Source organism: Chiloscyllium plagiosum, unplaced genomic scaffold (genome assembly GCF_037043375.1).
Source record: "Chiloscyllium plagiosum isolate Xiang-an unplaced genomic scaffold, Cpla_swu_hap1 HiC_scaffold_40, whole genome shotgun sequence".
NCBI classification, from domain to species: domain Eukaryota; kingdom Metazoa; phylum Chordata; class Chondrichthyes; order Orectolobiformes; family Hemiscylliidae; genus Chiloscyllium; species Chiloscyllium plagiosum.
The window spans coordinates 44,055,122-44,199,300 of NW_028270178.1; positions in this window are offsets into that span (position 1 = coordinate 44,055,122).

The window sequence follows — 144,179 nt, forward strand, 5'->3', positions numbered from 1 at the left end:
AAATTCAGAAATTGGGAATTCAGTCAGTTGGTCATTCTCCTTCCCAGAAATTTGTATTGGTCGGAAATTTAAATTCTATCGAAGCTGAGTTCATTTGTTTTTTGATAGACAGGTGATTGAGGGACAATGATGTATTGACAGAATAGTGCATCGGGGAGCACAAAGAGATGAGCCATGACCATATTAACTGGCAGAGCCGTGTCAAATAATTGAATTTGATGCCCCTCAATCCCAAGTTGTGATGTTCCAATTAGCCCTAAAAATCCATTACACAGGATTTAGGTCAACAAGACAATAGACGTCACCAATTAAGTATTGTTTGGAAAATGTGCTTAGAAAATCCAGGCTGAGGTACGAGTCGGACCACACTTAGAATATCATGAACAGCGTGAGCGCCCAAAGGAAAGATATTCTTCCATTGGAGGAGGGTCAGAGAATTTTCACTCGGCTAATCATGGGAATGAAGGGATTTTCTGATGACAAGAGTTTGACTATATTAAGGCTGAACACATGGACATTTGAAAGAATGAGCGACAAACTTTATGAACGATCCAAGGTTCTGAAGGGCTTTGACAAGGTAGATGCTGGGAAGGTAGAATATAGAACAGGAAAGCACATCAATAGGCCAGAACGTTCACCATAGCTTTACCGACCATGATGTCATTCCAAATTAATCCCATCTGCCTGCAAGTCGTCCATACCACTCTATTCTCTGCCCGTTCATGTTTCTATCTAAGTACCACTTCAAAATGCTGCTAAGGTGTCCGCTTCAACCACCTTATGGGTTGCTTCGCCCCACTTTAGACAAAAAGATCTTTATTCGATCATTTCGATTAGAATTTCTCACTCTCATCTTAAACTGATACGCCTTATAATATTACATTTCCACGTTGGCAAATAAATTCCGACTATCCACATTATCCATGCCTCTTGTGATGCTATAAACCTGTATAAGGTCGACTTTCCAACTCCGACACTGAAGCAAAACATTCAAGTATGTCCAAATTCTCCTTATCGTTAACACATTCTCATCGAGGCAACACACTAGTAAACCACTTTTGCATCCTCTCCAAAGCCTCCACACCCTCCCTATCGTGGTGCGATGAGAATTGCACACAACATTGCAAAAGTGGCCGATTTGAGGTTTTATTAGGTCACAACATGACGTGCAAATGTCTAGACTCAACGTTGTGACCGAGGAAGGGAAGCGGGCCATGCTGATTCCTTATTATCTATCCTGCTGTGCTGTTATTTTCGGAGAGCTATGGATTTTCATCCATAACCCCACGGTATAGAATGTTCCTTAGAGTCTGGTCATTTGCAGTGCATTTTTTTCTTGCACTTGACTTCCCAAATGCATCACTTCACATTTCTGCCGATGAAATTGAATTTTCCATTTCTCTGAACAACATTCCATTTGATCAATATATTGCTGCAAACTTCAACATATATCCTCACTGCCCACTATTTCTCTCAAATACTACTAATTAGAACATGACTTTCCAAATGTCGACGGAAAAATTGCCAATCAGGTTCCGGAAATTTCCACCTTACTTAGTAATGAAAATAACAAGTTGCAATTACAGCACTGATGATTGAGAATCACGACTGGCCACAGACCTCCAAACAGAAATGCACCACTCCACATTCTTTACCCTCAAAATTTAACGTTGCCACTTCCTTTGTTTCCTTGTGCAAAAATATGCAACCGGGGGCATAAAATCCCAGAAAGAGCTGACTCTTTAAAGATGGAGACGAAGAGTAATTTCTTTTTTTTTTCAGAAGGGAAGGAATCTGTGGTAATTCCTCACTGCAAAGGGCTGTCGAACATGGGGAATTAAGTATATTTAATAAGGAGTGGCGCTTTTTCAGGAAGCAATGTGGGAGGAGGTGTAGTGTTGGTAGCTGTTGGACCCAGTGGATTTGTAATAGATGTATGTGGTTAGTTGGTCGCCGGAGATGGTGATGGAAGGTCCTGGAAGGGGAGGGTGATGGGCGAGATTGGTCAGGTGAATCCCGATGTATTATTACAAGCCCACCGACTTCCACAGCTGCCGAGGTTACGCCTCCTCCCATCCGACCTCCCTTATTCCCAATTCCTCCGCCTCTGCCGCATCTGTTCCCAGGATGACTAATTTTACCTCAGAATGTCCCAGATAACCTCTTTCTTTTGAGATAGTAACTTCCATTTCCACAGGATTAATGATGCCCTCCAGTGCATCTTCTCTACGTCAAGCACCACTGCCATTGAACCCCACCCCTGCAAATGCAACAAGGTCAGTATCCCCGGTCCTCAGCTTCCACACCATCAAACTCCACATGCACTTCATCGCTCTCCGTGACTTCCTACCCCTCCAAACGGACCCTTCCACCAAAGATATATGTTCCTGGTAGTTTCAATCAGCGTCCCAAAGAGACTTTCCCTTCCGTGACTCTCTTGTCACGTCCATGCCCCCCACCAGCGCGCGCACTACCTATTGTACTCTATGCTGCTCTATCCCCACCCCCACCCTCCTCTAGCTTATCTCTCCACGTTTCAGGCTCTCTGCCTTTATTCCTGATGAAGGGCTATTGCCCGAAACGTCGATTTCGAAGCTTTTCGGATGCTGCCTGAATTGCTGTGCTCTTCCAGCGCCACTGATCAAGAATCTGGTTTCCAGCATCTGCAGTCATTGTTTTTTCCTTGTTGATTTTAACTCTACTGCGAATCCTCTTGCAAGGATGCCTGACACCTTGCCCTGCCACTGCAGGAATCGGAAAATTGCGCCCACGCCACTCGTCTCACCTCAATCCAAACGCAACACAGGGATCCTGTCATCTCCTTCAGATATTTATCTCGACCTCTACCAATGTCATCTGCAGCAAGCGTTGCATCCGATCGTTTCAGAGAACATCTCTGGGGCACTCACACCCACCAACCCCACCACCCGTGGCTGAACATTTCAACAAACCCCCCCCCCCCCCCCCACTCCATCAAAGAACACAGGTCCTGGTCCTCCTCCACTGCCAAACCTACACCAACCGACGCCTGGAGGAGGAACCCCTGATATTCCGTCTTGGGACCCTGCAACCACACCGGCTAAATATGGATTTCAACAGCTTCCTCTTTTCCCCACGCCTCCACATTATCCAAATCCCAAGCGGCCCACTCGGCCCCGCCCTCCTCATCTGACCACCAATTCCTCCTCTGACCAACCACCTTCTTCCTCACCTTCATCCACCTATCCCTTTCTCAGCCACCTTGTCCCCAATACCACCCTCTCATTTTCATCTCTCAACACCCGGCCCAAAAGCCTCATTCCTGATAACATTCTACTGCTGGAAACATAGATTCTCCTGCTCCTCGAATGCTGCCTGAACTGCCTTGCTTCCCCAGCAACACAATCGCGACTCTGACTTGAAGCATCTGCAGTCCTCGCTTTCTCCTATGTTCTCTGAAAGATCTCTTCACTATCTGTTACTCCCTCAGTTTTAACGTCGTATGGAAACTTGCTGGTCAGGCAACTAATATCTTTCTCCAAAAAAATGTATGTTCATAAAAAGAAAGTAGTCCAAGCACCAATCCCTGTGGGACATTATTAGTCACAGTTCTCCATTTTGAGTAACTCGATTCCACTATTCGTTTCTGTCTCATGTTGCCAAGCCATTTCTCTATCCATTGAGCTATTGCACGCTTGACCCCATGCGAATTGTCCTTGTCCACCAGGGAGTGACATCAAACGCCATACTGAAGTCCACATACATGAAATTTGCAACCCTTCCCCCGATATCAACTTTGTCACTTCCTCAATAAATTCTATTAAGTTTGTAAGACATGACATCCGCTGCAAAATAACATGTCGCCTTACACTGATAAGCCTATTTTCATCCAAAAGGTAATAGATCCTACCCTTCAGTATCTCAGCCAGAAGTTTCCCTACCACTGACGCCAGACTCACCGGTTAATAATTACCTGGATCACTCCTGTTTCCTTCTTTAACAAGGGACCATATTATCAATTCTCCAGTTCTTCCGATCACACCCGTGTTAAGGAATGCTGGAAAAAATATATGTAAACCCCCCAGCTATTTCCTCTCTCTGGTCTCTGATTAACCTGCGATAGATCCCATCCGGACCTACGCATTTTTCCACTTTCATGCCTTTCAGAATACCAACATTTCCTCCGTCCTTATGCCGACTTGCCCGAGAGTAATCAAAATCTATTCCTAACCTTAACAACCGTCATTCCCCTCTTCCCGGTGAGTAACGATGCAATGTACTCATTAAGAATCACATGCATTTCCACTTACTCCAAATATAACAATTTTGCTTTGCCCTTGTTGAGCCAATCCTTACTCTAGTTGCACGCTTTTTCCATTTATATGAGTAAAAAGGATTGAGATTTTCCTTAACTGTGCGTGTCTCATGGCCCCATTTAGCCTTCTTAGTTCATCGTTTCAGTTTGGTCATAGATTTCCAATATTTTACACACCTTCGTCAGGCACGCTTCCTTTTTCCTCTTAGCTAACGCAACAAATTCACCTATCATCCATTGTTCCCTAATCTTGTCATTTCTATCCCTCATCTTCACAGTAACCTATCTCTCCTGAACTCGAATCAACCTCGCTTGAAAAGACCTCTCACATATCAAATCCGGAATTACCTTCAAACGGCTGCTCCCAATCTATCTTCCCCACCTCCTCCCGAGCTTTGGTGTTATTGGATATCTCCTGATTTAGCAGCTTTATTTTGGTCCACACTGGTCTTTGTCCATAAGTATTGTAAATCTTACGGTATTGTGACCAATATTCCCAAAGTCATTCACTACTGAAACTTCAAACACCTGGCCAGACTCATTCCCGAAAACCAGGTTCATTGCAGCCGCTTCGCAAGTTGGACTGGTTACATACTGCGATAGAAACCACTACTAGATGCTCCGTACAAATTCCTCTCCATCCATACCTCCACCGCGACACAAATACCAATCAATTTGGAAAACTAAGATCTCATTTCGCCACTACGCTGTTGCTCCGACATCATGTCATAATCCGTTTACAGATGCTTCTCCCTCCCGTTTACCTCCCTTTACTTCCCGCCCGAAGCATCGATATCTGAGGATATTTAGTTGCCAAAAATACCCTTTTGTCAACCAAGTCTCACGAATCGCAATAGCATTTAAGAAGGTTGAGAAGGCATTTGGCCTGCTTGCTGTAATTGCTCAAATCTTCGGTTATACGAATTGGGATATCATGTTAAGGTTGGACAGGACAATGGTGAGGCGTCTCCTGGTGTACTATGACAAGTATTGGGTACCGTGTTATATTGAGGATATTTTAGGTTGTGGAGGGTTCAGAAGAGAATTAGAAGGCTGTTTCCATGAAAATTGCGTTTGAATCAAATCCAATATAACAGCTCAGTTTCCGTCAGCTGGGTCAGCAGTTTGCATCTTTCTGCAAAAATGGTTTTGTGAAAAATGGCTTCCATAGACATGTTGTGTCAAATCTGGTAAAACGTTCTTCCATAATCTCACAGCATTTTTTGGGCAGAACAGTTTGGAAGTGACAGCAAAATGAGGTATATACTCAGTGCCGGGTGACTTCCAGGGGTCGAAGTTAGAGATCGGACAAATCATCCTCAGGTTCAGAAAGGAAAGGGGCAGAAGGCTGCACGGACTGGGAATCATCATCGGGGTTATCATTAGGAAGGGGAAATCGAGGCACCTGCGAGTTCGCTGGAGAGGATGGCGACAATCGTGAACTGAACCAAACATGGGATTGTGTGTAGATTTACTTCGATTTCTCGTCGAGAAGTTTCAAATGCAAGGGCAAGCTGCAAGTCGCTCAAATTCGATACTGGCTCAATGGTGCGAATTTGGACCGGATATGGGTGCATGCCCATCAGCTAGAGTTCTTGACATTTTGTGCACAAACTAATGTATGTGACTCCTGTTTTTGGAGGTTATCAGGTTATCTATTGTGTCCCAATTAATCATAGTTAGTGAAGGAAAGAAAATAAAGAATGTCATGAAAGGCAGAGAGATCAGGCTGAGCCATTCACGGAAGGAGGCTGAACCGGTATCTCTTAAGGACCTTCTGGTTTTCCTCTGGGGTTTCACACACTTTTGCATTGCATCGCGTGCGTCCTTTTCGGCCTCCAACTGATTTTGCAGATGACCAGAACGTCAAGGGACAGACATTTTCACCAAGGCCCCAATTGGTCCCGTTCCTAATTATTTGGCTGGCGTACATGTGAAAATAAAATTTGAAGTGTTTTGATTAACAGATGCAGGTATTTCCCAATTGTTCAACATTATTGTTGCTGCGTCGTCAGCCGTTAGGATTGTTTTGTTTTATCTACTCAAACATCTGCTATTATTAGTCTACATTCATAAAAATGTATGCAATGTAATCCTATCAGTGCAAGTTGGAGACGAGTAGAAGTGCCAGGACGCAAGGAACTGGTTCAACAAAAAAACAGGACATTCCCTTTACAGCATTTGTCTTTTTTTTTTCGACAAATCAGTTATTCTTCAGCTCTTTACTCAGCCGCTTTCTGAACATCTGGGTGCCACCAAGTTTGTAAAGAAGTAGTGACTATTCACTCCTCTCGCACGTGAGTGTGGAGATCAACTAAAACAGGCATCAGCAATTAAGGAACACAACATTTCCACCAGTGCCCACCCACATTATGGTTTGAGAATCGAGGGATAACCCTGTTTGAAAGCCATAGGTTGTGAAATTCAGCAGGGCCTTCCACTGTGATTACTGTACCTTACGTAGATCTGAATTGCGCGTCCTTATCTTGTCTCGAACCAGGTTTTGCTGGACAATCAATGGGACGAGAAAATTGGAGTGTAATGTTGCCTGCTTGGTAGCATCGACTACCCGCTCATTTCCTTTCGAGACTGCATCAGTTACTTCAGCGTGAGTCGAAGATTTTAATAACCGCCAGGCTGTTTGGACAAATCAGGATTACTAAAAGGATGTCCTTGGAGGTTAAATTCACTGAGTTTCCACAAGTCTACGTTACTGTGGGTCACATCAAATATATCACGACAACCAGTGTATATTCACAGAATTTCTCCTTGCTAGGATGTCAGCAAGCCGATCACCAGGTTATCTCCAAGTGTACCTTCAGGACGCATCGCCCCCACAGTAGTTATATTTCCACAGTTAAAGCAAAGGCTCGTCATTCGTTCCCAGGAGTTATAGCTGATTCGTCCCCGGTCGTAAATGTGCAGTACTGAGGCCTGTCTGTCCCCATATCCAGGGTCCCCTTGTGAAAGGGTTGCTCAGCAGTGCTCGCTGGGTGGTCATCGGAGTTTCCTTCCAGCCCCAGTGGGTACCTTGTTCCCAATCAAACGTCTAACACACAGTAGTCGGCATGCGGGATCGCGAGGGCACTAGATATAATCATTTTTACCTGTAAGTCGCGTCGTGGTTCAATCTAGTTCTGGCCGTCCCAATAGAAAATCACTGTCCACCCCACTTACGACTGGAAATTCCTGGACTGTTCATATTGTTTGTCTGGATCATGTCAGTGACAGCACGAGGAAGATGCGTCGGGTGAAACAAAAGTGAATCAGCTTCTCGATTATTTTCCAAATGTGGGCTGTATAACACCTCCCTCCGAGAGGGACCACTTATTTCAGTTTAATAACACAAACCATTCAGCTTCAGGCCACTCCCAGAACTCTGCTGACTTGACAACTGTGTCATCCTTTGGACATATTGAGCAAATTGGGCCATTTTGATCATGCATTCAGTATCTCGCTCTGATTACTCTGATTCCCCGGATGGTGGCTGGTTTAGGATAGCTCAGCCCGCTTATCCCCATGATATCAGCCATGAAGACCGGACGCTTTAGTTTTAAAAGAAGGAAGGGTTTGTCATGAGGGGGTGTGCTGGGGACAATTAAGTGATCTTAACGGCTCATTGTGTATCCTGGAATAAAGTCCCCATTCCTCATTCCTATCAGTGTCATCACCATCCTCAAATACCGGCAGTATGCCAGCCATAGGCTTGATATTCCTGAAGAGCATAATGTCATTCTGTTTAGTCAACAGTACAGTGCTGAAAAGATCAGCAGGTTAAGCAGCATCCGAGGAGTAGTAGAACCGACGTTTTGGGGGAAAAGCCCTTCATCAGGACAGAGACGGGGAGGGAGGGGCTGGGGTGAAGGTAGCTGAGGTGGAGGTAGTGATGATAGGTCGAAGCGGGGAGTGATGTTGAACAGGTGTGAAGTAAGATAGACAGATGAGACGTGCCATGAGAAAGGTGCTGGGGTAAGATGGCGAAATGGGGAAATGAGGAAACTGATGAAATTCACATTGCTGCTCCGAGGCAGAAGATGAGGCGTCCTTCCTCCAGGCGTCGCGTGATGAGGGATTGACGATGGAGGAGGCTTACGATCTGCAAGTCCCCTACAAAGTGCGAGGGGGAGTTGAACTGTTGGTCAAGGGGTGGTCTGATTGATTGATGCGGATAACCCAGTGGTGTGATCTGAAGCCCTCTAAATGTCACGCCCAGTGTGGAGGAGACAACATCGAGAGCAACAGACCAGAAAAGACTTATGTGGATGCGTAGGTGAAACATTGATGAATGTGGCAGATTCCTTTTGGGCTTAGAAGGAGATGAGTGGGAAGGTGTAGTCGGAGGTTTTGCAATTCCTGCGGTGGCACAGGAAGGTATTGGAAGCGGTCGGTGGCTTTTTATGAGGGCGTGATTCTGACAATGTTGTGGAGGGAATAGTCTTTCCGGAAAGCAGATATGTTCGCGGAGAAAATTATATCTTTGGTGATGCGGTCCGTTTGCAGTTGACAAAAATGATCGAGGATGATGGGATGTATAAGGAGATTGGTGGTGAGAAGCTGAGTGTTTGGAGGGCGGGTTTCAAGGGTGAAGGTGCGGGATGTGGTTGAGATGCACTGGAGGGAATCATCCCCAGCGTGGGTGGGAAAATTGCATTCTTTAAAGAAAGAGGACATCTGGTATGTTCTGTGGTGGAACTTCTCCTCCTGGAAGCAGATGCGGTGGAGGAAGAGCAGTTGAGAAAAAAAGATCGCATTTGTGCAGGAGGCAGGGTAGGAGGACCTTTACTCCAGGTAGCTCCGGGAGTCAGTGAGTTTGTGGAAAATGTCAGTGTTTGGTTGGTCACCGTCGGTGGAGATGGTGAGGTCCAGGAAAGGGAGAGTGCTATCAGATATTGTCCAGATGAATTGAAGATGATGTGGAATGTGTTGGTGACTTTAATGAATGTTCAACTTCCTCATGGGAGGACGAGGTGGCGCTGACGCAGTCATCAATGTAGCGGAGGATAATGTGGAGAGAGGTGACGGTGAAACTACGAGAGATGGAATGTTCCAATGGACGACAGAGGCAGGCATCGCTGGGGCCCTTGCGGTGCCTATGGCTCCCTCTTTCATCTGAAAGAAGTGGGATTCGAAGGACAAATGTTTGAGGATAAGGATCACTTCAGCGAAGGGAATAAAGGTGTCAGTGGGAGGGTACTAGTGGGGACATCGGTAGGAGGTAACAGAGTGAATGGAGGCCCTGGCCATGACGGATGGTGGTGTATAGTGACTGAATGTCCATGGTGAAGATGAGCTATTGGGGGTCAGGGAAACTGAAGTCTTGGAGGACGTCGAGGGCATGGGTGGAGTCGCGAATAGATGTGGTGTGTTCCCAGACTGGGTTTGGTTAGAACAGTATCAAGGCATATGGAGATGAATTTGGAGGCGCACACAAAGGCTGAGATGATAGGTGCTGGGATACCCAGGCATGTGGGTGTTAGGACCGAGGAGGAATTTGGCGGTGTGGAGTTCACATACTGTGAGTTTGGAAGCTGTGGGTGGGGGACCCCCTGAGGTGATGGGTTTGTGTACTGTTTGGGGGATAATGGTTTGGTGATGGGAGTTGAGGTTGTGGTCGATGGGGCAGTAGGAGGAGGTGGTGTACAGGTCGTGTACAGGTCAGTGCGCTAAACTACTACTGCAGCCCGCTAGTCCGCTGGTTTGAAGGTGAGTTTGGTGTGGAGTAGTGCGAGTGGATGGTTGCATGTTGTGAAGATGAGATGTTGGAGTGGAGGAGTGTGGTGGACAGCGTTAAGCAGTGAATATCTCAGTGGCAGTTGGACATAAAGAGTTTGCGGCCGGGTAACGGACTGCCACGTCTAAGCAGATGGAGTGTGTTGGAGCCGGACGAGTTGGTCCTCGGAAGGTGGGCGTGAGTGTTGATTGAAAAAGTGAGCTCAGAGTCGGAGACGGCGGAAAAAGTGTTCGATGTCACAACATGTATTGAATTCATTGCTGCGTGAATTGAGTTGGATGAAGATAACTGGAGTGGGGGCGGTAGAGGGGGTCCAGTAGTGCCATCATTTGACTTGTTGATGACTACCCACCTTTTCTATGGTGCGGGGCGGTAACACTGGGATCTGTGCTTGGCGCGTTGTCGGTGTGCGTTGAATTGGGTATGTGGAATTTGAAGTGGTTGTGACTATGGCAGCTGTGGGGATGGATGTGGTGAATCCCAGATCTCCCCCTCACTGAGAGCTAACAAACAATCATTCGTATCGGCAGTATCTTTATTCCCATCCCTTCACATACCCACGAAATCAATATGTGTTGTGACATCAAACACTGCTGCCATGTCTGCCTCTGAGCACACCTTTTCAACGAAGACTCCTTCCCACCATTCAAAGACACCATAACCCATCTACAAAACACTCCACATCCCTACTCCAACCATGCTGATCTGTTTCCTGGCCTCGATCCCTTTACTTTGAAATGCCGACGAGATATTCACAGCCTCAACTTGTCCACACACTTCCGCACTTCAAGGTCTTACACTCACAAAGCCCAGCCCACCACTCCCTTTGCTCCAATGTTAAACTTATCATCAAACCAGCAGAGACGGAGGTTCAGTCGTAGTTTGGTGCACTGACCTCTACACAGCTGAAGCCAGGCACCAACTTAAAGACACCTCCTCCTACCACCCATTCGACCACGACCTCACTCCCAGCACTAAATGATTATCTCCCAGACCGTACGCAACCTCATCACATCAGGGGATCTCCCAGCCACAGCTTCCAATGCTTCGGGAATTGCTCAACACCCGATTCAAACCCATATGGAAGCTCTACAAGCCTGACCACCTCTGGCAAACTGTCATCTCAACCAGTTCATGCCCCAACAAATTCATCTCCAAACACCTCGACGTTGCCTTTCTCCCCCCCCCCATCCCCACCCCACATTCGGGACAGAAACTCCCCTCATATGTTTGGGATGCCAGTAACGCCCTGTAGATCCTCCACGATTTCAGTTTCCCTGCCCCCCCAAAGCTTCGTCTTCACCATGGACATACAGTACCTATAGACTTCCACCGGCCATGACCAGGACATCAAGCCCTCCATTTCTTCCTCTCCCGACCACTCCACCAGTATCCTTCCACTGACACTCTTATTCCCTTGAGTGAACTGGCCCTCACACTCAACAATTTCTCCCTTCGAATGCTCCCACTTCCTACAGAGGAAAGGGGTAGCCATGGTCACCCGTAAGTGCCCGAGCTGTGCCTGCCTTTTTATCGGCGACGTGGAACAGTCTATCTCCCGCAACACTGCAGACATTTTCCTCCAATACATTGATAGATGCTTTGGCCCCATCTCATTCTCCCACGTAGAGGTTGAACAGTTCATCAACTTCAGCACACATTCCACCGGTACGTCAAATTCACCTGGACCGTCTCTGACACCTCCCTCCCCTTCATGGACCTCGCCATCTCCATCAACGGTGACAAATTGAACACTGACATTTTCTGCCGACTCACCAATTCCCACAGCTACCTGGATTACACAACATCCCACCCTGCCTCCTGCAAAAAATGTTATCTTTTATTCCAAACTCCTCTGCCTTTTCCGCATTTACTCCCAGGAAGTCCACAAAACACACCAGATGGCCTACTTCTTTAAACAACGCAATTTCCCACTCACGTGGCTGATGATGCCTTCCAGCGCATCTCATCCATATCCCGCATCTCCGCCCTAGAAAGCCACCCATCCAACCGCTTCAGATTCAGGATCCCGTTCCTCACCTTCCATTTCACCGTATAATCCGCATCACCATCCGCTATATCTTTCACCTACAAACGGACACTACCACCAGAGATATATTTCTTATCCCAGCCCGATCAGCATTCTGTAATGAAAATTCCCTCCAAGACTACCTTCTCAGAATCATGCACCCTAACATTCCTCCCTCCTCTCCCGATTCCTTCCCCTGCCAACGCAGGAACTGCAAAACCTGCGCCCTCTCCTCTCTCTCAACTCCATCTAAGGCCGCAAAGAAGCCTTTCGTATTCACCAATGTTCCACCTGTCCTTCCACACATGTCATTTACTAAATCACTTGCTTCCGATGCGGTTTCCTTTACATCGTCTCCGGGATACCCGCAACAATCAACCGAACCACACCATGGCCGAACACATCACCTCCTACTCCCACTCTGCCGAGAGCATGCAGGTCCTGGACCTCCTCAATAACCTGTCCCTTACCATCCGAGGCCTGAAGGAAAAACGTTTCATCTTCCGCTTCGTGACCCTCCCACCCCATGACATCAATTTGGATTCTACCAGGTTGCACATTTCCCCTCCACGCGCCTTCCTCCTGTACCAACCTGTCAGCTCGGCACTGTCCTCAGGACCCGTCCATTCTGTCCATCTTTGTTCCCATCTATCCGTTCCACCCTCTCCACCGCCCTATCACCTTTACCCCCACCTTCAGCCACCTATTGCACTCTCTAGCTAAATTACCCTCAGCCTCACCCCATCCAATTTATCTGTCTATCCCCGCGTCGGCCAGCCTAATTCCTGATGAAGGTTTTTTTGCCAAAAATATCAACTTTCCTGGTCCTCGCATTCTGCCTGACCTGCTGTGCTTTTCTCAGCAGCATACTCTTGGCCATTATCTACAGCATCTTCTCTACCCACTTTCTAATCTTTAACAATGTTTGTATATTCCTCGGCCTTAGTGGCCTTACACTGTTTCCCTTTCTTTATATTTTTTTCGAACCATTCAAGGTCATCGAAGAACATCTCCAAGCTTGTGCGAGTTCTATCTGGTGCACATATCTCTATCGCCCTATCACATGCAGAATTATTTCAACTCGCCAGCAAGGTATCTTTCCATTCTTTAGTTTATAAGTAATGAATGCAACAGCATTTCAAATTACGCAAGGACATAGAGCACTGACAATTTATAAAGAAATAACCCAATCAATCCTGACAAATAATTGTGATTTTGTGATTCAGGGCCAGTACAATTGAGTCTCAGAAGAAAATGAAATAAATCATTAACGGTAATTCAGAGGTGGAAACTAAACAAGTGATGAAGACACTTTAGAAGTCACCAATGGAAATTTAATTATTCAAAATTCAAAATGAAAATCTAAAACTTGCACAGTTTCCAACACTGCAGTCCATTATAATTATCTAGTGCCAATCCATTAATATAAATCCCAGATGAGAAACCTTAAGTAATTCTGACCAGTAAGTGCTCACTTATAATGTTAAAGGTTGTGAAATGACTGCAGCTACATTAAAACGTGTGTCTGCTTTCATATTTTCATAAAGTCATTGAAACGCACTCTGCCGTCCAACCCGTCTGTGCTGACAGGATAACCCAACCCAACCTAGACCCACCTATCAGCACCCGTCCCATAGCCCTCCAAACTCTTCTTATTCATATACGCATCCAAATGCCTTTTAAATCTTGCAATTATACCATCCACCAACAGTTCCGCTGGAAGCTCATTCCATAAACGTACCACCCTCTGCATAAAAAAGTTAACCGGCAGGTCTCTTTTATACCTTTGCCCTCTCACGCTAAACCCTCTTCTTCTGGACTCCCCGATCCCAGGGAAAATACTTTGCCAATTTACCCTATCCAAGCCTCTCATAATTTTGTAAATCTCTATAAGGTCACCCCTCAGCCTCCAACGCTCTAAGGAAAACAGCCCCAGCCTGTTCAGCCTCTCCCTATAGCTCGTATCTTCCAACCCCGGCAACATTCTTGTAAATCGTTTCTCAACCCTTTCAAGTTTCACAATACCTTTCCGATAGGAACGAGACAAGAATTGTGTGCAATACTCCAACAGGGCCCTAACCGATATCATGTACAGCCGCAACATGACCTCCCAACTCCTGTACTCAATACTCTGACCAATAAAGGAAAGGATACAAACACCTTCTTCACTATCCTATCGAACCTGCGACTCCACTTTCAAGGGCAATGAAACTGCACTCCAAGGTCTCGTTGTTCAGCAACACTCCCTCGGACCTTACCATTAAGCGCATAAGTCCTGCTAAGATTTGTTTTCCCAAAATGCAGCATCTCGCATTTATCTGAATTAAATTCCATCAGCCACTTCTCAGCCCATTGTCCCATCTAGCCAAGGTCTTGTTGCAATCAGAAGTAACCCACTTCGCTGTCCACTGCACCTCCAATTTTTGTGTCATCTGCAAACTTACTAACTGTACCTCTTATGCTCGCATTCAAATCATTTATGTAAATTACAAAAAGTAGAGGACCCAGCTCCGATCATTGTGGCACTGCACTCGTCACTGGCCTCCACTCTGAAAAAACAAACGTCCAAAACCATCCTGTGTCTTCTACGTTTCAGCCAGTTCTGTATCCAAATGGCTATTTCTCACTGTATTGCATGAGATCTAACCTTGCGAATCAATCTCCCATGGAATGCTTTGTTGAGCGCTTTACTGAAGTCCATATAGATCACATCTACCGCTCTGCCCTCATCAATCATCTTTGTTACTTCCTCAAATCCCTCAATCAAGTTTGTGAGACATGATTTCCCATGCACAAAACCATGTTGAGTATTCCTAATCTGTCATTGCCTTTCCAAATACATAAAGATCTTATCCCTCAGGATTCCCTCCAACGACTTGCCCACCACCGACTTAAGGCTCATTGGTCTATAGTTCCCTGGCGTGTCCTTATCACCCTTCGTAAACAGTGGCACCACATTAGCCAACCTCCAGTCTTCTGACACCTCATGTTTGACTATCAATGGTAAGAATTTCTCAGCAAGAGGCGCAGCAATCACTTCTCCAGCTTCCCACAGACCTCGAGGGTACACTGAACAGGTCGTGGGGATTTATCCACTTTTATGCGTTTCAAGACATCCAGCACTTCCTCCTCTGTAATATGGACATTTTGCAAGATGTCACCATCCATTTCTCTATATCGATATCTTCCATATCCTTTTCCACAGTAAATACTGATGCAAAACACTTATTTAGTATCTCCCCCATTTTGTGCAGCTCCATACAAAGGCCGCATTGCTGATCTTTCTTGGGCGCTATTCATTCCCCAATTATCCCTTTGTCCTTTATGTATTCGTAAAAACTCCTTGGATTATCCTTATTTCTATTTGCCAAAGCTATCTCATTTCCCCCTTTTGCCCACCTGATTTCCCACTTAAATATACTTCTGTTTTCTTTTTGCTCTTCTAAGGAATCACTCGATCTATCCTGTGTATAATTTACATTTGCTTGCTTCTTTTTCTTAAACTGACACTCAATTTCTTTAGGGTTTCCTATACTTACCAGCATTCTCTATACGTACCAGCCTTTCCTTTCACCCCAACAGGAATATACTTTCTCTGGGTTCCCGTGATTTCACTTCTGAAGGCTTCCCATTTTCCAGCCGTCACTTTACTATTGAACATTTGCCCCCAATCAGCTTTCGAAAATTCTTGCCTAATGCCGTCCAAATTTGCCTTTCTCCAATTTAGAACTTCAACTTTTCGACCTGGTCTATCCTTTTCCATTATTATTTTAAATCTAATGATGCTTATAAGGGCAATGAGGCAGTCGCATTCCAGAATATTCAAGTTAGGGAGCTAAGAATCATAAATCATGGCTGTGTCACATGGCTGCTGAACCAAAATCTAAAACCTTCCAGCTGTTTCGTTTGCAATTCTAACAGAATGAGCATGGCAAGTTGTTCGTGCCTCTACGTGTGTCCCACACCCAGGGGAAATACAGCTGAGCATTTAATAATTGCCCAATGTTGCCAAAACATTGCCCAAATTCATTAAATTTTGGACATCCTGAAGTAAGCAACTGGAATTACTGCAGATTTGTAAAGCCAATTAAAAATATTACTGGACACTCTAACGGATCGGGGAATCTCGGAGCATGCTGCGAAGCTGAAAGTGTGTCCAGGGCTTATCAAATGGGGTTTCACCTGTCATAACCCTGGATCCACCAAATTTTTAAAAGCTAATTTTGAAAAGCCTAAGATGCTCTCAGCGTCACTTTCTGTCCGGAAACTAGGATGCCGTTCAGTAATCACGCCAATATCTTGTGGCCGATTAGCGAGAATTGTGTCAGCATTTCTAGTAGCATTTTGCCCCTGGCGAGCTTTCCTTTTTATTTTTGAACGGGACAAAAGCGCAAACGCCTTGTATATTTCATCTCTCAAAGATTATCGGCCGGTGACCTGAAAGGACCAGGATATCTATTACCTTGATTGGAGCATATTTACCACGACGTTTCTGTGTTTTCCTCGAGACACAAATAGACCTTGATCAGCGAGATTAATTTCATTTGTCCCTGCCGGCAGACATTCTCCTGCATTTAGAATTCAGCGATTCCATTATCCTGGAATGGAAAAAAAGAACAACAGGAAGCAAAGGACAAATACCAAAACAAACAGGCCAAAGCCGAACACACAAACAAGACAAAACAGCAAAGCATGACAAGAAAAAACAGATACAACAGAGAAACACATTCATACAACAAATATCGGGATCCCTGCCAACAACACAAGGCAAAGTGTGGCGCGGTCTCCTTCAACCCAAGATTGCTTCAGCGATTCAGAACAACCCTTACTTAATTGGGAACCCAGCTCCCTACTCATGACAGTTGGTTCAAAGGACAAAATGCTGGAGGAATTTTATGAAACCCTCCAAAAGCAACCGCTCTTGCCTCAGGTCGTTGTCCGAAGCTCACTGAATGTAAGACGAAAATGAAAATGATCCTGCGGGATCAAAACAAAATGAAAACAAAAAAGCCTCTGGTGCCACAGCCAAAAGGGAAACACTCTGGCCGGCAACTTAGGGAAACGCCGCCAGCGGTGAATTAAACTCTCCTGTGTTGTGGCGAGAAAATAGTATTTAAAACAACGCAGGACGCCGTACATCAAATGAGGAACCGCGTACGCCTTCTAAACGCAAACCCAACCTCTTATTAGTGAAATAAAAACGCAGAACATCGTCGGTTCAGGGACAAAACGTCGTTTACCTTCTTCAGTCAAAACACAATCCCGTAATAGGAAAGAAAACACAGAGCAAGGTTTCGTAATGGAGGACACTGGGTCTCACTTCTCAACTCAAAACTCAACCCGATTGTTTAAGGGAAGAATTCTCGTCTCCCTTTTCAAGTAAAAAGAAAATCGCCAACTCAGGGAGGTTGCAAATAAAAAGAAAAAAATAAAAGTTTCAGGTCCAAATATCTCGTGTAATAGAAGTCCTGCAGATGTCCTCAACTGTAAGAACTGGGATAAAATTATGCTGTGGGTGACTCGCTTGTCGCGGTCCAATTTCACGGAACAATAACCTGCGCCACACAAATCTTGAGCTATTGACTGCCGTGTGATCAAGGTGAGAGGCAAGTCGATCTTATTGTCAAAAGTCACTCCGACGAGATGGAGAGAGCTGAGTGGTTGTGCAGGTTACAATCATTTAACAATTAGCAAACGTTCATTGCCTGACAATGAGCAAGAGGGCACTCAGCCCAGTCACGAGCCCCAGTCACATATCGTCTGGACAGTGCTGCTTAATAGTCGATCAGCAAGAGTTAGTATGTGAAGAAATGCCTGTAAGAGAAGAAAATTCCCTTGTGGAACGAGTGTACTATCAAGTGCGACGACATCTGCTGACCATGCATCCATCTCACTGAGCCTGGGAAAGTCCAAGCTTGATGAAGCAGATACTGGTACAAACGTTAAAATACTTTCCAGGTTTTGAATATATGAAAATATGTTTGAACATAGAACATAGAACATAGAAAAATACAGCGCAGTACAGGCCCATTAGCCCACGATGTTGCACCGATCCAAACCCACCTAATCTACACTAGCCCACTATCCTCCATATGCCTATCCAATGCCCGTTTAAATGCCCATAAAGAAGGAGAGTCCACCACTGTTACTGGCAGGGCATTCCATGCACTCACGACTCGCTGAGTAAAGAATCTACCCCGAACATTTGTCCTCAACCTACCACCCCTTAATTTAAAGCTACGCCCCCTCGTAATAGCTGACTCCATGCCTGGAAAAAGGTTCTCATGGTCGACTCTAACTAAACCCCTAATCATCCTATATACCTCTATCAAGTCTCCACTAAGCCTTCATTGCTCCAGTGAAAACAGCCCCACGTGCCTCAGCCTTCCCTTATACGATCTTCCTACCATACCAGGCAACATCCTGGTAAACCTCCTCTGCACCACTTCCAGTGCCTCCACATCCTTCCTACAGTATGGCGACCAAAACTGCACACAATACCCCAGTTGCGGCCGGACCAGAGTCTTACACAACTGCAACATGACCTCAGGACTCCGGAACTCAATTCCTCTACCAATAAAAGCCAGTACGCCATATGCCTTCTTCACGCACTATTTCCTGGGTGGCAACTTTCAGAAATCTGTGTACATGGACACCAAGATCCCTCTGGTTATCCACACTACCAAGTATCCGACCATTAGCCCAGTACCTCATCTTCTTGTTACTCTTACCAAAGTGAGTCACTTCAGACTTACCTACATTGAACTCCATTTGCCACCTTTCTGCCCAGTTCTGCAGCTTATCTATATCCCGCTGTAACCTGCCACATCCTTCCTCACTGTCAACAACTGCACAGACTTTCGCATCATCCACAAACTTGCTCACCCAACCTTCTCGCCCCTCCTCCAGGTCATTTATCCAAATGACAAACATCAGTGGTCCCAAAACAGGTCTTTGCGGAACATCCTTAGTAAATGCACTCCAAGATGAACCTTTACCATCAACTACTACCCTCTGTCTTCTTACAGCCAGCCAATTCCTAATACAAACCTCCAACTCACTCTCAATGCCATACCTTCGTATTTGTTTTCAGTAGCCTTCCATGGGGAACCTTATCAAATGCATTACTAAAATCAATATACACCACATCTACGGCTTTACCCTCGTCCACCTCGTTAGTAACCTTCTCACAGAATGCAATAAGGTTTGTGAGACACGACCTGCCCTTCACAAAACCATGCTGACTATCCTTGATCACATTATTCCAATCCAGATGTTCATAAATCCTATGCCTTACAATTCTCTCTAAGACTTTGCCACAACAGAAGTGAGACTCACTGGCCTACAGTTACAAGGGTTATCCCTACTCCCCTTCTTGAACAAGGGAACCACATTTTCTATCCTCCAGTCTTCTGGCACTAATCCTGTAGACAACGAGGACATAAGAATCAAGGCCAATGGCTCTGCAATCTCCTCCCTTGCTTCCCAGCGAATCCTAAGATAAATGCCATCAGGTCCAGGGGACTTATCTATTTTCACCCTTTCGAGAATTTCCAACGCCTCTTCCCTATATACCTCAAAGCCATCCATTCTAATTAATTGTGACTCAGTATTCACATCGGCAACAATGTTCTGTTCCTGAGTGACTACTGACGAAAAGTATTCATTCAGTGTCTCCCCAATCTCTTCAGCCTCCACACGCAACTTCCCACAACTATCCTTGACTGGACCTATTCCTACCCTCGTCATTTTTTTTATTCCTGACATCCATATAGAAAGCCTTAGGGTTTTCCCTAATCCTACCAACTAAGGACTTTTCATATCCCCTCCTTTCTGCTTTTAGCTCTCTCTTCAGATCCTTCCTGGCTACCTTATAACTGTCAATCACCCCAACTGATCCTTCACGCCTCATCTTTACAAAGGCTGCCCTCTTCCCATTAACAAGGGATTCCAATTCCTTATTAAACCATGGTTCCCTCACACGACCCTTTCCTCTCTGCCTGACAGGTACATACTTATCAAGGACACTCAATAGTTGCTCCTTGAACAAGCTCCACATATCAATTGCGCCCTTCCTTGAAGCCTACTTTTCCAAGCGACGCATCCTAAGTCGTGCCTCACCGCATCATAATTTCCCTGCCCCCAGCTATAACTCTTGCCCTGCAGTGCACACTTATCCCTCTCCATCACGAGAGTAAAAGTCACCGAATTGTGGTCACTGTCCCCAAAGTGCTCACCTACCTCCAATTCTAACACCTGGCCTGGTTCGTTACCCAGAACCAAATCCAGTATGGCCTCACCTCTTGTTGGCCTGTCTACATATTGTGTCAGGAAGCCCTCCTGCACACATTGGAAAAACACCGACCTATCTAACGGACTCGAGATAAATCTTTCCCAGTCAATATCTGGAAAGTTAAAGTCCCCCATAACAACCACCCTATTACTTTCACTCTTCTCCTGAATCATCCTCGCAATCCTTTCTTCAACGTCTCTAGGACTATTAGGAGGCCTGTAGAAAACTCCTAACAGGGTGACCTCACCTTTCCTATTCCGAACCTCAGCCCAAACTACCTCAGATGGCGAGTCTTCATCCATCGTCCTTTCCACCGCTGTGATACTATCTTTGACAAGCAGTGCCACACCTCTCCCTCTTTTACCCTCACCTCTGACCCTTCTAAAACATTTAAAGCCTGGATCACGCAACAACCAATCCTGTCCCTGTTATACCCATGTCTCCGTAATAGCCACAACACCGATATCCCAGGTACCAACCCACGCAAGTTCACCTACCTTATTTCGTATACTTCTTGCATTGAAGTAAACACACTTCAAGCCATTTTCCTGTTTACAGGCACCCTCATTTGAGATTGATGCCATGTTCCTAACCTCCCTACACTCCAGGTCCTGCACCCTAAAGCTGCAGTCTAGGTTCCCATGCCCCTGCAGAGTTACATTAACCCCCCCCCCCCCCCCCGAAGAGCATTAGCAAACCTCCCCCCAAGGATACTGGTGCCCCTCAGGTTCAGGTTTAGACAATCCTCTTTATAGAGGTCCCACCTTCCCCAGAAAGAACTCCAGTTATCCAGATGCCGGAATCCCACCCTCATGCACCATCCCTGTAACCACGCATTTAACTGTTCTCTCTCCCTATTCCTCGACTCTCTATCACATGGCACGGGTAACAAACCAGAGACAACAACTCTGTTTGTTCTAACTCTGACCTTCCAACCTAGCTCCCTGAAAGCCTGCCTAATATCCTCAGCCCTATTCCTACCTATTTCGTTGGTGCCAATGTGGACCACGACTTCTGGCTGCTCCCCCTCCCGCTTAAGGACCCCGAAAACACGATCTCCCTTGCACCTGGGAGGCATCATACCAAACGTGAGTCTCTCTCGCCCCCACAAAACCGCCTATCTGTGCCCCAAACTATCGAGTCCCCAATAACTATTGCTCTGCTCTGAACCCCATTGCTTACCTCTGGTAAGTCGTCCCCCCGACAAGTATGTGGCATGGTGGGTTATGCGTGGGTTTTGACACGTCTCCCAGAGAAGGATACAGAAAATCTCTCGGAAATACCACAGGATCATGCGACATGTGCAACTAAACCCGGAAAGCATGCATTTCAGTGGAATGTTAGTATCTGGAAGATTGAGTATTGATGGGTCTGATGGACCAGCTGTCCTTCATACCAGAATTTCGCAGGAAGATCTATCGATTGGGTTGCCAATCAATTTATTCTTCCCTGTTCACTTTCAAAGATCATAAATGCATTCCATTGATGCAAAAAAGAAGAAGAGGGACAATGGAGAACTACAGACCATTTAACCTTTCATCAACGAGAAGGAATTTATTATAAATAATGTGATATTTTATACTCAGAAAGTAAGGGCATTCGGAGCAGCACCTGAAAATAGGAAGTTTAAAATTATATCTGAATTCATTTCAAGCATGCAGGTGATGAAACGTCGTCTCGATTGCAATGTTATTTTTTCTCTATTTCCATGGATGCTATCTGACCGGCTCTGATCCCGACTATTTGTTGTTTTCAGTGCAGATATCAGCATCTGATCCGACTCAAAGTAAGGACATATTGCAACACTTACACCGTGTTCATGAGACTGTATCCGGTGACTGTGTGCAGTTTTGGTGTCGTGATGCAAAGCATCGTTTATTGACTATATTTGCTGTATGGAATTCTCCAGATTAATTCCTCAGATGCCAAAATTGTCTGATGAGTGAACTCGGTCTTTGTTGTCAACAGTTGCAAGGAATTCGAGGTGATCGCAGTGAAACTTAGGAAAATCACATGAAGGAGATTGTCTACCACAGGACCCGGAGAACTGTTGGCAAGCAAGCTTTGGGAGAATCCCAGTATATTCTAAGCATAAATCAAATGTAACAAAATAGCCACGGGACCTGCCAGAGAAACAAACAACAATTAATGTGGTTCCACTGGATGGGAAATATATCAGGGATGTAATAGATAACCATAGAGAAGTCAGTATCAAATTATTGCTCAGGAATGTATTGGAGAAACTACGGAAAAGAGATAAAAGATTTCCATTTCGAGGCAATATTTGAACAACAAAAGTGATGATAACGTTAACGGAATTTAGCTATGTACAACAACTTTGATTAAACTTCTTTGAGATACTCGCCTCATTAGTTTGTTCAAAACCCCAAATAGGCAACAGATTAAAAAAGCAAAATATTATTATAATATGACCATTTTAACACATTACATTCGAAAATATTTTAGTGCAGGAGACAGTGAGTCGTATTTGAGGCCATTTTTGAGCCGGAGAACAATGCCTCCTGGTCTGCTACAGGGATCAGCGCTGTGTTGCGCATTATGTGTGGTATTTCTGAATGATGTAGAGAGGAATATGAATGGAGAGTGTAATAAGTACATTCGCGCATTCCCTGCAAAGGGATTTGTCACGGATATCCACACAGCCATTATGCTACAGGAATATATGGATGCAATGGTCAGACTGGCAGTTCAATGGTGGATGAAATGTAACTCCATTAAATATGAAGTCATTCACCGAAGAAGAAGGAACGAGGCGGCGAGTACTCAAAGAATGGCAGCGCATTAGCCAGCTGAAGAGGCGATTCTCCACGGATTCCTGAAGTGAATGGACAGGCTAATGGACAAGTTAAAGAAGGTGTAAGGTACCGGAGGCATCGTGTTTATTTCTGGAGCCATTGATTAAAAGGCCAATACAAGACATTGTTTATGCCAAGATGGCTACTGGGTATCGTTCTTCTTGTCGCATCACAGGAAGGATGTGATTGTGTTATAGAGGTGATTAACCAGGATGTTCCCTGGGTTGGAGCATATCAGCTACTAAGAGAGGCTGGATAAGACCTTGTTGTTTCCTTTGGAACAGAGAAGTCTAAGGGGGACGTGCTTCAGAGTTACCAGTTTATGAGTGAAATGGTTATGATGGATAGACAGCAGTTGATGGTTCAAGACAAAGGGCGAGGAACAAGGGAGAACACTTTGGAAATGAAGTGTTTGATGTTAAAAGAGTACTGGAAGATCTATTTTCTTTCAAATTCTATTGGAGTCTGGAATGTACTTCCTGAGAGAGGAGATGTCGCAGGTAAGCTCACAACTGTCAAAACGTTCTTGCACGAGCACCTGAAGTGTGGTAACATTCTCGGCAACGGCCCTCATCTTTGAATGTCGGTCTAATGATGATCGTTTTGTATTTCCGTCTGGTATCTGTGATTATGGAAGGTCAATCATTGTGTAGGTTGAGTCTGGAACTGATGGATTTCTAAAGAGTGTTTGAGCATTGTGCAAAAGCGTGGACTTTAACAGCTTCTAAAAGTGTTCCAATGGCAAAGGCTGGAGAAAGCAACTGCACCCTTGTTACAGTCTGAAACCAATGAATTGAGATTGGAGAACAGGGAATTGGCTGAACAATGAAACAGCCACTTCCGTTCTGTCTTCGAAGAAGGAAAAATCAAAACAAAACGGTTCCCAGCAATACTGGGAAATCTACGTCTGGTGTGCAAAAATAAAACGAATTTATTGAATAAACAGTTTTCGAGAAATTATTGGAAATGAAAGTAATCAGCAGAGACATAGTCAAGATAGATTGATGAAGTGGAAATTCCATTTGAAAAACCGACTTACCCATAAATTACAGAAAACCAGTTTGCAATATGTTTGGATTTTAAAAAGGATCATTGTTCATGTCTTTATCTTATTGGTAACGATCAAATCCTATTGGATTGCGGCTAATATAAAGAAATGGTTGAAGAATAGTTGAGTTGGCATGGAACAGTGGGTAGAATTTTCATTTTCTTGACACATGTATTTTGCAGTAAAAATACAATAAAATAGGGCGAATGTTTTCATTTGTTAACAGAAAATCTGTCATTTTGAGCAGTATAAGAACAAGGAAATAGGGAGAGTTTAGATTGGTTGGAGTCCATCAATCCTGCGGCAAATCATGAACGTTGATGATTCCTGCACCGCCATCCTTCAAGCAATACCTCGGTTCCATCTACATTGGAGACCATTGCTGTCAAATTTGCTAATCCACGTGGGCCATCTTGTGCCACTGATCTGGTCTCTCCGACCATGCAGCAGCCACTAGATGGACGATTGCTGGATGAGGGTCCAGCTCAGCGAGCAAACCTACACCCAGAAACTCAACCTGAGGTACAAATCTTACGAAAACGCGGTAGCAGCCACTGATTGCAAGTCTGCTGTCTGTTTCACAAAAGCCAGTAATGACTCACTCTCCTGTGCACTGGGTCCAGTCAAGGTTCGCACTCTGCGCCCTCCTGAAGAACCGCCCATCTCGATGTCCACACCTGTGCCAATTTCCAGGTCCACAATGTGGACACATCTCGAAGTCTACAACCTGAGCCAATCTCGAAGTTCTCAAAATGGATCTATCTCTATGTGCACACTCCAGGCCGTGGTCTAGGCCTACTCGTTGGCCCCAGCTCAAAACAACTTGATGTGCACTTTTTTCAGATTAGATTCCCAATAGTTGGAAACAGGTTCTTCAGCCCAACAAGTTCACACTGACCCTCCAAAGAGTCACCAACCAGACGTATTTACCTCTGATCGATGCACAAAAAACAGTCAAATAGCCATGAACAATTCACCTGACTTTGCACTTTGGGAGGAAACTGGAACACCCAGAGGAAACCCACGCAGGCGCGTGGAGAATGTGCAAACTGCACGCAGACAGTTTTGGGCGATCGCCACCATCCAAGTGATGGCAGAGCTGAGATTTAACTAAGTAAAAGACAAAAAACATGAAACTGGAGGAAAAAATGCAAATGCAGTCAGAGTGGCCAACCTGCAGCACAGGACTCCTCCACGACCACTATTTTTCATTAGAAACACTGGAATAAAGGAATATTCATTTTGGAGTGAAAGGCTCATGGGATGTCATACAGATTGGTGCTTGGGCGCTACCTATTCGTAATACATATCAACATTCTTTTGAGAGAATCAAATGCATTGTTTCCAATTCTGCAGAGAGGATGTATTGCTGAACAGAGGGACATAGAACATAGAATAAAAAAACAATATAGCGCAGAACAGACCCTTCGGCCCTCAATGTTCCAGCGACCTGTGAACTCTTCCCAGCTCGTCTGTCTTAAATCTGTCACCCCTCAATTTGTAGTTGGGCCGTCTCGTACTAGCTGACGTCATCATCCTAGGAAAACGTCTTTCACTGTCTGCGCTATCTAATCCTCTGATAATCTTGTACGTCTTGGAGTGCTGGTTCACACTCGTTGCAATTCGAGACGCAGGTGGATAACATAGTGAAGAGGGCGTTTGCTATGCTTTCCTTTATTGGTCAGAACATAGCGTATCGGAATTGGGTGGTCATGTTTTGGCCAATTTTGGAATATTTTGTGCAATTCTGATTTTTTCAATTGGAAAGATTTCGTGGAACTTGAAATGGTTTGAAAAAGAAATGCAAAGTTGTTGTGAGGGTTGGAAGATTAGATCGACAGGGAGAGGCTTCAAAGGCTGGAGCTGTTTGAAACACATTGCTCGAAAAAGAGACTTAGGCTCCTTGTTCTATTTATTTCTGCACAGACCTCTGAATTCCAGTGGAGTGAGTTCTGAAGACAGTCGTCAATACTGGGAACGGCAATTTCACGCTGATCAGTGTACATAGACCAAGATGGGGCTAGCTATAACTTTGAACTGGTCTTGAATCTCCTTGTACAGCAGTCATTGTTGGCATTATTACAGGACAGAACGTAGTAAGGAAGATAAATGCTGTTTTGACTTCGATTTTGGGGATCTGAGTTCAGGAGTAAGAGTGTCTTACCATAACTGTGCACAGTCTTGGTGAAATGCATCGCGAACATTGTGCAATGTATGTGCAATTCTGGTTGCCTTACCGAAGAAGGGACAAACAGGGCATTGCACAAGTGCACTGAAGGAGGTCCATCTGATAACTGTGATGAGAAGCTTATTGTGTGAGCACGGTTTGGGCCTACTGGGTCAGTCTTATATGAGATTGCGGAAAATGAGTGGAGAACTCACGAAAATATATAAATATCTGACGAGGTGAGACAGATTGGAAACAGGGCTGATAAGTCCCCTGCCTGGGACGTCTCAAACAAGGGACCACATTCTTAAGTTTAAGCAGGACACTCTGCGTTGAAATGAGGAGAAAGGTTTGCACTCAGAGACTGGTGGACCTGGAGAATTCTCCCCCACATAATGCTTTGGAAGCCAAGATACTGAATATAAATGAGGAGACCTCAACTCTCAATTAATGAGGAGAGGACATGTCTGGTTTTGGGATAGAGGCGTATTCATCACTTTATTTCCTGGGGAAGCAAAATTGATGGACAGAAGTGATAACGAAAGACCCTATTTTACATTTTTTCCGATAGCTAATCACAAGGGATATGAGAATGTTGTGGGATAAGTACACTGAAGAGAAATTCGGTCATGAAATTGAATGGGCGAATACATCATGGGTTGGATGACCTGATCCTTCTCCTTTCACCGTGCAGTCTGTAAATTTTGTCATAAGTTCTCAGATGTGACGAAGACGTCTCTGCAGTGTCGCCAGAACTGTAACTTCCATCCCCTTTTCTGATACCGAGGCTGTTGCCGTGTGTTCTACCTGGTTTGATCTTTTCATACATTGCACCAGTTTAGGTGTCTTGATTGGCCATTTCAGACACCATTGAAGAGTTTATCACATACCTGTTTCCTGAAAGTACATTGGTAAAGTAAATTGGTATTTGCGATGGATATTGGCTTCACGTGCACAATAACTGCCAGGAGATTTTAAATCTCTAAATTTTGTTACTTGTTTTTAACATCCAACAGCTGCCAGAGCGTCAGCTTGGTCCGTATCAGCATTCCAATAGCATTTCCACAACAGTACCATTTACAAATGGATACTTACCAGAAATCACACTGAGCAGATTATATTTCATTGCTGCTCCCATACTCCCTCCATCTCTCACTCTGAACCCTCCAAGTCACTCTCACAATACAAAACTTATCTAGCCCTGTCCCCATCTCTCTCTCTCTCTCTCTCCCCTCGCTCCGTTTCTCTCTCACTCCCTCTCGTTCACTCATGTGTCACTCACTCCTCCTTCTCTTTCTCACTCTTTCTCCCTCTCTCTCGCTTCTCTCTCTATAACCCAGGACATCTCTCTCCCGCTTTATTCCCTCCCTCTCTGTCTCTCTTATTCTCCCAATCCTTTTCTCTCCCTCCCTCTCTCACTCGCTCCCTCTACTGATCCTTCCACCACACTCCAGCTCAGCTTCTCTCTCGCCATTCTCTATCAACCCCTACTCTCTACCCCTCTACCTGCCTCACCCTCTCCTCCTTCATCCACTTTCCCTCTCCATCCACACTCTCTCCCACATCCAATTTCTCTCCTTCTTTCCTCTCTCTCCTCCCCTCTCTCCCCTTTCTCTCTCTCTCATACCTCCAGCGCTCTCCCCTTCCTTACAATCATCTGTCTCCCTCTCCTGCTCTCTCTCCCATTCCTTTCTTTATCTCTCCATCCCCCATTGCTCTGTCTCTCCCCCTCTGTCTCTTTTACCTCCCTGGATTTCTCAATTATCCATCCCACTCTCCTTTCCTCCTCCCCCGTCTCTCTTCCCCCCATGGCTGCCATGTATTCCTATATCTCCCTCCCCATCTCTCTACACCTGCCAACTCCATCTCTTTCTCCCCGCCGATATCTCTGTCATCCTCTCTCTCGCTTTCTCCTACCCACGTCCCTCTATCGTTCTTACTTCCTCTCCTTTCCCTCTCTCTCCCTAGCCCTCATTCTCTATCACTCTGCCTCCTGCCTCTCTCTTTATCGCAGCCCAGCTTCTCCGCCTCTCTCTCTGTCACTCTCTCTTTTCCTCTCTCTACGACATCCGTCTCTCTAACCGTCCTCTCTCTCCCCCTCCACTCCACCTCTTTCTCGGCCTTTGATTTCCCCACGTCTTTCTCGCTCATCTCATCAAACTCTGTCTCGCTCTTTCCATCTCTCCCTCTGTCTACCCGTTCCCTCATATTCCCACCTCCTTACCACGACACCCTTTCCTCTCGACTCCCTCAATTCCAACTCTCCCTTTATTCAACTCCATCCACCCTCGGTCTCTCTCGTTGCAGCCTTACTGTCACTATAGCCATCACTCTCACTCTCTTACTCCCCTTCTCTTTCGTTCTCCCTATCTGTGTCCCCTTCTCTCTCTCCGCCACCCTCCCTATCCTTCTGTCTCTCTCATTCTTCGCTCCATCACTTTCTCCCTCCCTCTTCACTCTCTCTACCCCGCTTTCTATAGCCCGCATCCTCCCTTATCTTCCTCACTCTCTTTCTCTCCCCATATCTCTGTCTCGAGCTTCTGTCTCTCTCCGTCATCCCCTTCATCTCTCTTTAGCATCCTCCCTCTCTTCAGCCCAGGCCTACTTCTCTCCATCACCTTCCTTTTCTTTCCCCTCCCCCTCTCTCGTCCTCTCCTTCTCTCTCCACCCTCCCTCTTTCTCTTCCCTCTCTCAGTCTTCCCCTCTCTGAATCCCACTGCTGTCTCTCTCAACAATCTCTGTGGCCCTCTCTGTCTCCAAACTGCTCTGCCTCTTTTGCTGTCATTCCCTCCACCCTCTCTCCCTCGTCCCTCCCTATCTCAGGCTGTACCTCTCCCTCTCTGTCCCCTTCCTCGCTCTCTCCTCCTCACTCTCTCTGCCACCGCCCAATCTCACTTTACCCTCCCTTTCTCTTTCTTCCTCCCCCTCTCTCAACGCCTCTCTTGCTCCTCTGTCTCTTCTCGTCTCACTCTTTCCATTCCCTCCTCTCTGTCTCCATTTCTACTCCTCCCACTCTCTCTTCTACTCTGTCCTGTCTGCCTCTTTTCCCTCATCCTTCCCGGTCTCTTTCTGCACCATCACCCCTCTCTCTGTCTCTCCACTTCTCTCTCCCTCTTCCCCCAGCTTTCCTCTCCCTCTTCCCCTACCTCCCCACATCACTCTCTCAACATACTCAAACTCTGTCGCCCCGTCTCTCCCCACTCCCACTATCTTTGTCTCCCACTCCCTCTCTTCTCTCTGACCCAGCTCGCTCTCTATCTCCCCTCCTCTCTGTCTCTCCCCAGAGCGCTCAATCTCTTACCCACCTCTCTCTTTCACTCCTCCCATTCCTCGCTCTCTTACTCCCTCTCTCTGTCCCCCCTTCTCTCTCTCCCACCTCTCGAAACCCCAATTTATCTTTCACTCACGCGTTCACTTCCTCTCTCCCCTTCGCTCTCTCTCTCTCTCCCACGCTGTATCTTTAGCTTGGTCACTTCCCCCTCACTCTCTCTCCCTCCCCATCCCTTTCTCCCTCCTCTCCCGGCCTCTCCTTCTCTGTCTCCCCTCCCTTTGGCTCCTCCACCCCTACTCCTCTCCCTTCTCCCTATCTCTCCCCTTCCCATTCGTTGAAAATCCATTTCTCCATCTGTTTTCATCCCCTCCCCTGCGCTCGCAACCCTCCCATTGGCCCTGTCTCAAACATACCTTTGGCCCTCTCTCAACCTCCCTGTGGCCCTCTCTGTGCCTCTGTACCCTCTTTCTTTCTGTTTCAATCCTCCCTCACTCCCCTTCCTCCCACTGACTCTTTCTTATCTTTTTCTATCACTTCTCCCCTCCCTCTCTCCCTTCCTGCTCCTCTTTCTCTACCCCACACGGCGGCCATGTCTACCACTATCTTCCTCATACATCTCTGTATCCATGCCCACTCGTTCTCTCTCTTCCCGCCTGTATCTCTGTACTCATCTCTGTCTCTCTCCCTCCTGCCCACCTCGCTCTCTCGCTCTCACTTCCTCCCCTTCCCTCTACCACTGTATCTCCATCTCTCTCTCCTTCTGCCTCTCTTTTTCTCAGCACTCCCTCTCTGATTCTCACTCTCTTAGTCTTGCTCTCTTCCTCTCCGTCCCATCTCCCTCTCTCTTAACACTCCCTCTCTCCTCATGCCCTCCCTCTCTTCCTCCCACCCCGATTTCCCCCACCCCTCTCTCGCTCTCCCCAATTTACTCTCTCTCTCCACACCTTCTTTTCTGTACCTAGTTCCTCTGAATCCTGCCTCCCTATCTCGACGCCCCTCCCTCTATCCTCCCTCACTCTCAACCCTCCCTCTCTACCTAACAGCCCTCGCTCTCTCTCGCCCCCGCATTAATGTCGCTATCCCCACAACTCTCAGTTTCTTACTCTCCATCTCATTCACTCTCCCACCTTGTCTCCCCTCCTCTCTCTCCACCATTCCTCTCTGTATCCTCCTCTTCTCTGTCCCTCAACCGTCCATCTCTTTCTTGCTCTCTCTTTGCTCTCTCCCCCCGCGCTCTCTGTCTCACTTGCTCTCCCCTCTTCCGTTACTCGCTCTCCCTATCCCTCTATCTCTACCCCCTCTCTGTTTGTGCCTCCACCTCCATCTCTCTCTAAACCACTCTCCCTCTCTCGCAGCACCGCCCTTACTCTCTCCCTCATCTTCCCCTTCTTTTCCCCTCTCGCTCCTCCTTTCCTTGTCTTTCCACCCTCTCTCTCCCTGTGCCTTTATATCCCAACTCCATCCGTCTCTCTAACTCCCACTGTTCGTTCTCTCACCCTCACTCTTCCTTCTCTCTCTCCAACCTCCTCTGTATCTCACTTTATCTTCCCTCCTCCCTCTCTACCTCTCTCACTCCCTCTCTCCCACCATCCATATCTTTTTTGCCCCCTCGTGCTCTCTCTCCCACTCTCTCCAATGCCTCCCTTTCCCATGTCTCTCTTCTCTTCTCATTCTTTCCATTCCCTCCTCTCTGTCTCCTTTCTGACTTCCTCTCTCTCTTTCCCTAATCACTCCCGCTCTCTCTCTGCCTCACCACCACTCTCTCTGTCTTTTCCCCTCTCTCTTCCTACAGATTTCCTCTCTCTTCCACTCGTCTCCATCCCACTCTCTCACCACACTCAATCTCTCTCACATTGTCTCTTCACACTTTCTCTCCCTTTGTCTCCCACTCCCTCTCCGCATCGCTGTTTCCTCTCCATCTCTGCCTCCAAATCCTCTCTGTCTCTCCCTAGAACTCAAACCGTTTTACCCGCCCCTCTCTATCACTCCTCACATTCCTCTCTCTCATTCCCCATTTCTGTTTCCAAATCCCTCTCTCCCCAACTAAACCATATCTCTCTCTCCTTCACCCTTACTCTCTTTCTCTCGCCTCTTCATTCTCTCTCGCAGCGCTCTCTCGCTTGCTCTTCACTCACCCCGCACTCTGTCTCTCCCCATCCCTCTCTCTCCTGCCTCTCTCTCCCTCCCTGTCTCCCCTCCCTCTATCTATCCTCCTCCCTCTCTCCCTCACATATCGCTTTCCCCATCTCGCCCCTTCCATTTTTGCCCCCACCATCTTTTGCCTTCATCCCTCCTTCGCTCTCTCAACACATTCTCTGGCGGCCTCTCTCTCCACCCCACTCTCTCTCTCTCGCTCTCATACCTTCTCCCTTTCTTTATGTGCTTACACTTCTCTCTCCCATCCTCCCGCTCTCTCTCTCAACTATTTTCCCGCGCTCTCCCCCGCCTCTCTGTCACTTTGTACAGCTCTTTCACTCTTTGTCTCGCAACATGCCTCTGTTTTGTCGTTCCTGTCAATCTCTCTCTCCGCCCTCTCACTGTCTCTCCCACCAAACTCTCTTTCCCTCTACCTCGCTCTTTCTCTCCTACTTCTCTTTCTCCCTCCTCACCCTCTCTCTTGCTTTCTGTTCCCTCCTCCCTATCTTTCTTATACCCCTCTCTCCCATCCTACCACCCTTTCTCTCACCTCCTCCATTTCTCTCTCTTCCCCTTACTCATTCTCCCCTGTACCTCTGTCTCCCTCGCTGTCCCACAGTCCTTCTTTCTCTCGTTATCCCTCGACACCTTTCTATTACACCAGCCTCTCTCGTTCTGTCTCTCACAAATATCCCTCTCTATTGCTCCTTCCTCCTTCTATCTCTCCCTCATTCAATCGATCTCCCAACATCCTTATCTCTCTTCCCATCCATCACGCTCTCACTCTCCCGCTCCCCTTCTCAATCTCTGCCTTTCCCCACTCACTTCCCACACTGTCGCTTGTCCCTTCCCCATCCGTCTCGTCTCCCATTCCTCCCACTCTCTCTTCTCCTCCACTTTGAGTCCCTCTCTCTCCACATTCTCTTTCTCTTCCCAACCTCTCCTCACCGCGCTCTCTCTTCTTTCTCTCTTGCTCGCTCGGTCTGCTCCTCTCCCTCTCCATCTCTCCCTCAACCCGTCTGTCTCTCCCTTTCCGACTCAGTCCCCACTCCCGAACCGCCGCCATCACTCTCCCTTCTCTGTCTATCTCTCCCTCTCATTCCACCACTTGCATTTTTCCCTCTCTACATTCCTCCCTCTCGCTTTCTTACTCTCGCTCATTCTCCATCACTATGTCTCTCTCTCTTTCCAAATCTCCCTAGAATACACACCCTCCATACTCCTTACCTTTCCCGCCTCACACACTCGACATCGTCTCTCTACCTCTCATTCCCTCGCTCTTGCACTTACGCTCCTCTCTTTCAAACTGTCTCTCTCTCCACCCTCTCTCTCCACGCCTCTCTTTATCTCCCCCCCCCCCTCTGTCTGTCTGTATGTCTGTCTCTCTCACTTTCGCCTCCGTCTCCCTCTCTCCTGCCACCCTCTGTCTAACTGCATGGCACTCTCTTCCCTCACTCTCTTCCTACCGCTGTCGTTCTACCCACCTCTGTCTTTCACTCCCCGTTCTCTCTCCCCGCCTCCCTCTCTCCACACCACATCCTCTCTGCTACCTCTATTCCTGTCTCTCACCTCCCTCTCTCTCCCCCTCAGCCCCTACAACACTTTCTCTCCCCCTCACTTCATCCTCGAGCGTCCCTTTCACTTTCTTTCTTCCCCTCTCTTTTCCATCTCTCTCCCACTCTGGCTCCTACCTCTCCCTCTTCTCCTGCCATTTCTCAGTTGCTTCCCCCTCCATCTTCCTCTCTCTCTGCCTCTCCTGCTTCATCTCTTCCACTCTCTCCCCTTTCCGTCCCACAATCATTCTCCGCCTCCCTTCCCACTCTCTCTCTCCACTTCCCTACGTCTCTGTTCTTCCTCACTCTCTCTCTCCTGTCGCTCTCTCTCTCTCGCACCCACCCCGCCGCTCGCGCTCTCCTGTCCTCTTCAAACTCTGTCTTCTCGTTCACGGTCTCTCCCGCACACTCTACCTCCCCTTTCTCTTCCCCACCAATTTCTCTCCTTCCTCCCTCTCCTCCCCCTCTCTCCCCTTCACGCTCTCCTCTCGCAATCTTTCCCACGCCACACTCTCTCTCTCCCTACTCCCTCTCACTCTGTCTCTCTCCTGCCCCTTCATATCTCTCCCTCCCCTCCCTCCCTCTCTCCCTCCAATTTATCACTCTCTTCCATTTCCCTCCCTTTCTCCCTCCCTCTCCATCTCTCCCAAACCTTCCTTTCCCCGTCACCTTCTCTCTCCTCTCGCTCTACATCCTCCCACTTTCTCTCCCCTCTCCAACCGCCCTCACCCCTCAGCATTTCCCTCTTTTCCCTTCTCTCTCACACTGTTTCCATGCCTGTCTCTACTCTCCCCAAATCTACCCCTCCCTCCACCAATATTTTCTCTCCAGTACCCTACCACCCTCATAATCTTCCACCCGCCCATCTCCCAACCCCAACTCTCTACCATCTCTCTTTCTTTCCTGTCCCTCGCTCTCTCTCTCTCTCTCTCTCTCACAAACACCTTCCGTCCCTCTCACAGACAGAGAAGACTGCATTCCGGTGGAGAGACTGTGGCATGTACGACAGAAAAAGAGACAGATTTGAAGACGGCAAGTGAAAGGGAGAGAGGAAGAGAAAGAGAGATTGTGCAGAGAGAGAGAGAGAGAGAGAGAGAGAGAGAGAGATAAGGGGTAAGAAGCTGGGAAGGGAGAGAACGAGTGATCGAGCGAGAGAGAGTCAGAGAGAGAGAGAGAGACGGACTTTGTTGAGTGGAGATTTGGAAAACGGGGACGATGGATGATCTGTGACGTAGTCCATGCATTGGTGGGGGTACCCAGTGGTGATAGCAAGGACTGGGTGAATTAAACTCAACTCCTGAGGTCAGGCCCAATCCCCTCTTCTTCCCTGAAGATCAGTTCAGCTTCGTCAACACAAAGTCAAACAACAATATTGTTCACTCTGCTGCTCGGCGGTTCTTAATGAAGATTTTTATTGTTTACTAATTTATGTGATCGATACAGTAAGTGGGATGGTTCCTTTCATAACTGGCCCCTGGGCTAGGAGAGATATTGAAATGTGTCCCCGTAACCCTGCTGTGCGATAAGGTTGGATAAACCAGCCTGTTGCCATAGCAACGTGCGACTTCACCACTCAAATGTGGAACTGAAATTCGAAAATCCAGGATGGAATGATTAATGAGTGAATTTGATCGATTGATAAATTTGGGTAAGGGGGTACTTCAGCACGTTCTTCAAATGCTTTCTGAACTTAGACTGTGTCAAGGCGTAAATCGCAGTGTTTGTGCAGCAACTGAGGAGCTGCAGCATGAAGCCCAATTCACGCACAAAGTGATGTAGATACACAGGGATATCTGCAATATACCAAATACGGTACCATACAAAGTATACCATTAAAATTGACCATAACAGAATGAAATTGGTTGAGATAACAAACAGTAAAATCATGGATTTTTTTCGATTTCTCATTTCTGTGTCAGAACGAGGGTCCACATTTGTGTGAGCCCGGAGTCTTCTGCGGGCTTTGCTGGTCACTACAATGTATCTGACGGTGAAAACATTGAGCAATAGAATCAGGAAAAATGGCAGAGCCGGGGTGAGGATATTGTGGACGAACTCAATTGTGATCCAGACACGGGAATCATAAACACTGATTGCTCCCACACAAAACCAAGGTGTGTGCCCCAGCCGATACCGAGTTGCGAGCATAAAATACCAGAAAATATTCTTTAAACAACTCAGTACAGTCACTGTTCCCAGAACCACAGCCGCCGTGTTCTCACTGCAATATTTACTTTTCAGATTCTGGCAACAAATGGCCACAAATCGATCAAAAGTGAAAGTGACGGTGAACCAGACAGAGCAGTCAGTGGCTGCATAAAGCAGGACGGCGTGGATATTACACACGGGGATGGACTCCAGGAAATAAAACTTTTTATTATAAACAATGGGAATGTGTCTCATTATAAGGTCGAGGATAATGACCAGTAGATCCGCCACTGCCATGGCCCCCAGGTAACGTCTGACACATGGAGACAATTCACAATCTTTATAAAGCAGGACGTAGATGGTCACTACGTTAACTGTGAGGAAGAAAAACAAACACATTATACATGAGCCTGGAGACAAAGTGACCCGTTTGACAGAGGGGCCAGTGAAATTTTCAAATGTGTCACCGTATTTAGAGATTTATGAAAATAATTTGAGGTGGAATAACAATACGGAAAGTGTGAATTGCTGGCAAAAGTACATCGTAAAAAACAAAATGCCGTCCCTCCCCAAACACACAGAGACCCATCCATAACAACAGGTGTTTTTTGGAATATTCCCACACAATCAATCACTCGAAAGCAGACACAAGTCACTTCCTTCCAGTTCCGAATACGGTCAGTGAAAACGTTTCTGTTCTGCATGCTCTCTCGAAGCTCCTTGAAGACAAATGGAGTTCGGAAAATTCTGTCTTTTCGGCTAAATTGTGGGAAAAGGTATGAAACGCTTTAACTGCCTGAGTGTACTTCGGATCTATTCCCTCGAGATCTTATCGTTTGCTCAATTCACTGAAGTCCAGCCGTTCGCAAGTAATGTCAGGGACAAAATGTTCCAGGCAACGTCAGTGAAAAAATGATGGGTTTAGAATATGACGGGGAATGTCAGTTTTCGAATGTTTAGTACAGAATGTTCCGGGAAATGTCAGTTGCAGAATGTTGGGTACAAAATATTCCAGGGAATGTCAGTTATGCAATGTTGGGTAGAGAATGTTCCGGGGAATGTCAGTTATAGAATATCGGGTGCAGGATATTCCTCGCAATGGCAGTTATACAACGGTCTTCACAGACATTTCCGGGAAAATTCCTTTTCCGAATGTTGAGTACAGAATGTTCCGGGAAATCTTCTGAAGGTATAGCAGCACACTTCCCAACCATTCCCTCCGCTATCTTGATGACTTTATCGGCCACACAGTTCATAAACATTAACATCAGTTTATTGCACCCCGACCTCAAATTCACTTGGACCATCTCAGACACCTTTTCCCACTCACTTCCTGGACCTCTCCAACTCCATCAAAGGTGACAGACTCAACTTTGCATCTTGTAGCTCACTGACACCCACAGCTCCCTGGAATATACACGCACCCACCCTGCCTCCTGTAAAACGCCATCTCTTATTCTGACTTCCTTCACTTCCACAGCGTCTGCTCCCAGGATGACCAATTCCAATAAGAAAATCCCAGAGGGCCTCCTTCTTCAAAGATCACATTTTCTTCTCGAAAGTGATGGATAATTCCTTCCAGCGTATCCCCTCTAGATCTTTCCACTCTTGAAAACCCAAACTCCCTCTCCCACCAAAACAATGTCAGGGCGCCCTGGTCCTCACCATCCACCGCAAGAAACAGCAGACACCACACATCATCCTTCGCCGTTTCTTCCACCTACAGTCGGACACCACCATCAGAGACATATTTCCCGGCCCATAACTATCAGCTTTCCGGAGAGACAATTTCCTCTACTGCTCCCCTGTCAGGTCCCGCCGCCGCCCCCCTCCCTCATCCACACTCCCCCACCAGTCTACCCACCAATCCTGGCACCTTCCAATACCACCACAGGAAGTGCAAAACCGACAGCCACATTTACCCCGCACCTCCGTCCAAGGCCCTTAAGGATCGTTTCACATCTGGCATAAATTTTTGCAGCTCCACACATTTGTGCCCGTCGATCCCGATGTGGACTCCTCGACATTTGGGAGAAAGGATGGCAACTTATGGATCGTTTCAGGGGATATCTCTGGGACAAAAGGATCAACTAACCCAACCGCCCAATGGCTTTACACTACATATCTTCCTCGGTTGGCATGGTGGCTCAGTGGTTATCATTGCTGCCTCACGGTGCCAGGGACCGTGGTTCAATTCCAGCTTTCAGTGACTGCCTGAATGCGGTTTTCCTGTTTTCTTCCAGGTGTTCCGGTTTTCTCCCACAACCCGAAGATGTGCAGATTAGGTCAATTGGCCGTGTTAATTTGCCCGTAATTTTAAGGGATGTGCAGGCATGCTGCATTAGTCAGTTGTCAATAAAGCTTACGGGAATGGGTTTCCATGAGGTCCGGTTCAGAGTGATGGTGTGGAATTGTTGGGCCGAAGACCCGTTTCCACACTGTAGGAATTCAAAGTCAAACTCTCCCACGCCATCAAGGATATGCAGGTCCTTGGCCTCCTCCACCGCCAAAATGTGACCACCCGACTCCTGGAGAAAGAACTCCTCACATTCCACCTTGGGAAGCGATGTACATGTGTTTGCAAACGAAGGGACTGATTAGGGATCGTTAAAATGGGTTTGTGCGTGGGAAATCATGTCTCATAAACATGATCGAGTTTTTTTGAAGAAGTAATAAAGGGGATTCTTGAGGAAAGAGCGTTAGATGTGATCTATACGGACTTCAGTAAGGCGTTCGACAAGATTCTCCATGGGCGACAGGTGAGAAAGGTTAGATCTCACGGAAGACAGGGAGAACTAGCCATTTAGTACAGAACTGAGTCAAAAGTAGAAGACAGAGGATGGAGGTGGGGTGTTGTTTTTAAGACCGAAGGCACAGGGATCGGTGCTAGATCTACGAATTTTCGTCATTTATATAAATGATTTGGATGTGTGAATATGTGGTACAGTTTGGAGCTTGCAAAAGACACCTGAATTGGCAGTGTAGTGGACTGGGAAGAGGGTTACCTTATGATCTTGACCAGATGGGCCAATGGGCTGAGAAGTGGCAGATAGAGTTTATTTCAGATAAATGCGACGTGCTGCGTTTTGGGAAAGCAAATCTTCGCAGCACCTATACACTTGTATGTCTGTTCGTGGCGATTAAGCCAGAGAGCGATAAGTTCAGTGAGCGATTTACTCGCCCTGGAAGCAAGCAACAAAGTTAATCCCATCAACACCGATATTTTTGATGGGGACATGCTGCACTGCAAAGCATCTATACACCGCGATGACAATGATGAACCATATGAGAAGAAGTGGTTCACGAGATTGGTTAAACCAGATCAGTTTTTATTGTGCGAGTATTTCTTGGAGTAATCACAGATGTGCAATCAGTGTGAACTGATGCAAAATATCTGTTATGGCAAGTAGACCCTAATCATTGTGATGTAGAAGGGTACGCTTCTCACGTGTCACTGGCACAGGCGTCCGGTGACAGGTGGCAGGATTTGAGACCATGGGCGCTAAAGGCACAAAGACCGAAATACTGGATCTTCAGGGATGATGTGGGTATCTGGTTCAATGCAGATATGCGGAAATATAAGAAGATACTTAATTGGCTAAATCAGGCACATAGGTAACACCCACCAGACCTGAAAAGCTAGGAGCGTAGCCTGGCGTTTCCCTAACATAGAAGTCTCTGACACAAGATTAAAAACGGTCCGTACTGAGTTGTGGGCAAAAGGCAAACATAACGTTCGGCTCATACGGGGCTGTGAGCCCATAATGATAAATCCGAAGTCTGAGTATCGTCCTTGCTGAACTCAATACCCCTTAAAACCCGAGACCATTTAAGGAATTACGCCAGTCTTTGAATTCCTCCTAAAGGCTGGAGTGATAATCACTTGGAAAACTCACCAATGAGAACCCCCACCGTTCCAGTCAAAAAGGCAAACTTTCTCGGTGAATCAGAGGCAGTCAATAATGCTGTTGTCGCACACACCTCAAACGTTCCCAACCCTTATACTATATGAGCTCAAATTCCAGCGGACAGTAAATTGTTCTCTGCTGTTGATTTCGCAAATGCCTTCTTTTGTGTACTGGTGCACCCAGATAGTCAATTCTGGTTCACTTTTTCATTCAAATAGAAATCATATACTTTCAGCCGACTTTGTCAAGGTTAGTGTGAGTTCCCCACAATATATATAATGAGGCTCTACATCGGGATTTGGTAACTCATGCTTCTGCAGTATGGAGACGATTGCGGAATAGCGGCACCCACAGAGGAACAATGTGAGAAGGATACCCTTGCGTTGCCCTGCCCTCTAGCGAGGGAAGGGCACAAAGTCAGTCTCACAAAGCTAAAATTTGGGAAACAACAGGTGAAGTTCGAAGGTCACTTAATATCTGAGCAAGGGAAGGCCATTGGTCAATATAGAGTTCAAGCAATCCAGCAAATTCCAAAGCCTCACACAAAGAAACAATTACTATCCGTTTGGGGCATGTGTTCCCACTGTCGAATGTTTAGTCCACATTACGCAACCCTTGAGGCACCCCTAAGTGACATAGCCCATGGCAAAGGGTTACAGAACCAGAGTCCGTTGCAGTGGACCCCAGCGGCAGGGGATGCCTTTGTTGAATTTAAAAAAGCGCTCCAAATTACACCGACACTGGGAATTCCGAATCCAAACAAGCCTTTTCTTCAAACGGTAGATGAGAATCTTGGCTGAATGACACCTGCGCTTTTGAAGGATCATGGGGGAAATTGAAGCCAGTATCATATGTTTCGGCTAAACTGGACCCCATAGCGGCAGGATTGCCTAAATGCCTGCGAGCTGTGGCTGCAGCTGAAAAGGCTGCTGCAGCGTCCAGGGATATATTCGGCTATGGTGAATTAACACTCCTGGCAGATGCGATATCCTCAATGCATTCCGAGCAAAAGACCGCACACGTGTCGCCAGCACGTTGGCTCACATGTAATACTGTGTTATTGGAGATGCCTAACATTACAATAAAGCGATGTAACGACCTTAACCCTGCTAGACGTCTCCCACAGAAGAAGATGGAAACCCAGATGCTTGTGTCGCTGTAACTCTGAAATTTGCAGCCCTAGACTGGATTTTCAGGATTTGCCACTTTCAAATCCAGATATCAAGTCTTTTATTGTGGATCGGTCAGCATGGCGCAAGGAGACAGGCAGAAATTGTGTTGGGTATGCTGCCGTGACTGCCCACGACAAAGCAAACGGGGATCATTCCCTTCTCATCTGTCAGGGCAAGCAGAGGAGCTGATTGCCTTGACTGAGAAATGTAAATTGGCTAAAGGAAGGACAGTGAATATTTACACCGATATCAGATACGCATTCGGGTTGTACATGATTTTCGGCACTCTGTGGATACACAGGGACTTCTTGCACTCCACCGGGAAGCCCATCACACAACGCAGCTTGATTTCTGACCTCCTGGAATTGGTCCTGTTGCCTAATGCAATGTTAGTGTGTAAATGTGTAGCACACCGAAAAATAATGATTCGATTTCTCAAGGCAATGCGAGGACAGCCTCAGCGGCAAGAACGACAGCCCAGCAGCCGATAGACATGTGTACGACAAAAATCTGTACCCCAACAGCCGACGTACAGGAGTTACAGTCCCAGGCCATGCCAGAAGAAAAGCGTGAGTGGATGAAAGCAGAATGCAGTGTGAGGGAAGAAGTATGGTATGGGTCCAATGGTAAACCCTGTCTACACGATCATTATTTCAATTTCATGCCAAACTGACACACGGTTAGGACCATGTGTCAAAAGAAGGGACGTATGGTACTATTTCGGCACACTCATACACGAAGGGACTTACTCATTACTCCCAGAAATATTGTGAACGTTGTGAATTCTGTGCCACTAATAATGTGGGGAGGGGAATACAGATGGGTCAGGCAGCACAACCTCAATCCCCAAAACCCTTTGAACATTTGCAGATGGATTTGATTGAACTTATGCCCAACAAGGGGAAAAGGTATTATCTGGGAATAGTTGATACGTTTTCCAAATGGATGGAAACGTTCCCCACTTCTAAACCGGATGCCAGTGTAGCAGCCAACGCTTTGATAAGTGAGATAATTCCGAGATCGGGCATCCCTGAAAGGCTTGTTGCGACATTGGGAGTATGAATGGGATAATAAATATTTATGCAGGGATTCTTACGGGCACTTAGTAGCATCCAGCACGGCCAATGGGGCACCTGACACTCGAAATAGGTATTCTACGATCAAGGTAGGAGGTACCAGGGCATGAGTGATAATATGCAAGACTCAGAAGAGCAATGAGGGATTCTGGTGGTGTGCTATCGATAGAGCCTTCTCCGACATCCCTCGACAGGTGAATTTCACATCCTACACACGGATGTTAAAAAACACCATTTCGACTGTGACAATACATCTATTCTGGGACAGGCTAAGCAAGGACATGCCAGAGAATTCCTAGAGGCCTGGCACTCCAACCACAACGCCATAAACAAACACATTGCTCTAGATGCCATCTATCAACCCCTCAGAAAACGAACAGGAAATAACATCACCACAAACCCCAGGAACACCATCCAGGAAAAAGATATAAATAGAAATCAGGAGACAACAGCTTCGCTTCACTTGGAGGTCGCCACTGATGATGCTACCTCGCTAGGTAATGAAATGTCTGGATATCAAACCTACAGCTCAGCGAGCAAACCTACATACTAAACCTCAACCTGAGCTACAAACCTTCACAAACCTTGCAGGTAAATATAGTGTTACAGTCGCCCCCGCTGAAGATGCAGTACAGAGGATATAAGCATCCGGGCATGGCAACCAACCAAACCAGATCATGACCAATCCCAAGCAGGGCCGAGGGCATTAATGCCATGCCCAAACCTGAAGGGAGTCGGCCGAGGCTCGAGAGCGAGTCTAACTCAGTATTCGAATTGGCCCCGCAGGAGATAAAGGACGTAAATGCGCCATTAGGTTCGGAGGTGCGAGGAGCCATTGCAAGATGTGAAGGGAACAGAGCATGGCCTTAATACAACACCAGAGGTTTGGACGTTGGATATCCTTGCTGGATATGTTTGCACACAGCCCAACGGTAGACTGCCGAACCACTCACAGAGATCCTGGTGAGAAATGCTAGCTGCCTGCTTCTGCGGGCAGTGACTACCCTGATCCTGATAGGGGGAGCAATTAGGGCAAATCTCGCGCCACCACACGAACTCCAGGCTACCTGCAGTCCCAAGGCTGACAGTCTCCCGACCACAGCCTTTTGCACCAATCTTGCAAGACTACACTTGGGGATCGCTGAATGTACTACGACGTTGTGCTTGAACAATGATTCTTGCTCAGCAATCTATGTAAATGGTACCATCAGAAACATTGCTTGCTCCTTTATCAATAATGACACCATGATGGCGGGCATAATATGGCCCTGTGGAGAGAAAGGGTACCATCAACTTCCAATGGGATGGAAGGGGTGCTGCTATCCCGCGATACTTTCCACTGTCAACTGGCACAATAGTGCTCGTCACAAGGGCCGGTAATAGACGCACCCTCAGAGAACATCCCACGGCATTGCAATGTGTACACATTCGCAGACCTTGGACTACACCAGGAGTGAACATTGTGTGGTCCATTCTCTTGGCAGCAGGGACAACGGTGGCAATAAAAAAGATTAATGATCTCGAATATAGTGTATTACTGTCAGCAAATGGGACGGAGGAAGGCCAAGGACTCATTAACACTGAGATAACTGCGGTGAGGAAGCACTGATGCAAAATCGACGATTGCTCGACGTACTGACGGCAGAGATCGGGGCGTCTGCAAAATCTTATGTACCTCATGCTGTTTTAATATTCTCCCCTGATGAGTCCCAAAATATCACGAGTGTAATAAATCATGTGAAGGCAGCAATCAGGTCGCCTCCCCCAGCAGGTAACTCCTGGTTCCGATGGCTCATTTTCCTTTGGCGAGGAGAGGATTTATTGGATCCTACACGTTCTTCGATTTGTAGGACTGGTCTTACTCATAGTGCTTTGTATCGGATACTGCTTGTGTAGCTGCCGACGCCGCTTGCTACTAGTGCAGTAGGATAGGAAATGGTAAAATTAGCACTGGCCCAACGGCAGGACGATCCGATTGTATGGACCCCACACTACCGTCATATTGAGGAGTGGACGTGTGAACATGGGCTGTGGACAGGACACACTTGAGGCAATGTGACGATACCGCCACAAAGCTGTGTTACAGGGAGGTTGCGTCTGAGGAAAGGCCTGGTGTTCCCTTAGCATTTTTGATGCATAGCTATTCTGGCTCTGTATTTTTTATTATTGTTGTCCTTGTTGTCATAAAATGACAAAAATGGGGGAAAACGTAATAGAAAATGAAGAAATTTAACATTTATTGTGAAGTCTGAAAGAGAATGCTTTGCTAAATTTAATACTTTTCTGAACTTTGGAAATACTTTGCTGAGTTCCTCAGTCGAGGAGAGAGCTTGTGTTTGTTGAACTTCGTAGACATTCAACCTGACCTCGCAAGCAGTCGACTTCAGCGAAAAGCTAAGGGAAAACATAAGAACAGTTATGTCCACGGCTAGGGAATGAGAAAGTAACAACTCGAGTCTTCCCAACCCTTGTCCCTGAGCCCGTGATAAGAATGGTATAAGAAGAATGCGTGAATTATCTGCGCTGCCCTTACACAACATATTTTTGCCAAGTGTACCGCCCTGCATGCAGGTTTTAAAATGAATCTTTTTCTTAACCTGAAGTCAGATCGGCTTTAATTTCCAAGTCGGATTTTTTTAAAGTCACATGAACTTACTGCCTACAGATTGTGTGCTGTCTCAACAAAATAGTATGTCTCTGCAAATACAAATACGCAAATGAAATTTCGCTCCATAAATTTATATATACGCACGTATGTGTGTGAGTAAAAGAGAATGCATACGTGTGTATGTATGTCAGGAAGTGCACGTATGAAAGGGAGGATGCGTTGAGAGAGAAAAGTTTGTGTATGATGGAGTATATGTGTGTGACGGAGTGTGAATGAATGTGTGCATGCATGAGGGTGTGTTTAAGAGTGAAAGTCTGTGAGAAAGTCTGAGCATTTGTGTGCATGTGTTTGAGTCGCTGCATGACAGCATATACTGTGGTGGGCTACATGTCGTGTGACATGAACTCAAGATCTCGGTTGATGCACTCCTCATGGATACTGATTTACTGAACATGGTTATCAGCCACTGCTCAGCGACTTAGCATTCTTGTGTATCTAGAATTCCAACTTGGAGGATGTTCACCCGAAGTTGCATGGCGGATTAGCCTTTATAACAGAGTTTTGCGAGACTGGGAGGGAATATCCCTGTCTGGCGCCTGTTGTACGGTGTCCATTCATCCGTTGTCGCAGGGTCGGGTGGTCTCGACAATATACATTGCCTTTGGGCAAATTTGCTGAGTGTGAAATAGACAACGTTGGCCGAGTCACATTAGTACCTGCTGCCCTCGTGGTACGTGCTGTCCTCACGTGAAATGGCAGCATCTATGTTGATGCTCTGTCTTGTCTTACAAAGTTTGCCGTGGCACAGTGTGTGGTATTGTGGTCTACCGTTACCTGATGGCTGGACAATTTATTTGAAGGTTTGGCAATTGGTTAATGGCAAGAAGTGGAGATACAGGGAAGATCTTGGCGAGATGCTCATCATCATTGACAATATGTTGCAGCCTGCAAAGTACATGGCATGATCCCTCCACTCCCGGGATGTACTGGACGACAAAGTGGACCCTATCAGTCATATCCTGTATCTGTTTTCTTCAGGGACCATCTCAGTTTTCCATTGCTGCATACCAGAACCTGTGATCAGTATCATGTCCATCTCTTACGTAGGCTTCCTTCAGCACCTTCAGGTGTTCGCCACTTTCCTCCTCACCTGAACAGATATGTGTATTCATAGAGCTTGCCCTTAGGGCATGCCTTTTTAAATTTATGTTTAAATGGTTGCGAGAGAAGTGCGGCATCTTGAGGTTATCCATAGGCCTGCGGTAGAGTGAGGTGCTGAGTTGTTCGTCCGTGATAAAAATGCTTGTGTCGAAGAATATATTGATTTTAAACAGTTGGCTGTGTTAAGTGTGTTGGTAGGATGGAACGTGTTTTACCGCAATGTAGTTGATTCAGGCACTCCTCGCCATATGTTCAGATGAATAAAGTGTCGTCTATGTATCTGGTGTGTCGCGTTTCTTGGAGGCCCTGTGCAGCAATACGTCTTTTTCGACATTGCGCATGACCATTTGGCAAATTGGACTGTAAACGTGGTCCCATGGCCGCACTATGTTTCTGGATGAAGAATTGGTTGTCGAAGTTTTAGATGCTCTGTTCGAAGGTGAAGCAAATTGATTGTAGGATTCCACGGGGAAATTGGCACTTGCTGGTTTTGAGTACTGAGTCTCTTGCAGCGATATCATTGTCAAAGGAGGATGCTGTTGCAGATGGCCATAACATAAATTATGACGAGGAATGTTCTTCGTTTCGGGAGTCTGCGGGTGTGAAGTTACTATCGCAAATCTGTCGTGTTTCAAAAGAAGCTCGTGCGCCACCCCCACTCCCGTACAGTCGGTTTCAAGATGGGCTCGACATAGAATGCTATTGAATGATACGATGTGAAATCTCCGTGTTTGGGATTTGTGCATCTTTAGAAGGCAGTAGAAGTTGCTGAAGTGAGACGTATGGGGGAATAGAGTGTGTCGTGTACTCAGGAGGACTACACCAACAATTTTGATCAATCTTTTGACTTCACGAGTATGTTCTTTAACCATCGGCTGAAAGTTGATTTTAGTGTTCCTGGTCGAAATAAATTCTGGAGTTTACATGTTAAAAAATCAAAACCGCCATTCTGACTGATGAAAGACTTAACATCAATCTCGTTTGTCCATTCAACTTCTCAATCCTGCTAAAACGAGACAGAAAGGCGCTGTGGAGCCTCTTGGGTCTGTGATAATGAAATAGGGGGAGGCCATTCAGCCTCTAAATAAATTTGCACGGTATTAGGAGTGCATTCGTTGTCTCCAGACAGTTAAAAATGAAGACGAAGGGGGCATTCAGCCTCGTGAGTCTATTACACAGGAGCAGTGGGGTGCCATTCGGCCAATTGAGTATTTTGTAGCAGAGCAAAATGAGAACCTTCAGCCTCTCAAGTGTGTTAAACAGGAAAGTGAAGAGGCATTCAGCCTCTCGTGTGTGGTACAGACGAAAAGCACTCAGCCATTGTCCTTCTGAATGGGTCAGACAGGAACAGGTAGAGAGCATTAGGATCTCATGCCTGCTACAAAGGAAGAGGAGGAGCCCATTAAGGCTTTGGTTCTATTTTCAGCAGCAGTCGGTGTCCGGTAAGACACTTACGTCTTTTATACAGGAGCTGGAGGAACTCATTTACAAATACATAGCAGGAGGAAATTCAACGTCACAAACCTGTTGCCCAAGAACAGGAGGAAGTTGTTCAGCCTCTCGAGCTATTTACATAGGTAGAGAATGAGGCGATTCGGCTTCTATAGTCCATTATAACGGCTCAAAATACGGCCATTCAAACCCTCGGGTGTACTACTCAGGAACAGGAGGAGGTCATTCAGCCTTTCGAGCCTCGAATATAACACGACAGCAAGTTATTAGCACTACAGGCCTGTACTGAAAGGACTGCAAGAGTGAATTCAATTGCAAAATATGACACATGGAAATATTACGGATTCATCATCGTATTGGTTGAATCATAACAAAAAGCAAGGAAGTCAAACAGACGCTTGAAAATGTTCTCTGAAACCAGGAACAAGCATTATGCCCCATGGAGATTAAAGAGTGAGAAAAGCTGAAGGTCTTGCTGCCTCTCACTGCCATTACACAGGAGCAGCAGGAGACTATTTATTTTCTCAAACTTGGTTGAAATCAGCGGACATGCATACTTCAACAATTTTAACTGAATTCATAAGGAAACGTAGAGATCATTCATCCTTGGAATTGTGACCCCAGAGCAAGAACATGCCAGTCAGGTCACAACGGTATCTTACAACGTGTGATGATGCTCCTTCAACAAGGTTCGTCTTTTTCCAGAGAAGTCATAAACGCAGCTTTGCCAAGCAGACTGTTTGGGAGTGTTTTAGGGTCAACGTGAGTATAGCTAAAAGATACTTCATCAGGCATCGAGCATTCAGGTTGTCTTTTTCTAGCAAAAAACGAATACACTTGTATACTGAAATGTGAGTTGACAGGTCTCCCCAGCTCAGCTTTTATGGCATGGTTTAGTCTGGGGTTTGGCAGTCTGGCTGCTCACTGAAGGCAGTCAGTCCGAATTGAAGCTGATTGTCTCAAAGAAGCAAGTCCATCCCAACCCTTTCTCTCTCTCTGAGATCTCTCCTTAAGCGCCTAGTGTTTGTTTTTTTTTTTTCATTTTTTCCCAAGGATTGATTTTGGGGATTGTTGCAATTGCTGGGAACTGCATCATTAAACTGAGTTAAAATGTTGAGTTTTCAGATTTTCAGTCATGTTATATTCGGCTCTCTTTTGTTGGTGTTCCATTGCATCATGCTGTAAATAAATCCTTTTCTGTTTTTAACAAAGTGCTTTGACCAACTGCATCACGCCGGGAATATCCACTGCACACCTGCTTAAAACAATTCGCGAAGTTAGGGTCTGGGCATCCTTGAAATGTTTTGAGCGGGTCTTACCCGAGCCATCAATAGAAACAAGAGAACTGTTTGGATGTGGCAAATATATGAACACACGAATAACGTACATGAGTAGTTTTTTTTTTCTGGTCCTTGACCTTGCTCCACTATTCAAGAAGTGAATGGAGGAAATATTTTTCGTGTCAGTTCCAAATTTCTCCACCCCCACAGCGATAACCTTCGACTCGAGTGAAAGTCATGTAACTGCCTGCCTCTGCCTCAATAATATTCAGTGTTGTTTTCACCGTTCTGTGGCAAAAGTGTTTCAAACATTCATAACCTTCCATGAGAGGAAGAAGTCGTCACCTCCAACTTAAATGGAAAATCCTTTTTTATTCCTTTCAAGTGTCACATAGGTCGAGTCTCAGTCTTAGTATTAATTGCTGCTGCATTTTGGGAAAGCAAATCTTAGCAGGACTTATACACTTAATGGTAAGGTCCGAGGGAGTGTTGCTGAACCAAGAAACCTTGGACAGCTGGTTCATAACTCCTTGAAGTGGAGTCGCATGTAGATAGGATAGTGAAGAAGGCGTTTGATATGCTTTATTTTGTTAGTCAGAGTATTGAGTACTGGAGTTGGGAGTTGAAACATCTTCAGGGCTTATGCCTGAAACGTCGATTTTCCTGCTCCTCGGATGCTGTCTGGCCTGCTGTGTTTTTCCAGCACCACATTTTTCAACTCTGGTACTCTAGCATCTGCAGTGCTCACTTGCTTACAGGAGTTGGGAGGTCATGTTGCGCGTGTGCAGGACATTAGTTTGAATATTGCGTGCAATTCTAGTCTCCTTTCTATTGGAAAGATGTTGTGAAACTTGAAAGGGTTCAGAAAAGATTTACAAGAATGTTGCCAGGGTTAGAGGATTTGAGCGATAGGGAGAGGTTGAACAGGCTGCAGCTGTATTCCCTGGAGTGTCGGAGGCTGAGGGGTGACCTTATAGTCGTTTACAAGCTTATGAGGAGCGGGGATAGGGTAAATAGACAAAGTCTTTTCCTGGGATCGTAGAGTCCAGAACTAGAGGGCATAGGTTTAGGATGAGAGGGGAAAGATATAGAAGAGACCTGCGGCTCAACTTTATTACGCAGATGTTGGCATGTGTATGGAATTAGCTGCCAGATGATGTGGTACAATTGTAATATTGAAGATGCATTTGGATGGGTTTATGTTTCGGAAGAGTTTGGAGCGATGTGGGCCGGATGGTGGCAGATGGGGCTAGATTGGTTTGGGATATCTGATCGGCGTGGACAGGTTGGATCGAAGGGTCTGTTTCCATGCTGTCCATCTCTATGACTCTATGACTAAGTGGGAACAAGTATTACATTTAGAAAGTGTTGCTTTGGCTGTACAGTATTTCTGTGAGCTCTCATGCAGGGCACATTACACAATTGTGTTTTCTCTTTCATGATGCTAAATTGTTGCATTGACAACAGCTCAACAATGTTTCACTTGACTGACTCCAATGATTGAAGTGTTAACGTATGAGGAAAAGATAAACAGTTTGATCCAAAACGCATTTGGGGTTTATCAGAATGAAAAATGATATTCTTGCAACATGGCCCTGAAGCCGATTACAATAGGGTAGGGTATGCAGCGTCAATACCGTGTTATGGAGCAACAGGATGAGTCCAAATAGCCTGCTCATTTATATAACACAGGAAATAGTAGAGGCCACAAAGTCACTAGGGATTTTTGCACTAGAATTAGAGCACGCCATTCAGACCATTTAGCCTTTAGAATAGGACTTGGAGGAGAATATGCAGGCACTTTATAGATTTTTCAAGGAATGAAGTAGATATTTCATACCAAGGTTTCTGTTGTATTGGAACAGGAGAATACAATCACTTCCTCCATCCAATTTCTGGGACGTGAGAGGAGACGGTTCAGTATCACGAGCTGATTATGCAGGATTATGACAAAGCCCTTCAGCCCCCTCAATGTGTTATATAGCAAAAAAAAACAGATTCCACATGTCTTCCGCCTCTTAATCATGGACAAGAAAGAGATAATCACACACGAAGGACAAGGCTGTAGGAATATGAAAAGGACATACAGCTCCACAATGCCCTAAAATAAGAACAAAATGAGACTATACGGCGAGAGAAACCTCTTACATTGCAATGAGAGCAGACCTTTTACCTCATTTGTCCACAACATAGGAATTGGAATGGATTGCAGAAGTTATAAAAAGGAAGAATGTAAGAATAAACAAGGTAATGAGGGATTTTTTTTTAAAAAACGACAAACTATTGTGATTGACAGCAAATTTCTAGTATCCATTTATAAGGGATTAATAACAGGGATTCAAATCAAACTGCAATCTATCAGAGCCAGCAAGGTGTTTGAAGTGCATATCTTGCTGAGTAAAATGCTCGATTTGCTTAAGTATGTGTCAAGCCCACACGATAATGGCAATCCTCCAGATACAGTCTTACTGATTTATCAGAAGGCATTGGATAATATACTATGCAACGAATATTATGAAAGGTAAGATGACATAATCGGTTTGGATAGAGAACGAGCTAACCAACAAAATGCAGAGAGACGGGAAATATGAGTCTTCTGTTTGGCAAGGTGTAACTCGTGGGGTGTTACAGGGTTTGATCCTTAGGCCGCAAGTATTTCCAATTTAAATTAATGATTTGCATAAGGGGTCAGAAAATGATGTAACCAAAATTTCCGATGTCTCTGAATAGTTGCAAGGAAGTAATCAGGATTCTACAAATTCGGTGAAGGAGTCAACATTTCGCAGACGAAATGTAATACATGTAGCATTATGTCATCTATATTATTCAGATTAATAGAAAGGAAGCGTGTTATCAAAATGAAGTGAAAATTAAGACACCACGGTTCCAGAAGGATCTGAATGTCCTCGTCCATAAATTATAGGAAACTAGCATGTTGGCTCAGAAATAACAAAAAAGGAAGGCAAACACAATGGTCACATTCATTCAGAAAGGAAAAAAATGCAGTAGGGAAGTCGGTTCAAATATACAAGGAATGAAGGAGACTGAAGCGGGAGTACTGTGTACAGCCTTGATGAGGAGGGACCTAGTCGCATTGCAGATAGTAGAGAGATCGGTTTCAGGGGTAAGGGGCTGTTTTATGAGGAGAGACGGAGCAGTTAAATCCTGTTCTCTACGGAGTATCGAAGATTGTGAGCAGACATAACTGAGGTATGTAATGTTATGAAGTTGAAGGCGTATACTGTATCTTTAAGAGAGTGAATGCAGTTGCGAACGAAACGATAACACTCACCTGTGGTATAACTGGATGCCATCTAAGAGTGTACTGGAAAATTGGAAGTTCGTAACACTTCACTAGGAAATAGATACCTGAGTTTGCCGCTGTCTTGACTACCGTAAGTTTGCATAATTTCAATAAATGTCTTATTGGAATAGCATATTGTTATCAAGTTGAGGGCAGGCAATAAACTGTTAAGAGAAAGGGATTGAGAGTTCTACACAGTTGCTGTTTAATGTTCAATTTTTGAGATAAAGCATACATTTTTTTTAAACAGTGTAAATTGAGAGTTCTCCGTCACTCATATTTTAACAGATTACGAGGCGAGGTGAGCTTTCTTGGGCGTTTGGATTAACTCGCAGAACGTTTCCCCGCCATGCAGTAAAACTGGCGGCTCAAGTCCGAAATTTGAACGGCTTTCGACAGATCCAGTTTAAAATGTGGACAGATTTGAGTAGATGTGTGGTACGGCACTCCCCAGCATATTTAGCCAATTGCCTGTTAGTGCTCTACTTGTTTAAATAAGACGTAGGTGAGACATTTGGTTTAATTTCGGTATCCTGTGGTTATAAATTAAAATTGAGGGAAATGGCTCTTAAGATTGTGAAGGAAGGTCTGTGGTTTGAAGATGCTGCCAAAATCTTCCAAGAAAATTTAGAAAATCAGAGGAAGGGCAAATATTTCGAATAAGCAAATCGGTTGGAATTGGTTTTAATCAAGGACGAAAGAAAAGCTGAAATTGTAACATTTTTGATCAAGCACATAGATATATCAAAGGAAGAGACACATACAGTGGAATTAGAATGAAACCCTTCAATATTAGTTGATGCATAGGGAGTTAGAAGGTTAAGATAAAGACAGAGAGAGAGAAGATACAGAAAAAGAGAGAGACAGCGAAGCAAGATAGAGAAAATAAGAGGGGAGAAAGAGAGAGCAAGGCAAAATGAAGGGAGGAAGGTTCTTACCTTAACAAACAGAGAGAGAAAGAAGGCAGGGAGAAAGAGAGAAATCACTTGAATTTCAAGTTAGTCAGTAAAGTAAAGGGTACAAGGTGGAGATGAAGACAGGATAGAGTGATACATCCAAATATGTCAAAACGTTGACAAATGCTGATGAATAGATGCCAAATCGTGTTTTATTTAATTTGACAAGGAGCAGGGCAGATGGAGTGGTCACAAAAAATTGTGCATAATCCTTATTAAGACTAATCTGGTAGACAGAGAAACTGGGATATACGCACCGCTGACAGGTGCACAGTCAAGAGATTATGCATTTGTCAAACAGGCTATTTTGTCTGCTTGTGAATTTGTACCAGAAACGTATAGACAGCAGTTCAAACACAGAAAGAATTTACCAAGTCTAAATTATGTTGTGTTTGAAAGAATGAACCACAGTATCTTTGACAGAAGAGAGCGGAACATAAAAATAGATGAGACCTACGAGGTTCTAAGAGAGATCATTTGGCTGGAGACTCATTTCCAAAGATGATGCGAAGTCATTTGGATGAACAGAAACCTCAAGAAGTGAGATGAGCGGCAGAGCTGGCAGAATATGCATTGATGAAAATGGAAAAACTTATCTTCCGAAAATAATTTCATCTCAACTGACATTGGGAAAAGGGAGATCCTACAGTACAAATCAAATTGCGAATCACACAGGTAACAGTTTCCCACAGGTGGAAAAAGAAGCCCGAAAGTGTAGAAAGAAGGTGAACGAGAACACAGTTTTCATTGTAATGGAGTGAAGCACAGAATAGTACAGTGCCGGAAATGCAATAAAGATACAGGGAAAAGTTGTTTTCACTATGAGAAGTTGTGACACATTAGGTCACAGTGCTGGTAGCTGAGGTAAGGCACAGTGGGAAAATATGTGGTAAAAGAAGCTCAGCCAATGGGCTTGTGAAAGTTGTAAAGGAGACCGAAGACAAATGGAAGAACTGAAGGAGAGTGCACAGTCCAGGTAGGAGCTAGGTACTGAGTTAATGCATGATGTCCAGAAAGACTTTCGCTCTGTAGGTAAAAGTTAGCAGGAAGAACGGGGTAGCGGGAAATAAGTTACAATTTTGACAAATGCGTGATCTAGACGGTGTCCAGAAGTATGAGATGAACCGTTTTGCATTCGTCCTGACATGTTACCAGGCCGAGTGGTAATTTGTAGACGAGATGGACAGACATTTGGCTTTCCACTGGAAATTTCAAATTGAAGTGCCAACTCAAGACTACGGAAGTAATAGTGTGAGTTATTTACAGAGTCTCACTTCCAGGAATACAGTTTGTCCTTGCGAGCAATTTAGTAGCATCCAAAGTGGGAGTGACACCCCTTGTTATGGAGAAGCCAAAGAAAGAACAGGAAATTGAGTTGTTAAAATTTGATTTTTTTCCAGATTGAGCTGTAACAAGATCCCATCGTCACTAGTCACAGCCAGAAGCAAAGTGTAAAGAAAGAGATATGAAGGAATCGAGTTTCAGTTCTTTGACATCCTGCGTAACATAATGGTACAGGGAAAAAAATGAATCCTGAATCAGTGGAGAGTGAGGCAGAAGTGTTTCGTCGTGAAAGTCTAGTGGACTTACAACAAAAATAAGAGACAATAAAATATATATTGATAAACACTCAGAAAAGGCATACGAATGCATTCCTGAGGGTTATTATCAAAAAGATAAAATCCAAAGGTGAATATGGAGACCATGGCAGGTTTGTGTACAGCAGAAATGGGCAGAAATGCACCAGTTTGTACTGCCCGCAGCATGCAGACAGGGATTCTTCTGATTTGAACGTAAAATACCGGTGGAAGGTCACCTGGGTGTGCGGAAGACTCAGGCTAAGATAAAAAGATCGTTTCTTGGCCTGATGAGAATGTTTTTTACATTTTTCCTTTCATGTAGTAATTGCCAAATGGTAGATAAGTCACTGGCACTTGTAAATCCAGCTCTTTTGTTGCCAACTCCCACATTCGAACAAACGTACACGTGGATTATGGTTGATTGTGTATTCCCCCTTCCGGAAACTAAAAGTCGGAACCAATACTTGCTAACCGTAATGGATGTGTCCAGCAGATTTCTGGAGGGAATTCCATGATGGAATATAATGGTAAAAAATGTGGTGGAGGAGTTAGTTGCTTTCTTTACGTGATATGACCTACCCAGAGAGACTCAGTCAGACCAACGGTTTAAATTTCCTGTGAGAGTTTTTGAGGAAGGCATGGACAGCTCTGGAATACAGCACTTTAAAGGAAATGCGTACGATCCTGAAATTCAGGGAGCTTTGGAAAAGTGGCATCAGACTCTGAAGGTCATTTTAAGAGCGCACTTCAGGATTACCCCGAAATATTGGGATAAAGGTGTCTTATTTGTATTGGTTGACATGAGACATGTTCTAACGAATTTACTCAGTTTATTCAATTTTAGTTAATATTCGAACAGAACCTGAGAGACTTTTTGAAATCAAGTCAGAAATCTCACATTCAGATAATGTATCTGAAATGTTGGAGAGATTAAATCGGGTCGGTGAGTCAGCTAAATAGCATCTGAAGAGAACAGAACATAAATTGAAACAGTTTGCAGGTAAAAATTCAAAATCTTGGATGTATTCCAGTGGGGAAGACGTCTTATTATTGTTACCACTGTTAGTAAATCCCTACGAAGCCAAGGTTAGTGCTCCCTATCAATTTGAGAAAAAAGTTATTTCAGGTAAACTGTCTGTTAAGTTGAAGAATAGAAAATGAAAACTCTATCAGTTATGTCATATAAATATGTTGAAACCTTACTATAATAGAGACAGGGAACTGTAGGAATAGATATTTATTATTGACCTGCAGAGTGTGGAATCAGATCCAGAGGTCGTGGAGTTTGATGTATCTCAAAATATGTCAAATAATGGGTATGTTCTTGGGTACTGGGTTCGGTTAGCGAACTGTCTGTTTCCTGACCAAAGACCACAGTTGAAAGGTATTTAAAAGCAGAATGAGGATATATGCAGGAATAAGATAAGAGATCCACGAGTGTTGTGCATGAGATGGAAGTAGAGAAAATCACACCCCGATAGACTTAAACCGTTCAATATCACACAGATCCAGAAGGAGTGGGTACCTTACTCAACAAAGAATTCTTCGAAGCGAGTCAGAATGAGTGGAGTACGCCGATCGTGTTGGTTCCCAAATCCGACGGGACTCAACGATATTATGGGGACTACCGGAAGGTCAACGCCATAACAAATTTTGAGTCAGATCTAACACCAAGACTGGAGGACAGCAGAGAGAAAGTTGGACAATCCAGTTACATCACAAAGTTGGACATACTGTGTAGTTATTGGCAGGGAAATTTATCAGAAGAAAGTGAAAGATGTTTCTGCGTTTGTAACCCCAAATGAATTTTGTCAATTCAAAGTGATGCCTTTTGGAAAGAAAAACACAGAAGCTACATTCAAAAGACTCATGAACGGAGTTGTGACATGAGTAACAAATTGTCCACTTCATCTGTTTGATTCATTGATCTTTAGCGAGGCATGTCATGATCACATGTTACAATTGGCAGCACTCTTTGAACGTTTACGAATAAATAAACCAAATGAGAGAAAACAGATTTGTGAAGGCAGAAGTGATGTTCGCGGGAAATGCATTCAATCATGGAATGTTGAACACGACGAAACACGACAAAAACTGCCTTTAAGGAATGTCCACGATGAAACCTCGAAAAAAGAGATATTTTGATTTTGTTTTATTATTAGACAGACTCTACCAGGTGTTCATTCGAAACTTCCACAGCACGTTGTAACCGCTGACAGATTCATTAAAGAAAAACACAAAAACATAAAGAACAGAACTATGACAAGAGGCATTTGAGAATTTAAAAGCAATATAAACCAAAGCAACAGTTTGAGCTATAGCAAGTTTTGTAACGCTTCAAATTTAAAACTGATACGAGAGATATACGAGTGTCCGAGAGGTGTTCTCTGAAATGTTCCGCAAGTCGGCGGCCTGTCTCCCCAAGAGAGAGGCCACATTCGGTGCAGCGGATGCAGCGGATGTGTGTGGAGGTGTAGGTGAATTTGTGGCGGATATGGAAGGATCCCTTGGGGCCTTGGAGAGAAGTAAGGGGGGAGGTGTGGTCGCAAGTTTTGCATTTCTTACGGTTGCAGGGGAAGACACCGGGTGTGGAGCTTGGTTTGGTGGGGGGTGTGGACCTGACGAGGGAGTCACGGAGGGAGTGTTCTTTTCGGAACGCCCTCCTTCGACTGACTGAACTGGTCCCCACTCTGAACAACTTCTCTTTCCAATCCTCCGACTTCCTCAAAACCAAAGGAGTAGCAATGAGCACCCGCATGGGTCCCAACTATGCCTGCCTCTTTGTAGGATATGTGGAACAGTCCATCTTCCGCAGCTACACTGGCACCAACCCCAACCTTTCCTCAGCTGCATTGATGACTGTATCGGCGCTGCCTCGTGCTCCCACGAGGAGGTTGAACAGTTCATCCACTTTACCAACACCTTCTATCCCGACCTCAAATTTACCTGGACCATCTCAGACTCCTCCCTTCCCTTCCTAGACCTCTCCATTTCTATCTCGGGTGGCCGAATCAACACGGACATTTACTATAAACCGACCAACTCCCATAGCTACCTAGACTATATCTCCTGCCACCCTGCCCCCTGCAAAAACGCCATCCCATATTCCCAAATTCCTTCGTCTCCGCCGTATCTGCTCCCAGCAGGACCAGTTTCAATACCCAACAAACCAGATGGCCTCGTTCAAAGAACGGAATTTCCCCCCAAACGTGGTCGACGATGCTCTCCACAGCATCTCCTCCACTTCCCGCTACTCCACCCTTGAGCCCCGCCACTCCAATCGCCACCAGGACAGAACCCCACTGGTCCTCACTTACCACCCCACCAACCTCCATATACACCGTGTCATCCGTCGTCATTTCCGCCACCTCCAAACAGACCCCACCACCAAGGATATATTTCCCCCCCTCCCCTATCAGCGTTCGGAAAAGACCACTGCTTCTGTGACTCCCTCGTCAGGTCCACAACCCCCACCAACACAACCTCCACTCCCGGTACCTTCCCCTGCAACCGCAAGAAATGCAAAACATGCGCCCACGCACCTCCCCACTTACATCTCTCCAAGGCCCCAAGGGATCCTTCCATATCCGCCACAAGTTCACCTGCACCTCCACATACATCCTTTACTGCATCCGCTGCACCCGATGTGGCCGCCTCTATACTGGGGAGACAGGCCGCCTACTTGCGGAATATTTCAGAGAACACCTCTCGGACACCCGGACCAACAAACCCAACCATCCCGTAGCTCAACACTTCACCTCCCCCTCACATTCCACCAAGGACATGCAGGTCCTTGGACTCCTCCATCGCCAGAACATAGCAACATGACGGCTGGAGGAAGAGCACGTCATCTTCCGCCGAGGAACCCTCCAAGCACAAGGGATGAACTCAGATTTATCGAGCTTCCTCATTTCCCTTCCTCCCACCTTATCCTAGCCCCAACCCTCGAACTCAGCACCACCTTCCTAACTTGCAATCTTCTTCCTGAACTCTCCGCCCCCACCCCCATTCCGGCCGATCACTCTCATCTTATCACCCTCCTTCCACCTGTTGCATTTCCTATGCCCCTCCCCCAAGTCCCTCCTCCCTCCCTTTTATCTTAGCCTGCTTGGCACACTCTCCTCATTTCTGAAGAAGTGCTCATGCCCGAAACATCGGTTCTCCTGCTCCTTGGATGCTGCCTGACTTGCTGTGCTTTTCCAGCAACACATTTTCAGCTCTGATAACTCCAGCGTCTGTAGTCCTCACTCTCTCCATCAGCAGACAGTGACGACCACAGGCGTTGAACGGAATGGCACAGAACATGCTTCATAAACGTGTCTCAAAGCTGCTGAATTCCCCTTGCACAACGTGCACCCGCAGGACACTGGGAAGCGAGCTGTCCCTTTCAAAATAATTTCTGAGCAGCTTAATGATGAAAACCGGCGCAATAACAAATGCGAAACTTCGGGGAAGGGTACACGGCACTTGTTTCCGTTAGTTACTGGACAATTGCCGAATAGATAACAAGTTTCAGAATTATGTTTTTAGATAGAGGGATACAACTTGCTCCAGGCATCAGACTTGAGAGGGCTCAATCGCAAAAATAAGTATCTAAAATGAAAACATTGCCAGACCAACTGAAATTTTTAGTTACATCAGATGAGATGTCTATTCCGCATTGCACATTGTACAGGCCAGGCCAGGTTCAATACAACCTGGAAATCTTTCCAGATTGTAACATTGTGCTGACCAGTGAATTGTTATATGAACTACATATCTGTCTATGACTGGCAGAGGCATGGCCAAGCAGTGCATTGATCTATCAACCCGGGCTAGTGATCTGTCCAGCACAGAAAGCTGTGCAGTGAACACCAATGAAGTGATCTGTCAAGCTGGGCGATTTTTATCTCAGGATGCAGAGCTGTGCAGACCAGTCTAATGCTTTGCTCGATAACAATGTGTTTGGAAGATGCCCGGAGTTAGCAAATTTGCAGCCAGTGTTAAAAGTAACAGAATACACAGCTTCCATCAAGTTACAGCTCCATGTCTCCATTGTGCTATGACAAGGGGTGCTGTAGGTTTGAAAATACTTGCAGAGAGAGATGTTGAAAGAATCAATTAAGTACAAAAGGTGGGCGGGTTTTAGGGTATTCAAAGCGAAATGGAGATTGATAGACAGCGTCAAGGAGGCTTGATATCAGATGTTTCAGAATGATCAAATGGAATACATCTTGTAATATGGACCAGTGTTCCATGAATTATGTGCGAATGCGATATTGGTGGGAGTTTAAATGATGGAGATTTTTCGGTGAGGATTTGTTCTGCAGCATTGAAAGTTAGAGTGACGTCAAAAGCACTGATATGAATCGAATAATAATTTATCTCAGTGTCATATTAATTCAGTATGGGTGAGGAATCGTCTGCACGAGGCGGAGGTAGTTTCGTGGTATTAGCTTATGGATCCCACGTCATTTACTAAACACCCGGCTCCATGGTGTTCCTCCATTTAATGCCAGGCCGATTCTCCACCCATCATGACTGGAGGTACGCACCATTGTCCGGATGCCCCTGGATATTTCTTGATCACTGGTACTGCTGCCATTGTTAATAAGCCAATAGGGACACGCTTGAGATTTCTCAGTTCGGATCTGCCCTGCAAAGTTTACCCTGAACATGGCAGGCTAGTTGAAATAGTACGACGTTTTGTCGACAGTGGCACGAAGGTTCTGCTGGATGGGCTAGTGCAGAGGAGGACATTCTGTTCCCAGAGAAGGCTGCATCACCAGACGTACCGATCTCACCACCAAATTCAGTGCAATTTCTGCGGTCTGAAGACATGTCCAATCGTAGAAGAGCAGCATCAGTAACTTTCCCCGCTCTGGCAGGATACGTGCTATTGTGTTTTCTCTGCTCCCTCACATTTACAGTACATCAGTTGGAACACCTACCTCTGAACAAGGTTCATGCTCAACCTATCACACCACTGCATGCAGCACTTTCCTTACCCCTCCAACTATCTCTCACTCTCTCTCTCTTACACACACACACACACCTTCACCATACTCCCACGTGAGTACAGACGGTTTCAGAGAATGTTGCTTTTGGAATTTTCAGAATCATGCCACTTCTAAAGTTTTGTGCATGTGTTTGATTATGCAATGTCGCAGATAGTGTTCTAATCAATTCACAGTTTCTGTAAAATGTCAGTTCCCGGCATGAAAATCAAGGGGAAGGAACAGAGTCGATCTTTTTTTTCAAATAGCAAATGATGTTCATCCATCATGAGGCTCGTCAGCCCGTCAAAGATGCCGTCATCCAACAAGATAAGGACAAGTCTGATGATGTCCTGTCTTCCATATTATTTTGTGGTCATGAGTATAAAATCACAATTCGTACTTCTGATTATTTCGCTTGCCTAAACCTATTGTATTCATCCAAAGACAACATCTAAACACTTGTCTTATTATGGAATACAATTTCAAGCAGAGAACATTAATTTTGTCCTCAGCCATTATCTTGAACGTTATTTAAATTGGATCTACTACTCTGTTTTCAAATTTTCTATTTTGCTCTGTCATTGACTATTTCTGTCCAGAGCAGCTTCATGGCCTCCCATGCTGAACAGCAGATTTATGATGCACAGGGTGGCCAAAAGCGCAGATTCAATTTTCCTCCAGTGATAGCGGTTACGAGGAAGAGTATGCTAGCTCAACCTCACCTACCACGTGAGGTTTGGTGACTCTCAAGTTAAACAACAACGAGTGGTTTCTCTTTAATGAGATACCAGGCCCTTTGGGTCTCTAATGTATCTCAGTTCGCACTGCTAAACTTTCTCAACATTATCATTTCATTTTTCTTTGTATTCCTGCATGTTCTCTTCATCCACAGTGTAATTTTGTACCACTGCAAGCATTTCACCCGTATTGCGCATTCATGTGTACTACCTGATAATTCCAGACTCCATTATTATTCCTGATTCTATCTGTCTGTGCCTCAAAACTATTAAATATCTCTGCCTCCAATGGTCTCTGGGGAAGAGCGTTCTAAAGTCTCACAACACTCTGAGAAAAGGAAATAAACCTCCTCAGCTATGTGTGAACATACTTCTTTTGTATTTTTAAATGACAAAGCTTATAATTAATAAAAGACGATAAAAGAAAATTTCTGCGGATGCTGGAATCTGAAACCAAAGGAGAAAATGCAGGACAATCTCAGCAGGTAACCCAGTATCTGTAAAGAGAGAAAAGAGCTGGCATTTCGATCCTAACTGACCCTTTCTCAAAGCTTTGACAAAGGGTCAGTTAGACTCGAAACGTCAGCTCTTTTCTCTCCTTATAGATGCTGCCAGACCGGCTGAGATTATCCAAGGTTATAATTAAACGTGAAATAGTCCAAAGAGGTTTCAATTCAATTATTCCTCAGATTAAAGACTTATGTTGTGAAGGTTTAACAGGTTACGTTTGGAATGAGAGGTGATCTTAATAAAACACCGAAGGTCTTGAGCAGAGGTTGGTCAGTTCAATACCCAATGGATGCTTCTTTCGTCAAAACTAGACATTGAACTTCTACAGTGTGGAAGCAGGCGATTCGGGCGATCGTGTCCTCAACGACCCTTCAAAAACAATTCCACCCACACCTCTCGCACTCTCATGTCTCTGCATTTCCCATTACTAATGCACATATACACTATGGGCAATTTAACGTTGCCAATACACCCTAAAGTGCATATTGTGGACAATGAGAGGAAATTGAAGCTCAGGGAGCAAACTCAAACAAGCACGGGGAGATTATGCAAACTCCACAATCATGGTCGCCTGAGATTGGAATTGAGACTGGCTCCTTGTTGCCGTGAAATAGCAATGCTGAGCACTATGCCACCACGCTACTCGACAAATCTCTGCTCGTTATTTGTGGCTGGCTAAAAGAATTGTTTCTGTCACTGAATCCGATACAGTCTGAGAGCTTTGTCATTGGTCATATCACCAAGCTGGTTTCATTTATAATCTGCTGTGAAACGAAGTGGAGGGTGAAGAGGAAATGAAACAGCGACACTTAAATCTCGTTTAGAATAGGGATGATAAGAAATTCAACCCGATGTAATTTATTCAAGTGGGAAATCCCTTGCCCAGGGGTTGGTGTGACCTTTATCGAGGCTGAATTCATTCGAAATTCGATAGACAAAGGAATGATAGAAAATTGTGTATTCATAGTAAAGTGTAGCTGTGGCCATAAAAAGATGAACCATGATCTTACGCACTTGTCGTTTGGTGTCAAAGGGGCAAGTGAACCAGTCGTGCTCCTCAGTGCTATGACCAAATGTTCCACTCAACGTTTCGAATCTACAACACAGGAGCAGATAGAGGCAACTTTGATGATTCGGTGTACTTTGAAAAATATTTTTGGAAAATCCAGCGAGGTCCAGAAGAGACTCGCACCTCACCCCGCCCGTTCCCATACGCACACCCCGTGGCCCACATCGTTCTTTCCAAGCTTCCCGTCTTAGCTGCTTTTGCTCCAGATGTCGGTCATGTGGCAGACCGACATTCACTGTCCTTTGAGCCCGCATACCCATGCTTCAAACAAAACCTCTACTCTCCTTCAACGCAACCTTTCACAACATGATCCTCGGGTAACTAACCAGTTAATTTCCAATACTAAAAGAAAAGAACATAAGAAAAGAGAACAGGAAAATACGATTCCAACACGCAAGTCTGACCTTTCCTTCAATGCGGTCGGTTCCAGGGCTCAACTCGAATTTCATCTCACCTCCTTTAATCCCTGAACTCGCTCATATGTCAAACTCAACCACCTCGAGTGTAAATATATTCGTTGATCTATACTCCATAACGATCTGCACTACTAAATTCCAGACTTTCGCTGTCTTATGATAGTAGGCATTTCTTTGCAGTCTGATTTAAATCGACGTCCTTATTCTGTCTCAGTGTCCTCAAGTTCGATACTCTGCCCAGAAGTGGAAACAGCCTTCTCAACATCCTTCTTGTCAATCATCTTTTGTATCGTGTATGATTCCAGACTATCAATCGTCATTAGTTTAAACTACAATGCATATTCACCTTACTATTGTTGACAACGTCAGTTAATGATTCCATTCTAGGAATAAGCGTCATGTCCTAACGTCGTTACTTGCTGCACCAGCATGCTGATGTTATGTTTCAGACACAGGAACACCCCAATCTCTTCTCCGTTTTTGAAGTCTCTCGATATACGTGATTGCATGAAACTGTTTTTCAATTGGCTGACCACATACTTGCTTGGAATGAACTCAGCTCTCAATTTTTAATACAATCAATTATCTTAAATGGAGGCCCTTTCAGATTTCTCATATCCATATTCCAGCATGAGATCCCACCTACCTTTGTGTGAACCACAATTTCAGATCTGTACTGCGCATAGCCTTCTCCATCAAGTCATCGGTATAGAGTGTAAATAATTGATTCCATAAGACTGATATATGTAGTACTACAGCAGATGCATCTATCAATCCAATAAAGAGCCATTAATCCCTACTGTCATTCTTCGTTTCTTACCAGTCTACATTCCATAACTGTACATTATCCTTCATAATATAAGCTCCTGTCTTATATAATAGCTGACTGGCCTGTATTTCCCAGGGATTTCCATATTTCGTTTCTTGAACAGAGGAACAACATTGAAGTGCATACAATCATCCCGTAGTGCTCCCGTGGAGATTGAGGATGCAAAGGTCACTAGGATAGGACCAGCAATCTCATTCTTCGCTTCTCATGGCAACCTTGTAAAGAGTACATATCGTGCCAGACCCTGGAGATTAATCTATCATGATACCAGAATTTCCAGTGCATCCACTTTCTTAATAACAATCTGTGCAAGCCTATTAACCTCGTCCAATGTGTTTTCACTGTCAATAAGATCGATCTCTCGATATTGAAACAAAAACAAACATACATTCAGGGAATCCTCTATCTCTTCAGATTCCAGGCACAGATTCTCTCCAATATCTCTGATCAGCCTTACCCTGACGTTGATCGTTCTCTTCTTCCACACAGTAGAGAAGAACGCCTTTGGATTATCCCTAATTCTTCCCATCAAGGATTTTTCGATTCCTCCTCGCTCCCGTCATGCCATTTTTGAGTTCTTTCCTAGCTACCCTGTGCCAGATCCTTGTTTCATCACCTTTGCATACACTTCCTTCTTTCTGTTCACGTGTAGCTTCTCTTCTCTTACCATCAAAGGTGCCATCATCTTACCATACCTTATCTGTCACAGGGGGAAAAAGCTATCCAACAATCGCAGCAAATGCTCCTTAAATAATCTCCACATTTCTGCCTTGCATTCCCAGGAGAACAAATGTTACCAAATTATACTCTACAGCTCCTGTCTGAAGTCAGTTCAATTCTAAACCCCCACTTCAATTAAATAACTTTCATTCCTGTCCGTTCCTATTCCTCTCCATGGCTATGGCAATGGTGAAGCATTTGTGGTCACAATCGCTGAAACGCTCTCCCACGATATATCTGACACTTGGCTTGGCTTGTTCCCTCGCACTAAATCCAAAATGGCCTTCCTCCTACTCAGTCTATCTACACATTTAGTCAGGAAACCCTGCTGGAACTATCTGGCATAATTGACTCCATTCAGACAATCTGCAATCAGGAGGTTCCAATCCATATTGTAGTCACCCGGAACAACAACTCTCTTATATCTGTACCTTTCCAAGATCTTCTATCCAATCTGCTCTTCCATCTCTCTGCTGCTATTTGTTTTTTTTTGCAGAAAACAACCAACAAAGTGACTTCTACTTTCCTGTTCGTGACTTCCACCAATACTGACTCAGTAGACAAACCGTCCTAAACAGTCTCCTTTTCTGCAGCTGCAATGCAGTCTCTAATTAGCAATGCTACTTCTTGAACTTAACTGAACTGATACAATTACTTAACGAAGGAGCTCTTCGAATCCTATACCACCTAATTAACACACCAATTGGCTAAAAGGTAAATGATATACAGGTAAAAATGAATAAATTCCAAAAATATTTCGAGAGAAATGTTAGTCAGAATCATTTGCTGAAGTTTCCAACCTGTCCTGGACTCCAGCATGTTCTGACTGCGACAGCTAAACTAAAGTGGAGAAAACACCTGAAATTGGAGAAATAGCTACTCCCCCGTAATCGTTAACGTGGACAAGGCCATTACGATCTCACTTGAAGAAAAAAACAATGACAAAATAACATGATCAGCAGAGAATGATTCCATTCTCCCAGTTTCTTTAACTCCATCATATCAGTTCGATACTGTTTCCTACACTCCAGAGGGAAGCCTCCGTAATGACATTATTTTCCTTGAATCGAGATTAGCCTCTAAATCTAACGGACAACGTCTTCAGCTGTGACTGACCCATCTGCCAGGCGTCTGCTCTAACCCCTATCCATGCTTTACTGTTGAATCATAGATATTCCTTTGTCCTCACTTCGCACAGCACGAGAATCCTCATTAAAAGAGCCACCCTCCGCCACATCCACCAACTCCAACAGGAGCGCACCATCAGTCATGTCTTCCCCTCCTCACAGCTCTCCGTACTTCACAGGAACCGGTCCCTCTGTGATACCTTACATCACCCCGAACACTTGCCCATTCCCTTATGGCATCTTCCAATACAATTCCAAAAGCTGCAGCACTTCACTATTCACCTCGGCCCTCCAGAATGACCAAGACCCCAATCAAAACTTTCAGGTTAATCAGGATTTCACTTGTACTCTTTCATTCTAGTCTACTGCCAATGCTGCTCAGATTACAGTCTCCATTATCCTGGCGAGACCAAGCACAGACGGCTTTGAGAAAAACTTCCACGTTGTAGGAATAACTCTGACCTTCTAATTGCTTCCTATTATAAGAACCTGCCTTCACGCTTTGGTATTTTACAGCTGTCGAAATTGACATTCAATGCCATAATTTCACAGCCGAGCCCCATTATGACTGTGCTCAATCTTTCATGCATTCTTCCTGCCAGTCTTATGATGACCTTGTTTGTATCTTGCATAACTTTCACTCAACAGAGACCGTCCTTTTCACACATTCACACTTTAATTTATACTTATTTCACTGTTGTTTCTTTTTCACCACACTGGGCCTCAAAACAGTCTGTTTCTGATCACCCCTCCTCCAATTCTGTCAAAGTATTAAAAAGCTCATTTTCTAATTTCATTTATGGAAACGTGTCACCAAATAACTCGAAATGTTAACTCTGCGTCTTTATCTTCGCAGATGCCGCCAGACCTGCTGAATTTCTCCAGAAAAGAACGGCATGGGATGAATGAAACGAAGAGGTTTGTATGCTGTAAATTTGAACCAAATGCAAATATTTCTTGAGAAACGGGAGGGCTTTGAAGAACATCACTTGTTCCGAATCGATAACTCTACTTATTTCTGCTGATGTTCCTCGACCTGCTTAGTTTGTTGATCAATTTCTGTTTTTGAATATGTTTCAGAGTTTGCATCCAACATGTAGTGCTATATGCCGGCAAGTGAACAACCGCTTCTGCTCTCGAATTGTTTCTGAGCAACGTCAGTCTGACATCATTGACTGTACAAACCTCATGGCCAGGGACACAAACACCGGAAAACTCATTCGTTGTAAGCACGGAATATGACAATGCTGGAAAAGAAAACATTCAAATGGACATGTAAAAAGAACTTTGGAGAATGTGACAAATTGGAGGAGTGATGTGATGGACAGACTCTCTCAAGAATACAAACATTAAAATTGAAGTGTAATCACATCAGAAATCAGAGTAGGTCACTGAGTCCAGGGCTGATAGCTGAATGGGATTCGGTGCAAGTTGGGGAATAGGTAGCAGAACATCATTGCAGAAATTTCAGCTCACAACCGGGCATCCATATGAAGTATGGACCACAGCAGGAGCAGGACTGTGTGAAATCACATTCTGTAGTGTGGTACCGAGGAAAACCTTACACTCTACCATTGCCCTCCAAACAAACAATGGTGGAGTGACCAGTGTGAGTGAATGTCGGACCCAAATAAACAGAGATCACACAAGCGCCGACCGGGTGAAATTGAGAAGCTGCTTATTACAATCGAAGTCGCTGGAAGAGAAATTGACTGGGCTGATGCAGAACTGCCATTCTGCACACATAGAAGAATAGTTCTCATCCTCGAGCAGTCGGCAGAGACAGTTGTATTGGGTTACAGTATTAAGTTGTGAATTACAGGATAATCAAGAATAAAACACAATCAATGGGAGGATAATCAAAAGTCCGATAGCAATGATCACTCCATGGCTGAGCTAGGAGATAAAGTTTGATCCTCTTTTAGAGTAGGTGTCCATGTTTCTCATCCTGGAATCAGTCGGATTCCCATCGTGGATATTCTGCAAGAAAGTTACCTTGATGCCGTTACTCTGAGCATCCTTTGTGGAGTTCCAGTATTTGTAAGGAGTGAGGCTGCCCTTAGCGCGTGGGAGCAGTTGTGCTTATTGAGTGCTAGGAAGTCTATTGTCAGGCTGTCTCCGGAAGTGTATTACCCAGTCTGAAAGTGGCTTGATTCATCTCCTGTTTGCTGCCTTGTGTCTTATTTAGCCTGTTTGGTCAAAGCTGATACACTCTGGTCAGTGTCTGTTTTGGCTTAGGCAGGTATTGTTCCTTATGTACTTTGTGTCCATGCTATGGGTGGACAAGGAAGCGGATTTTCTCCAAAGATTCCTCTTTTTATGTTTGGTTAAAAGGTGTGATGCAAAGGGACAATGTTTCTGGAGACCGGCAAGGTTTCCAAGTGGGGGCCGTGGTTGGGGGGCGTTCAGAAGTGGAGGGATCGCCATCCGTGTCGAAGTCCGAAACAGCAGAGTGCGCTCTTGTGGCAGGGATATTTGGCAAGCTCACATGAATCAGGCCATCCCCTCCAAGTTGAGTGTAAACGAGACAGTTGTGAAAATCCGCCTTGAATAAAGTCCAAACTAAAAACAGAATACACTCTGTCATGCATCACTCTTCTCCTAAATCAGAAACTTGGATAAGGGCAGTTATATAATTAATAAAACTGACGAGACTTGCATCCTTGCAGAGATGCTTCACATGGAAGACACCAGCACATCTGAGCGGGAAGTGTAGCAGCTGCAGGTTTAGCTGTATACTCGGTGAACACAGAATTCTTTGCTGCTTCTGCTCCAGCTCTTCCTTTATATCTAACAAAGCCGACTTGCTGTTGTGATGGTTAGCTTGATCAGTGAAAATACATATCCCTCAAATGATCGAAAGACAAGGTAAGGCACATGTGATTTAATGTCCATAGGAAAGTTACTGACAAAAGCGGATTGATCCCTTCTTCATTGTTGTTTGCTTCGACACTTTTCAAGCTGATTACTGCGGAACTGATTGAATCCATTGGATCAGGTTGTGAAGTGATGGGAGGTGATTGGAAGGCATGCTTTACATGCGAATAGCGAAGTTCTAGAGACGATGTTAACTGCTGAAAGTAAAGTTGCATTTCCTCTCTCATTCCTCCAATGCCAAGTGGTTATCAATATGAAGATACTCGCACGTGTCTCTACACTAAATTGTGCCTGCCTATTTCAACATGCTCAATCTTCTTGAAGTGTGTTACTCTGTTCACTATTTATGACATCATCAAGTTTTACATAATCAGTAGACTTCTAAATTGTACTGCCTAAACAATTCAGTCGATCATAAACAACAAGGAATGGTCCGAAAATCAAGCCCTCCAATGACCTCGAATGAAAGCTGTCAGGAAAAGTATTTCAATATCTGGAACAGCAAGAAAATAACAAAATGTTTCCTCTTCTTATGCATTTGAAGAAGCAGTTTCAGTTCACATTTAAATTTCAAATATTCGTCGGAAACAAATGCAGAATTGTATTCAATGTGTTCTCCCAATAAACGTCCCCAAGTAAAACAATCGGAATTACAGTGGCACTTACGGTCGAGATCAATATTCTTTGAAATTGCAGTATGAAGGGGCAATGAAGTCGTAACAATAATCAATAGAAGTGAAACAGCTCAGCTACAAGCTCTAATGTTCACTAAAATCTTATGAAAACTTCACACTCAAAATGCACTCTTATTCTTGTGAACACTGCATTCAAACACAGCGGCAAAGATGTTTTGATACAATTCTGCCATCTGGCTAAAACATGACCATTGACCCCAACTTTTTTTTTAAAATAGGCATTGTAGAATTTCAAACAAATCAGGAACTCAAGGCACTCAAACAATTTGTTTCAAGATTAAAAGTTCGATAATATTTAAAGATAACATGATGCTGTACAATGCAAAAACAAAACGTGTCCCATTGCATAGACCACAAAATATATGGAATTGAGGTCCTGATTCAAACAAAGCAAAACGGTGACGAACAAGGATTTTCCAAACCCAGTACTTTAACAATCCAATTTTTTAAAATAATAAAACAATCTCAACATAGTGCAGTTTACAAGAAAGCTTTCCTTGTTCAACCCAAGTATTAGTCCAACTATAATTTCAGCGTTTCCCGTTTATATTTTTTCTGCATCCTCTCACTGAAATTGCACGTATTAAAAAGAGAATGGCACTGTAATCCGATTCACTCTCTTCCCCCAAAGCAAAGACTCGATGAGCTTCAAATGTCGCTACGAGTGGTCTTCAATCCCTTTCTCACTTTACTCCTCACGGGGACTCAATCCCCAACAAAAGATAGAGGACTCGAATCACAGTTAAACACAGGGGAGGAGAATCTCTTTTCAATGCACAGAATTCGAATGCCAAGAAACAATAATGATTGTAGTCTCGAGGACAGTGATGGGCCCTATGCTGAAGTCGACAGTGTCAGGAAGCTCGACCATGGTTACTCCATAACCCCTGGTTGCAGCAGCAGGCCTAAAATCATGTGGACCCCAAAACAAAATTTACACGCGCCAATATAATTTTCTGAAAACATTAGTGGTGGTTTGGAAGATATCAAACTGTCATTAGACTCTCGGTTTTACAGTTCGATTTTGTATTTTAATTAAGCCATGTAAAGACTTGTCCCGGTTCTTCTCCCGAGGTTTCGGGTTCCTTCAACATCATTGACCTCTAGGTCGAGCTGGAAATAGTGAACAGGCTGTCGCACAGACAAACGCAGAAACTAAAGGGACAACTACCGGACAAACACAAGACAGATGAACAAAACAGCAGGGCTCCTGTCAATTATCTACATTCACAGGAACTCCCAAAGCAATAAATCTAAATAGCAGTCTTTCCTTCTTTCCCGCCAGGCAACCTCTGTCATTCCATCTTACGCTCACTGGGCCAGAACCTCGGCTTGTGCACTGGCTTATGTCGGATCACGCGCCTGCCTAAATGGGCAATTATTTAGCGTAGAATTTGGGAATTCACCGCCCTCCATCACTCCAGTAGGGAAAACAGCTCAGTGTCGAAATGCTGCCGCAATAGATCAGCATTTTGGTTACTCCCTCCAGACGTCAAACCGGTTGTCGTTGTGACTTGCTGGGACAGAACTCGCTGCCAGGTCCGAATCGTTTTAAAATGCTGTGCAAGTCTGAGTCCCTTTCTAATTTAAGACCGTTCCAGAATATCTGAAACTATCAGAGAAATTATCTATTTAAACAGAGACCAAACAAGCGTTGACCGGGTGAAATTGACAAGCGTCTTTGTACAACCGATATCACTGGAAGAGAAATTGAATAGGCTGACACAGAACTGACAGTCTGTACATGTCGATCAATGATTGTCTTCCCCGATTAGTGTACACCGTCAATTTTATAGGCTACAGTAATATGGTGTTACTTACAATACGATCAAGTGTAAAATGCAATCAATGCGAGTACAATCAGCCGTCCCTTAGCCACAATTAGTCCATGATTGAGTTATGAGATTCTGATCCTCTCTGACAGTAGGTGTTACCGTTCCACATCCTGGCATCAATGGGTTTCTATTGTGATAAGTTCGGAAGCAAGTTAGCTTGATGCCTTTCAGTCTGAGCATCATTTATGCAGTTCAAGTAAGGACCAAAGCTATCCATTGGGCTTCGGGAGCAGTTTTGCTTCCTGAGGGCAAGGAAGTCTATTGTCAGGTTGTCTCAGGAAGTACATCCCCAGTCTGGAAGTGGCTTGAGTTATCTCCTGTTGCCGGGTAGTGTCTTAGTTAGCCTGTTTGATCAAGGCTGAGCCACTCTGGTTAGTTTCTGTTGTGGCTTAGGCAGATAGGGTTCCTTTTGTTCTTTGTGTCCATGCTGTGGGTGGACTAGAAAGCAGATTTTCTCTCACAGCGAACAACACCAGGTTCAGCATCATGTGCACCTAACAATTGTGACGACACGGTGTAAATTGTCTGCTTGCATTTAAACGACAGCACTAACATCGATAGAGAGGGAAGGGGAAAAACTCCCAAGACAAAGGGACTGGATCTAACATCTGCAGTCCTGCCACTTCCAACCATAAGTGATGATAGCATACTAACCAATTCAGTGGAGTTACATTTTCCACAAATGTCGCCAACACCATGAAGTAACAGTGCAGCACATGAGTGCAACCGACAAAGTGCAAGTTTCTCCAGAATCTTTCGTGAGACGTTCTAACTGGATGATACATCGTATCCACGTCATATTGTCCACAGAATCACAGATGCCAGTCTTTAAGAAATTCGATCCGGTGAACGCCACATAAACAAATAACTGAGTTCAATGGACAGAGCAATACAACCATTTCTGCAATAGACTGAACACTTCTGCTGCACATTGATACCTAGACCTGGGGAAGCTGTTTCATTCCATCTTCAACTCTGTCACCTTCCTGGCAATGTGAAAATGGCCTCAACTATTTCCAGCACTGATGAGGAGTACAATGGCAATCTGCCCAACTGCACAAGTCAAATTGCAGTCGTCAATATGATGAAAGTTCCGTTTGGCAGAACAGTCGAAAAATACTGACATGGAAATAACTTGCTCAATGTGGTTCCCGATAGGTCGCCATATGGAATTGCTGCTGTAATGAAAGTATCACTAGCGTACTAATCTAGACCAGGCTAATGCTCTGGCATCTGGGGGAATTAAGTAAAAACAAGTAATGAAATATTTGGATTTTCATCTGGACTCAGAAGTAGCGACCTTGAAGCCAAAATCCATTGTAAACTCTAATTGGCTTCAACAACTTGCTTCACCAAGTACTTTCAGAAATTGAAAACCGGCTGTCTTTTCCTGGTCTGCCTTAATAGTAACTCTACACACAGAGACTTGTGAGTAACTTGCAAATACTCACTGAAACGGCCAGCCAAAACATTCAATGATTTCAACCAACTCCTGGGTCACAAACGTAAAAACTGTGTAGAAAACTCATTCACAGACGAGGTATCCGAAAAGAGAACATGAACAACAGCCCTGTCGAGAGCAGAAATTCCATGTCCACTTTTGCAAGGGGAGACGGAACAGTGATAGCGAGAGTCAGGAGGCTGCCAGGAAGTTAAACGAACGTATCAAAAAGTTACACTGTGAGTCAGCAGCCTCCACTTTTCCAGTGTGACCGGGAGCTGTGAGAATGAGGTCCAAGGGGCTGTCGGGAAGTTCAATTAACTCTACAACTCGCTTACCTCGTGAATAGGCAGAGACAGGATGAGGAGGAGAGGACACAAGTCTGCTGAGTATGTGAGGTTAGATATTTGGGCAGTTGATTTACCCCAAACACGGGACAGTTAATGTCTCCCGCTTATCCTCCTCCTCTAATCAAAAATAAATATTGCTGTTCATCGATTTTGTAAGGTTACTACTTTACTTTCAACAGTTTTTCTCTGGGAGTCCAGAGCAGGAGTAATGGATATTAGAACAGTTGAATGATCCTCCTATAGAATGTCAGGCATTGGTTACCACGAGTGTCAGTGCTTACTCGGTATACGGGAATTGTACAAACGTCCAGCTCCTCTGAAACAACGCTACGGAAGTCGAGCTGAACCAGGGTCCGTGATGCCAGGTCCATGAGTCATGATCCATGATATCTCGGATCATGTTTTTAGGATAGATTAGATTCCCTGCAGTATGGAAACAGGACCTTCAGCCCAGCAAGTCTACAACGATTCTACCAAAGAGCAACCCTACCAGAACCATTTCCGTCTGACTATTGCACCTCTCACTCTGGGTAATTTCGCATAACCAATTCACTTGACGTGCACATGCTTGTTACGTGGGAGGAAATCTGAGCATCCGAAGGAATGATACGCACATGCGGGGATAATGTGAAAAGTCCATACAGACAGGCGCCTGAGGCCGGACTCAAACCTTGGCCACTTGTGCTGCAAGGCAGCAGTGATAACTGAGCCACCATGGCGTCCCGGAGTGATCCTTAAGGGGAAAGAGGGACAGTTCTAATTTGGACTTATTTTGGGTAGGTGGGATCCCTATAAACAGGATGGTCTGCACTTGTGTCAGAGTGGTACAAATGTCCACCGTGGGAGGTTTGCTAATGCTCTTCGGAAGGATAGAAACTAATACAGCAGGGGCCTGCGAACCTGAATTGTATCTCCAATATTCAAGAGGCTGAGAGTATCGAAGTCATGAATAAAGCTTGAACGTCGCAGGAGTTTGCTGGCAGGTGGGAAGGTGGTTGGAAGGGTGACTAGTTCAACGGTAGGTACATCTTGAATAAAGTCGTGAACCTACAGCATGGATTGGTACCTGAGATTCGGATGGTGTGGTCATTTCAGAGACATGGATAAAGCAGGAATAGGAATACCTGTTGCAGGTTCCAGGATTTCGATGTTCCAGTACGATCAGGGTAGGTGATCAAAGAGGAGGAGACGTGGCATTATTACTTCAGGATTATTACTTAAGGACACGATTGCAGTGGAAGAAAGGACATTTGATGAGGAAACGTCTACCGAGGTGGTGTGGACTGCGGTGAGAAACAAGATAGGAGAGGTCACCCTGTCGGATGTTTTCTATCGGCATCCGCAAAGTTTGTTGACATGTAGAGCAAATAATTGCAAAGATGATTCTGGTTAGGAGCGGAAGTACAATAGTAGTTGTTGCCGGGTAATTTAACGTTCCAATTAATGATCGGAAATGCTAATGTTCGAGTTCCTTCGATCGGTAAGGTTTTGTCCAAAGTGTACGGGAGGGTTTCCTGCCAACGTATGTAAAGAGGCGAACAAGAAGCGAGGACACATTGGATTTGGCACCGAGTAATGCATCAGGCCAGGTGTTAGATTTGGAGGTATTGGAGCACTGTGGTGATCGTGACCAAAATTCAGTTACGTGCACTTTAGCGATCGAAGGGATAGGGATGTACCACAGGGTTAATATTTTATCTGGGGGAAAGGCAATTATGATGTGAATTGCAAGATGGAGGATGCATAGGATGGGAAAGGGACTTGCAGAGGATGGTCACAATTGAAATCTGGAGCTTGTTCAAGGAACAGCAAATACGAGTCATTGATAAGTATATTCCTGTAAGATAGGGAAGAAGTGTTGGAGCGAGCGAACCGTGGTACACTAAAGACGTTGAATCTCTTGTCATACGAAGAAGGACGTTCATGTAAAAGTGAGACCAGAAGGCTCAGTTATGGCTCTCGAGTGTTACAAGTTAGCCAACAAGATCTAATGAGGCAGCTAAGAAGAGCCAAGAGGGGACATGAGAGGCAAATGGCAGGTAGACTTAAAGGAAAATCCTAAAGCTTTCTATTGCTATGTCGGTTCAAAAATAAAACGCCTAGTGACATTTTAGGGACTATCAAGGAAGTAATGAAAATGTTTGAGAGGAGTCTGAAGAGATAGTGGAGACAATAAATGAATATTTTTCGTCAGTATACAAGCAGTAAGAAGGCGATGTGTGTTGTCAATGAGAATACTGAGGCTCAGACTATTAGATTAGATTGTATTGAATTTCATAAGGATGAGGTGTTAGCGACTCTGAGTGTGTGACAATAGATAATCCCCCTTGCCGAATGGGATTTTACTTCGGATTTTCTGCAAAGCTGTGGGGAGGGGGAGATTGTAGAGCCTTTGGATTTAATCCTTACGCAATAAATATCGGCAGGCATAGCGCCAGATGCCGGGGGATAGCAAATATTGTCCCCTTGTTCAAGAAGGGGAGTAAAGGCAGCCCTGGTAATGATAAACCAGTGAGCCTGACTTCATTTGTGGGTAAATTGCTGGAAAGGATCATATGAGATCGGATTTATAGTCACCTAGAAATGAATCATCTGATTAGGGAAAACCAACACTGCTTTGTGAAGGGTAGGTCGTGCCTTATAAAACTTATTGAGTTATTTGAGACGGTTACCAAACAGTCGGATTAGAGTAAAGCACTTGATGCAGTATGTGTGGATTTCAGTAAAGCGTTTGATAAGTTTCAACACGTTAGGCTATTTCATAAAGTACAGAGGCATGTGGTTCAGGATCAGTTAACGATGGGAACGGAAATTGACTAATGATTGGAAATGTTCATCCTGGAGTTCAGTTACTTGGGGTGGACCGCACAGATCTGTTTTTTTTTGCCACAGCTGTTCGTCATTTCTGATAACTGACGTGATTGATGGTGTGGAAGGATGGGTTATGAAATTTTTAGATGATACTCAGTTCGGTGGAGTTGTGAACAATGCGGAAGGATGTTGCAGCTTGCAGAGGGACATAGATAAGATGCAGAGCTGGCGCCAGAAATTGGTAAAAGTAGAGTAATACGAAAAAGTATGAGTTAATTCACTTTGGAAGGAGCTGAAAATGTGTTGCTGGAAAAGCACAGCAGGTCAGGCAGCATCCAAGGCACAGGAGAATCGACGTTTCGGGCATAAGCCCTTCTTCAGGAATGAGGAAAGTGTGAAGAAGGGCTTATGCATTGTCTTTTTCTCAACAGACTTGGTTTCTTACTATTTCTAGAAAGGTTCATTTTAAATGTTTTCTTCTGCGAAGACAAAACTGAAGTAGATCCGTCATAGTTCTACAATTTCATTGTTTTCCATTCTCTATGCTCCAGTTTTATACTGAAGGAAGCTGCACTTGTTTTCTCTTACGGTCCTCATTAGCATTCATTCAGAAGGTATTACAGTTCATTCGTATAACCATTGTTAATGTACTCTCCAGAAACTCAATAATTCCCGTCTTAATCGGCTAAATGATTGTCCTTCTAATGTTATACAATCACAGATGCATAGATACTGCGATGACAGATATACAGCACGATCTGCATTCGTCCTATTGTCCATTGTGAAGCCAGCAGCCGTGAATGTTTTAACGTTTCAAATGTACACATAATTACGTTTTAATGGTGTGAGGCGACCCACAACAATTATTCTCTCAGGAAGTGAATTGCAGACGCTAACACCCTCTGCGTAAATTACGATCATCAAATTCTCTTTAAATCCCAATCACGTCATTTGAAAAGGATGCTTCCCTGTTCTTGGCCCTTTGTCTAAAAGCAACAACTGCTGTCTATCGACCCTGTCGATATTCCTCATAATCTTATAGGTCTGAATCATGTCCCCATTAGCCTTCCCCGCTCTCAAGTACATAAGTCGAGATTGTGGTACTGGATTAGCACAGAAGGTCAGGCGGAAACAGAGAAGCAGGAGAGTCGACGTTTTGGGCAAAAGCCCTTCATGAGAAAGGGCTTCATTAGCCTTCATCAGGCTTTTGCGTGAAACGACGACTCTCCTGCTCCTCGGATGCTGTCTGACCTACTGTGCTTTTCCAGCATCTGCATTCCGCACTTTTTCCAAAGTACATAATCGGAGTTTATCCAGCCACTCTTCATAGCTGATATGCTCCACCTTTTCAAACATCCTGGTGAATCTCGTCTGCACCCGCGCCAGTGCAATTGTACATATCGTGTAATTTGATGCCCAGAACTGTACATTGTATTTCATCTGCGTCATAACCATCTCCTGTACAGCTCATTTAATCTATTACTCTACGAATGAAGGCTCCACCTATGGTACCGGATGCCTTCTTAATCTATCCAGTTACAGTTTGGGATATGTGGAGAAGCACCTTCTGAGCTTCCCAGTGTTCTGCCATTCATTGAATACTCCCCTGTCTGATTCCTTCTTACAAAGTTCATCTACTAATTTTTATCAGGTTTCAATTCCATCTGCCATTGATCTGCCGATGTGATCATCCCATCTATGGCTCCCTGAAAAATAAGATATACCGGCTCACTGCCAACCACCTGGCGAATTAGTGTGTCAAACACAAACTTAGGTTTCACACTGCCCATTCCCCCTCCCATTCACAGCTATATCATTGATAAATGCCACAATTATTCAGGGCCACAACACTGATCCTTGCAGTACCCATTGATCACAGGTATGCAGTCATACAAACAGCCATTTATTACCATTGTTAGCCTTCTGTTGATACTGGATGCTACTTGCCAAGTCACGAATGTTTCCGTCCTGTTCTCTGGTTATTCTGTTTCATTTGATGTTCTTCAGGAATAGCTGAATATTCTACATAATTTTGCCCGTGAGCAGGTTTCCATACCTCCGTGTTCGTCTATCCCTTCCGAATTTCCTTCTCATTGCAATCTTACATGTCCACGCCCAATCTCACCATGATTTAACTTGAATGTCGAGTAAACAGCCAAATAAGCATTTGGTTAATTTCCACCATGTCATTGTTAATTTTCTAAACTTCAGTGTGATCACGACACATTCTTTGAAACTAAAGAGTCCGAGTTTCGTCATCACACAATCTTGCCATCTGAAGGATTTACCTATCCGTTGCACTTTCGCTGTGGATACTATATTCTTTCTCAGATTGGGGCACTAAAAAGATACCCCTGGTGCAATCGCAGCTACATTCGGAGTAACTCCTTCATAATGTCTTTACATCTATATTCTGATTCCCTAACATGAGGGCAAACTTAACTTTAACTTTCTGCTTACTTGCATTCCTCTAAATACTCTTTGCGTTAATTTCATTTATGAATTCCTTGCATGAGGTCTTGTGGAAAGCCTTCTGGAAATCCAAATATACCACTTCCATTAGTTCTCCGTAGTCTTTGTTGCAAGAAGCAAATTGAAACAATTCTGTAGTTTGTCAAGAATAATTTCTCTTTCAGAAATTCATGCTGTTTTTTTTCCAAAGTTTGTAACAATGTCTAAATATCCAACACCATGTCCTATCACGTAAATTCCAACAATTTCTAGAGAGATGTCAAGTTAATTGGAGTTTTCCGCATGATCTCTTCTCTTTGTAAACGGCGGATGACGTTTACCATATTGCATTAGAAAGCTTGGCGGCCGGCCTTTGCAATAAGTACTGGAATCTAAAACGCAGTCATTCACAGTGCAACTAATGTCTCTATTGTTTTTTTTCTAACATGTTGGTAACAAGTACACCTGGTGCGTCAGACTTAGTAATCGTCAAGCCAGCTATATTTTGATACTTATATAAATTAACTGTACTTCTTTCCGTCTACAAGCTCCATACGAACACATGGTATTTCTCAGAGATTTTCTGGACTTTTCTCCATGAAGACAAGTGCAAAATAACTGGTTAGTTTCTCTACCATGTCCCTATTCTCCACAACAAAATCTGCAATCCTGCTTACAACTTTCCACATTTGACCTTGGTTCGATGTTGTTCTATTTTGAAATATAGATCGGAGGTTTAGGCAGCCTTTGTGTTCCTGTTCGTTAACACTCATGTTCTCTGTTTGGTTTGTTTGGCAGCTTCTTCACCCACCTGTTCTGTATCGTAAATTTGTTAGAGTTCTAAGTTTTCCACAATATGTGGAATTGTTCTGAAGCCACTTCCATTGAATTAATACAGTCTTTAATTTGTTATGTTAACCATCGTTGAGTCACCTTCTCTTCCTTTACTGCGTATGCCTTAGAGTAAGGTACATATCATTCAGACGTGCAGTATTTCTGTAAGTAACAACCACTGCTTGTCTACAAATCAATATTATAATGAACTTTCAGTGCAGCCAACTTGACCTCTCGTTTCTGAGCTTCCACGATGTTTGGGAGTAATGTTCAAAAAATTCTATGTTGTATGCAGACATCATGTAAAGTCAATAGGTTGTTGACACTATTCCTCAGCAACTGCTTTCAGCCAAGTTGTTAACTCGTGTTTCTGATGTCAAAACACGAAATACGAATAATCTGGTCCATCTATTGGTTCACAACATGCTATTCACCCTACCTCACATGCAGTTATGGAATTTATTTTTCACAGCATTATCAGTCGCTTAATTAATGCAGTATTAACGCAACTTAACATCATCCTTTATTACTGCAGCACCCACAATACTTGCGTAGCTCATATCCAGAGCATAAGTTGTGCAAAATTTGAACAACAGTTTTGGTTTAACTATATAAATCACCAATGCTTGCTACTCCTTGGTAATTGTATTGTCCACTGAAGCCGATTCTGTGGAACCTGTTGGACATGGTCTGTGATGGTAACTTGGACATGATATTCAGTGAAGCCTACCTCGACACTGAGGCGATCTGAGAAAAACATGTTGGGCAATAGAAGAAAAGCACGAATGGCCTTCCCACTCTGCGACGATAAGTTCCACTGTATTCCGTCTGCTTCCTCAAGCTCACTGTATATCTTTTATAGCACATACCATTGAACAGGTCTAATGCTCGACCACTCGCACTCCTGCATGCAGCACCTATCTTCGCTTATTCTCTCTGCCTGCTTCACCATAACCCTTACACTAATAACACTGCATAGATTCAACAGTATGGACTCACTCACTTTTGACACCTTAACATTTACACACACCTATTACATCACTAATACCATGCCACACATTCATATAATCACAGCGTCCCTCCCTTTCGCTCGTTTCAGGAGAAACTGACTGTAACAGGACAGAAAGACCCAAGTCGGACGGTGGATTGTCCGATACACATTCCCACACAAAAGTTTCCCCGCTCTTTTCAAAGAACCATCGCACGAGTTGCAGGAGACAAGGACAACTCCTATGGAGATTTGGAAACTTCTACGCCCTACCAAACAAGAAGCAATGTTCAATGAATAGTAATTTTCACGTTAATCCCACTGTCTGTTCTGGCATCGGTTCTCTCATTCCCAAAACAGCACCTACCTCATTTCACAGACACAGAAATCGACACAAGTGTCTTTAAGCACTCTGCTATATTAACATACGCTTTAACAGATGAAGATAGACGCACACGCATACACGCACACACTCACGCGTCGTGACACACAGAGATGCGTATGTCACCCACAAATTGAAGCAAACACATATAGAAACACACAAGTTGATACACAGACAGACAGCGGTAGGCACAAGCACATAGACACAGAGAGACACGCTAGATAATGTCTGTAGGACCATTTTAGATACGTTTTTTGAATATTAAGAACATCGGGGTTGCAGGGTAAAGGCATGAGAACGATGTTGAGAGATATTAACACATTATTAAATGGCATATCAGACTCGATTAGCCAATGGACTTTATGATCTTATGGTGTTATGCTATCTGATATCTCTTCTGTAAAGAGCAATCGAGGTTGTGTTTGACACATATTAGATTTGAGAGAGCGAGTGGTAAAGTTGGACATATTTCTTGTAGTGAATGGTTTATGTCTGTTCACAATTCATGTGCCCTTACATTTCAAAAGAGATACGATTGATGTCAGATAGATATCGTTTTAAAATAAAGGAACAACATTGAAATAAGGATATCCATTTGTCTTTGGTGTTGTATTATCTGTGCTTGTCCACATCGTCATGCAACAGTTAAGAGATCTTTATTGAGAAAATTCAAGGTATCCTAGACTGGTATTTGTTGGAGAGGAGAGTAGGTGTTTATTGGGAACAGATAAGCAATGGCCACACACAATCGGATTAGCCATGAATATTCTGAATGGTGCCATCGAATGGCTCACGGCTGCCCCAATTCATGCATAATTCGCCCAATCAACTCCTTGAGGCTGCTACAGAGGTAAAGGAATACGCCATGCCACCAGTCAGGATCATTACAACGAGACGGGCGGAGACGGGTCTTTCTCTCTAAACTGTTACAGGAAAAGAGAATGAAATAATTTACTTCAATGAGTAAATTATGCAGCACAGAGGAGGCCATGCATACCGCCTGAGCTCCTACACAGGTTCAGCGACGTTGTCTCTCACAGGAAATATGCAGCAGAGATAAATGCTTACTTTCAGATAGCTAAGCTGTAACTAGTAGAGTGCATCAGAGATCAGCGTGGGTCAGGAGTTCATAACAACGAGAAACAGGAGGACGCTGTTGGGCCTTCGAGCCTGCTGCGCCATTCAATAAGATCGTGTTTGATGTTGGCATGGTATTGGATCTACTTACCCGCGGTCTCACAGTATCCCTTAATTCATCTGACCATACCTCTTATTGTTAAAAAAAACATTAGCTTTGAAAAATACTGAAGTCGTATTAATTAATTTTACTCGGCAAGGAACTGCATGGATTAACAACCCTCTTGGTGAAGTCGTTCCTAATCAATTATTAAAAGACCAATAATCTGTACCAGACTTTTCGATGAAGGGAACTCTATAGATTGAAGCTCAAAGTCCTTCAATGTGATTTTAGGCCATGGAGTTTAGTGAGCAAGCCTTCAGCAGAAATAACACAGAGTGAGTTATCTCGTGTGATAGGAAGCATAAAACAGCAGTAAACAGTTTAAATGGAAGACCTCTGCAGAACTCTTCGAGACAGGTTGTTTTCGTATTCCTGGTACATGAATCATATTTCGTTAGCCTGCAGATGCAGCAAGTGATTTGGACGGTCAATGGAATGATGGTGTTCCCCGAAAGAGTGTCACTTTTAATCGTAGGAATAGTTTACTGCATCCTTAAGGGGCATTACTGAGAACACCTCTGACGCAATGTGTGCAGGTAAGATGCCCTAAACGTTGAAAATAAATACATAATTTCTGAATAAACGATTGCTTTCGAAGGTTTTGAAATATGTTTCCCTTTACTCGTTGAGATTAGATTAGATTAGATTATGTTAGATTACTTACAGTGTGGAAACAGGCCCTTCGGCCCAACAAATCCACACCGACTCGTCGAAGCGCAACCCACCCTTCCAGAAGGAATGTCTCATCTTAAGAAGAAAGCTCAGTTTAGATTGTGGATGAGAGATTTTGTTGAAACACACTCGATTTTCAGAAAAGTATATTCGTTGGAAACATATTTTCGCTTGTTAAAGCGACTGAAACACGTGAATGAGTTTAAAGAATTGATATTAATGCAGTTATTATGAAGACATTAACCAATTGTTTAAGAAATGCAGACGGATGCAAACATGTTCTCCATTTAGAATGCGAGGACATGTTTTGCTGATGAAAGCTACTGTGTACGACAACAGCAATGATGCACCGGCATACGAACCACAATAATGTTCCACAGAATGTTCAAGTATATCACATATATACAGGTTGGTGTTCAGTTGATATCATTGCATGTTTCAACACAGAGCGGGAGAAGAATATTACCTGCCTGAGAAGCAGCAGCCTATTGCACCATCTTTCTTATTTTGGTCCAGCTGACAAAAACGTGTGAGAAGAAAACCTCTCAGGCATCTTTCCCACTCGTGGAGGATTCCTGATGCAGGAGTCATTAGAATGGCTCGACTGCCTGTCGCAAAGTGAATTTAGTTAAATCCACATTTTCTGAGAAGAAATCCCATTACAAGCAGCTTATGCGATCAGAACAACATCAGACACAGAATAATATTTGGGACCGGCTATCATTTTTTCAATTAGTCATAGAGTCATAGACATGTACAGCATGGAACCAGACCCTTCGATCCAACCCATCCATGCCGACCAGATATCCCAAACCAATCTAGTCCCACCAAGAAACACCGGACCATATCCCTCCAAACCTTCATTTCATATACCCATTCAAGTGCCTCTTAAATGTTGCAATTAAAATAGCCTCCACCACATCGTCCTGCAGTTCATTCCATACATGTACCACCCTCTGCGTGAAAACAATTGCCCCTTAGGTCTCTTTTATATCTTTCCCCTCTCACCCTTAACCGATGCCCTCTAGTTCTCGACTCCCCGACCCCAGGGAAAAAAATACTTTGTCCCTTATAATTTTGTAAACATCTATAAGGTCACCCCTCAGTCTCCGACCCTCCAGAGAAAACAGCCCCAACCTCTTCAGCCTCACCCTGTACCTCAGATCCTCCAACCCTGGCAATATCCTTATAAATCTTTTCTGAACCCTTAAGTTTCATAACTTCTTTCCGATAGGAAGGAGACCAAAGTTGCACGCAATATTCCAAAATTGGCCTCACCAATGTCCTGTACAGCCGCAACATGACCTCTCAACTCCTGTGCTCAATACTCTGACCAATAAAGGGAAGCATTTCAAAAGCCTTCTTCACTATCCTATCAACCTGCGACTCCACTTTCAAGGAGGTATGAAGTTGCACTTCAAGCTCTCTTTGTTCAGCAACACTCCCGAGGACCTTACCATTAAGTGTATAAGTCCTGCTAAGATTTGCTTTCGCAAAATGCAGCACCTTTCAATTATCTGAATTAAACTCCATCTGCCACTTCCCAGCCCATATGGTCCAGATCCTGTTGTAATCTGAGGTAACGCTCTTCGCTGTCCACTGCACCTCCAATTTTGGTGTCATCGGCAAACTTACTAACTGTACCTCTTGTGCTCGCATCCAAATCATTTATGTAAATGACAGAAAGTGGAGGGCCCAGCACCAATACTTGTGGCACTCCACTGGTCACAGGCCTCCAGTCTGAAAAACAACCCTTCAACACCCCCTTCTGTCTTCTACCTTTGAGCCAGTTCTGCATCCAAATGGCTATTTGTCATGAGTTCTGCAATTATGCAAAGCTCGAAAGCTTTCTTTTTTTTTCTGTTTGCCTTAAGAAATTGCATTTGTGTATGCGTCTGCGTGTGTGATTCTGTATATCTCATTTTACGGGAAAGTGACCCAGTCTGAGACCTATTTCATTGGCAATATACTGAACTTGTTACCTTTAAAATTCGTTGTAACCAGTGGAGTAGTGGGACTGGAAATGGCATCGGTCACCGTCCAACATTGTTCAGAACATGAATGAAAAATTCTCAAAGGGCTGTTCAAGTGGGAATTCTATTCACCAGAGGTCAGTGGTGCCTGGGTGTTTACACTAATTCAAATTTGTCTTTGTTAACCATTTGACAGACAAGTAAATGAAGGAAAACGGTGAACAGAGAGAAAAGTGGCGTTGAAAACATTGCCATTTAAGTCATGATCTTAGTTCCTTGTGGAACAGTAAAGAAGTGGCTAATCGCCCACCCCTGATGCTCAGTACACGGTCTTTATATTCTATTCGACCTCTCAATCCTCTTGCACATGAGCAGATAGAGCCCAATTGGTCGAAACAGCTAGTCCACAGTATCAAAGGGTCTCATGCAGTTCCCCAAGACTGTCACACGCAGTTTGGTGTGGGAGCAAAATGTTATTGGGAGATCAGGTTCGGGTACAAAAGATGCCTGTCGGAGTTTCTCCTCTTTGAAACTTGTGCTTCATTTGTTTGTCGTTTTCGAGACCAAGATTCACGATAAATACAGGCCACATACCTTTCCCAGAAATAACTCATAAAATCATCTGGTCTCCCTGACTGCAGCATCGAGTAACAGAACGTCCAGGTAAATCACAATCATTCATTTTGCAATTACAGAATATGAAGACATAAAAAACAGGAGTAGGCATTTCGGACGATCAAGTCGCCTTGCCAATTTTTTAAGATCATGGCTGATCTACTGTAGGCATCAAACCCACTGTAATGCCTAATTCTTCGCATCTCACAACTCTCTGATTGTCAAAGATCCATCTGTCTCCTCTTTAATGCTTGCAATGATCTACCTCCACGAATTGTCTAGAAAAGCCAACTCTGGACATGCGCTAACCTGTGTGAGATGAAAACAATCCCTGGACATGCATCATTACCTATTGATATGAAAAAAGAGTTGCACACAGGAGCTCATATGAGAGTGACTGGCCCTAATATCAAGACAGCATTTGATTGACGATGTCACGAAGGAAGACAAACTGAATTGAATTTAATAGGAACCACGTGTAACACCCCCACTGGTTGGGGTCACTGAGCGCACAAATGAAGATGTTTGTGGTTGTTAGAATTCAATCCTCTCAGTCCTGTTCATCTCTGCAAAACAGCTGCAGGATAGTTCCACGGCCACAAACTTCTTTAGCCGCTTTATCTATTTCTTCCCCCATCATTTGGCCACAACAGAGAAGACGACCCAATGTTCAGAACAATTTTTCACCTCTTAGTTCCTGAACCAGCCTTTTTCCATGTGGAACAAGATATAACAAATGACAAATTTGTGTTGTTAAAGTGTCAGTAACATTCGTGAAACAGCATTGCCAGACAGCACACATGTCTACAATGGAAAAAAAAGAGCTCATTCTGAATCTCAAGCTTTTTTGCACACAAATGAAGTTCCACTATTCAGGCCATCGAAACTATTGCAAAAGAAGAAGGACAATGCGTTCAATATTCCTGCCTGTTACACAGGAAGAGAAGGAATCTGGTCAGTACATCGATCTTTTAAGCAGGAGCGGGCACAGACCAACAAGGGACTTAAAAATGTTCCATAGGACTAGCACGAGCTTATTCAGCCCCAACAAACACTTATACAGGAACAACAGGATATCACTGACGTTCCTTAATGGCAAGCCAATGATGCAGGGACTGCACTTATGGACGGCTACATAATGTTCCACTTGGCTCCAAGCTGTACATTAACGTGAGGCGAGTTTTCTCAAAGCCTTGTGTTCTCTGTCTTTCAATGGACACAGCGAGTCATGTGGTTGGTCGTGGCGGGACGTTCTCAGAGGCATTTAAACTGCCCATAATCATGAATGCCGGTTAAAAGAAAAACATTCTAATGTATCACAGCGTCAGGGACTGTTCACAATATAATGAGAATTTGATCAGCACCCTCGAAGTTCAATGCAACCACGTCTTATTCTGTCACAGCGCTACAGATTAATCTTCACCCCGTTCTCATTGCATCATCATCGCAGGGATTAGCCGAGTGTCACTCCTGTCACTCTGTCTGACGTGAGGAAACAATTCCTTATTATGGACAGAAACTCTGTCCACAATAGCCCAAATACTGCTTCAGATTTGATCTCACTAGTTCTTTTTCCTCATTTCGCCGTCTCCGTTTCTTTCTTATGGCATAAAAAAAAACTATTGCTTCTCTATGCGCTGCAACTGATGTATTTTTTTTAAATCTTGCATCTGTATACCAGCATTACTAAAGTCAGGACCAGAGGTGCTAATGGGAATGAGTATCACTCTCAGCGAGACAGTCAATGAGGAAGAACTTACCTGGAGTAAGGAATGGCCACCTACGTGAATGGAAATTTGTTGTTGGAATATGGGAAAGTGGCAGAAGAAACGCGCTTGCTAAACTTTTCCATTTTTTCTCTCATGGGATATGTGTAGCCCTGGTCAGCCGGCATTTTATGCTGATCTTGAACTCGGTGTCATTTTCAGCTGCTGCACAGAAGGGTAAACAGTAAAACGGATTGTTGTGGCTTTGCAGTCACGCAGAAACCTGACCAAGGAGGAATGACACATTTCTTCCTCTAAAAAAAAACATTCGGCGTGCAGATGCGCTTTTAAATACCAAATGGAGGAGGTTTAATTTAAATTCCACCAATTTACTTCGTGGGATATCAACAGATTATTACTCTCTGCCTTAAATGATGTTTGAATGAATTGAACGCCATTCATTGGCTTCCCATTTGACTGCATCTGTGGAAATAACTAGTTAATGTCTTAGGTGCAAATATTTTGTAGACGGAAGTGTAGTTGGAAGGTACTGCACATGTTTTTATCTGGATTTAGCAAGGGCTCAAGTCATATTTTTCGAGAAGTTGCACTGAGTCTGAAGTGGAGACTGGGATATGATGATTGGAAAGAATTGGTGAATGGGCAAGAAATGTAGAAGTTAATCGGTGCACGAGAATAAGGGTCTTGGGGTTTGAGAATGGTATGATTCTTCGTCATATATTTTTAAGTTACGTGTAAATAATTATATGAAGTTAAGGTATTTTTGATTGGAACTGTAAACGTTGACTTCCACCTTTCCAACTTTTAAATATCCTGAGCAGCAGTTCAATTCAATGCAGTTTAATCAAAAGATAGATTGACTTACGAGGAACACCAACTATTGCGAGGATCGGATAGTAAGCACCTTGAATAATGAAAAGGATATCTTCAATCCTCGAAGCAAGTGATATCCAAGGCTGAGAAAGCCAGTAAAGACCACCGAAAAAACTCTTGTTCATTGTTGCAACATTCCAGTCTAATGTTTTCAAATTCTGATCCATTGTTAGTACATAGAGCCTATTGCTGTCAAATTCTGATCTATTGTTAGAACATTACAATCGCTTAATCTCCGACTCGGTTTTCTCCTCCCCTCTTTCTGGATTTGCTGATCCCGGTTTGTGCTGTTCCCCTTCACATTAAGTGGAAGTACATTGACAGGAATGCCTTATTCATAGAAGTGCCTAAAACTCGAGTGACACTTTTAAGATCCACTGGGACTGACGTAAATTACAGTCACTGAACAAATCGCTCCAATTAACCCCTTTCAGTTCAATAATGTTTTATTAAAATTAAAACTCATTTAAAATTTACACATTCCAGTTGGATATATGAGGGTGACTGATGGAAGGAATGTTGAAGAAGTTGAATCGATTGTGTGTAACCATTCAATCTGGCTTGGGCATGCAGGTAATGCCTGAGAAATGCCGGAATATAAATATATTTCTGTTCATAAATGTAAACATTCATTCTGTAACTATCGATCAGTCATTACAATATCAGTGATACATTGAAAAATCTTTTTATAATCCATAATCCGCGATAAACACAATTCAGGTTTTTATTCCAGGATCAGAGAGAACAGACGAGGTCCATGCTGCTGATGTTATCGATGTCAATGAACTGTGATGAAAAATCATTTACTGGGCTTCAATTAAATAGTGATCATGACACTGGAAATGATACAGAAGAGAGAGAGAATTATAGGACATGGTTGTTCAGGCCGGTGGCAAGTACAATAGTATTCTCTAATCATCATTACAGTAAAGTTACTTTTCAAAACTTATACAAAGAGCAGATTCAAGGATACATCTACAATGATGAATGAGGAGAAACAATATTAATGAAATTCAGCTCGAAATGCAGGGACAAAATGATTTCCTTCACATACTAACATACCGAAAGTACGAATAGACAAGATAAGAAAAATTCACTCGTAATATTGAGCTGTATAAATTAAAAATTTAGATTTCCAAACCCAGGGAGTGGTGAGCAAATTTTAACAAGAGTTGTTTTGTACACAGATGAGATACTGATTTGCCTTCTGTCAGTGACCCTCCTTACTGAGATTCTCGACTCAAGTCTGTCACACAGTGTGAATGTTATCAGTTTTGCTGCTGTTAGATCAGTCAATTTAAATGTATCCATCTTACTGATGTCACTGAGCACATACGCAGCCAAGAGTTATTAACGGAGACGATCGGTTAATAGGCACAGAGCAAGTTACAAAGGCGTGTCTCAAAGTTGTTTAAACCCCCTGTCCAACATGGAACTGAAAGAACGTAAGTGCCACATTTTGTTTTTAATGTTTCAGAGCTTTTTTAATGATGGAACTCAATGTTCCAGCGGAGTAACATTGAGGGCCAGGGAAAGATGTAGGACAGTTATTCACCAACAAACTGGGCAATTACTTAATGGAAAACAAGTTGCACAAATATGCGAGTAGAGAGGAATGGGACGAGCTGGAGCAGTCAGACATCGGCCGTTCCAATCATAAGAACGAGAGCATAAATGAAGGCATTGCCAGATCAGCTGAAGTGGTTAGTTCTATTACATTGTCAATCCCTCTAACAGAACTAGATCAGAAACCATAAAGCCAGATGAGATATGTGTTCAACATGGTCCACTGTGCACAACATGCTCGTGTACAGTTCAATACAATCGTGCAATCTGTGCAGAATGGAACACTGAGCAGAACTTTCAAGTGTTTTGGAACACATACTGATACTATGTAACTGTCCAGCAGCGGGGAGCACAAAGACATCACTCAGCTAGTGGCGAGCAGGGCTCTACCTGTGAGATTCTTTATAAATGCCCGGTGACTCTGCCCCACTGCACGCTGGCCACGAACCAGCTGCAAGCGGCTAGAAACTGTCAGATATCTCCGTCTGAAATCTGACTTTGCAAATGAAGTCATATGAATGACGTTACTCTTTTTTGTGGAGGTTTGTCACAAGCAATTCTGTGACACTGGACTGCGTGTTTCATCCATTGCACGGATGCACACCGAGACAAACATCAACTGCACGTGAAGGACAATGAATTTGGTGAAAGACAGTCTTGGGTCTGCACAAAACTTGTTTTTTTTCTCCAGAAATAGGAATTTACCAAGTCCAAATATTGCTGAATGGCTCATTCCAAGGTTCAGGACTACCTCCTGAGGGACACAGTAAAGCTTAGGCAGTTGCTACCATGGTCCAGTTGGACCGACAACAGTCCAAAGTATTTCGCCCGAAGCTAAATAGGATTGCTTTACGTTTCAGACCCCCCAATTATCTCAAGGCCCGTAAATATAGTCCTGTATGCGCCAGAGATGGCCTTAGCTTTTTTGGATACCGTCAAACTGCAAAATTTGTTTGTTTCCTTGGTATGCTACAAGACAGAACCAAAACAGTTAAAATTTAAAAAAAATCACTGAAGAGCGCAGTAATGCACTGATCTCTAACACCAGACTAGACATTCAGTCTTTGATTGGAGAGAGTTAGATGCATCTTCGTTCCGTCTATAAACCCGTGCTGTCACTGGCCTGATCGTGTTTGATGGGAACAGTGTCGAGAATGGTTCAAGTTGCATGATTCCATGCGGTGCCTCTCCTGGGAGTGTTTGAGGGGGACAGTGTGGGGAAAAATTTACTTTACCTGTAACCCCGTGCTGTTCCGGGCCGAGGAGTGTTTGCAGGTTACAGTGTGGGGAGTGACTTCATCAATATCGAACCCAAGCTGACCGTGTTTTATTTTTTTTTCTTTGACAAGGACCAGTTTAGGTGAAGTTGTATTTGGTAACTAAGCCCATCTGTCTGTATTATGGCAATGATTGGTCGCAAAAGTGTAGACGGAGGTTTTAAACTTGTCTGACCAGTTATTATGCCTTTACTTCTGTGGTTCTATGGACACGGTGGGTTGTGAATTTTCAGAATATGCAATACCATGTGAAAATGGCTGGACATTTGATAAATTCTGTGTTAAACGACTTATCATCCTGGATATGTTTCTTAAGGACGGTGGGGCAGTGGTTTAATCAATATCAGACTCCATACTGAGAATGGAATTTCTGTTTGGATTGTGCCTCTGTAGGAGGACCTTTCCTCTGTGTGTAACTTTCCGTAGTACTGGTCTTGGAGCGTTTGATGGGGACTGTCCAGTGCGGTCTTCTAGCATCGGTGAAGCAAAAGCGGAATTCAGGTTCTGGAGAAGGGTCAGTGGACTCAAAACATTAACTCTAAGTTTTGCCCACACATCCTGCCAGATATGCTAAAGTTTTCCAGCAATCTCTACTTTTGTTTCGGAGTTCCTGCATCCGCAGTTCTTTCCATTTTTATCAATCTTTAAATTTACTTCCAGTTCGAAATAGTAGAGGAGGCAGGATATCATATCTAATTCCTTGATGTTTCGATCATGGGGGCAACATGAAAGGTTTTTTTTTCTTTCACTTTAAAGGAGTACAGTGAGAGATCGTCTCTATAGGCCCTGTGCTATACCTGTACTGGGAATGTGTGTTGGAGACAGTTTATGGTGTGCTATAATGAGCATCTAACTTCATGTTGGACATGGCCTAGGAAGTCGAAAGGGGTATTGCAGAGAGAGCTTTATGCTGTGTCTGAACACATGGACTACATGTTCTGGGGTGTTTGATCGTCTCAATGATAAGGGAGAATTATTTTATCTTTAGCTTTGGATTCGATTCCCTACAGAGTGAAAACAGTCCTTTCGACCCAACAAGTCCACACCGACCCTCTGAAGAGCAACTCAACCAGACCCATTTCCCTCTAACTCATGCACCGAACACTGTGGGAAATTTAGCATGACCAATTCACCTGATCAGAACACCTTTGGATCATGGGAGCACCCAGTGGAAACGCACACAGATTCGGGGAGAATGTGCAAAATGCACACAGACAGTCGGCCGAGGCAGGAATCGAACCCGAGTCCCTGGTGCAGTGAGGCAATAGTGCTCACCCCTGAGCCACAGAAAAAGTAATTTGGAAGACAAAGGTATTCACTCTAGATCTAATCGTGTGCTATCCCTGACCTGTCAGTGCTTGATATACAACAGTGTAGTTTCAATTTCAAATTGTATCTAACCCTTTCGCTACCTGTCTGGAGACTGATTCATGTCGGCAATGCAAAGTGAGATTTATTCCATATTCAACCCATAGTATAACTGCCGTTCAGTGTTTGATGAGTACATTGCAATAGCGAGTTTTAATCTGTGTCTGATGTTGGAATTAACATGGACTGGGAATTCATGATGTAGGACAGATTTGATAGTGCTTTAATTCGTATCTTATCCAGTGCTGCACATGTCCTGGTAGTGTTTGATGCAGACAGTGTCTGCCTGAAATACTCAGCAACTAACCCCATGCTGAATGGGGCCTGGAAATTCAAAATTACTGGTGTAGTGAAACCTTCCCTCTCTATCTAACCCCATGCTGTACCCTGTCCTTCTGTGGTTGATGGTAACATTGCGGAGAATCATGTAATTCAAATCTAACCCCATGCTAAAATTGATCTGGAAATCTTGGACATGGATCACAGAAAATTATAGCACAGAAGAAGCCCTTCGGCCGACGATGTTGTCCCGAGGATTATTGCTAATCGTAAATAAAATAACCTACCTAACGCATCCCTCAATCACTGCTGTCCATGTGCATGTGCAGCAGTCCCTTAAATTTCCCTAATGACTATGCTTCCACCACCACCGCTGGCAACGCATTCCATGCATTTAGAACTCACGGTCTGTGGTCTCTCCTCTACACATTCCCCCTAATATCCTCCATACCTCTAATTCACTGAACTTCAGGAGCAGCAATGTTCACTGTCTACAAGACGTTCTACAGAAGTTTTTTCAAGGCTCCTTCCCCGGCACCTTGTAAAATCATGGCAATCTAGAAGGACCAGGGAAGCAGATGCATGGGAATACCAATATCTTCAAGTTCTTTTGCAAACCACTCATCGTCGTTATTTGGAAATATGTCCCCGTTTGTTTGGTATCATTGTTTCAAGAATCTTCTTGTGATTTGTGCACTGTATTCATCATATTCTAGTGATGAAATTGAACAAAATTAATGGGTGGATCTTTCCGAATTGAGCAATAAAAAATGGCTATTATCAAATGATTTATGACTTCGACGAATGGAACTTTGTTTCTAATAATCAGAGCAATGGTGAGACTATTTGCAATGAAGTTTCTGTCTCGAGACACACACAAAGAGGATGGGCTGGGATTATAGAGCATAGAACATTACAGCGCAGTCCTGGCCCTTCCGCCCTCGATGATCCGCCGACCTGTCATACCAATGTGAAGCCCATCTAACCTACACTATTTCATGTTCGACCATATGCTCGTTCAATGACGACTTAAATTCACTTAAACTTGTCAAATCTAGTACCGTTGCAGGCAAAGTTTGTCATCAATGTAGATTCCCTTTACTTTTGGCAATAACCTTATGGAGCAGACCTACACTGAAAATGTTTAATGTGGGATTCATTGTTAGACTCCAAGTGCTGCGGGAGTCAATCACCTTTGTAAAGCCTTCATTCAGGAATGATTCCAAGCTGCAGAATTTCAAAGCCTGGATTACACACCAGAAGTCATCATCAGAGACAATCTTGCGCGGCATTTTTGTCGGCAGGTCATTTGTATGAATTTTTAATTGTGTTTGGACTCGCACTGAGCGCTCTGCTCGTCCATTGACCGGTCTACCCATATATTGCATTGTTCCACTGGGACATCTCGAACTGATATTGTCGCAAACAATTGGGTGAATAATTGTCCAGGTTAGGCTTAGAAGCTCCCTGGACAGATTATAGACGTGGTCAGTATTTTGGAGGTAGTGGAGAAACTCAAAGGCACTGTGTTCATATTCAAGCTTTTCTGAAGCCATTTCTGTCAGGTTTGATGACTGCAAGATGTTGTATTCACTGATCTGAATAAAAATCAGATGTTTACTACAGTCACTAAATTGTGCAATAAGTAGATGGTACTCTGGTAATTTAAATATTGTTCAGTTTAATTACCCTCAAACGTAGACAGTGACGTTTGGTTTATTTTCACGCGCCTAAGAAGAAAAGTGATGTTGACTCTTCATTATAGAACATACAAAATTGGGCTGAAATACATTTCTCACTGAGTAGTCAAACAAAAGTTGGACATTTACTGTAACGTAGCATTCTGTCAGCATGATTGTGTCCCAACAGCATCATCATCTTAGAGTATCAGAGGTCTCCAGCATGGAAATAAACCCATCAGCTAACCTGTCCAGTTTTCACAATTAAACTAGATCTCCATGCTTGCGATTATTTTCCGCACTACTCCTTCGGTATTCCACTCATGGACGTTACTGAATGATTTATAAATGACAACATTGTCTTCGTTTCCAGCAGTACCTCTGGCAACCTCTTACATAATCTCCACACTGTCTGTCAGAAAAATAATGCCGCTTTGAACTCTTTTGTATTTTTCCCTGTCGCTTGAAACGTATGCTCTCTAGTTTTAGATTCCTCTATCACAGAGAAAAACCGTTTTTCATCTAAATTGTATTTGCTTGTCATGATTTTATAGATATCTAAAACGTCACCATTCAGTCTTATATGCTCCAGGGGAATAAAATCCAACCTATGCAACCTCTTCTGAAAACAGAAAACTTTCAATCCAGGTCGAAGCTTTTTACATCTTTCATGAATTAGTTCTAGTTTAATCATATCATTTCTATACTGGATTGCACACAGAATTCGAAATGTGGCGTCTTTTTCATCTGCCAAAAACAACTCTTAAACTCAATGCTGTGCCCAATGAAATATAGCATACCGGAAGACTTTTCACGAGTCTCCTTGCATGTGGTTCCACTTTTAAGGAAATATGTGGCTGCAGCCAGAGGTCTTTTTGTTCCGTAACTCTCCCCAATCCCTTACAATTTACTGTATTCATACTACCCTGATTAAACCTACCAGACTGCAGCACCTTGCATATACCAAAACTAATCTTCATCTGCAATTCTTCAACACGCTAGTCAAGGTGAGCAAGATTGCGCTGCAATCCCATATAATCTTTTTTACTGTTCATTATGACACCACTCTTGGTATCATCCGCAACTAACTAATCATAGCTCCTGAAATCTCATTCAAATCATTTATATAAATGACGAACAGCAATGGACGCAGCAACAATCAAATGGCACGCCACTTGTCACGGGTCTTCTGTCTGAAAATACCCCTCAACGAAAATCTTCTGTCTTCTCATGTCAAGCCAATTTTGTATTCACTGGGTGTGCTGTCCCTGGATTCCACGGGATGTAATCTACTCAACAACCTACCAATTTGTACCCTGTCAAAGTCCTTGCTAGAGTCTGCATACATATTTCCCTCATCTACGTTGTTGGTCATCCCTTTAAAAACCTCAACCAAATTCGTGAGACATAATTTCCCACCGACAAATCTACGCTGACCATCCCAAATGAGTCCTTGCCTCTTCAAATGCACGCTGCTCCTGTTTCTCAGAATGCCCTCGAACAAGATACCCAAGCTAAATGTTACACTCACAAGTCTGTAGTTCCTAGACAATTTCCTGCAGCCTTTCTTAAATAATGGCACAACATTAGCCAAAGACCAGTCTTCAGGCACTTCAGCAGTGGCTGTCAATGATGCAGCTATATCTCTGATAGACCTTCTTCCACCGGAAAGACGGAACCAGGCAGAGGTGGCAGCTCCTTGGTATATAGTCATGTAGTGATCAGTATTGGTGCCAGGTCCCAAGCTGTCTCAAGTCATTCGGTTAAACTGAGCAGGATACCTGCCATTAAATACTCTGTACCATATCACCAAATTCAATATTTCATTTTAATATAGTATGGAGCGTGGAAAGGCCCGAGAGTGTACTCTTGTTGTGTGGCTTCATCACCAAGACAGGCACCACAACACCAACAGGCATCAATGTGATCCATGAGGCTCAGTCAAACATTAGCAGCAGCAGAATCATACTTTGCACAATCAGCAATCTCACTCTCCCGTGTATCTCCCAACATCGTCATTCGTAACTCAGAGACTTACCCTGTTCAATGGACAGTGCAGAAGGACATGCCCAGGAGCTGCACAAGCCAGAGCTGGATGATGAGTTGACAGGGACATTTCATGGCCAAACAGTATACGTTGCAAATGATGGACAAAACCATCCCTGAATCAATTGGTCAGATCAATCCCTCCGGTCCTGTCACATTTAGTTGGACATTTTGATGGACAATGAAACAGAGCCATTTGAGGAGGAGGCTGCTCCCCAACAAATGAATCCTCAGTTATGTGAGATCCATGCACATCATGGTAAATCAAATAAAGCTGGAACATTTGCAACAATCCTCATCTAGGAGTGCCAATATGATGATGTATTTCAACCTCTTCAAGTTAACCACAGTTTCACAATGGCTAATGTTCAGACAATTTAATTAAATCTGCGCGAGAAAAGTGAAAGACTGGAGGTGATGGAAGCAGCGAATGCTGCTGACTCTGACAACTTTCATCAGCAGAAATTGTCCAAAGTCGCATGACACCTGTATATAGTCACCAGGTGACCAGACAAATAAGCACTGCTCCGAATACGTGTAATTTAATCTAAAACTAGTGCACGATAATCTGTTTTCGATGACTTCTGAACTTTCCACTCTAGTCGAACACGTCCGCATTCAGGAATTGTGGCACTCCTCGCCAAGCTATTCAAGTACACCAAGAATAATGACATTTACCAACAATGTGGTTAATTGGCTATGTATTTCCTGTAGTCAGAAAGCAGGACAATTTCATTGCAGACAGTCATTGTCTGGTCTGTGTAGACTCAACTATGTCAACGCTCAGGAAGCTGTCAAAGATATTATGATCAATCAGCAACAACCTGTTCAGCAACGTTTAGCTGGTCTTCCGTCAGGATTACTGAGCTCCAGATCTCATTACAAGATTTGGTGAAAAGTATGGAACTCGAGAAGAGTAATTCTTGCATTGAGAGTAAGTACTCTTACTATCACGGCATCATTTGATAGAGTGTGACAATAGGGCCCGAGCAAGATTATAATTAATCAAAATCTGACGGAAACAATCTGCTGGTTGGAGTAATCATTTGTGAAAAAAAAGTTGCTCGTGCCAGTAATTCAAAGTCCACAACATCTCTACAGGCATTCCTCAAAAGAGAGAGAAAGAGGGAGAGTCCACAGCTGAATGAACGTAAGATTCTTCAATGATCTTCCCTCCATCCTAAGTTCGGATGTGTTCACTAATTTTATCCTTCCGCAGATACTGAAGTAGTCAATTTTCAAATGCATCTGCATATGGAAAATATTCATTCGGAGAAGTGCCAACTATAATTCGCAAAATACAAATAGAGAATAAGACTTTAGATTTTCATAAAATAACCATCATGGAGTTCCTAAAAATTGTTTAAGAGCATCCAGGTGATAACATTGCCCATACATTGAACTGGTCTTGTCGTATAAAGAAAAAAAACTCAGTCTTTAAGAGCAGGTTTGAGGCTTGGAATTCTGCAGAGATTAACTCACCTCCCGCACCCCCAAAACGTAGCCATCATCTGTGAGGACGGACAACTGTACGTTCCAGAATGACAAAAAATAAAACAAAAACCTCTAGATTGCTATCATATCCACAGACATCGCTCCCTCGCCCGCCCACCGTGAAGAGTCAGTAGTAGCAGAGCATAGTTTGTACAAGATGGACGAGATGAGAAGAACGTGATTGGACTGTTGTTGTTACGGGGAGAATTAACAGGATGTTGCCTGGGCTGGACAGGAACAATTATGAAAACAGACTTGAGAGATTGGGTACGCCTTCCTCAAGGCAGAGGAAATTGAGACAAGAACATGAAAGAGATGTATAAAATTCTGAGATTTTAGACGTATAGATTGGAAGAAAGCTTTCCTCTTGATCCAGGGATCAGCGACATGGAGCATAAATCTCACATCGGGGTACAAGCCGTAGAGGATCTTTGAGGAAAAACCTTGCCATGATGTTGGTTCTGGGAATATGTAACTTACTGACTGGAAAGCTGACTGGACAATTTTTGTCTTATTGTCTGCGAGGGACTTGATAAGGTGAAGTTCATTTTCTTTCTAAGTTAAACATTGCCGTCACTCAATGTCTGCCAGTTTGCTGCGTCCTCTGTGCGTCTAGCATATGAAAAGCTGTCGTCTTCTGTGCATGTAGCATATGAAACGCTGTCATTGAATGTTCTCTTGGCCGGTTGGCTGATTTGTTACATAGAGTGAAGCTAACCAGCGCATGCATTCATTTCTCGTAATAGCTGTTTTTGTTATGACGTCATTGCAACCCTGTCCTCAGTGAGCTTTCAGCTCTCACTGCCTGTTCCCTTGCAAATGTAGAGTTACGGGGGCAGGCACAGGAGAGGAAACACGTCCCAACCAGTTTCATTAGCATCCCGTCCAGTAAATTTATTCAATTTGACAACGCGGTAGTTTGAGAAGTGCGGCAAAGCACATTTTCCTATGGATGCACACGAACTGCGATAGAAATTCTGATTGTATTGAACCGTCCTGAGTAACATTGATACACAGAAGGTCACAGCCATGCACGAAAACACGGAATCAGTGAGAGAGAGAAAGTGACAGGGTGGAGAGAGAAATCAGAGGACGAGAAATGATGAAATGCACAATGGAAAAACACAGGAAGTCGGAAGGTCAGATCGAGAAGGACCAGGCTCCATTGAGTTATAAAGGGGATTGCAGTAAATGGGCGAAAGAGAATTGGAAGACAACAATTTTGAAACAAATTATTTAAGGCAAAGTGAAACAAGGAGTAAAATTCGTTCAGCCGAGTTCTCTTGAGGTTGTCACACGGGAAAAGGAAGCCCTTGGGTCCACCATTCGCCCATCGTGCCGGTTGCAGTGGGACTGGCGGTTTTTCAGACCCTTGCTCTCTCGAAGAAAGTTGTTTTTTTATTTACATAAACAATTTGATCGATAAAAAGCGGAAATAGTTAGCCGGTTGGCAAAAATAGCTGGCATTTTGGACACGAAGAAGTTTACTTAGGTTACGAAGGAGTCATGATCAATTCGTTTATTGCTCCGAGGAGTAGCGGATGGAGTTTAATTTGAACAATTGCGAGGTATTGCGTTTTGTAAAACAAACAAGGTAGGACATATATATTAATAGTAGGGCCCTGAGTGCTGTTGAGAAACAATGAGACGTCTGGTTCAAGTACATCAATCTTTAACATTTTTGGCAAGTATACAAGCATGATTAAGAAATTATTTAGCATGCTTGTATTCACTGTTCAGTCCTCTGAGAACAGGAAATGGAAATCATGTTGAGGCTGCACTGGGCGTTGTGATGTGCCTTATTGACCATGTCTGCAATTCTGGTCGCATTTAATTTGCAAGGATATTATTACATTGGATAGGATTGTGAATTGATTCACTGAGATGTTGCGGGGACTGGGGTGTGTTAGTTACAAAGTTTAGGCTGGAGTGCTTGGGACTCATTTCACTGTGTGGTGTGAAGTTGATGGATGACTTTATAGAGCTTTATAAAATCATGACAGACATGAACCATATGAATAGCCGATGTTCTTTCCAAATTTCTGGAAATTCAATATTAGATTGCACATTTTTACGGTGTGAGGAGAAATTTTTGTGGCAATGTTTTGACACAGAGTGGTTTGCATGTCGAACGAAATACCAGAATAATTGTTGTTTGTAACTGATGTTGCAGCATTTAAAGACATTTGGATAATAGCACGAACAAGCAATGTTTGGAAGGAACTAAAACCGATATTGCTGTAAAAGCAGCATCTCTGTAAATAAATCAGAGTTTATGTTTCGCACAGAGAGACCCTTCGTCCGAGAGTGAGACAGATAGAAGGAGACGGATGAAGCGAAGAAATAAAGGACAATAAGACTGTTTTAATATGATGCAGTAAAGATCGAACGAGATCAATCTATGCAAGGTAGGGTAAGGAAGAGAGGAACAAAAGCAAAGAGATAAAAAGGTTGTTTGTGAAATGACGAGAGACAGACAGCATACACTCAGACAAAGCAGGCAGAAAGACAGAGAGACAGACACACATCGAGACAGAGAGACAGACAGTCGGCGAGTGTAAGATCAACGGGCACAGAGAGAGATGGGGACAGGCAGAGAGAGAGAGAGAGAAAGGCAGAGAAAGACAATCAGAGAGGTGATATAAAGAGAGAGAGAGAGACAGAGAGAGAGACAGAAACACATAGAGCGAGACAGAAAGAGATATAAACATACAAAAAGGGTAAGGGACATTCAGAGATAGATGAATTCAGAAAAAGAGGCAAACAGAGAGAGAGATTGATGAAACGGGGCACAGACAGTCAAAGACATACAGAAAGAGACAGAGATGACAGCAGATAAGAATAGCAACAAAAGAGGGACAGCGTTAGTCTGAGCATAAGAGACTGAATTTCCCTCGTGCAAGTCAGTTATCTTTGATTTCCTGTCCACGTTCAGAAACATTCTGTGTGGCAAAATATCTTCCAGAATGGGGCAAAATAGAGACTGAGGTAAATACTGTCGGGTATACAGAGCAGATGAGGCAATATAGAGTGCAAATTCCTATCCATTATCCATTGATTCACTGAGTTGTCACCATCTCACGAAGAGGAGAACTGAAGGGGAAGTGTGAGGTTATGGAGGGAGCATTTCGTGTCGTTCAGTTGTTTTCGGAAATGGTAGAATTCTACGTTTATCAACGATGTCGTCCTCAATGCAGCTTGGAGCTAATATAATCAATTGAACAACTTTCTATTTGGAACAGAGACCTGGCACTTGTAAACCTTCAATGTGCTTGGGGTGTTGTGCTGGTGGGGATCGTGGAATCCGACGTCTGAAGTCCCAAAGGTCAGAACAAAGCTACAGGCTTCATACAGGGCCCATAATTGACTAGTAATATCTGCAGAGTCCCCTCCGTCACGGCAGTCCACTACTCCTCAGTCTCTACATCCTAATCCCCTTCAATCACCTCACCCCATTTCCCTCTGTCACTACATGCTACTACATTCCAGTCATTACTTCCCAATTCCTTCAGTCACTGCATTCCACTTCCTCAGTATCGACATCCTACACCACATTGGGAATTACACCCCACTATCCCCATACACCATATCCCACTTAGCTTAGTCACTGTATTCCAATCACCATCCGTACTTGCATCCTACTGCACTGAGTCTGTACCTCAGACACTCGAAAGTCAGGACATTCAATTTCAATCCATCACTACATATCACTCTCTCTCAATCATAATTTCGCACTTCCCTGAATCACTGCATGCTAGTCGTTAGCATGCACTAATTCACACCATCATCAGTCTTTATGTCAGAGGCTCCTTACTGACTCCATTCCACTCCCCTAAATTGATGCATCTCACTCCCTTTCAGTTACTGTATCCCACTGGCACTTAAATGTTAGATCTCATTTCCCTCAGTTACAATATCCAACACTGCCTAAGTTAGTACATCCCATTTCGCTCAGTCATATATCACAGTCGCCCGCTGTCAATGAATCTCACTCCCCTCAGTTCAACAACTCCCTCTTCAATGTCAGGACAGTATCTAGTAAGCTGGTTCAAGACCAGGGACAATACATTGAGAGCGAACCATACCATCGAATGTCAATGCTGCTGACTTGATTCAGGAAGCAACAAATCTGCAACGTTCATGTAAATTAAGGCTTTGGAACGAAAAATGAATCATGAAAAACAACGTTCCTTGTCCTTTGATATGCAGATCGGGTTTAGTTGTTTGTCGTGAATTCTAACTGAGATGACAATTAGGCTGAGGGAGTTTGGAAATGGAAAAAGATTTTCCCTGACTGAACACAGTTTTCTGAAACGAGCATTGACTGATTCCGACGAAAAAGCTCGGCCAGGCCAAAGTTAGTAATTCACGGGTTGTTAAATCACGAAATAGTCATAGGTGGAATTAACCTGGGAGGCAAAATATAAAGCTGAGTCTTCCTTCAGAAGGACACGAGTTTATCACCGTATTTAAAAATGTGGAAAAGGAAGGGTTATTTTTCTTTTGCCAGACAACGTGGATAGAAAACAATGTTCTGTTCATATGGTATCAGACACAAGGTATTTCAAACAACACATTCCGCAATATGTGCAAATAAGAGAGAAGTGGAAACGAGATTGGGCGTGTGATTGTGTGCTCACAAATCTCAGAAATGTAAAATTTCTGAATGGATGGCAATGTCTATTTCACTTCACTGATTGGCATGCACTGGGTTTCACGGTGAATCGGATGGGGCTGGGGTGGTGATTCTGAAGCAAAAGTGCCACTAATTGATCAGGAAAAATATGCTATATAAGTATTAGACTATCGGTTTACACTGGGTCAGTCAGGATAGAAGGGATGCATCGAGGAGCATTGGCTGACCAAATTCATGTTTTAATATAAATTTCATGTTTTTCTGTATTAATATGTGAAATCTGGGAGTCGCTGGCTGGCCAGAATTGATAGATCATCCCTATTAGCCCTTGACAAAGTGGTATTGAGCTGACTCCTTGATTTTCTGCAGTCCACTTGCTGTGGTCTGACCGACAACGCTGGTACGGAAGGACTTAAAATATTTCGAGACAACGCCTGTGAAGGAACGGCTGAATATTTCCAAGTCAATGCGGTGAATAACTTGGAGGGGAACATTAAGGTTGTGGTGCTCCCAAGTACTTGCTGCCTTTGTCCTTCTAAGTGGAAGCGGTCATGTGTTTAAAATTTAAGTCGAAGAATCTTTGATGAATTTCTGGAAAGCATCTTGTAGATATAATACACTGCTGATATTGAGCGTCGGTCATGAATTGATTGAATGTTTCTAGATGCCCTGCCAATCAAGTGGTTTGCATTTACCTGGATGTTGTCAAGTTTCTTGAGTGTTGTTGCAGCTGCACCTATTCAGTCAAGTATGGAGTATTCACCACCCCCCTGACGTGTGCTTTGAAGGTCGTGACTAGACTTTGGAGTGTCAGGAGGTGAGATAATGGTTGCAGTATTCTTCGTCTCTGACCTGTTCCTGTAGTCATTGTGTTTATGTGGTGAGTTCAGTTGAGTGTCTGTTAAGTACTTTGACAGTGGGTATTGAGTCATGGTAACACCGTTGAATGTCAAGGGGCAGCGGTAAGAGAATCTCTTATTGGTGATAGTCATTGTCTGGCATTGTGTGGCTCAAACGTTAATTTCCACTTCGGTATCCGAGTCTAGATATTGTCCCGACCTTGTTGCAGTTGAGCACAGACAGGTATAATGCCTGATGAGTCGCCAATGATGTTGAAAACTGCGATTATTGTCGAACATCCCCTCTGCTGAAATTATGACAGAGGGAAGGTCATTTATGAAGCAGCTGAGGATTGTTGAGCCTCAGACGCTACACTGAGGAATTCCTGCAGAGATCTCCTGGCACTGGGATGACTGTCCCACTACAGCCACTACCATCTTCGTTTGTGCCAGGTATAACTCTAACCCCCGATCCCCATTGATACCGGTTTTGCCAGGGCCCCTTAATGCCACAGTCGGTCAAAAGCGGCCTTGATATCATGGGCTGTAAATATCACGTCACATCTGGTATTCAGCTCTTTTGTCCATATTTGAATCCACGCTGTAATGAAATCAGGAGCTGAGTGACGCTAACGAAACACAAACTAGGCATCACTGAGCAGGTTATTGCTGAACAGATGCTGCTTGATAACACTGTTGATGATCCCTTCCATTTCTGTACTGATGATCCTGACATCCCTGTTTCATATGATCCTGCCCTCCGTGTTGCCTACTAATCGCAGTGCTCTGAAAGCATGTCCTTTCAAATGAACCTGTTTGACTCTAACCTGGCATTCTTTTTTTTTTAACTTTGACCCTGAAAGAGACACCTACTCTAAGACTCTTACAGACTTAGACACGAATCCACACACTGTCATTAGAGAAGTGGCACTAACTGAAAATGGAACACGTATACAGCCACTGACAGGATTGTTTTTTCTGACACTGATGCGAAAACAGACACTGCCATCAATAGAGTTTGGCACTGACAGAGACGCTGATACTGATGCAGACACTGACATAAACGTGGAACCTGGCACAGACAGAGTGACTCTGACGCTAATACAGACATTGATACTAAGAGACCAAAGGACACTAACAATGACAGTTACAATAATTGAGACAATGCAGACGCTGCTTCTGATACATATCCTGCTTCTAATAGCGATCATGTCTACAGCATAGACACTGACATTAATACAGACAGTATCACTAACAGAGACCTTGACAGTGACACTAATAAAGATACGCACAGTAATAGAGAGAGTTTCAGTACTAGAAACTCTGACACTTAAGGAAACTCTGACACAAGTAGAAACACTGACACTGACAGAGACACTCAATCGTAGAGACGCTGATGATAACAGTGACCCTATTAGAGATTCGGAGACAAATATATTTCTGACCCTGTGTCGATACTTTGAATTATAGAGAATTTGCAGTCAGCAGAAACATTGACATTAATAGAGTCTCCGACACGGATGGAGACTGATTTAATTGAGAAATGGACATGAACAGATTCTAGCAATAATAGAGGGACTGAAGGTAATGGAGATTCTGACAGCACTCTCATGGAGAGTCTGTCACGGATAGAGACCCACTGAATCAGGCACTGGCACATAATAAATAATCCATCATTAATACAGGTCCTGACTCTATGGATAGACTGACGTTATTCTAGACACTGTCCTAATAAGAGACTTTGATTCCAATGGAGACGCTGATACTAATTGAGACATTGACATGAACAGAATTCTGGAATCAATAGGCTGTCTGAGAGTAATATGGATTCTGACACCAATGGAGACTCTATCCCTGATAGACACACTGACAACCAATAAAACCATGCCACAAAAAATACTCCGTCTCTTACAGACGCTGACACCAACAGATGTATTGATATAATTAGATGCATCGGCACTGGTTGAGTTTTTCAGACTAATTGAGACTGACAATAATAGAGACACTGACACTGATAGAGAACTAAACATCAATTCTGTGACACTGACAGAGATCTCTGACACAAATAGAGATTCTGATTCGTTTAGAGATGCTGGCACAAATGTACAATTGACAATTGATTAATTATACCATTGTCAAGAAGAAAAGCTCTGATGCGACGAGAATTACTGGATACTGAAAGAGACTTTCACATTCTATAATTCATGGAGATGACATTAAATTCAAAGTGAGAGAACTGGGGCAGGATAATAAGAAATGCGAGAGTTGACACGGTTCCAGAATTTGTGCAGCTTTGGTAAATGAGAGAATTGATGCAGGGCGTCAAAGCCATAAAAAGAGTGATAGTGATAACCAGCACTGGGACACACGCTGCAGTCTAACTTGTCCATGCTTAATTTTAAGAATTCTGGCAGCCCACGACTAAACTGGAGATTTATTGCAATGAACTAATAAATGGAGGAATTGGGCAAGGGCTTATCCTAATAGGAGAATTTGGAGCGGAGCACAAATGAAAGGGAAAATTGTTACAGAGTAACAGTATTTGGGAGATTTGGGGCAGGACAACAATGAGTGAGAGAGTTAGAGCAGGACACTTGTAAATGGGAGATTTGGGCGAGGGCACCCGTCAATTCTCAGACAATCCGGTTGCAATGACTGTCTAACACTTCACTGATTCATCTCATTGGATTCAAAAAGCTAATCTTAGGCAGAGCCGAGAATTCGCAGGATGCGGGTATCAGCACTTACCAACTCGCCAATACAGGCTCAGGTACTGGTCGGAAGAGGCAGAGGATCATCTCCGGTACTGTTTGGAATCGGCTGATTGGGCCGTGTTCAAATAGTCCACACGTACTTTGGGCGAGTACGCTGCCACCGTCAAAGGCTTTATCAGCAAGTGTGTGGACGATTTTATACTGCGGAAGGCAATCCGGGAGTTTCCTGAAAGGAAAGCCTGGATGTATCACGACATACAGGAACCTGCAAAAAAAAGAACACAGGGCATGAAGCTTCAGATCAGGATACCCACTCAAATATAAGGAATCTAAGTATGACTTTCACAGAGCCATTAAGACATCCAAGGACCAATACCGATCCAAACGAGAGACACAGACAGACAGTCGACGACTGTAGCAAGGGGTGAATGACATCACAGGTCTAAAAAGAGACAAGGAAAGGTATCAGACGAAGACACGTCCCTCCCAGATCGTCCAATCGCCTTCTAAGCTCGCAGAATGTCGGCAGGGGGTTAACACCTATTCGGACAAGTCCTGATGAAACTATCCCAACAGTCACCGAATCAGAGATCAGATCATTTTCCCTTCGTGTGAATCTACGGACAGAAATGTGATCAGATGGAGTACCAGGCCGTGCACTCGGACCATGCGCAGATCAACTTTCAGACGTCTTCTGGGACATCTTATAACTCTCCCGCAGCGGTCCACTGTCTCTGTCTGTTTCAACAGGGCTGACATCATCACTCTCCCGAAGAAAGCTCCTTCTTCATGTCTCAATGACTACCGTCCAGTGGCCGTAATGTCGCTGGTCGTGAAGTGCTTTGAAAGTCTGTTCATGTCATCAGTTAACTCAAATCTACCAAATACTCTTGATCCACTCCAATTTCCCTATCTGACCAACAGGTACCATAACACTTACACTTCATTCCTCCCTCGAACATCTGGACTCCAAGAACAGCGACATAAGAATCCTATTCATTGACTACAGTTCAGCCTTCAACACTATTATCCCCTCGAGACTGATTTCTAAATATACCGATTTCGGACTAAGCCCCACTATCTGCAACTGGATCTTCGGTTTCCTGACTCACAGGCCACAATCAATGAAGATTGGAGACAATATTTCATCCTCCATAAAACTCAGCACTGGAGCCTCCCGGGGGGTGAGTACCCAGCCCCCTACTATGCTCACTGTATTCACTGTATACCCATGACAGCGTTCCCAAATACCAGACTAATGCCATTCACAAGTTAACTGATAACAGCATAATAGTCCATATAATGTAAGACGGCGACAACCGGACAACAGACGGGAGGCGGAAGACCTGGAAAATGGAGCACTGAGAACAACCTTGCCCTCAATGCCTGGAAAAGGAACTCATCATTGACTTTCGGCGGGATGTTTCTCATGCACCTCCACCCCCACTCCCCAAACACACATATCAGCCGCACAGATGTGGAACAAGTGGAGAGTGTCAACTTGTCAACTTCCTGGGAGTGGTCATCCACAACAAGCTTTCTTGGACTGTTCACTGGATGCACTGGTTACAAAGACACAATAACGTCTCTTCTTCCTCAGGCAGCTGAGGAAATATGGCATGACAGCGTATATAACTTTGCCAACTTTTATAGCTGCGCCATCGAGAGCATTCTATCTGGATGTATCATTACCTGATATGGCAACTGTACTATTCAAGATTGGATACAGTTGCAGAGAGTGGTGAACTTGTCCTGGATAATCACAAAGGCCACACTCTCTTCTAATGAATCCATCTGCCAGGGTCGAGGAAAGCCTGCTAGTATTTTTAAAGATCAATCGCAAGCTGGCAATGTTTTTTCGACAAACTCTACCAAAAAGGAGGTAGCGGGAGAAGGTATAGAAGCCTGATCACACGCACTGGCCGGTTGTGCAGCAGTTTCTACCCTACTGCTGTTAGGACGCTGAATGGACTGACAAACTCGTCAAATTCGCCTGTACCTGTCTTTTTGTGTTTGTCGCTGTTCACCTGTTATTTAATAGCTATGCTCCTTAACTACATGATATGCCTGTATTGCTCGCAAGACAAAGGTTTTCACTGTTCCTTGGTACACATGACAAAAATTCCAATTCAATTCAGGAACATCTCTGAATGTTTTGACATACAGTAAGGGTGTGTCAGACATTTGGATGGTCAGTCCTGACACTTTGCACCACTGTCAGTTCCGAATGTTGCCTCTGTCTCCGAGGCATATCCTGAGACGTTGCATCTTTGTCAGACGATTAGTACTCAGGGACTGCATCAATGCCAGATAGTCAACACAGAGACAATGCTCATCTTAATACGGTTACACTTGAACGAGTGCCACATTATCAATGGCCGTCTAAAGGTAGCCCATCTTTGTCAGTTTTGAGCGTATAAGTAAAACAGGGTCATATTGAGCTGGTGCCTCAATGAAGTGGGTTCAGAACTGAGACGGTGCAACACCATTATTGGTCAGTAATGACTGTTTTCGATTCATTTGCCAGGTGAGCGCGTCGCTGAATCGGCAGCATTTATTGACCATCCCTAAATTTCACAGAGGCTGGTTAAGAGTCAACAACACTACTGTGGTCTGAATGCACAGTTAGGCTCGACCAGGTAAGGATGGCAGGTTACTTCCATGAAGGGCATTCGTGATCCAGACAGGATTTTACTAGCGATGGATAATGGATTAATGCTCACCATTAGACTCTTAAGATTAGATTAGATTACTCACAGTGTGGAAACAGGCCCTTCGGCCCAAAAAGTCCACACCGCCCCGCCGAAGCGTAACCCACCGATACCTACATGTACCCCTTACCGAACACTACGGGCAATTTAGCATGGCCAATTCACCTGGCCTGCACATCTTTGGACTGTGGGAGGAAACCGGAGCACCCGTAGGAAACTCACGCAGACACGGGGAGAACGTGCAAACTCCACACAGTCAGTCGCCTGAGGCGGGAATTGAACCCGGGTCTCTGGCGCTGTGAGGCAGCAGTGCTAACCACTGTACACATGTTTTATTGAATTCAAGCTTTACTGTTTGCTATGATGTAATGAGAACCCAGCTCCTCAGGACATTATATGGGCCTCTGGATAGACAGTCGAGCGATAATATTATTAGGCTATCTCAGCTCTTTCAGAAGCAACCTGCTGAGGTAAAACCTTGTTATCGGAAATGCAGTCCAATGTGTGTGTCTCATTGTCAGTACGTCTATTCTAAGGCAAACAATCCAATTCTACTCGATAAGAGGGAGTTCTCCTGGATAAGAGGGCATGTGCTGCATTCTTAGAACTGGCAGAGTGTCAGAACTGAGTGAGTATCTGATTTCTGGACAGTCAGCCTTGTGGAATTCGTTAATTGTCAGAGAACGAGAACTGAAGCCAGGCCTGATCATTGCAGGGTACTTTCTGACGCAGGTACTCAATGTAAGCGAATCAGAATTAAGATAGTGGAGGGTTAGTGTTGAGCTATTACAGTATTGTCAGAGGATCAGAACTGAGGGAATGCTTCATTGTCATGATTTGAAGATGCCGGTAGTGGACTGAGATGTACAAAATTAAAAATCACAGGTTATACTCCAACAGGTTGAATTGGAAGCAGGCTAGCTTTCGGAGCGCTGCTCCTTCGACAGTTGGGTTCTGAAGGAGCGGCGCTGCAAAGCTAGCGTATGTAAACTGGTGTTGGGTGATTTTTCACCTTGCTTCATTGTCGGATGCCAGTTCTAAGGCGGGAGTTATTGTCGGAATATCAGTCCTGAGTGTGTGCCTCATTGTTCGGAGGACGTCTGTTAGGATTGAGGAATGGCCTCACCATCACCGGGTCAGTACATATGGAGGGCCTCATTATTACAGGGACACTACTGAGCGAGGGCCAAACATTTGGACAGTTAGTTCTGAAAATTTAACCAATTTCAGTGGATCAGTTCAGAGGGAGTGCCTCACTGCCAGTGGTCACGCTCTCAATGCTGAACTAACTGACTGCTGATGAAAAGATAATTTAAAGCAGGAATTGGAAATGAAAGAATTGGTGCAAAGTAGTGGAGCCCGAATGGGAGAATAGTTGCAGGAACGGCAAAATGTAAAACCTGTACAATGAACTATATCAGAAAATTGGTATATGGCACCACAGGGTCAGAGAATGGCAACAATATCTGGGGGAATTGAGCTCGGGTTTCAGTAAATGTTGAACATGCCAAATTCCCCATAGTGTTCATGGATGTGTAGGTTAGATTACTTACAGTGTGGAAACAGGCCCTTCGGCCCAACAAGTACACACCGACCCGCCACTCACCCATACCCTACATTTACTACGGGCAATTTAGCATGGCCAATTCACCTGACCTGAACATCTTTGGACTGTGGGAGGAAACCGGAGCACCTGGAGTAAACCGACGCAGACACGGTGAGAATGTACAAACTCCACACAGTCAGTCGCCTGAGGCGGGAATTGAAGCCGGGTCTCTGGCGCTTTGAGGCAGCAGTGCTAACCACTGTGCCACCGGGCCACCTAGGTTAGTGGTTGATGCAGACTAATGAGTTAGGGGAATAGGTCTGTTTGGATTACTCTTTATATGGTCGGTGAGGACGTGAAGGGCTGATGGACCTGTTTACACATTGCAGGTTTACTGTATTATATGCTTTATATTCAAAATAGTTTTAAAAATTGGTGGAGGGCAAACGAAATGGTAGATTTGAGTTAGGATATCAGCAAATGGGAGTTTTGGTGTCAGGTTAACAGTAATTGGGAGAATGGGTGGACATCGTTAAATGGGAGATTTGCTGCACAATGCCAGTACATTAGTAACGTGGTAAAAATGCCAAATATATGAAGTGTTAAGCAGAACAATAGGAGCGTTGGTGCGTTTCATCACTCAAGGTAGGATTTATGCAGGTCTATTACTGTATTACTGTGGAAATTCGATGCATGGCATTCTTGCAGCGGACAGCTAAATGGGATAATTGTTGTCCAGAAATACTAAATGGAAGAATTGGTGCACATGTAACTGAATTAGTGAACTCGGGCATGGCACCAGTAATTGTGAGAATTGGACGAGGGCATCTCTATGTGTTAGAATTGGGTTAGGACATCACTAAAATAAATAAATAGTGGTATGCGTCAGTGTGATAATTGATGGGCATCAGCAAATGGGAATTTTTGAGCACACTGCCAGCATAGTACAGTAGAAAATGCAGAAGCGCTAATATATTAGTGAACTGAAGTAGAGCATGTCTAAATGGGAGAATATGGACTGGGAATAAATAAAAAGGAAAAATGTTGCTAACGTCTGTAAACTGGAGATTCGATTCAGCGCACCAGTAAACGAAAAATAAATGTTCAGCTGGATACCTATACGTGGAAGAAGTGTATCAGAGAACTATTGAAATGAATACAACACCAAAAGAATGAGATGCAGGGCATCTATAATTGGAGAGGTCGTGCAAGTGCCATTAAACTCGAAGTGGGATAATTGGGGAACAATAATTCTCAAAAGAAGAGTTGGTGCAATTCAGAGATTTGTGCAGGTTTGGTAAATGGGAGGATTGGTGAGGATCAGTGGAGCATTAAATCGAGTCACAGAGGTGTACAGCATGGAAACAGACCATTTGGTCCGACTCAGACATGCCTAAATTTAAGAAGTTTGGCAGCACACCACTAAATTGGAGAATTATTGTAAGGAACTACTGAATGGAATAATTGGACTACAGCTTATTTAAATAAGAACATTTGGCCCAGAGTATTAGATAATTGGAGAATTCCTGCATTGTAGCAGGCCATTTTGAGTGCGAGCGGCAGCGGAGGTAATATGAACCTGAGAGACTGCAGCTAAGGTGAGGCGGCGGAGGAAGTGATGAGGACCAGAGGGGCAGCCGGGAAGGAAAGCAGTGACCATATATATCAGCAAGGCGGCTAAACCCGAGACTCTACAACGGAAGTGTCTCCCACCCGTCCTCCTCCTCTAACTTAGTTATTAAGGTAAGTTTCATTCTAAACTTCCTCTATTGAATATAAGTTTGTTATTAATTTTATAGCAACTTGAACTAAGCTTTCTACTTTAGTACTGAGTGGGTGTTCAGATAAGTCGGGTATGGACTCTAGTGCAGTCGCTTGCTCCTTCTGCAGAATGTGGCAGGTGGGAGACATGTCACATGTCTCCGCCGGCTAGATCTGCGGGAAGTGCACCCAACTCCAGCTCCTTCAAAACCGTGTTAGGCAATTGGAGCTGGAGCTGAATGAACTACGGATCATTCAGGAGGCTGAGGGGGTAATTGAGAGGAATTACCGGGAGTTGATCACGACTAAGGCTCAGGACTAGGAGAGATGGGTTACAGTTAGGGGGAGGAAAGGGGACAGACAGACAGTGCAGAGATCCCCTGTGGACATTCCCCTTAGTAATAAGTAAACCGTTTTGGATACTGCTGGGGGGTGGGGGGGGGATAGATGACCTACCAGAGGAAAGCCATAGCAGTAAGTTCTCTGGCACTGAGCCTGACACTGTGGCAAAGAAGAGAAGGGGGCAGAATAGAAAAGTACTTGTGGTAAGGGACTCGATAGTTAGGGGAATCGACAGGAGATTTTGTGGTCAGGATCGGGATTCACGGAAAGTATGTTGCCTCCCTGGTGCCAGGGTCCAGGACGTCTGCGATCGGGTGTATAAGTTTCTAAAAGGGGAAGGCGAACAGCCAGAATTCGTGTTACATATTGGCACGAATGATATAGCCAGAAAAGGATCGAGGATGTAAAAAGTGATTTCAGGTAGTTAGGATGGAAGCTGCAAAGCAGGACGAACAGAGTAGTTTTCTCTCGTTACTACCGGTGCCACGAGATAGCGAGGCGAGGAATAGGGAGCAGACGCAGCTTAACACGTGGCTGCACAGCTGGTGTAGGAGGGAGTGCTTCAGATACGTACATAATAGGGATGCCTTCTGGGGAATGTGGGAACCTGTACAAGAAGGACGGGTTGCATCTGAACTGGAAGGGGACCAATGTTCTGGGTGGAAGGTTTGCTCGAGTACTTCGAGAGGGTTTAAACTGGTATGGCAGGGGGGTGGGAACCTGAGCTGTATACCGGTGGTGAGAGTTGATGCAGATGAGGCAATAGCAAGAGGTAGACCAGCTAGTGAGAAGGATTTTCCTGGGAAGAAACCAGGGGATCAGTTAAAGCGTGTTTGCTTTAAAGCAAGGAATATCAGGAATAAAAGTGATGAACTTAGACCATGGATCAGTAACTGGTGCTATGATGTTGTGGCCATAACAGAGACATGGGTGACTCACGGGCAGGAAAGGTTGCTGGATGTCCCAGGATTTAAAGCATTTACAAAAATAGGGAGGGGGGAAAAGAGGAGGGGTTGTAGCAATACTAATCAGAGAGGGTATCACAGCTACAGAAGCTTCCATTGCCGAGGAAAATCTGCCTACCGAGTCAGTATGGGTGGAAATTAGGAACAGCAAGGGAACAGTCATCTCTTTAGGGGTTTACGACAGGTCCCCCAATAGCAGCAGGGAGATGGAAGAAAGCATAGGTCGGCAGATTTTGGAAAAGTGTGGATGCAGTAGGGTTGTTGTACTGGATAACTTAAACTTTCCCAAAATTCATTGGAACTTCCTTCGAGCAGAAGATTTGAATGGAGCTGTTTTTGTAAGGTGTGTTCAGGAGGGTTTCCTAACTCAGTACGTGACAGACCGACGAGGGGAGAGGCCATTCTAGACTTAGTGCTCGGAAACAAGTCGGGGCAGGTATCAGATCTTGTGGTGGGAGAGCATTTTGGTGATAGTGACCACAACTGCCTCACATTCTACATAGCTATGGAGAAGGAGAGGATGAGGCAAAATGGGAGGATATTTAATTGGGGAAGAGGAAACTATGATGCGATAAGACATGAGTTAGGAAGCATGGACTGGGAGCAATTTTTCCATGATAAAGGCCCGATAGACATGTGGAGACTGTTAAGGAACAATTGTTGCAAGTGATGAATGAATATATCCCTCTGAGACAGGCAATACGTTGCAAGATAAACGAACCTTAGGTGACAAGAGCGGTGGAGCTTCTCGTCAAAACGAAGAAGGTAGCGTACATAAGGTGGAGGAAACTCGGGTCAATCTCAGCTCTAGAGGATTATAGGCAGGCGAGGAAGGGGCTCAGCAATGGTCTGAGGAGAGCGAGGAGGGGGCATGAGAAAGTCTTGGCAGAACGGATTAGGGAGAACACAAAGATGTTTTACACTGCTGTGAGGAAGAAGAGAATGGTCAAAGAAAGAGTAGGGCCAATCAGGGATAGCATAGGGAGTTTGTGTGTGGAGTCCGAGGAGGTAGGGGAAGACATAAATGAGTTTTTTTTTTTGCTTCTGTCTTTACGAAAGAAACCAACTTTGTAGTGAATGAAACCTTTGCAGAGCAGGTGTGCATGCTGGAATGGATAGAGATAGAGGAAGCTGATGTGCTGAAAAGTTTGTCATACATTAATATTGACAAGTCGCCAAGCCCGGGTCAGATTTGTCCTCAGATGCTTTGGGAAACGAGAGCTGCAATTGCTTCGCCATTTGCGAAGATCTTTGCAACCTCGCTCTCCACTGGAGTCATACCTGAGGACTGGAGAGAGGCAAATGTAATTCCTCTCTTCAAGAAAGGAAATAGGGAAATTCCGGGCAATTACAGACCAGTAAGTCTCACGTCTGTCGTCTGTAAGCTGTTAGAAAGGATTCTGAGGGATAGGATTTATGACCATGGCTTAAGTAAACGCAGTCAACACGGCTTTGTGAGGGGCAGGTCTTGCTCACAAACCTTATCGAGTTCTTCGATGATGCAACTAGTAAAGTTTACGAGGGTCGAGGTGTGGACGTGGTATATATGGACTTCAGCAAGGCATTTAATAAGGAACCCATGGTAGGCTCATTCAGAAGATCAGGAAGAATGGGATTCTGGGGAAGTTAGCTGTCTGGATAAAGTTTTGGCTGGCCAACAGAAGACAGCGAGTGGTAGTGGAAGGAAAATAGTCTGCCTGGAAGTCTGTGTTGGAGGTGTCGTTGACAGTATAGAGGGCTGTTGTAGGCTGCAGCGGGACATTGACAGGATGCAGAGATGGGCTGAGAGGTGGCAGATGGAGTTCAACATGGATAAATGCGAAGTGATGCATTTTGGAAGGTCGAATTTGAAAGCTGCGTACAGGATTAAGGATCGGATTCTTGGCAGTGTGGAAGAACAGAGGGATCTCGGTGTGCAGGCACATAGATCCCTTAAAATGGCCACCCAAGTGGACAGGGTTGTTAAGAAAGCATATGGTGTTTTGGCTTTCATTAACAGGGGGATTGAATAAAGAGTCGTGAGATCTTGTACCTCTATAAAACTTTGGCTAGACTTGGAATACTGCGTCCAGTTTTGGTCGCCCTATTATAGGAAAGATGTGGATGCTTTGGAGACGGTTCAGAAGAGGTTTGATAAGATGCTGCCTTGACTGGAGGGCTTATCTTATGAGGAGAGGTTGACTGAGCTCGGACCTTTTTCATTGGAGAAAAGGAGGAGGTGAGGGGACCTAATTGATGTATACACGATAATGAGAGGCATAGATATAGTCGATAGACAGAGACTATTTCCCAGGGCAGAAATGACTAACACGAGGGGTCATTGTTTTAAGCTGGTTGGAGGAAAGTATAGAGGGGATGACAGAGGCAGGCTCTTTACACACAGAGTTATGAGAGAATGGAATGTGTTGCCAGCAGCAGTTGTGCAAACAAGGTCACTGGGAACATTTAAGAGACTACTGGACATGCATATGGTCACAGAAATTTAAGGGTGCATACATGAGGATCAGTGGTCGGCACAACATCGTGTGCTGAAGCGCCTGTTGTGTGCTGTACTGTTCTATGTTCTATGTTCTAACTGGGAAAATTGGAGAAGAACAATACTGCAAGGGAGAATTAGAGTGGTGGGTCTGAATGGGGCAATTTGGCTAGGGCACTCTCAGTTCTCAGACAACCCCGCATCACGGACTTCTGACAAGTAACTCCCACAGAACTGAATCTCAGACAATAAGACAATCCTTCACTTCTGACCCTCTGACAAAGATGCACTCTCTCAGCATTAATCCTTTGGCAGTGGTTCAGAAACTCAGTACTGACCCTCGAATTGTGTAGCACCCCCTCATTTCTGACCCTATTACAAATTGGAACTGACTGAGCATTAACCTGCATTTATTAATGTACTCACTCAGTGCCTCAGTTTAATCAGGTCAGAGTTGAGGACTGCTACAGCTTTCGGGAGTGAGAACAGAGGCAGTACTGAAGCACTGTCATGGAGTGCTTCCTTTTCAGAGAGTCAAACCGAAGGAAGTGTCTAATTTGCAGAGTTTCTCTCTGGAACCAGCACTGTAAGTATTTCCGCTCGATCGTAGGGTCTGTCCCGGGGAGTACTGGAATGCCACTCCTGAGGCATTCACTGTTTGTTAGAGAGTCAGAAGTAACTGAGTGCATCATTATCAGAGGGTAGGTTTGAGGCAGTATCTCTGCCAGAGGGTCAATATTTCGGGATGTTCTGAGTCATAAGGTCAGAATGGAGGGATTTCATTAGTAACAAAGCGTAAATCCTCAGCCAGTATCTCTTTATAGAATTCCTGCACTGTGAAACAGGCCATTAAGCCCAGAAAAAGTCCACAAGGACCCTTTGAAGAATAAACCACCCAGTCCTTTAGGCGAGCACATTTCGCTATGTTAACCCCTCACTATTACTGTTGAAAAATGTGGAAAAACACAGCAGGCCAGGCAGCATCCGAGGAGAAGGAGAATCGACATTTCGGGTATAAGTCCTTCTTCGGGAATGAGGTTGGCGTGCCAAGCGGGCTGAGATAGAATGTCGGGGGGGGGGGGGGGGCAATTTTGGGGGAGGGGCGCTGGGAATACGATAGGTGGAAGAAGGTGAGGGTGAGGGTGATAGGCCAGAGAGGTGGTGGGGGCGGAGAGGTCGGGAAGAAGATTGCAGGTCAAGAGGGCGGTGCTGGATCTGGGGGTTGGGATTGAGATGAGGTGGGGGAGGGGAAATGAGGAAGCTGGAGAAATCTACATTCATCCCGCGGGGTTGGAGAGTTCCTAAGCGGAAGATCTGGCGCTCTTCCTCCAGGCATCGTGTGGTCAGGGTCTGGCGATGGAGGAGGTCAATGACCTTCATGTCCTTGGTGGACTGGGAGGGGGAGTTAAAGTGTTCAACCACTGGGCGGTTGGGTCGGTTGGTGCGGGTGTCCCAGAGGTGTTCCCTGAAAGGTTCCAAAAGTAGGCGACCAGTCTATTCAATGTTGAGGAGACCATTTCGGGTGTAACGGACACAGTAAATGATGTGCGTGGAGGTGCAGGTGAATTTGCGACGGATATGTAAAGATCCATTGGGGTCTTTGAGGGAGGTGAGGGGGAGGTGCTGGGACTGGAAGTGGGGTTGGTGGGGTGTCTCTCCAGAACGCTGATAAGGGTGGGGATCGAAATATATCCCTGGTGGTGGGGTCTGTTTGGAGGTGGCAGAAATGATGGTGTATGATACGATGTATCCGGAGCTTGGTGGGGTGTAATGTGAGGACCAGTGGGGTCTGTCCTGGTGGTGATTGGAGGTGCGGGGTTCAAGGGCGGAGGTGGGGGAAGTGGAGGAGATGTGGTGGAGAGCATCGTCGACCACGTCAGAGGGGAAATTGAGATCTTTGAAGAAAGAGGCCACTTGGGGTGTTCGGTAGTGTAATTCCCTCACTATTAGACCTAATTACCACGTACCACAAATAATGTTTAATTTAGCATGGACAATTCATTTAACTAGTATATCTTTCGATTGTAGGAGGAAACCGGAGCTCCCAGAGGTAACCTATGCAGACACGGGAGAATGTGCAGAACTCCACAGTCATTCGCCTGAGCCTGGAACCGAACCAGGGCCTCTGGCGCTGTGAGACAGCAATGCTAACCACTGAGGGCCAGTGTCGAATAATTGCGGCACTGTCAGAGGATCTTGTCTGAGGGAAGGCTTTATTGTGAACATGACAATGATGTGGAGCAAGACACGTTTAGTCAGATGATCAACACTGATGAAATGCCTTGTGGTAATAGGATCAAATTAAGTATTTGATCATGATTAAAGGTCAGCACTGAGATATTTCAGTTCTGTCAGAGGTCAGTACTGAGGAAGGGCCTTTTCCTCAGATGATCAAGTTGATCTATTGCCTCGTTTGAACTGGGGCAGAATTGAGAGAGTTTTCAGAATTGATACATTTCTAGGTCATGCAGCACTTTCAGACAGTCAATAGTGAGTGAATGTCTTTTGGTCAAACGCTCGACTTGTGGCAGCGTTCTTTGGCAGAAGCTGAACACCCATGGTGTTGACCCACAGACAGGACGACAATCCCACATAATCGGTCCTTCAACAGTGCAGAGCTCCCTCAGTGATGACACTGTGAAAATGCAACACTACGACCCTTCAGAATCATCTCACGATTGTCCCTCTGACAGTGCAGCACTCTCGTAATGCTCCAACAGTGCAGCTCTCCCTCAGTACTGATGATCGAATAGGTTGGCAGTTCCTCAGTCTTGCCCCTCCGACAGGAGAACGTTCCATCCATCTCCGAAAATGCACCACCCCCAAATCTTGACACTGTCAGTGAACAGAATTGTCAGTGCTGAGTAGCAGCATTGCATTTCGATTAGCGGGTCAGTGCTGGATTGAGGGCCTGATTGTCAGAGGGTGAACATTGAGATATTGAAGCAATGTCAGAGCACCAGTACTCAGGCACTGCAGCACTTACATTGAGTTAAAGCAGTGGCCCTGCATAACTGTGAGAGCTTCAATACTGAGGCAATTCCTCATTTTATGGCTGACAGAATTAACTGAGTGCCAAACCAGTACAGGATCAGTACTGACATGCTACATCACAGTCGGCAGGTCAATTATCGAGCAGTGCCACCGTGTCAGAGGATCAAAAATGAGGCAGTGCCTCTTTGTCAGAGATTTAACAGTGAGGCAGTGTCCCATTGTAAGAGGAACAGAACTAAGGGGGTGTAATATGTTTACAGCATGCCTCCTGAGGGAGAGTAGGACTGTCAGTCCAGAATAAGAGACTCATTATCAGAGCATCCAGACTGTGGAACGTCTTTATATCGAAGATGTCTTTGTAAGAGTGTGCCTCTCAGCATTTATTAAGATTTTACGCCTCCATCAGACACTTCGCAAGGTGGAGGAAAGTTTCAAGACTAGAGTCGAATAATAATTTGTTGGTTAATCGGGTAGAACAATGGCAGATTATCACACAATGGCTGACTACCTCAAGACTGAACCTCTTAATGTGTGTTCCTTACTCACTTCTGACGCGCGTATTGGAGGAGAGCCTCATTTTCAGAAAGTCAATTTTGTGGAAGTGCCTGATTGTCAGGCAATCAGAATGTAGTGAGGGCCACGTATTTCGACAGTCACTCCTGGGATTTTGCACCACCGTTAGTTGGTCAATTCAGAGGAAATGCTGCAATGTTAGAGATCAGTCCTCAGGTGATGCCTTTTTGTCAGAGAGTCAGTGCTGTGGGATTGCATCACTGGTAGAGGGTCTACACTGACAGGATGCTCATCTTAATACGGTCAGATGTGAGTGAGTGCCAAATTGTTAAAGGGCAGTCCCGAGGCAGCCTATCTTTGTTTGATCTGAATATAATCCTAATAATGGGTCTGACTGAACCGGTTCCTCATTATATTGGATTAACAACTAAGAGGATGAATCACAACTATAGGGATGGTAAATATTATTGTGGTTCTATCAGACAGTATGTCCTGATGGAATAAGGTAAAAACAATGTCTGCAGATGCTGGAAACCAGATTCTGGATCAGTGGTGCTGGAAGAGCACATCAATTCAGGCAGCATCTGAGGACAGGCAAAATCGTCGTTTCGGGCAAAAGCCTTTTATTACTGATGAAGGGCTTTTGCCCGAAAGGTCGATTCTGCCTGTCCTCGGATGCTGCCTGAATTGCTGTACTCTTCCAGCACCACTGTCCTGATGGAATGCCGAATTGTCAGAGAGTTAGTACTGAGAGTGCTCTCATCGTTAGAGGTCTGTTCTGAGAGAGTACCTCATTGTAATGGAGCCAGGATTAAGGCAGTGCTACTCAATTAGAGGGTCAGTACTGCGGTATCGCAGCGCAGTCAAAGGATCAGATTTGAGGCATCGTGTCATTGTCAGGACCTCAGTTTGCGGACGTACTTCTGAATGGGGGTCAAAAATTAGGTAATGATTCATAATCAGAGGGTCGGTTCTGAGGCAGCAGTCAGTCCTGAGAATGTGTGTTACTGTTCCGAGGGAGAGTATCATTATGAGAGCATAAAATTAAGCCGATACTTCACTTTAACTGGGTCAGAATTGAGTGAGCGACACACTTGAAAAGGTTAAATACTGAGGCGGTGGTGCTCTCTTTCGCAGGCAGTACTGAGCAAAGCCAAATTTTCAGAGTGACAATACTGAGAGAAGGCTTATCAGTCAGAGGGTCAGTACTAATGGAGTAGCATTTTGTCAGTTGGTCAGACCTGAAAGTGTACCATATTGTTGGAGTTTCAGTTTTGAATCGTTGATAGTAAGATAAGTTCTGTACTGTGAAATTGCCTTTTGCGGGGTGGAATGTTTGGGTGGCTAGAATGGTGGGTGGGGACAGACATAGGCCGGTAGTCCGGTATTGCAGCTCCTTCAGAGGGTCAGTACTGAGGTGTTGCAGCATTGGCGCATGCTCAGAACTGTAAGAGTGCATTACTTTTCGTGAGTCAATACTCAGGGAGCATTGTGGTATTCAAGCTCTATTAGAGGGTTAGTCCTGAGTTGATGCAGCACAGTCAGAAGGTCAGAACTCTGGAAGTGCACTATTGTCAGAGGATTATTGCTCAGACAGCACTGAGGTATTTCCAGTTCTATCAGAGTGTTCGTATTGAGTTGTTGCAAAACAGCCAGATGGTCAGAACTGTGGGAATGAATTATTGTCAGTCAGTACTCCGGCAGTTCCTCATTAGAATGTGATCAGAATTGAGGGAGTGACACATGATCACAAGGTCAACAAACAGGTATATCAGCATGAGCGTCAGTCTGAGGGACTCCTTCATTTACAGACAGGCAACACTGAGCCAGTGCGTCATTGTCCTGAGGTGGTGCAGCCCTCTGAGGGGAACCGTAGAGAACAAGTGCTGCACTTTCAGAAGTTCAGTCCTTAGGGAGAAATTAATTTCAGAGCTTCAGCTTTGAAGCAGTAACTGTAGCCACGTGCCGCAGGGACAATACTGAGGCAGTGCCTCATTCGAATTGGTTAAAATCGAGGTTGTGGCACACATTCAGGGTCAGTTCTGAAAAAGAACAAGGAGCAAAGGACAAAGGAAATTTGCAGTTCAGGTTCAGGCCCTCTGGTTCTCCAAGCCTGAGCCAATACAAATGTACTGTCAAAACCTGTCGGTCAATTCCTAAGTATCTGGATCTCTCTGCTCCCCACCTACTCATGCATCTGTCCAGACGCATCTTAAATGAATCTACCGTGCCTGCCTCTGCCACCTCTGCTGGCAAATCATTCCAAATGCCAACGATCCTATGTGTGAACTGTTCGCCGCGTGTATCCTCCTTAAATGTTCTACCTCTCACCTTGAAAGTGTGACCTCTCGTTACTGAATCCTTCACGCTGCGAAAAAGCTTATCTGTATCCATTCTGTCTATACCCTTTATGATTTTATAAACCTCAATCCGGATCCAACCCCCGACAATCTTCTTTTTTAAATGAAAATAAACGTAATCTACTCAACCTTTCTTCATACATAACACCTTCTGTTCCAGTCAACATCCGCGTAAACCTTCTCTGCACCTTCTCCAAAGCATCTGCATCCTTCAGGAAATGTCCGCATCCTTCAGAAAAGTGCACAATATTCTAAATGAGGCCGAATCAATGTCTTGGACAAATTTAACATGACTTGCCAGCGTTTATACTCAATACCCCGTCCACTCTATCCACATTGTATCTTTAGGGTACAATGGATCTGCACTCCCAGATCTCTCTGTCGATCAACTTTTCCCAAGGCTCTTCCGTTTCTTGTATAATTCGTTCTAGAATTAGTCTTGCCTAAATGCATCACGTCATATTTGTCTGGATTAAAATCCATCTGACACTTTTCCGCCCAAGTCTACAGTCTACTTATATCCTCCTGCATTCTCTGACAGTCCATTATGCTTTCTGCTACTCCACCGATCTTCGTGTAATCTGCAAACTTGCTGATCATACAAACAATGCCCTCTTCTAGATCATTTATGTGCGTTATGGACAACAGTGGCCGAACACTGACCCCTGTGGATCACCACTGTTCACCTTTCTTCATTTTGAGAAACTCCCTTCAACTACTACTCTCTGTTTCCTTTTGCTCAACCAGTTTCTTCATTCACCTTACTAGAACACGCTGCACACCGTATGACTTCATTTTCTCCATTATTCCACCATAGGGAACCTTATCAAACGCCTTACACAAGTCCATGTATATAACAGCCCTTCCTTCATCTATCAACATGGTCACTTTCTCGAAGAAATCTGTTAAGTTAGTCAGGTTCGATCTCCCCAGCATAAAACCATGTTGCCTAGCACTGATAAACCCTTTGTTTTCTAAATATAAATACATCCTATCCCTAAGTACCCTCTCCAGCAACATTCCCACCACCGACGTCAGGCTCACTGGACTGGCTTTACCCAAAATATCCCTACTACCCTTCTTGTACAGAGGGACAACATGAGCTAACTGCCAGTCCTCCAGCTCTTCACCTATATTTAAGAATGCCACAAAGATATCTATCAGGGCCCTAGCTATTTCATCTTGAGACTGCCTCAGCAACCTGGCACACATCCTATCCGGTCCTGGGGATTTGTCCACCTTAATAACCTCAAGCCTCCCCATCACGTCTTTCCTACTTATGCCTACGTGATCCAGACTAACCAAACTTCCATCTCTAATCTTAAGATTCATCATGTTCCTCTCCTCAGTCATGCAAAGTAATCATTCAGAATCTCACCCATTCTCTCAGTTTCGACACACAGTCTTCCTTCATTAACCTTTCGTGGACCTATTCTTTCTCTACTTGCCCGTTTGCTTCATATATAAGAATAAAATGCTTTGGTAATCTCCTTCATTCTGCTTCGAAAACTATTTCATGACCGCTTTTAGCCCGTTTGATTCCTCGTTTAAGACTTGTGCAACTCTTCCGATATTACTCCAGGGCCCGTTCTGCTCTTGGCTGCCGAGACCTTATGTATGCTTCCCCTTTCCTCTTGGCTCGTCGTAAAATTCCTCCTGTAATCCACTGTTCATGAATCTTGCCCTTCTGATACTTTGCTTTCAACAAGTCGTGTCTATCCTGCACAATCTTTAATCTATATTTAAAAACATCTGACATCACAAATGTGGACTTCGCTTCAAATAGCTGCATCCAATACACACTTCCGAAGGCCTGCCTAATTTTGATATAATTGGCCTTGGCCAAGTTTAGTAATCTTCCCTTCGGACGACTCTCTCATTTATCTACGAGTATGCTAAAATACACAGAATTGTGGTCACTGTCCCCAAGGAAATCCCACTACACAAATTCTACAACCTGTCCTGGCTCATTCCCCAGTCCCAGGTCCAGTATGGCTTCTTCCCTCGTCGGCTATTGACATACTGCCATAGAAAACTCTCCTAGACGCCTCTTACAATTCTACACCATCCAGATCTCTGGCGCTAAGTTTTTTCCAGTTAATGTTGGAAGAACAAAATCTCCCATAACCACTACACTATTGCCTCAACATCTTTCCATAACCTGTTTTCGTATTTGCTCTTCTGCCTCACGCTCACTGCTGGGATGCCTGTACTACAGCCTCTTTTTGTACTAAGTGCTCTTGTTGATTGGGTCAGCACTGAAGGAGTACATTATTATCAGCTGTTCAGTACGAAAGGAAAGGGGACTCTTTTACCCACTACTGAATCGTTTGGTGCTAATCCCTGACGGGGAAGTGATTGTTTTTCATGACTTTCCGTTTCTCTCTTAACGCGTGCTAAAGTAATACAATAAGGGATCATGGAATGCCGACAGTGCGGAAACAAGTAATTTGCTGCAACGAATCTACAAAGACCACCCAAAGGTCAATGCTCCAAGAGTCACTCTTCTATCCAATTATTCTGCATTTGCCTCATTTTCGGGGGTTCAATACTGAGCGAGTGCCTGACTATTATGCAACGCAGGACTGTAGCAGCATTCGTTATTGAAGTTCCAGTCCGGTTGGAATCCCAGATTGTCGGGTACTCAGTACTGACGGAGGGCCTCATTATGTCAACATGAGAGAGTGGCACACATTTGCTTAGTAAGTACTGAGAATGTGCACATAGTCAATGGGTCAGTTGAGAGGCAGTGCCTCATTTTCAGAGGTCACCCCATCAGTCTGACACTGTGACAGTGCTTCTCAGTACTTACCTGTCATCGTGTTGCACTTACACAATAAAGACTCTTTCACAATGGAGCAGTGCCTCAGTATTGGTCATCTGACAATGATGAATTCCCTCAGTACTGACCGTCTGGCAATGATGTTATTCCACAATTCTGACCATCTGGCATTCCTGACACTCTATACATTTGAGGAGAAAGTGAGGATTGCAGATGTTGGAGATCAGAGCTGAAAATGTGTTGCTGGAAAAGCACAGCAGGTCAGGCAGCATCCAAGGAGCAGGAGAATCGAAATTTCGAGCATATGCCCTTCTTCAGGAATGGGGAAAGTGTGTCCAGCAGGCTAAGATAAAAGGTAGGGAGGAGGGACATGGGGCAGGGGCAATCGAAACGTGATAGATGGAAGGAGGTCAAGGAGAGGGTGATAGGCCGGAGTAGGGGTGGGGGCGGAGAGGTCAGGAAGAAGATTGCAGGTTAGGAAGGCGGCGCTGAGTTCGAGGGAGTTGACTGAGACCTGGTGGGGGAGGGGAAATGAGGAAACTGGAAAAATCTAAGTTCATCCCTTGTGGTTGAAGGGTTCCTAGGCGGAAGATGAGGCGTTCTTCCTCCAAGCTTCGTATTTCTATGGTTTGGCGATGGAGGAGTCCAAGGACCTGCATGTCCTTGGTGGAGTGGGAGGGGGAGTCGAAGTGTTGAGCCACGGGGTGGTTCGGTTGGTTGGTCCGGGTGTCCCAGAGGTGTTCTCTAAAACGTTCCGCAAGTAGGCAGCCTGTCTCCCCAATATAGAGGAGGCCACATCGGGTGCAGCGGATGCAATAAATGATGTGTGTGGAGGTGCAGGTGAATTTGTGGCGGATATGGAAGGATCCCTTGGGACCTTGGAGAGAAGTAAGGGGGGAGGTGTGGGCGCAAGTTTTGCATTTTTTACGGTTGCAGGGGAAGGTGCCAGGAGTGGAGGTTGGGTTGGTGGGGGGTGTGCACCTGACGAGGGAGTCACGGAGGGAGTGTTCTTTTCTGAACGCTGATAGGGAAGGGGAGGGAAATATATCCTTGGTGGCGGGGTCCATTTGGAGGTGGCGGAAATGACGATGTATATGGAGGTTGGTGGGGTGGTAGGTGAGGACCAGTGGGGTTTTGTCCTGATGGCGATTGGAGGGGCGGGGCTCAAGTGCGGAGGAGCGGGAAGTGGAAGAGATGGGATGGAGGACATCGTCGATCACGTCTGGATGGAAATTGCTGTCTTTGAAGAAAGGGCCATCTAGGTTGTACGATATGAGAACTGGTCCTCCTGGGAGCAAATGCGGCGGAGACGAAGGAATTGGGAATATGGGATGGCGTTTTTACAGGGGGCAGGGTGGGAGGAGGTGTAGTCTAGGTAGCTTTGGGAGCCGGTCGATTTATAGTAAATATCCGTGATGATTCGGTCGCCCGAGGTAGAAATGGAAAGGTCTAGGAAAGGGAGGGAGGAGTCTGAGACGTTCCAGGTGAATTTGAGGTCGGGGTGGAAGGTGTTGGTAAGGTGGATGAACTGTTCAACCTCCGCATGGGAGCACGAGGCAGCGCCGATAGAATCATCGATGTAACATCGGAAAATGTGGGAGGAGGGTGCCAGTTTAGCTGTGGAAGATGGACTGTTCAACATCTCCTACGAAGAGGCAGGCATAGCTAGGGCCCATACGGGTGCCCATGGCCGCTCCTTTGGTTTGGAGGAAGTGGGAGGATTGGAAAAAGAAGTTGTTCAGGGTGAGGACCAGTTCAGTCACTCGAAGGAGGGTGTCAGTGGAAGGGTACTGGTTGGTACGGCGGGAAAGGAAGAAGCGGAGGGCTTTGAGTCCTTCGTGATGGGGTATGGAGGTGTACAGGTACTGGATGTCCATGGTGAAGATAAGGCGTTGGGGACCAGGGAAGCGAAAATCGTGGAGGAGGTGTAGGGCATGGGTGGTGTCCCAAACGTAGGTGTGGAGTTCTTGGACTAAGGGGGACAGGACCGTGTCGAGGTATGCAGAGATGAGTTCGTTGGGGCAGGAGCTGTCTGAGACAATGTGTTGGCCGGGACAGTCAGGTTTGTGGATTTTGGGCAGGAGGGAGAATCGGGAGGTGCGGGGTTGTGGGACGATGAGGTTGGAGGCGGTGGATGGGAGATCCCCTGAGGTGATGAAGTAATGGATGGTCTGAGAGATGATGGTTTGGTGGTGGAAGGTTACGTCATGGTCAAGGGGGCAGTAGGAGGAGGTGTTCACGAGCTGGCGTTTCGTCTAAGCGGTGTAAAGGTCGGTGTGCCAAACTACTACCGCGCCTCCCCTGTCTGCCAGTTTGATAGTGAGGTTGGGGTTGGAACGGAGGGAGTGGAGGGCTGCACGTTCCGAGGGTAAGAGGTTGGAGTGGGTAAGAGGGGTGGAGAGGCTGAGGCGGTTCATGTCGCGGCGGCAATTGGATATGAAGAGATCGAGAACTGGGCCATGCCACCACTAAATGCAGTTAATATTTGTACTGTAATCAGTGAACAATAAGTGGGAGAATTGTTGCAGAGAGATATTCAAAGGAAGAATTGGAGCAGGACGTCTGGAAATACTGTCGGAAATATGATGCCTGATATCAGTCAGTTAGATATCTTTGTTCCATGTGGTGCAAAGGGCGAATAATTTACAGCAACAGAACAGAACGAAGTGGAACAGATGCGGAAAATTATTGCAGAGCATCAGTAAATGGAAGACTGTCACAGTGCCGTCCCGCAATTCTGATTGTTTGACAGTGCTGCAAAACCACATTACTGACCTTCTCAATACAAACACGGCCACAACTCTAATACCTGAGGCACTGCAACAGTATCGAACCTCTACCAATTGAGACACTCCTTCACAACTGAACCTCCAGCAATTAGTCGCTGCCTCAGAACCTAACCACTGACAGTAACGCACTCTCACATATCTAACCATCTGACTCCGAAGCACTAACCTCCGTGTTGAAGATCTGATAGTGCAGAAAAAACATCCTCTAATTTGGTAGCACTCGCTCAATTCTGAACTGTTATAAAATGGCCAGTGCCTCAGCAATGACACTCTCATAAGGGTACTGCCTCAGAACTGAATCTCTGACACTGTCGCAATCCCTCACTTTGACCCTATTTAAATGAGACTCATGGGTCAGTATTAACCGTCTACCACTGATCCTAAAATCGTGCTGCACCCGCCCAATTCTGACCATGTTATATTGAGACAGCAGTTCATATTGACCACGGTTAGTAACGCTATCCCTCATTTCTGACCGTCTGACAATGAGACACCATTTCTAAACGTGTGGCAACCACTCAATTTTGACCCCTTACAATAAGAAACTGCCTCAGAACGGACCTTCTGACAATGACGCTCTGCCTCAGTCCTACCCATCTGATAATGAGGACTTTACACAGAACCGACCCTCTGACAGTGCAGCATACCTTAGGACTGACTTTTTATTGTGGAACTCCTTCAATTCTTGACACCCTTATAATAAGTCACTGTGTCGGTATTGTCCCTCCGATAATAAAACATTCCCAAATCTCCCAGTCTGTGATAGAGCTTCAATACCTCAGCCCTCACCTTCTAATCATATTACTCTCCCTCAGTTCTGACCACAATGCATTGAGGTACTGCCTCTGACATAATCTGATAACAAAGTGGAATGCTTCGGAATGAATGCATGACAAGAAGGCACATCGTCGTTTTGAACCTCTGCTAATGAGGCCTTGCAAAACCCAATACAGACTATGCAATTTTGATGCACATTCTCAACAGTCCCTCACAGTGAGGCAATGCGTGAGGGCTGACCTTCAAAAACTGTGGCGGTCCCTCAGAAAACATTCTCTGACAATGGGCCACTGCCACATTGCGGACTCTCTGACAATAACTCATACAATCCGGACTGATGCTAAGATAGAACTGCATGTTTGTAACACAACGACGTACTGCCTCTGTGTTTATCAATTTCAACTTACACTGCACGATTTTTCCCATTATCTGAGATATTGAAGCAATGATGTTCAGAACTGTGGGAATGCATCATTGTCAAATGTTCAATACTGAGGTATTGCCTTTTTATCAGAGTTTAAAAACTGAGGGAGTGTCTCATTATTTCGGGGGATGTAATGTCGTACTGCAACAATAAATGAGAGGACTGGTAATTTTAAATAGGAGCTTTTGGACAGGATAATACTGAATGGGAGAATTAGAGCAGAGCACACCCAAATGGGAGATCAATAAAAGGGAGAATTGTGTAGGGCAGCAGTTAGTGCTAATCTTTTTCACGTTGTCGAAAAAAGTGGAAAATTTGTGGGGGATGCCAGTAACAGAGAGGATTGGAGCAGAGCATATGGTTTGGGAGAACACGAGCAGGAAATCAGTGAATAAGAGGAATGTTGCAAAAGAAGTAATGAAGTGGAGATTTTAATACATGATTTTTTTTTTTAAATGTGAGAAGTGCACGATTACCTGCAAGATGTGCATCAGGGAGCAAATAATGGGGTAATTTTGCAGTTCACCAGGTGGAGGATTTGTGCAGGATTGGTGATTGTGAGAATTGGTGGAAAGCAGGAGAGCCCGAAGGAGAGTCATGGAGATGTACAGCACGAAACTACTCTTCATTTCAACTCGTCCGTATCTGAACTTAAAAATTCTGGCAGCGTACCACTGAAAGGGAGAGTCGTTGCAGGGAATTGCTAAATGAAAAAATTGTGCTCGAGCTTTCTGAATTTGAGAATTTGGAGCAGGACATCAGATAATGGGAGGATTGTTACAGTATAACAATAAATGAGATAATTGGGATAAGGCAATAATGGAAATTTGGAGTAGAGCACCTCTGAATGGAAGAATTGGGCTGTTGTAAACTCAGTGAATCCTGAAACAATTCCATAACACTCACTCTGTGAAAAGTCACTGCCACAGGACTGAAATACTTCTTCATTTCCTACTATCTGGCAAAGACATATTCATTCGGTACAAACATTCTGGCAGAGTTTCCGTATCTTAGCAGTGATCCTCGAATTATGTTGCATTCCCTCGTTTCCGAACCCTTACAACGAGGCACTGGCTGAGGATTGACGCTCTCTTATTAACGCACACACGCATTTCATCAGTGTAATGATGTCAGAATTGAAGGCTGCTTCATGAAGACAAAGGCAGTACTGAAGAGAGTAATTAGCTGAGCGAGTATTTAGGAATTTTGGCATTGGTGCTTTGAAATGCAGGTATTCGCTCACTACAAATCCTCTGACTAGGTACTGCCTCTGTCCTCATCCTCTCATCATGTATTCTTACCTCATTCCAATGAGGAACTGAGGGAGTGCAGGGGTAACAAAGCGTCAATAATCAGACATTGTCTATTTAAACAGTGTCAGAAATGAGGGAGTACTTCACAATTGAACCAATAATACTGAGGTATTGGAACCCTGTCAGAAGTTTAACGGTGAGGGAGTGCTTCATTGTCAGAGGGACACATGTGAAGAACTGTGTATTGTCTGAGTTCATTCCTGACTTGCCAGAGATGCTTAGTGATTCTCTGAAAAATGACAGGTTCCCAAGCCCAAGTTTCCTACTTAGAGGTGTTCAGCTCGAATTCTCCTGTCAAGTATTGCCCTGTCCCAGTTCTCCCATTTACTGCTACACTGCTCCAACTTTCCTAACTGACCTGCTGCAAATTCTCATATTCTTCCCTTATGGTGTCGCGCTGGTAGAATTCTTCTATTTAGGCATGGATGAGTCGGACCAAAAGATCTTTTTCCGTGTTCTACATCTTTATGACTTGATTTAGGGCTTAACCGCTCTGCACTAATTCTTTCATTTACCATGTCAGCAAAATGTGGATAAACATATGGATGAAAGTAGAATATTGTAGGACAGATACGTTTCAGATTGGTTCCACAGATCGGAACAACTTCGCGGGCAGAAAGGCCTGTTCTGGGCTGTAATGTTCTATGTTCTAATATATGGAAATGCACCAACTTTCCCATTGAGTGGTATCCTGCCCCATTTCACCCACTTAGAATTTAATTATATCTCCATGAATTCTCCAATTATTGATATCCTGCATCACTTTTTCCATCCAGTTGCTCCGTGAAACACCTTCTGCATAATAGTGCCCTACTCATTTTTGTACAAAGTTAAAAATCACACAACACCAGGTGGTTGTAGGAGCGGCGCTCCGAAAACTAATGCTTCCAATTAAGACAGTTGGACTATAACCTGGTGTTGTGTGATTTTTAACAGGTTAGCTGAAATGGCCATGCTAAATTACCTATCGTTTTCGGTATTTTGTACATGAGGTGCATTAATTAGGGGCAATTATAGGATAATAGAGAAAGAGATTGAGTAGGGAGGGTACTCTTCAGAGGATCGGTGTGCACCTGCTGGGCCACACGTTCTATGTCCACACTGGAGGGATTATATGATTTTATAAAAAGGACATAGGGCAGTATTGAGCAAAATCAATATTATTGGAAAATTTTCTGTGGCTTTCTGCGTCATTTATATCATTTGTTCGTTCGGTTCTGGCGAGAGTATTGTGAGCAGTTCTAAAATTCACATCACTGCAGGGATGTGACAGCACTTGGAACCGTGCAGTAGAGATTTATCAGGATAATGTATAATTGAAAAGCTTCAGTTATAAAGAGAGTTTAGGCAGGCTGGGATTGTTTTTCTTCGCGCAGAGGCGATTGAAAGAATACAAGATTGAGATGTACAAAATAATGAGGTAGACTGAAAGAAACGTTTCTCGTTGATGAATATATCAATCACTGGGGAGCATAGATTTGAGTTAAGAGGCAGTAAGGTTTGAGTAACGTTTTCAGCTATGGTGTGTTGGAATCTGGAATTAACATCAAGGGTCAGAAGCCCTCCTAAATTTAAGAACCGTTCAGATGTGAATTTGTGATGCTAAATTATACAGGACTCTCGGGTAAGTGACTTAAATGACAAGTTAGGGTAATTTAGCGGTTGTTATTGTTTAGTACCAACACAGAGGCTGAGGGAAATCTTTCTGCATAGAAGTCCTGTGTCGTACCTCTGCCCGTTACCGCGCGAGTCAGAGGTTTATTTTCCCATCGGGAAAACCGTTTGCTTTTGGGGCAACTCTGCCGTTAACGCTGTTGTATTTCAGCGCCAGGAGCTAGGATTCGAATTCAGCCTTGAGAGACTAAATGTGTGGAGGTTGCACGTTCTCGCACGCGGGTTCCTTCCAGCTACTCCAGCTTCGTCACCCAGTCTAAGCGTATGCACGTTAGTTTAATGTAAAATAAACCTCAAATAAATTTAAGTGCTGTAAATCAGAGACAAAATTAAGAATTACAGCACAAGAGGATTCGGAGTTAATGTTTTGGATTGAGTGAGCCTTCCTCTGTATAGCTCTCTACTGAGGCTTTGACACTGCTTTCTCTCCACTGACGATGTCAGACCGCAGAGCTGTCCTACTAATTTCTATTTTCGTCAGTGAATACTCAATCCGGTTTTGGAAAGAAAGGGTAGGGGATTGTGTTGCTCTTCGGTGGCACGGTACAGATTCAATGGGCCAAACGGTCATTGTCTGCACTGTAGGGATTCTAACATCTTTTACTCTATGAGCTTATGTCTTTTGTTTGCATTTTTTAAAAGTCCCTCTAAAATGTGAACTGCAAAAGTGCACGCAATATTCTACCTGCAGCTGAATGAATAAACGAGATATGTTTAAGATTTGGAAATTGGACACTTCGATCCTAAGTTCGGGTTATTAATACCTGTCCATCCATTATTGATGTGACATGCCACAGGAAGGACAATGCTCTCTGAATAAGAATGGGGATGGACTGCACCTCCTGGGGACAGAGTGTCAGTGTCCGTGAAATTTGCAAGCAGCACCTTGTGCCCATGTTGGAATGAAAAGCATTTCGTAGATTTGTTTCGGATTGAAATGTTTACTGGAAGCAGGAACCTGAGGAAGATATTCATTCTACCCCACTTCCCAATATCCAATATCCAATCTCACCTTTTGCCCGCACAATGCAGGAAACTTTCTCTCCGGACATCTGGTCGAATATTCCTTGAATCCCAGCACTTTCCTGAACAGCACCATTCCGCAAAATCACATAAGACATAATACCTGCCAGTTTACAATATTTCACATAACTGTCCAAGGTTCCAGACCTTTTTTCCAGTGATTTATCTGCACTTTCCTCCACCTAGGCGTTATTTCCTGCCCACAATGTGATCTCTCTACACTAGAGAGAGGTAAACAGAGTGGAAAATAAATTTATGAATCCACTATGTTGACATGCCATCATCTCATTCTCCAGGCTGCTGCAGTTCTCCCGCAATGTGCAGCTGGAAGAGCAGCACCCCATTTTCTAGTAAGCGATCATTCAGGCTTCAGTACCAAAATCGAGTTTTATCATTTGAGAAACTGACGCCTTCTTTCACCTTCCTGATCCACCCGCACATCCCATCAGTTGCGAAAATGGATTGCTGGACTCGAAACGATATCGCTCCTTTCTCTGCACAGATGTACAAGACCTCTGCTTTTGTTCAGACTCTTCTGCTTTTCTTCAGAGAACTTTGTTCCGTTCTGCAGGAATCGTCTGCTTTCAGGAGAGGATGTTCAGAGGAGTCTGTAGATGTTGCTCGCCTGGACCATTCCTAATGAGAAGACAGGAGAGCTAGGTTGGCGCTGTTTATCTGAGTGCAGAGAAGACTGAGGAACCGAGTAATCGGCTCATATTGTGAAGAGGGTAGACATCTGTGACAGGAATAAGGTGTTATCGGAAGGATTAATGAGGAGGGACACAGATTAAAAGCAAGAGAGAAGAGCTTTAGAAAAGATTTCGCTAGAATGCTTTCACCAGAGTTTGCTGTTTACATGGAATTTATTGACTGAATTGGTATTGCTCAGTCAACAGAATATTTCAGAGGTATGTTGTCGAGCACTTGAAGAGTCAGCGCACACGTGGATAAGACCAGGTATTGGAAAGTCGGGCGAGAGCAAACAGATATTGGGTGGGAGTCCGGAACACAGTATGTCAAGGGTGACTTTGTGTGCTATAAAACAGTAGCTGGTGTTGCTCTGTGGCGCAAGGAAAAGCGGTTTGGATTTTTGCGTCATTGTTAAGGTTGATGTTCAAAGCCAGTAGGTTCCAGTCCCACCAGAGTCGGGTTTTAGCTCATGGTTTGAAATGTGATGAGACTAGCATCGCTTGCTCACCTTCAGGATTCGTGCAGAAAACCAACTGTCTCGAAGCACAACTTTTCCCTCCGACAGACGCATATTTTCGATATCTATTAATGGTAGAGCTCGATAAATGTCTGCTACCCAGTTGGGAACAGGATGATGTGTATTGGTTGCAAAAAGACATTGAGTTATTTGGCCAGCCATGACGATATCGAATGGCAGGGCCAGTTGGTTGAATGGCCTCCTCTTTTTCCTCTCTGTCTGGGCTGTTTCTGTCAAAGGGTTTTAAACAATAACATAATGAGGACAAAGTGAATCTACACCACGGAATATTATGGTCGTCACCGTTGCCTCGCCAGTCTAACAACTGGAATAGACAGTTGGTGTTGCAGCTTTAATTCAGACAGTGAAGGATTCTCACAGCCGTCCTGTGAGACTGCACGCTCATTCACACGTGTTCCCAATTGGACACTTGGAACAAATGATCGCGTGGATATTGGGGGATCAACGAGAAATTTCCGATTTGCTGGTCTGGTTGTCCAGCCACTGTGGCGAACATGAATTTCTGCCATTCTGAATCTTACTCTGGATTCTTGCCACTTTGCAATTGAAGCTCAAATTCAATTTATCTTGCATAGCATTCATAAGTCTTCAATATTCATAAAAAACATTGCACTGATCACTTGTATGTACTAATGGTGAAGATTGTTGACGGTGGGTATCGTGTGGTTCATGTTGTTTGGATGAGCTTTCGAAAGGAAGTTGGTGAAGTGTCAGTGAATCGAATGCTGTGGCGAATTGAAGTCGATGGAATGAAAAGGCCCTTGACAGCAGAGGTGTAATATTGTCTGTAATCAACAAAGGAAGCCACACTAAGCTCATTTTCAAAAAAGTATGTTTTTCACGACATGTTTCTATGTCCTTTTCCTGAACCTGATTCTCCATAATCGATGGTCCAATGTTAGGATAACCTCCTCTGCCTTAGATTTCATTTCAGAGTCACAGCAAGAATTGTGTATTTAGATTGAAGGGCCGAGTGGTAAAATCAGAACCCCAGACAACTGATTACCCGTGGCTCGAATGGCTCAATTGGTTAGTGGGTGGCACCTATATGACAGTATAGAAAGGCGTGATGTGCTGCGGTTTTGATTTCGATCTTTGCCTGGAGCAGTTTTTACTGACAAAGACCAGAGATTATGGAAAATCAGGCTAAGGAACAGTTAAAACATAGAACATTGCAGCGCAACACAGGCCCTTTGGCACCCGATGTTGTGCCGACTTGTAATTCAAATCTGAAGTCTGTCTTAACTACGTTATTCAAGTACAATCCATGGGTTTATCCAAAGATGATTTAAATGCCCTAAACGTTGCTGCGTTTATGACTGTTGAAGGCAAGGCTTTCCACACCCTTACCACTCTCTGAGTAAGGAACCTACCACTGACGTCTGACCTATATCAATCACCACTGAATTTAAAGCTATGTCCGCTTCTGCTAGATATCATTCATCCAAAGAAAAAAGGCCTTCAATCTCCACCTTACCGAAACTTCTGATTATCATTTACGTCACTATTAAGTCACCTCTAAAAGTCTTCTCCGAGCAAGAACAGTCTCAAATCCCTCAGCATTTGCTCGTTAGTCCTTCGTACTATACTAGGCAACATCCTAGTAAATCTCCTCTTCATACTTTCCAATCCATCCACATCATTCCGATAACACGGAGACCAGAACTGTGTGCAAATCTCCAAGTGCGGCCAAATTAGAAGACTTCTAGAACTGCAACTTGACCTCTTGCCTCCGAAACTCAATCCCTCTACCAATAAAACCTCACACACCGTGCTCCTTTGAAACAAAATTATCAATCTCGTGGAAACATTCAGTAGCACTTCCTACAAATGAACCTCAATTCCATCTACTCGAATAGGTTGTATCTCAATATTCTTATCGACAACATTGTCTTTGTCATGTGTAACACTGAAGGAACATTTTCCTTCAACGCCTCCCCTATCCACGGACTGGACGTATAAATTCCTACTGCTATCCATAACTGTCCCTCATCTTACCTTCGTCACTCTTTTATTCATGACATACCAATCGAAAGCTTTAGGTTTTTCATTGATTCTACTCGGCAAGACATCTCACGTCCCCTCCTGGCTCTCCTTAACTATCTCTTTAGGCCCAATCTGGCCAACTTTTAACTCTCAAGCACTCTTACTGTGCCTTCAAGTCTCATCCTTACAGAAGACTCGTTCTTCCTCTCGACGAGAGATTCAACTTCTTTGTTAAATCAAAGCTCGCTTTCTCGACCACTACCTCACTGACTGTTGCATACATAGTTATCAAGGACAGACAGTAGCTATTCCTTGAACAAGCTCCAAAGTTGTATTGTGACCAACCCCTGCAGTTTCATTCCCCAAACTCTGCATCCTATATCTTGCCTGATCGCATTGTAATTGCCTTTCCTCCAGCTATAACTCTTGCAACGCGGTATATACCTATCCTTATCCATCACTAAACTAAATATAAACGAATTGTGTTCACGATCATCAAAGAGCTCACTTACCTCCAAATCGAACACCAGACCGGATTCATTACAAAGTACCAAAACCAATTTGACATCGCTTCTTTTGGCCTATGTACAAACTGTGTCACGTAACCCCCTGCACACATGGCATAAACTGACCCGTCTAAGTTACTCGAGCAATAGCGTTTCCAGCCAATATTAGGAAAGTTAAAGTTCTGCATAACAACTGCCCTGTTATTTTCGCTCCTCTCCAGAATCGTCTTTGAAATCCTTTCCTCGACATCTTCGGATCGTTTTGGTGTCCCATCGAAAATTCACCATCAAGTGACCTCTCTTTTCCTGATTCTGATCTTAGACAATATCGGCTCAGTCGACGAGTCCTCAGCAAACGCATTTCTGACACCGTAATACTGTGCTTGACTAACAATGCCACATCTCTTCTACTATTACCATCTTCCCTGTTCTTACTGAAATCTCTAAATCCTGGAACCTACAATAACCATTCCTGTGCCTGCTCTATCCAAATCTCCAAAATGGCCACAACATCGGAATGCCAGGTACCAACCCATGCAACAAGTTTCATCGAAAATAGAACATAGAACTTCATAGAAGTTCATCCACCATATTCTGGATGCTCCTGGCATTGGTGTAGACACACTTCAAACCACCTTGCTGCTTGCTTGTGCACTCTTGCGACCTTGAAACCTTATTTATGACCGCACTAATCACAACCTCCTGTAAACTGACGCTACAATACACGTTCCCTCTGAATTCATTTAAAACCTCCCGAAAGGCATTAGTAAATTCCCCCTTCCCCTCCTAGAATATTGGGTCTTCTCGGGTTCACGTGAAGACCATCCTTTGTGTTGAGGTCCCATCTACCCTAGAATGACCACCAATTATGCAAGTACCAGAATCCCTCCCTCCTGCAAAATCACTGTAGCAACCTGTTCAACTCCTCTCTCCCTATTCCTCGCTTCACACGCACATAGCATGGGCAAGAAATCAGAGATAACAACTTTGTGTATTCTGGCTCTAGGTTTCCACCTTAGCTCCCGGAATTTTTGCCTCCGTTTTTTACTATCTATGTCAGAGGTACGTATGTGGACCAAAACTTGGGGCAGCTCCCCTATCCCGAAAACGATCCAAGACATCAGGAATGCTGGCACCCTGGGAGGCAACACACCAGCACGAGTCTGTCTCATTCCCACAGAATCTCACATCTGTCCCCCCAGCTACAGAGTCCCCAATGACGAACGCTCCACTACTCCTCTCTCCCCTTCGAGTCTGAGCAACAGCGACAATCTCTGTTCCAGACACCTGTACCCCGTGGCGTACCCCTGCTAAATCATCTCCCCCAACAGTATCCAAAAAAGTTGTATTGTTATTGAAGGAGACAATCACATTGGATCCCTGTACTGCCTCTCGGTCCCCCTTTCCTCCGACGTCTGTAACCCATCTACCTTTCCCCTGTACCTAACGTGTCACGGTCTCCCTGTAACTACTCTCAATTGCGCCCTTAGACTCCCGAATGATCCGAACTACAGCTCCAGTTCCCTAACCCTCTTTCGGATGAGTTAGAGTTGTCTACACTTCCTGCAGATGCAGACAGCAGAAATATTAATCGTGAAACTTACCTCCCTCATTTTACAGGAGCAACATTCAGATCACCACAATGCATCCCCATTGATCTGATTTCCCAGACACACTATACACATATAAAACAGATGCAAAACAATGTTGAATAAAGCAACATTTATTCGAGAAGTCCAGATTATGATTTCGATGAGTGTTCTGCCCTTGGGAAACACCTCAATTATGAGAGAACAGCTACAATATTGCCCAGGTGAATAATCCATCTGTGGATTGAGAAACAGAGGTGATGCTTGAGCTCGGTACATTTTGTCATATCAATGATGCTGAGCTGGGTTAAATTGTAGGAAAGGCTTTTTATCTCCTTTCATAGTGTTGCATTTGCTGCAAACTCGCACATGTTATTAAACCAATGCGAAAGGAATTGGATTTATTTTTTGGACTGTTTAAAAGTTCTTGGAAAAACTGATATCAAAATGATAAAGTTTCTTTAAAGTACTGCTGTGAAGAGCAGAGGGTTTAAGCAGGAGTAATTTTCGAGTCTTTTCAAATGATTTTTTGGGCGGAGATCAGTGATGACTGCAGCGAAGTGTTCACGGCAACAGGTGATAATAATAATAGTGTGTCACTTCGACAGATCAATTCCTACTCAGTGTGGTATAATTTCCCTTTAATGAGATGTTCGTGTCACCATAGTCTTTTGGAAAGGTGAGTGGGGAAATTGGGATGCTTCTGGAAACCTAAGACGGTGCGAGAATTAATCCCACTCTGTTGGTGTGACTTAGTATCATAATCAAGAAATGCAGCAGACTGAACTTACAGGTTTCCCTTCAACACAGAGCTAAATCAAACATCTCTGATTTTTTTACAATTTATAATAATTCACGTGGAACAAGCTACTACACCTTTCAAAACCACCAACTCTTTTTATACATCGTCATTTTCAGTTGAAAGTGTTATGCAATTTCTTTCCAATTAATGCTATGCAATTCAAGAGAACACCCCTTCCGTCTACCCATCCCGGCAGCCCAGACTACCTGTCCCTATTAAATACACTCCTTGTGTGTCTGCAGACGGTTTTTCAAATCAGCTACTGGAACGATTTTTTCTCTGAAAAAAAAAAATCCCGAATTCAATAACTGTCAGAATGAAAACAAAATCCGTGCTCCAAACTTTCCTTTATCATTGACTGCTGGTCCTGAAGCTCTAAACTGTAGTTATCGACGCATTCCATTGAGGGAATTTCCCTCCTATTCACTCTCACCAAATACGCACCATCTGGTAAACCTCCATGAGGACACAACTCAGTCTTTCTTGTTTTCAATCCACGTGATCTATTCGTTTTTTCATCAATTCCATTCAACCCACCTTGTATTATATAAAGGCTTTATCTCCCAGTAAACCCGGTTGGATTGCTTTACAATGTTTTCGTATTCAAGTAAACACTGCCCTTACCTTCCTAACGTCTTTATACTCCAGTAAATGCCCTCCATATCTTTTATCTAGTCTCCATATCTCGGCAAATTCCCTCTTGAGAAAGGATGCTGGGTCCAATTCAACACATGAAAACTCGCTGTCATGCTGTACAATTTCATTTCCAGTTTATATAAGGTGGGGACTCTTTTACCCACTACTGAATCGTTTTGTGCTAATCCCTGACGGGGAAGTGATTGTTTTTCATGACTTTCCGTTTCTCTCTTAACCCGTGCTAAAGTAGTACAATAAGGGATCATGGAATGCCGACAGTGCGGAAACAAGTAATTTGCTGCAACGAATCTACAAAGACCACCCAAAGGTCAATGCTCCAAGAGTCACTCTTCTATCCAATTATTCTGCATTTGTCCCTGAATACTGCCCTTATCAACAGTCTATCTAAGCTGGAATCAAACTGGGGGCTTTGGCACTGATTGGCAGCAGTACTCACTACTAATCCACCACACCACACTGCAGCAATATTGCAAGAGACATATAGAGGCGTGTGAAGTGCCAATATTGAGACCAAGTCTTAACTAGAGCAGCTTTTATTAACATAGGCTACTGGTTGTTCTCGCCTCCGTTTCAGTAAGATGATAGCAAACGACGATGAGCAGAATAGATGTTTTTTGGCAAGTACCAATTTCCGGGATTTCGGTGTTGTTTCGCTCATTTATGCTTTTTTGACTCATTTAGGAGTTTGAAATTGTCTGCTATTGACAAAAGGTCATTTATATCTATCCAGAATAGACATGGTCCGAATGCTACCTTCTGGAACTAGCACTGTGCACTCTCCTCGAGTATGGAAAACAATGCCCTCTCAGACGATGCTACATCTCAGCTGCCATGGGACTTCCCATTCCATCGGATTCAATTCTTCACAGAATTACACACAGCAAATCTTGTCACTGAGAAATTCTTTATATGATTTCAAATCATGTGAGCAGAGTGTTACAGTGGCACAAAATCCCAGAGGTCATTCCATGCTCTGCTGTTCATCATTTCGCTGACATCGGGTGAACTATCTGCTGCTCAATAAAATTTACTCATGTGTTTTAAGACGCAAGACAAACTGCCTCAGCTGTTTGCTGTTATCAGTGAATTACTCAATCTCTCAAACGTTGTTATTGAACACGGGCCAAGTTGTCCCTTTTCCCCCGAAAAGGCGTCAAGATTATGGCCTGATACACTTTGAACTGTTCCCTGCCATTCTGGGATGATTTGAGTGGGAAAATGTATTCTCTAAGCTAGTAACAAAGTGAGGAAGTTTATACAGATCAGCTGTTGCATGTCTGTGTAACAGGAATCCCTGCAGTCACACTCGATGCTGACTCAGACAGCAGCACAGCAGCAACCACCCTGCGGTAACGAGAAGGACACAGACAGAGTTCTCCATAACTGGAAGAGATTCTCGCTTTCGGAGAGGCTCTGCATCTGTCTCGCTCTGTCTCAGAGGGAGTAATTTGGACGATTTACTGAACGGAAGTTTAGTTCTAGTGTTTGCCACAATCACAGAGACTTGGTTACAGGGGGGTCAGGACTGGCAGTTAAACCTCCATGGTTTTTCAACTTATCGAAAAGACAGAGAGGTGGGCAGAGGGGGTGGGGTTGCCTTGTTAGTTAAGAACAAAATTAAATCTATGGTATTGAATGACATAGCGTCGGATGATGTGGAGTCTGTGTGGGTGGAATTGAGGAACCACAAAGGCAAAAAAAAAAACATAATTGGAGTTGTGTATAGACCTCCTAACAGTGGTCAGGACCAGGGACGCAACATGTACCGGGAAATAGAGAAGGCATGTCAGAAAGGCAAGGTTACATTGATCATGGGGGACTTCAATATGCAGATGGACTGGGTAAATAATGTTGTTAGTGGATCTAAAGAAAGGGAATTCATGGAATGCTTACAGGATGGCTTTTTGGAACAGCTTGTCATGGAGCCCACAAGAGAGCAGGCTATTCTGGACCTAGTGCTTTGCAATGAACCAGACTCTATAAAAGATCTTAAAGTAAGGGAACCCTTAGGAAGTAGCGACCATAATATGATAGAGTTCAGTCTGGAGTTTGAAAGGGAGAAGGCAAAATCGGATGTAATGGTGTTACAGTTGAATAAAGGTAATTATGAGGGCATGAGAGAGGAACTGACTAAAATAGACTGGAAGCAGAGGCGAACCGGGAAGACAGTAGAGTAAAAATGGCAGGAGTTTGTAGGTATAATTGTAAATGAACTGTACAGAGGTTCATTCCCAAGAAAAGAAAGATTAACCAGGGAGGGATTAGACAACCTTGGCTGACAAAGGAAGTCAGGAAATGTATTAAAGAAAATGAGAGATCCTATAAAGTGGCTAAAAACAGTGGGAAATCAGAAGATTGGGAAGGATACAAAAGCAAACAGAGGATAACAAAGAGTGGAATAAGAAAGGAGAGGATCAAATATGAAGGTAGGCTAGCCAGTAATATTAGAAATAATAGTAAAAGTTTCTTTCAGTACATAAGAAACAAACGACAGGCAAAAGTAGACATTGGGCCACTTCAAACTGATGCAGGAAGCCTAGTGATGGGAGATAAGGAAATAGCAGGAGAACTTAACAAGTACTTTGCGTCAGTCTTCACAGTGGAAGACATGAGTAATATCCCCAAAATTAAAGGGTGTCACGGGGCTGAGTTGAGTATGGTTGCCATTACGAAAGAGATAGTGCTAGAAAAGTTAAAAAGTCTTAAAATTGATAAATCTCCTGGCCCCGATGGGATACACCCTCGAGCTCTGAGAGAGGTGGCTGAGGAAATAGCAGAGGCATTGGTTGAGATCTTTCAAGAGTCACTGGAGTCAGGAAAGGTCCCGGATGATTGGAAGATGGCTGTTGTAACCCCCTTGTTCAAGAAAGGATCAAGGCAAAAGATGGAAAATTATAGGCCAATCAGCTTAACCTCGGTTGTTGGTAAAATTCTAGAATCCATCATTAAGGATGAGGTTTCTAAATTCTTGGAAGAGCAGAGTCTGATTAGAACAAGTCAACATGGATTTAGTAAAGGGAGGTCATGCCTGACAAACCTGTTGGAATTTATTGAAGAGGTAACAAGTAGGTTAGACCAGGGAAACCCAGTGGATGTGGTCGATCTAGACTTTGAAAAGGCCTTTGATAAGGTGCCACACGGGAGGCTGCTGAGCAAGGTGAGGGCCCATGGTGTTCGAGGTGAGCTGCTGGGATGGATTGAGGATTGGCTGTCTAACAGAAGGCAGAGAGTTGGGATAAAAGGTTCTTTTTCAGAATGGCAGCCGGTGCTGGGGCCACAGCTGTTCGCATTATATATTAATGATTTGGATGAGGGAACCGGTGGCATTCTAGCGAAATTTGCCGATGATACGAAGTTAGGTGGACCGGCAGGTAGTACTGAGGAAGTGGGGAGGCTACAGAAGGATCTAGACAGGTTGGGAGAGTGGTCCAGGAAATGGCTGATGGAATTTAACGTCAGCAAGTGCGAGGTCTTGCACTTTGGCAAAAAGAATAAAAGCATAGACTACTTTCTAAATGGTGAGAAAATTAATAAAGCCAAAGCACAAAGGGATCTGGGAGTGCTAGTCGAGGATTCTCTAAAGGTAAACATGCAGGTTGAGTCCGTGATCAAGAAAGCGAATGCAATGTTGTCTCTTATCTCAAGAGGGTTGGAATATAAAAGCAGAGATGTACTACTAAGACTTTATAAAGCTCTGGTTAGGCCTTATTTAGAGTACTGTGTCCAGTTTTGGTCCCCATACCTCAAGAAGGACATACTGGCACTGGAACGTGTCCAGCGGAGATTCACACGGATGATCCCTGGAATGACAGGTCTAACATATGAAGAACGGCTGAGGATACTGTGATTGTATTCGTTGGAGTTTAGAAGATTAAGGGGAGACTTAATAGAGACGTACAAAATAATACATGGCTTGGAAAAGGTGGATGCTAGGAAATTGTTTCAGTTAAACGAGGAGACTCGGACCCGTGGACACAGCCTTAGAATTAGAGGGGGTCATTTCAGAACAGAAATGCGGAGACATTTCTTCAGCCAGAGAGTCGTGGGCCTGTGGAATTCATTGCCACGGAGTGCAGTGGAAGCCGGGACGCTAAATGTCTTCAAGGCCGAGATTGATAGATTCTTGTTGTCTAGAGGAATTAAGGGCTACGGGGAGAACGCTGGTAAGTGGAGCTGAAATGCGCATCAGCCATGATTGAATGGCGGAGTGGACTCGATGGGCCGAATGGCCTTACTTCCACTCCTATGTCTTATGGTCTTATTGTCTTATGGTCCCTTTTGCTCACCCTTCCTCATTTTCCCACCCTCTCACTCCCACCAGTACCCCAACCCCTGCACAAGCCTTTGGTTCACAGGGAGCAGAAGAGCACATTGACGCTTCTCTCCCCCACCTGTTCCTGCCAGTGGGCTTTCCATTGTAAAGGCTTTCCATTTTCTAGCCATCCTTTTACCTGTAAAATCCCTCGCAAATCAACTTTTGAAAGTTCTTGCCTAATGCCTTCAAAATTGGCCTGTCTCTAATTTAGAACTTTAACTTTTTGATCCGGCCTATCCTTCAACATTACTATTTTAAAACTAATAAAATTATGGTCACTGGCTCCAAAGTGTTCCTCCACTGGACTGTCCTGATAGATTGAAGAATAAAACTGGGTGTCTATAGATTAAGGTGTAAAATATCAGCACAATGTTGTTAACACCGAGGTGTCACCAACTCAATGAAGCAGCTGCACAGTGGTCGGTGGCTGTCTGTTTATACCTCAGGATAATCAGGTTGTGTTTCACTTCTCAAACTGGGGGATCTGAACATTTCTTTCTGGAGAAAGTGAGGTCTGCAGATGCTGGAGATCAGAGCTGGAAATGTGTTGCTGGAAAAGCGCAGCAGGTCAGGCAGCATCCAGGGAACAGGAGAATCGACGTTTCGGGCATAAGCCCTTCTTCAGGAATGAGGAAAGTTTGTCCAGCAGGCTAAGATAAAAGGTAGGGAGGAGGGACTTGGGGGAGGGGCGTCGGAAATGTGATAGGTGGAAAGAGGTCAAGGTGAGGGTGATAGGTCAAGCTGGAGTGGGGGCGGAGAGGTCGGGAAGAAGATTGCAGGTTAGGAAGACGGTGCTGAATTTGATGGATTTGACTGAGACAGGGTGGGGGGAGGGGAAATGAGGAAACTGGTGAAATCCGAGTTCATCCCTTGTGGTTGGAGGGTTCCTAGCCGGAAGATGAGGCGTTCTTCCTCCAACCGTCGTTTTGTTGTGGTCTGACGATGGAGGAGTCCAAAGACCTGCATATCCTTGGTGGAGTGGGAGGGGGAATTGAAATGTTGAGCTACAGGGTGGTTGGGTTGGTTGGTCCGGGTGTCCCAGAGGTGTTCTATGAAACGCTCTGCAAGTAGCCGGCCTGTCTCCCCAATATAGAGGAGGCCACATCGGGTGCAGAGGATGCAATAGATGATGTGTGTGGAGGTGCAGGTGAATCTGTGGCGGATATGGAAGTTTCCTTTGGGCCTTGGAGGGAGGTGAAGGGGGAGGTGTGGGCGCAAGTCTTGCACCTCCTGCGGTTGCAGGGAAAGGTGCCGGGAGTGGAGGTTGGGTTGGTGAGGGGGTGTGGATCTGACGAGGGAGTCACGGAGGGAGTGGTCCTTACGGAATGCTGATAGGGGAGGGGAGGGAAACATATCCTTGGTGGTGGGGTCCGTTCGGAGGTAGCGGAAATGACGGTGGATGATACGCTGTATGTGGAGATTGGTGGGGTGGTAGGTGAGGACCAGTGGGGTTCTGTCCTGGTGGCGGTTGGAGGGGCGGGGTTCAAGGGCGGAGGAGCGGGAAGTGGAAGAGATGCGGTGGAGGGCATCGTCGACCACATCGGGGGCGAAATTGCGGTCCTTGAAGAAGGAGGCTATCTGGGCTGTGCGTTTTTGGAACTGGTCCTCCTGGGAG